A 144179-nucleotide genomic window follows, 5' to 3' on the forward strand; every position below is an offset into this window, starting at 1 on the left:
GCAAACGATCATTTATGTCATCATACAGGATTGGCTGAAAGTCCTCGGAAGGCATCAAGGGGTCAGCAGGACCTTGCCCCCATTGTCTCTCCTTTTCAGCAGTTTTCTGCAAATTCTTCTTGTCGTCTGCTCAAGCCTGGCGGAAAAACAAACAAGGGTCTCATTAGCATGTGTGATCCGCTGGCGACCCGCAAGTCCCCTTTCGCTCTAGTGCCATGGGAGAATGAAGCCAGTGAGAAGCGGTCGAGGTAGGTGGCCCCGTCTGTGCCCCGCATGGGAAACTGTTAGCGGGGACTTCACAGACCGGAGGGGAGAGCCGTTGCTGTTCGACGGGGTGAAGCAGGCCGGGGGAGGGTTAAGGTCACGTTACGGTCTGTACTTGTCGGATCGTGACTCGCCGTGTTTGCGGGCCTTAGGTGGCTGCAGAGCTTTTGTTCACGTTTCGGTGCTTTCCGTTTCTTTTTTATAACGGGAAGAAAGTTACAGAAGCTTAACACCGTTTCCAGAGCTGAAGTAATTAATGGCATTTCTTAATACTTCTTCTGTGCAGTTCCTTTCTTCGAGTGGATAATGAAATGGGATAATAATGAGGTATGAGCAAAATTCTCTGGAATTTTTTTCCAGTTATACTGAATTTTTTGGGCCTCCTCTTTTCTGCGCCTTACATTAGACCACCGGCTTTTTTTTCTTCTCAATAACCTTTCGAATACACGCATATATGTTTTTTCTCGGTTTTGAGCTACCGCAGTTAATAAAAATTATCTTATTTTCTAATACTTTGGCTTCAAGTCCGATGGATAATATTTCAATCCCGGAACATTCCTTCGTGCAGCATTTGGGTCAAAAGTGAAGACGTATCTGGGTGTAATTACAGAGAGTCCCTTTTGATACTGCGAAGTGTTTTTTCTAGCATTCGTCACAACCAAAACCAGCTCCGTGTCCCGTTTCGGTGAACTGGATTAGATTTCCGTGCGTATTTGGAGCTGCTCCCCACGCAAAGCATTCTGTCCCCTCTGGGTTAAAAAGGGGAATTCTCTCCTCCGGCTTGTGAAATGGAAGGCCTGGCTGCTGCCAGAGGCACTGGGGAAATCCATTGGAAATGTAGTTTATTGCATAAGTGCTGTATTTTTTCGTATTATTCCCAGACGTAGCACTGCCCCCTCAAAGCACCTGAGCTATTCAGGCATGTTCTGTTCCAGTCAAGCTCGGTCTACGTGCAGTTTGCCTGCTCTCCCCGTGTCTTCACGGGTTTCCATGAGTAACATTCTACCGCTTTATCTTTAAATGAATAACGAAGTTCACCCTGAAATTCGTAATATAACCGTTATAAGATATGTACCCTTGAAATCTTCAGCCATTTAATATCCACTTACTAAAAATGTTTGTAACATGATACACATAGTGAAACACGCAGAATACGATACACATATCTAGCTACTCAGCAACATTTATTTCCAAAGATTAATCGGAAAATATTGCGTTTCCTGAACAATACCTGGGGCGCAGCAGGTACTGCAGTGATTAGAGTTGCTGCCTTTTGACCCAAAGGTTGCAGGTTTGAATCCAACCTCCAATCCAAGACCCTTGAGCAAGGTACTTACCCTAAATTGCCTCTGTAAAATTACCCAGCTGCATAAATGGGTAGACAACTGTAAGTAGCTTAACACCGTAAGTCACTTTGGAGAAAAGGATCGGTTAAATGAATAAATGTAAATGAAAACATGAGTAGAGAAAGTGAGTTAGGTTCAGTCACCATGAAACCGTATCATCACAAGGCTGACATAATGGAATAAAAAACACGTGCACTGTGTACCTTATAGCGTAAAATACCATGTTCTCTGATGTAAAAGCTGTCCCACTTCGTTCTCAGCTGCTTCAGGAGGTTCTGTGATTCGAGGTCACTATATAGAGCGCATCTTCAACTTCCTGCTCTAGAAATCGGATTAATGCGGACTCCCCCTTAGGGAGACTTATCAGACATGCAGCCCCCAAGAAAGGATGTCGCACACAGCCAAGAGGCAAAGAAGCAATTTAAAATTCTTCAGTTTTGTTGAAGAACGTCTTCGCAGAAGTCGGTGTTGTGTCAGAAAACCACAAAACTGTTAAGTTTGCTCATGAACGATGAGGGATCTCTTTCAGGAGAGAAAATCGATGATCAATAGCTCACAACCAGCCTCTAAACCAGTGCTGAAACCAGTAGTAGGGTAGAGAGAACAGATTCACAACTTATTGTAGAAACATGTGCTCTGAACACCAGGACTGTCTTTTATGCCTGTACTTGAGCGAATGTTAATGTCTGTCAGACACCGTTCTTCTTCGGTAGGCAGTTATCCTCCCACCCCGTGTTTGAACTCCAAATTACCAACAAACATTTCCAGTAAAACAATGTGGAAAATCTCAGCTGTGAAGTGCAGTGCAACAACAGGTCTTTGATTCTGTTTCTCTAATATGTGGCTTCTCTCTTTGTCAAGGTCGTGGAAGTACCAAAATGTTCAAGTCACCGCCGCTGCACTGCACGCTGAGCATCAGTCCTGGCCGTTCGGAGACGCCACAGACGTCTGTGGTTCTTGTACATTCACTTGTGCTACGACTGCTTCTTTCTTCTTCCTGCCTATGTGACAGTGTAGCTTTTCCCTCCGCGAGATGGCGCAAACGATACCACCACATGTTTGTTTTCTCTAGTAATGTAACGTAAATGTTTCTCAAAGAAAAAAGAAAAAATATTACTAGGAAGGTGATTTGTAATTGCGGATATTCGGATGAAGTTCTAGGCACCTACTTGTGTGATAAACATTGGTTCATATGGTGAAAAGAAACTAACTGTATCATGCATCTAAGTGTCTCTTTCTGCTAAAGTAATGCACAAACTGTATGAATCTTTCTATGAGATGTACGTCACTTTGCAGAAAAACGTCTGCTAAATGAAAAAATGTAAATGTAACGGAACGACCTGCGCTAGCAGGGCTCTCTCCTTGAGTGGGAAAACGGTTTCTTTGTAAAGAGTGGTTGTGAGCAAGGATTTCTGGGATAGGTAAATATGTGTGCAACCGTAGGAGGGTCTGTGGTGTACAAGAAAGGGGTAAGGGCATGCTTACAAGTACAAAAGCTTGGCTTAAGGAGTAAGTCCTTGAGAAGAGGGGGTTCCTCGGACCGAGAGCAATGCTACTTATTGATACTTTTATTGAACACACCAGTGTTCCGATAAAAGTTCATTATGAACGGCTTCTGTACGTTGTTCTTTGCCTCCGGAACCCAAACATATCTCTCTTACAGTAACAATGTTTCTAAAACAGGGTCAGAGAAACAGCATGGTAAATTACCGTATTTATAGAAAAGGCAATATGTGTAATAAGCAAACTGTGAAGGCTACATCAAAAGATCTTTGAAAGAAAATACGATTGAAGAAGAAAGACAGCTGCACGAAAGGACAGTACGGTGGCACAGCGGGTAGCACCGGTTTAGACGTGGCTTCAGTCTCTGTTCGGTTTGCATGGGTGGGTGTTTGTGTCCTGTGGTGGACTGACATATCCCGCCCAGAGTGTACCCTTCCTTGTGCTCTGTGTTTCTGGGATAGGCTCCTGACCACTGCTACCCTGCAAGGGCAAGCAGATGATGACAATGTAAGAAACTGGAAGGCTGGCCAGGAATACCAAAATGACAAATTATCCATAATTGTATTTAAAAGTTTACTGTGTTTTATTATGATGGCACAATGACATAAACTCACGTCTTCAAGGGTTCCTAGACATCATGGTCAAGAAACTTTACTTGCAATCTCTCCTTGGCAAAGCCATGGAGAAGAGACATTTTGCTGTGGAGAAAGATAATAAAAGTAGTGCTTCTTCGGAAAAATTCATCTCTAAATTTATAATAGTACAAATACTAACTGTACATTTCCATTTTTGCCATGGTGCTTTTAAGCAAGTTTGTATAAAATGTAATATATGAAATTAATGTACAATTACCTGTATGTAAGGCAGTTCTGAAACACTTAGGATTTCTAAATTTTATTCTGTCCTTTAAATAACCGTTTTTTCTCAAGTGAAACATGACAGGTTAAGGGGGACGACTAATGACACGGCAGTTACAGCTTCTGCCTTTAGACCTAAAGGTGGCAGGTTCTAATTCTGCCTCAAGTGGTTGTACCCTTGAGAAAGATACTTAACCTAAATTACCTAGCTGTAGAAATGGGTGAATAATTGTAACCTTAAAACTGTAAGTCGCTTTGGAGAAAAGCGTCAGCTAAATTAATACATGTAAATGTATGTAAACAAAAATGTTATGACACTCCATTGTTTGTGGTCAGTAGTCAATAATTATGATTACTATTTTTCCATTTGAAAGCATCTTTGATTATATAAAAATTCAGTTATGAAGAAGTAATGAGAAGTGCTTACTACATAATTAATGCAAAGGTTAATTATATCAAAGACAGACTACAAAGAAATTAATACATGACATGTGTTATCAAATGAGTCATGATATTACCTTTTAAATGCAGTGATTCTTTAAAAAGCACCATCTGTTTCCATGCCAGCCTCAGAATTTTCCAAGAATTAAAATAGCAATAAGTTGACCACTTATACATCTTGATCATGTTTTCTTGTTTTACCGGTTATTTGATACCATAAGGTCTGTCTTTTCTGAGGTTATAAAATCAACTTCAAAAAAAGAGTAAAATTGTATTTTCATGGATTTAACTACTGAAGGCCTCTATCAATAAAAGGGGAAAGCTGAGCTTTACTCTAAGGGCACAGGCAATGTTTTTGCTTGCTTTGGTTATAAAACTATTTTGTTTACTTTCCCAAGGTTTCAGTTCAATTAAATTCTGTCTACTTTATTCTACTTGATTTAAAAAAAAATGTATTTGAGTACAGTATGGTATTATTCTGTGTTTCTTAACGTGTGCTTATAGTCAAATGCACATTTTGTTGAATTACTTTAATCACCTGCCTTTGTGAGCTATTTAATCATTTTTAAATAGTTTTCTTAATTTCTTTATAACAGCTGATTTTAGTCGGTAACGTTCTTTTTTTTATGCATAGCAAATATGAAGATGTTTTCCTCATTAAAAATTTTACTGAAGTTACAGTAAAAGTAACTGAAAATTTTCCAAAGTTTTATTCAACACTGATCTGTTTTTATCTAAGACTTAAATTTGTGCAATTAGTGATTGGTTGAAGAGAACAGTTTAGTTTAGAAATATATTAAAGAGTTTTGGCTGTGTATTTCTAAATATTATGTATGTTCTCTTTATTGTACTAAGTAACAGTCACTCGCTCGAGTTACAGAATTTAACTTTGTTGTCCATTGATCTGCTATTTCTATCCCAAGGGCCTGTTTGTTATAGAAATTCAGAACAATAAAGTGTGGGTGGTAAATTTAATACTAAAAAGCCTTGTGCTCACAATAATGTGTTTCTCAAGTGTTCGGCACCAGCAGATTTCTCCTGGTCAATAAGTCAGTTCCTCTAAAATTTTACTGTAATATAATTTGCATTTATTTTTGCATGAAGATAAAAAGAAGTCTCTTAAAGCCAGACATACTGCTTGGCTGCAGATTCTCTCAAGGTATACAGTCTAATAGAACTGTTTGAAAGGAATGCTCCAGAGAATTTTGTTTCCATGGAAACCTTAACCATTTCATAAATTTGTGTGTCAAATATGAATCCAGAGCTCATCAATTAACTTAGCAAAAAACTGTGTGTTTCTGATGTATGGTCTCCGTTACTTAAAATATGAAACTGCTAATATGTTATTGAAATGAGATGCTCATGTAAGGTAAAATCAGCCTTCCATTTCACGTTTGCTAAATGCTATTCTAAAAACTGCATGTATTTCAGAGGAAATTCTAAGTGTATACATTTAGTTACTCATAGTTTGGAAGATTTTTCAGGGTCCTTAACAACTAAGTTTAAAAAAAATAATATGATATGTCCTACAAATTGTGTCCATGTAATTCAATGTAATAGCTAATTACAAGTGTCCTTTAAGTGAACATTTTTATTTAACATTTCTATAATTGAGCCAAAGGAAAACCAGTGAACAATTTCAAAAACCAGCTGTGAAAGAACAGTAGTTTAAAGTGATTCTTTTTACATTTAGTCTTTCATTTCTATTACAAGTTTTTTGGCACAAAATATATACATTATTCTTATGTTTAAAGGGCATATGATTCATCTGTTTAATTCATGGTACCAAGATTCATTATCAAGGACACTGTTTTAATTTTTATTTTTACTCATTTTACTACGGCTACTGCTGCTGTTTGCTGTGTTCGGCCACCACCTTTTTTAGAAAAAAAAAAGACGTGGGGGGACAACACAAACCTGGGACTGTGGACATCACAAACCTCATGTGTATCTTTCCTTATGCTTATGCTATATTTCCTTATTCTTCTTTCTCCATCCTTGTCACAAAGCTCCTGTATACTTCTGCCTATATTCCTGAATTCAACAGACAGTATCTGTTTCTTCCATCTTTTTTGCTCTGGGTTTCTGTATTTCCCACTATTTCTTTTTATGCATTTTTCTGTAACACACCTGAGTGTGAATGTAAATTGCAGTTATGATTATTTCTTATATTTTCTACACCGTGTAAACATTAGTTAGAGCCACACAATAAAATGAACAATATATAGTTTACTTGGCCTCACAGCTAATTTAACTGTGTTAGAGCTGATTTAACCCCCCTTGACTGACTGCAGTGTCTTCGGCGTGTCTTCTCACCATGGTTTTACTGTGTCTCCCTCTATAGGTTTATCTGTGAAATGTTATACGATAGCACGTGCACATAGCATTTGATCTTTCTTCCATACATACATATACTGTATATATATAGTACGTCATGTAAGTACAATGCAGCAAGTACGGACTTAACAATATGAATCACGTAAGAATACTGTGATAAAAATCTCGTTATTAGCAACTATTGTGACGATACTAATGTAACCGATTTACATCTTAGCACAATTAAAAATTCGGTCTATCTGAATATGATATATGATTACAAGATTGAATGAGTTTTTCTGAATGACAGCGTTACTTTGGAACGTTGGGAAATGTCATGCTTATTAATATTTCTAATGCATAAAGCAATCGAGATACACCATGTGGTCCCCATTTCCCCATGCATTTGGAAAATGATTTTTAAAATTGCAGAGAACATACATACATACCGTGGAAATATGGATCACCAAAATCACGTGTATGCACGATATTATTGCTGAAGTTAAATAAATATACGCTAAAACATTTCCAGACAACGAAAATTTTCAAGAGCCGATTTAAAACTCTGGAATTCATTAAAATCATAATATACTGAAGTTACACTGATGTCAGTCAATCACATTTCCAATAATGGAAATAATGGTAAAGAAAAGAGAAAAGATTATATTTAAATAACAAAATACTATATATATATATATATTTTATAAATCCAACAATGATTGTAACCACTCCTCATCCGATGAAGTAATATATCTAACCAGAAGACAACGGTTGAGCGACAGAGGAAATTTCAGGTGTCAACTGACTCCGTACGAGTGACAGCGGTGGAATTCGGGATATAAACCCATTCGTCTGGTGGCCGTATTGCGAGCGCCCTGGATGAACGGCGATTTAGACTCCAGCCCGTGAATTTGAATGAAAGTCTGTGTCGGGTTTTGCGTTTCGCTCACAGACCGTGTGTCATAGCCAAAATATGTGCACATCGAAAATCTGGAACCGGGTGCCTACAGTAATTATGATCCATACAAGCAAGATTCTCCCCTTATTCTTGTGGTAAAAGATTTTTTTTTTTTTTTAATTTATATGAAGGCTTGAAACTTTTGTTTGTTTTACCCTTCTCAGCGTCATCGGAGGGATGTTGAAGTGACCAGAACGGGATCCGCTTCTTCACTGATCACTCTGTGAAAGAAAACAATATCTCCACAACAAATATTAGTGCACAAAGTTAGGCATATGATCGCATTGTGTCCTGCGAGTGTTTTGTATTTTGTCCCATCCCCTATTTGTACATATCTCCACTAAGAACAGTTGCTAATATCTTTGGTTCCCACAATACCTAAGCGATCACCACACCCCTCTTTATAAAAAACAGGAGTGTTATTTTTGACTCACTGTTTTCAGGTGTTTGCTGGTTCACTGTCGCTCCTTCCTCATGTGTTGGATCAGATGCAATCACATGGCTCACTGTGGGAATTCTAGCATCAGTCAAAACAATCTATAAAATACAAAACGTAACTGATTTTTTGCTATTTCAGAGCAAAATGCATTGAAGAATCCCACGCAAATGTATGCACATAAAATATTTATATATTTTAAAATTACTCTTGCTCCCCATATATTGTACATCTGCCAAGTACTATATATGAATAGTCTGAAGATTGATTGTTACAATGAATACTCCTGCTGTGTACTTATTCCTGAAAAAATCTGCAACGTGTAAGTTTTAAAAGAACATCTGTCATCAAAAAGACTTGAAACTCTTGATTCAATTATTAATAGATGCTCTACCTGTCACATGTGGCGAGTAATGTGCCGTAAGATATTCAGATAAAATGGAATATAATTGTCATGTATGAAACATGAACTGCATGAGAAAGGCTGGCAGTTTGACTGGAAAAGCATATCTTGAAATGCTTTGAAGCTGCCTGATACAGTTTTTTTCTTTGTTTGTACATCATTTTTTTTTGCTGGTAGTGTAGTGGGAACAGCGACTGCTTTTGAACCCCAAGGTCACAGGTTTGAATCCCACCTCCAGCTGTAGTATCCTAGAGTAAGGTACTTGCCCTGAAATTGCTCCAGTGAAATTGTCCAGCTGTACAAATGGGTAAATACACACACACACACACACACATTTTCAGAACCGCTTGTCCCATACGGGGTCACGGGGAACCGGAGCCTATCCGGTAACACAGGGCGTAAGGCCGGAGGAGAAGGGGACACACCCAGGACGGGACGCCACTCTGTCGCAAGGCACCCCAAGCGGGACTCAAACCCCAGATCCACCGGAGAGCAGGACCGTGGTTCAACCCACTGCGCCACTGCACCCCCTGCTTAATGGGTAAATAATTGTAGGTAATTTAACACTGTAAGTTGTTTGGCAGAAGTGTCAGCTATCTAAAATTATAAAATAGAAAATTTGGATGGTACAGTGATTAAGAGCCTGAACAGTGCCAGATCAAGTCCCACGAGTGGCCCTGCTGCAGTATCCATGAGAAACATTCTTAACTTGAAATGCTCCAGCTGTACAAACTGGAATAGTAATAAGTGTAATGCTAGTAAAAACTCTGATAGTAATAAGGTGTATTAATACCTGCTTTTTAGCTAAAAGATCGTACATGAGTACATCTACTCTAATGTGGTAATGTTAGAACCTGATAAGTGTCAGGGCCGTCAGCTCTAGTAACGATATTAAAAGGTTTTGGTGCTACAATCCCAGCTGTCAATCACACACATTGTCTGAACCGCTTGTCCCCGAGGGGGTCGCGGGGGGCCGGAGCCAAGCCCGGCAACACAGGGCGTGAGGCTGGAGGGGGAGGGGACACACCCAGGATGGGACACCAGTCCCTCGCAAGGGACCCCAAGCGGGACTCGAACCCTAGACCCACCGGAGAGCAGGACCCGGTCCAACCCACTGCGCTACTGTATCAATCATTTAAGATAAAAAAGGATTTAATTTAATTGTAATTAATAATTTCATATGAGGCTAAGGGATTATTCTAATTCACTATTTTGCATTTTATGCAAATTGACAAAATAAAAATACCACCATGGATGGGGATCAAACACTGCTGAATTAAGGAAGTATAAAAAGTTTTCGCTGTGCCCTGTGAAGAACCATAACCTGCTATTGGGGAAATAACATACCAGCCCATAAAATACATGCATTAAAAGTGAGTAAATACGTGACTTTATGTTAAGGTCCTCCGCATTTATGGTCTGTATTTGCACATAAAGTCGATGTTTTATGCACGTAAACATGCAATTATCGCGTAGCTGTTGTTAGATAGTCCAGTCCAGTCCAGTCCAGTTTTTCGCTCTCACTTTACGCAGTGTGTGTGCGAGAGAGAGTCTGATAGCGAGAGCGTGTGTGTGTGTCTATGAGAGAAGCACAGTCTTGTTTACGGCTCTGACTCCGCGCTGCAGACACCGACGAGGGGAAAGCTGCTTATTGAGTCGCTTTTGACCGCCGTGGCTGAGTCCGCGAACGGAATATTTCGTTTTCTTAGCACTAACGGTTAACGCGGCGCTCGCTCTGCACGCAGGACCCAGCGCGACCCGCGGAGACGGGTTCGGTGCTGCGGAGACTGAGGCGCCGAAAACGGGGTGCGATCCGTGGAAACATTTGTGTCCTAGCGGAGCTGGGCGGACAGAGCTCGGTATAGAGCCTCCGTGAACAGAGGAGTCACACTTTCATTCATTTATTTATTGAAACCGACCTCGGACGGTCAGGCTCGCCAGTAGGCTCCGTCCGTGCACGTTCAGCGCGGCGTCGCGGACTCGCTAGTCGCTTCTCCCGCATTGTTTTGCTCGGCGGCGGCGGCAGTGGCAGTGCTAACGTGGGCTAGCCGCGCGCGCGCTGCCCCCCCTTTTCAAATTCGCTCGCGAGATGGAGGTTGAGGACGCGGAGCGCCGAAGGCTGAGCGAGACCCTCCGCGTCCCAGCGGCCGCCCCCGCCGCCACGCCGCGCCGCGGCCACAAATAACACTGTTTGCGCATCGAGTTTTACACACACACGCACAAAATTGGAAATTACATTTAGGTACGGACACAGTCGCACCGACGGACTGAGGGCGCCAGAGCTGCGAGCGTTGGCAAGTCAAGTGTGGATTTGCTGGAAGCGCCGGCGATCGATCGATTGATCGATCGATCCCCCCCCAGACGAAGACCGACTGCCCCGGGAGGAGAGTGCGGAGTGTCCGGCCCCGACCGCCGCCAACAGCCCTTTCCTTCCTGCGGGGACGACACGCCACAGCCCAGTGCGGTCATTCTCCGTGATATAGGAATGAGGAGCCGCGTGACCTTGTTTCTGGGTCTGCTGGCCGCGTCCGCGATCCGCCTTCGGCCCGCCTGCGCTGAGAGTAAGTACGCGCAGCGCGCGCTTCGAGGCTCCGGCTCACCAGCTGCACGCATCATGCGCGTGAAACAAACACGTTGAACGATCACGGTGGTCTTCATCATTGATTATATTTCATTCATATACGCAGATCTGCACTGAGGCACGTGGCTGAGTTTCCCAGCCGGTGGTCTTGTACTTAGTGCGTTTGTGCGGCGGGTATAAGCGTTTAATGTTGCGTTTTCAGTCTTTGATGTGAATGAATATGTGGCGCGGGTTTGGTGCACCGTTGGGGTATGGTGGTGTCTTTTTCGGGCAGGTACATGGATAAGGAGCACAAATAATCGTAACTCGAAGGATGGCAAAATAAAGAAACGTGCAGCAAAAAGAAAAAAAAAAAACTGCGATGGAGGAGGTGTTGGTCAGTTTGCCCGCTGTGGTGGTGGTCCACGGCACAGCGCGCGCCATGCCGACATTCTTCAGACACGTGTCCATCCTGCATCTTTCCAGCGTTCAGCCTCGTTTCAAGTCGAAAAATCAAAGCGAACAGTCGCCGAGCGCGTGCGACGTCTCAGCCTCTGCTTTGAAAAGCATTAATTTCTTCACTGTGAATATATTCACAATCTATTTAATATCGGCGTAGAATGTGTGCGGTCCAGAGTACAAAGCATCCTCGGTAGCATTTGCTGAATATGTAGAAGTGAGAAATGAATCATTAATTTATTAATGTTGTTTTTCAAATATTCCAGGTTGCGTGTCATCCCATGCCGTCCAATCGCGTTCCGTTTACCTTTGAGACGGACCCCGATATGCGACGCTCCGCTAAACGTCGATTCACCGTTCGCTCGCGTGCTGTGCCCGCTATACAGTCTTTATTGAAGTGTTGGGGTGTAACATGATGAGTAAGTGGAAAAGTTTTTAATTCATTCAATCCAATCAATAAATTTATTAATCTTTCTGTAGTGGAACATTGAAGCGAAATCCTTAGGAAACTGACTCGGAGCACGCAAGACTCCAAGAGGGCCCGTTTTTTGTCCCAGTGTTACAAGTTGCTGTATGTATAGAGGCAGGCCTTGCTTCCCGGAGACGGACACGCTTTGTGACGTGTCCTCTGAGTGACCACTGTGTGTCTGTTCCCTCTGCGAATTCCCTGCAATACACATAAGTGGCGTAAAGGGCGTGTGAGGGTTAGCTCCTTGTTTGTGTGTTGTCCGTAAGGTTTGATGTCACCTGAAGCTGAAGCTGGCCTCCTTCATTCAATCAATGCGGGTTGGAACGTGCAGGTAATGGAGCCGAAGAGAAAAAAATGTAATAGTTGCTGTGTAACAGAGTCCTCCTTGTGCTTTTTCTTGGGGGCAAGTCTTGTGATGATCGTGCATGTTGGGACTAAGCGGCCCAAATTGGTGGGGGAAGTTGCCCTTTATTTTACGTTAATTAATTTAGCTGTCTCTGTTCTCCCAAGCGAATTAGTTTTCGTGTTTAGCAGGCACTTTTCTCCAAAGTGACTTCCAATGAACTCTATGTAGTGTTGTCAGCCCACACACCTTATTCGCCAAGGTGACTTGCACTGCTAGATACACCACTTACAGGGTCACTCATCCACATGCCAGCGAAACGCACTTTCTGTCTGTCACGCACAACCTATAGGTGTTTAATTTTAGAGTCACCAGTCTACCTGAGCAGCATTTCTTTGAACTGTGGGAGGAAACCAGAGAACCTGGAGGAAACCAATGCAGACATGGGGTGAACATGTCAACTCCACCCACCTCCTCTCACCACCCAGGTCCTGTGAGACAACGCTACTCACTGTGCCACGTTAAGCTGGTTGCAATTTACACATGTATACAGCAGGGTCATTTTTATTGGAACGATTAAGGGCAAGTCCTTGATCAAGGGTGCTACAGCAGTAGGCATGATGTGAGCCTGCAACCTTCAGAACCGATAATAGAAGCTTTATCCACTACGCTGTCAACTGCCCCTACGTCTGAGGCTGTTCGGCAAAGACACTGAAAGGATGGTTAAACAGGCTGGCGGTACAGCGATGTACACCCAGATACCCTGTACCCGCAATTTCCTGGAGCATTTCTGAGAAGGCCCTACCCAAAATGTAGGATAATAGCTGCGCATTTTGTGGGATTATGATGGATTTAAACAAGTTAGTCTTACACGAATTGGCCGTGTTTAAAGAAACACACGCGTCTCCTTCATCGAATGAGAGATGCAGGTTTGCTCCTTGGTACGCTGATCAGGCAGTAAGAAAGGGGTTCCACCCTCTATGTCCGTGTTTGGTTTTTACTGCGCTGCACACAGAGACCACTTGTGGTACGAGCCCCATAATGTCACTGAGGATGTTTTTGTCACCAGGATGTGAAAAGGGGCTTCAGGTTGCTGATATTTATTTCCATTTTCTCCGTGCAGGAAATGCATTTAAGATGACCGAAATGCAAAACCATGTTGGTCTCTGGAAAAATTACAACAAAGAACATTCATGTTCATGTAAAAACTGGCACTGCTAACGCCGAACATCTGCCGCTGCATGAATTAAAAGTGTCGTAGGATGTTCAGACCCTGTATCGCTGAAGAAGTTTAGGAAAATTGATAATACTCAGTGCAGTGGCTGAGAAGCTGGATTTATCAACCAAAGGCTGGGGGTTCAAGCCCCTCTCACCAGTGCTGCTTTTGTACCCTTGAGCATGGTGCAATACCTGAACTGCTCAACAAAATACGCAGTTATTTAATCGGGCCAAATAGTGAAATACTGCAACAAGTGGTTAATGTGATAAGGAGCACAGGCTATGATCAATTATGGTTACTACATTATTTGCAAGTTGAGCAAATATTGATTAGGGATCTTGTCTTGCTGTCTGTAGGGTTTAAATCCCACTTTGCCTTTAGTACCCTTGAACAAGGTTCTTACTGAAGATTGATACAGTAAGAGTATCCAGTAAAGATGAATAAATAATTGTGAAGTTTATCTGACATTGTAAGTCACCTGGGTCAAATATATTTTATTTATTTAAAAGTAAATTAAGTTATATATTTTGTAAGCAAGTACAGGTTACACCTGTTCGGAGTGCTACTGTATTGTATAAACAAAATTGTATTTTGTTTTCAAAGTCAATCAGAAGCCAAAATTTCAGAGTTCACTTACCTAGCAACAAAGCTTTTTTTAAAAAAAAAAAAATTTGAAAAAATATCTAAAATTGTTCATAAATGTTGGCGTAATGGGCTGTCAGGAAACGGGTATTTTCTAAAAACTACAGCCAATATCCCTTCCAATAAATGAAAACTGAATCTGAGATATTTTTGTCGTCGATGGATGAATTTATTACTGACGTGAGCGCTATTTGGAAAGATTTCATTGTAATGATGATTTCTGTGTATCGCAAGGAAAATATTTTTGTTTTGTCACAAATTGACTCACAATTGACTAGTAAAGATTTAGCTAAGCTGAGCCCTTTTCCCCAGAATGTTGGACTTGTGTTCGGGTGCTACTTGTATTGGCGTGTAAGTGCAGTACATGCGCTTTGCGTGCTAATTAATAAGAGGGTTTAGGTGATGAGTATTTGTTGGCAGGACTACTAGTTGCTGCAGTGGTGGTGCCACGAGTGTAAATGCCAGGCACATTCATGGCAGGACGGGTTAAGACTGACTGCGCTTGTTCATTTCCACATGAATGGGAGCTGTGCTGAGGTCATCGAGGACAGTGTCCCCATGTGCGGGTGAGGGGGCGTGTTCGTGCGGGAACGAAGACGATTGTAACGTGAAGCAGGGCTCCGGACTGACTCCCATTAGCATGTGAAAGGCAGAGGGTGCTGGGGTTCACTTCCGTGCCGTCGTTGCCGCACTCTGGGCAGCGCTGCGGGTTTCCCGGCGCCCTGCCATGAAGGACAGCCTCGCCTTTAATGGCTCATCGCTATAAGTTGTCCTCTCTTTTCGTGTCTATTTTATTTTTTCCTTCTTGTTTCTCATCTTTAGAACTTTGAAGATTCAAGTGGCCTTCGTTGCATGAAGGAAAGAAAATGCGCTCTTGCTTTAACTCTGAAGTGACATTGCTGCCCGTTCTGCGCTGTACAGCTCAGTTTGACGCTTTATTCGATTAACCCTTCGGATATACATGTATATATTTTTCATTGTGTTTTGTGCCTTATTGGTACCACAGTGGGGACGCGGTAGCGCAGTGGGTTTGACTGGGTCCTGCTCTTCTGTGGGTCTGGGGTTCGAGTCCCGCTTGGGGTGCCTTGCGACGGACTGGCATCCCGTCCTGAGTGTGTCCCCTCCTCCTCTAGCCTTACGCCCTGTGCTGCCGGGTTAGGCTCTGGCTCCCTGCGACCCCCCGCATTGGACAAGCGGTTTCAGATGGTGTGTGTGTGTGTGTGTGTGTGTGTGTGTGTGGTACCACAGTGGAGGGGGGCTCCGTCATCAACGGATGCCTTCCCGATTTATGGCTTTCAGTCACCATGTGTGAAGGCATCGTGTATGATTCACCTTTGCCACCTTCTCTCCTAAAGGTCTGACATTTGAATTTTCCAGTTGACTGATCTCAAGTGGACTTCGTGTCTAAACCTGCCCACCTTTTTCACATTTTTCAGTTCACTGTGTTTAAAATAACACCACGTCTAACATGGACACACGAGCATGCTTTTCATTACACGCATTAAAGGAGACGCGCGTCCCTCTTTAAGCAACCGCTCCGGACGGCGCTAAAGACGTGACCTCGCTGGAGTACAACCCTATGGGAAGTTATGAATGACTTGGTTCAGCTGTGGAAATGATGTACATTATGATGTAATGGGGCTCCTTTTCCAAGAAAGCCATGTTTTGTACGTTGTTAGTTTTAATATCATGGTCAGGCTTATAAAATGTTATTAACAAACCTTTCAAGTGTCACCACAGTAAAATTTCCATTCCTTTGCTTCCAAGCATATGGGGGGGGGGGGGAAGACTTCCTGATTCATCAGGACAGAAAAAAAGCCAGATTTTCAAAACGGAACATGTAAAAATACATTCAGAAGTGAGACAGACTCGTTTCTGTTGATTGGGAGAGGGGGAACTCTGTGAACCGTGTGTTTTATTTGGGTTTTTCTGTTCAGTCCAGTGGTTTCAGTCCAGACGGGCAGTTGGAAAGATCCTCCTATCTGAGTGTGACCAGCTCCCCCAGACAGGGAGGAGAGGATTCCTGTTCAGGTCAAAGGCAGTCATCTTGTTGCCCTTCTCTGCACGGCACTTGGCCAGATGTGTAATCCTCTTCAGCTGTGGGCCATGATAAGTCAAACAAAATATTACAGCCGTCGCTGTGTCGCCGCTGGTAAATGTGAAAGAGAAAAACACTCCACCCCTCAGTATTTGCAAGTATTTCTGTCGGGGCGAGTGTTTATGGTGAGGCATGCAGACGGTGCTGGTATGCCGCCGCCCGTATTGATTTGGCCGCAGGCAGGGGGGATGGAAGCAGCTGTCGCTGTGGCGACTGCTCTTGCCACGACCAATAACAGGAGGGAGGGTGGCAAGGAGATGGCCTTGGCGCCTCTTCGTGACCTGCGAGGGCTTCCGCCGCCCGCTCCATCTCCGTAGCCTTGACGCGTGTTTTATTACGTCGTCGCATCACCGTGTGTCTGCTTCGGGCTTAGTCGCCTGTGCGACTCCATGCAGGCTTCTGAAACTGTGTCACCATAACCTCTTTTAAGAGAGCCCCGTCCCCTCCTCCCTGACCCTGCGTAATTGGCCGCCAACTTGACGACCGGTGTGGCTCAGCTATTACTCTACACACGGTCGCCGTCTGCTCCCAAGTTATCGGCTGACGTAGGTTTAATAGCGCATGTATGTGGCACCATTTATGAGATGATGGCATCTCATGGTTAATGAATGTGGCCAAAGCCAGATTGTTGATCAAGGGTTTGCTTGTAGGTCTGTAAACTGCGGAGGGCATTTAATCATTTTTATGTTCTCGTCGAAAGTGTCTTAACATTTCCGAGCTGTCGAGCAAAGCACAGTATAATGACAGCTCTGGAGAAGAGTGGCTTTACAGCATTAAAGTGTCAGCAGAGTTTGTTTTGATAACCCACTTGATTTGTATTGAACAAGTCATACATCTTCCCTTTTTTTATTGCCTTTTTTTAATCCCCCGTTTCATATTTGGGAATTTTGTAGCGTTTCCTGTTGTGAGACTTTAAAGTCCTATTTGTGAACGTGAAGTAGTATAGCAGAATAAATGTTAAGTTAGATCTCGACGGTGGTTTAAGTTGAGTTTGAAGTGCTGTTTTTGCTGCATTTAAAAAGAAAGCCCGGCTATATGAGGCACGTGGGCTCCGCGGGTCAGAGAGCGACGCCGAGTTTTGCGTCCTACAGTGATGGCGCGAGTCAGTGCTGTACAGGAATCACTGAACATTACCCTTCTCTTATTTCTAATAGGAAAATAACATAGGAAGACTACTTTCTAATGCTTGTTTGTGCTATTGAAATGGGAACAATAGAATGCCTGTTCTACAGCAATGATCCCATGCTAATGTTGCCATAATGTTTTCAATAAAAAATAATTAGTGGTGATTTCTTTGGCCACATACTAATCTGCATAGAAAGGTCAATGTTCCATAGACTAGTTTTTCCTGGTCTGACTGGTCACATCTTGAAATCCTTAATCAGTGGTTTATGTTTTTTGACCTATAAATACATCAGACATTTTCTCATTCTGTTGCAGCCATAACGTGAAATGGGCGAGAGCGTCAAAATTCAGTATTTCATCAAAAAACAGTATTTCCTAGGGCAACGAAAGTATCCCTGCAAAAAACTGCAGTTTTCTGGAAAGTATTCGTCCAGGTAGGTTAACAGGCGTGGTTACAGCTATTATTTGTCGAGGTGCATTGTCCCGGTACTTTTCCTCACGTTGAGCTCTGGCAGGCAGCAGCATCAGGGAGTCCTGGTCTGCAATTCATCGGTGCGCAATGGGCCAAACTCCCCAGTTGGCTTTGAAGTGCTCGTTTCCGCTGTGGGTGCTTTCTGTGAAAGGGCAAGGCTGGGTTATCAACTGTAAACAGGAGATGCAGCATCTCATTACCCTGCTGGTGATAGTGCTGTTTACTTAGCCGAGCGAATATGCTGAGCAAATGTTCTTGGCGGGCCCGTTTCTGCAGGTGTCCTACCACCGTGTCGTAAACAGCACGCGCAATCTGGAAGGCTTCCCTTCAGTTTGTTAGCTAATCAAATGTAGAGATCGTAACCTCGACATCGTTTTACCCCGTGAAGGTACATACCGTATTTAGTGGGGAATCGTATTGTTTGTTTATTGGGCTACCGGATAGCGTGATGTTAAGCGCTGTTGACTTGGAATAGACCAACCTGGATCAAGTCCCTACTTCTTGATCAAAGTACTTAGCTTGAATTGATGCAGTAAAAGTGACCAGTTGTGCAAACGGCACAATCGTTTTAAGTAGCTTAGTCTAGAAAGCTAACATTGTAAATTGTGTTGCTGAAAGGCATCAAGTGCATGGCCAAACGTAATGCAGTGATGGTTTGCTCTCTTTTTCTTCTTCGAGGTGTGCTTTGCTTTTGGTCTTTTAACGGTGAGCGGATTGGTCAGGTAGGAATGAAATTCCACCGTGGTTTATAGCTTTAAGCACGGTTGTGTTTGATCCCTTTCCAAGAAAATGATAGGAATTCCTCCTATTAAACACTGGTAATGAGAAGAGCAGAATGGGACTCGGTTTGATTAGTCTAAGAACATTAATCTCTCTCTTTCACGAACAGCACCAGCCCACCATGCCAGTATGATCTTGTTTCCAGTCAGATGACCGAGCCCCTTTCTTAATTTGAACAAATTTCCCTAAAACATTTGTCTTTGCTAGATTGTCAGGTTTTGACATTACTGACCTTTTTTAAATGTAATTTTTGTTGTAGGTTGACCCTTTAAGAGTACCGAGTACTGTTTTATTATGGCGTTGTTTTCCCTTACATTAGTTGGCCATTCTTCTTTCGGCAGAGCAGAATATTTCAGCAATACTGGTTTGAGATGACACACGCACATTTTCTGAACCGCTCGTCCCAGACGGGGTCGCGGGGAACCGGAGCCTAACCCGGCAACACAGGGCGTAAGGCCGGAGGGGGAGGGGACGCATCCAGGACGGGACGCCAGTCTGCCGCAAGGCACCCCAAGCGGGACTCGAACCCCAGGCCTACCGGAGAGCAGGACCCGGTCCAACCCACCGCGCCCCCTGCTTTGAGATGACACTTTTTAAGAATAAAGAGTAAATCAGTGGAAATGAAATGGCGGATCAGTGGAAACTGGGCAGCTGGTAATGTTGTTTCTGAGATAAATCATTAAAGAAATGATGTCTTACAGCAATAAAGAAATGCAAAATGGAAATATTTTAACAAATGGTGCCGTGATCCTTTTTTTTTTTTTTTTTTTTTTGTCTCCACGTTCTCATTTAGTTTCTGAAACTTAAGGCAGTATAAGCCCTTTTCTGATTATTTTTTACCCCGTTACATTATTATACATCGTTAATTTACGGCCAATAAGCTTGTTGGTAAAATGAAGAGGTGATCAGAGCCTGAAATCTACACTGAATAATAAATATGTGCTAATATACACAGAGAGAGTAAGCCATATAGATCATTTTAACTTTGAATGTGTGTGAAATGCACATACAGTTCTATAAGTTTCATTTGAAGGTCAGTGGGCAGCCCGTTCTGTTCTTCAGGTGGGGTGTGCGTAGTGTGTGTGGGAGTGTGTGCATGTGCTCATGCATTTGCCTCAACCTGTCATCCAGGCATTTGCCAGTACTTGGCACACAAGTGCCAAACAAAAGCCTTAACCTGAATGTTTCACGGCACAACCACGTGTTTTCGTCTGACTAGGTTTCGACACAAGTAGGGTTGTGTTGTTTTTACGTTGCGCAAATGAAATGCTTGCATATCTTCTTGGAAGACTTCAAACTGCCAGCTTTGTCTTTTTCTGTTAATAAAGATAAATTCCTTTTTTTATTATATACTTTACCCTAAAGGAGAGGATAGGACCTGCCAGGGTGTTGTCCCATCGTTGTCTATTTCCCGTAAATCTCTTTGCCGTCATGGTTTTTCTTCTCCGGTTTGTGCATTTTCACTTTTTTTTTTTTTCTTCAGTCCATGTAACCAAGGGTTGCGTAAAACCGTCAATGGGGAGGAGAAATGGTTGATTTAGAATAAGTGCAAAGTTTATGCTAATTTGTGCACGTTTCACTAATGTCTGAAGAACCCGACCTGCTCGTGCCCTCCTGCGTGCCGGTCTATGCGCATGTGCGAGTGCGAGCGAGTGAGCGAGCTCACGTCCCCCCTGCGGTTGCCTGGCACTCTAAAGCACTCAAAGGAAAACATGTCTGCTGAACCCACTCCAGCGGCGCATTGCGGCCGAGCTCTGGATGCTCCAGACGTTTTGGATGCTTGCGCTTTGTGCTCGCAGGGCATGCCTCCCTCCTAGCCTGGCCCAAAAAGTACTATCGTAGGATAACCTTTGCTGGGTCCAGGATGGCGAAGAATCACTGTCTATGCCGCATGCCTTGCTTGCGATGCAGTGGTTGAGGATGATGCTTAGGACACACTCCTACATGAGCAACGTCGGTATGTTCAGAAACAACACCTTAACCGCAGCGGCTTACTTGAAACTTCCTCGTGCCCGTACTCCGAGTCTTCCACCTTGCCGCTTCGTTCCTTTTCTTTCTCAGCAGTTTTACTGTACGTGCGTGCTCTTTGTGCTCGTCTTTCACCACTGGTGTGCTTGCCGTGCGCTGCTGTAAAACTGGGCAGTTTTCCCCTGCGAGAAATGAGGTATCTGTCAGTGGTTTGCTCCTGTTCTTTCATCCCATGGTCACTTTCAGCTTTCGTCATTGGCAGCTTTTCGCCAACAAGCTTGCAACACTCTTAAGCAGTTTGTTGTGATGTTCTGGCTCAATGACAGGTTTCAGTTTCTTCGAAATGTTAAATATTTTAGTCTTTCCAGCAAAGTACCAGCATGTGCTCCCAAGCGCTACGTCTTAGCAGGACCACAGCTCTGCCCTCTTTTCCTTGATGGGAAAATGAAAAAGAGAGAACTTGGTCATTTATGTGCATTGAATTAATTTTAGTTTCGTCCTTTCTTAAGGGACATTTAGGAGCCTTTTTTTTTTTTTTTTTAAAAAACAATTCCTAACCAGACATGTGCACTTGATTGCTGTTTGGAACGATTCTTATCTGGTGTTACTGGCTGCCTGGTTTTTGCCTTGCAATGCACTGTTTGTATTGGAAACGCTGCTAGCGATTCTAGACCCCCACCCAGAGATCATTTACAAAGCACAGCAGAATGTGGCACAAACAGTTTATCATGCAATAGGTATTTGATGAAATTACTAGTTCTGTTAAACAGACAGAATTTTTATGATGTGGGCAGCAAATCACATGGTTCTGGTTACGGGAAGTGTTGTAACATGTACATGTACAGTTGATTAAAATCTGTTAAACTGAGCCATATCTGGCTACTTGGGGGAAAAATCATAGGCAGTACAGTTAAACAACAAATGTCCATTATATTGGATGTTTTCTTATAAGCAGTAAAATATAAGGAATGATAGAGATGTGATTAGGTTGGTTGAAATGGTTCAGAAAGGAGTACGCACACATCATCTGAACCGCTTGTCCCATACGGGGTCGCGGGGAGCCGGAGCCTAACCCGTAAACACGGGGCGTAAGGCTGGAGGGGGAGGGGACACACCCAGGACGGGACGCCAGTCCATCACAAGGCACCCCCAGCGGGACTTGAACCCCAGACCCACCGGAGAGCAGGACCCAGTCCAATCCACTGCGCCACCACGCCCCCCCGCCAGAATGGAGTAATTTCTGTCGAACATGCTTACTTCCTACCCGGTCAGTTTCCTTTGCTGCTTGAAAGTGGTGCAAGCAGTTTCTCACAACTAGGGTTTGGTATGGCTGTTTTGGCAGGTGGCAGGAGCTAATCGTCAGTTAGAACTTAAAATTTGAGTTTTAGGAAAAGTAGTCAAATGCCAAGAGCTTTCTTCTCTCAAAGGCATTTTACTTTTACATATGTCTTTACTGCACACAGTTTTATTCATCCGTTTCATGTTTTATGTATTGTTTAAACACGGTGATTTAAAACCGTAATTTTTAACCCAGGTATTAGTTCTTGCTTTCAGTGTGAAGACATTTTGGTTGTTATGGCAAAACTGCACGCTTTACTTGTGCAGCATTAGGGAGGCACTTTTCCCTAATGCTGTTACAGTGTCGTCATCGCCCCCCCCTCCCCACAATTTTTGTCCACTGGCCCGTTGCGTTAACAGTGGCCTTTCTAAACGTGAACCTAAGAAATCGCGAGGGAGAATCCTTGAAAGCGGGACCTGACCCTTCGAGGTAACTCAAATGCTGTGTGTTTTCTCAGCTGAAAAATAATCATTACTACTTTCAAAATAAAATGGAGTGTGCTTCCTTTGTTTTGCTTAGAACAAAATATTACCCCAAATGGATAAACTATACATTTTTTTTTAAACGACGAATCACATGTTTTAAGCATTATTGTAAAGCTATAATAAACAACTTTCAAATATACACACACACTTTCATTTTTTTTTTTTTTTTTTTTTTTGATTTCATAGTAATTCCCAGACCTAGTAACTGTACTCTTGTTTTTTCAAGGCTATAATACGTTCTGCTTCTGCTGTTGGGCACAATTAAAAAGATGGATTACATGATTTTACACATAAAATCTGGCCTTTAAGTGAAGATTCAAGCTGAATCCCTCCATTCAGCACTGTCCCTTCTGTCTATGCTTGTTTGTGGTGGATGTTCATGTGAATTTTTTTTTTTTTTTTTTAAATGTATATACATACACACAGTCTCTAGGGTCAGCTTAGGTAAAGGAATGTCACACTTTCAGTTGCACTCACAGCCCAGTTTTCCCTGAAATACACAGGAAATGTGTCAAAATATTTACACTTGTTTGTAAATGGGAATTGACAGTCTGCCGTCGAAAATGAGCTGGGCTGCACTAGCTTTGAGTGACTCCGTAACTATTTGTCTCATGACGAAGCGAGAATGCCTGTCCGCAACGTTTGTTTCAACTCTAAATGTTGCTCTACAAAGTGGGGATAAAAACGGATTTTTTGTAAAAATGAGGAATATAAAAGAAAACATACGAAATGAACCTGAACAAATTACTATCTCGTAGTGTGTTTCACCGATCTCTTGTTGTAAACCAGTTTGATGTTACCATGGTAACACTTTTGACATTGGTGTGACAGCAGTATTCTTCTTGGAGGAAAAAACTAACTTATGTGACATGCTAGTTGGTAGTCTTAGTGGTGGTTGGAATGGTCTACAGAGATTTTCTTGGTAACAGTAGTTATATTCTTCCCTTCTCAAGCTAAAGTCTTATATCTGCATTTTTTTTTTCCCCCCTCCTAGTTTGTGGTCCAAGCATCGACATCAGAAATGACATCAGCGAATTCAAGCGACTGGAAAACTGCACAGTGGTGGAGGGCTACCTGCAGATCTTGCTCATCGGTGACAAGACCAGCAATGTCAGTCAAGAGGTCTTCCGTACTCTCAGCTTCCCCAAGCTGACCATGGTCACCGACTACCTACTTTTGTTCCGCGTATCAGGCCTTGACAGCCTCAGCACGCTCTTCCCCAACCTCACAGTCATCCGTGGCCGCAACCTCTTCTACAACTACGCCCTTGTTATCTTTGAGATGACTAGCTTGAAGGACATCGGCCTGTACAGTCTGCGCAACATTACTCGGGGTGCCATCCGTATTGAGAAGAACCCAGAGATGTGCTACCTGGATTCCATCGACTGGTCACTTATCATGGATGCAGAGTTCAACAACTTCATCGCTGGGAATAAGCAGTCAAAGGAGTGTGGTGATGTCTGCCCTGGTCTCATGGAGGATGACCCTCAGTGCATCAAAACCAATTTCAATGAAAACTACAACCACCGTTGCTGGACCTCCAACCACTGTCAGAAAGGTAGGTCATGGTCATCGGTGACCTCTCTCTATTCTCTACCTTCTTAAGTGGCTCCTAACAGTCCGGCCAATCGGGCTGCGCTAGATGTAGTGCTAAGGCTACAGATGCCTGCAGAGCTATTGGAAGGGCTTCACTGGAGAACTAGAGCTAGGGCTGTGGCTTGAGATGGCGGTACAGCATAACGCTACTGCTGCAGTGAGAGTGAAGACTAGCGCTCTACTGGGATTTATTTCCGAGGATTTATTTCCGTCTACTGGTTCGACATGATGTCTGTTTGTTTGTTTTTCCAGAGCTTGGGCAGATCGCTGCTCCAATAATTTAGGTATTTGGCACTGTTTATCTTTCCCAGTTTTAATGCAGGCCTAGCAGAGGTGACTTTCATCTAGGTAGGTGGGTTTTGGCTCCAGCATTTATTATGAAATTCTGCATTTCTCTTTGGTGAACAAGCACTGTGAATCCATGCTGTGTTTTGGAGTTGGTCCTGTTGAGTCGAAGGATTCTTGGTGTTCCATCTTTCATCCATTAAAACATTTATCCTCTGTTATTATGACTTGTTTCCCAGATTAGATTGTTAGTGAGTTTTGTGTACTTCCTTGATTTAAACTGGTGCTCACCCATTGGGGGTAGAAATAATACAGTTGTCTAATGAGATGTAATACAACAGTAACTGCCAAGAGTGAAATGAGATTAGGTAAATCAAGATACAGCTTGTATTGACCATTTTTAGAGTAAAAAATAAATACTTGTATGTTTGGATATGATATTCTTAAAACGCTTAATTTTGCTCTTCAGGATCTGTGTTTCTGCTGTAGTGGGGAAGGGGAGGCACATCAGTGGGTCTCCTTTGATGTTAAAAAAAAAAAAAAAAAAAAAAAGCATGGTGGATGAGTGTCAAGGGCTGTGGATCTCGGTACAGGGAAGCCATTACTGGATGAATGTCAAGGGGTGTAGTGGTCCTGGTTCATGGAAGTCATTGGTGGTTGACTGTCAAGGAGTGAGTTTATCTTGGTGCTAAGAAGCCATTGGTGGGTGTTTACAAGGTCTTGCTTTGGAATGTACAAGTTGATTTGGGTTCCAGTACTGCTGGGGCCACAGGGAGAGTACTGGGGGAAGACAAAGCCTGAGAGAAGCGGCATGCTTGTAGGCAAGGGCATTGATGCACCCCTCAGCCTTCGGACAGGCAAACGGCCTGAACGCAGCCTGACTCGACATACTAGAGCCTGTCTCTTCCAGACCAGTTCTTTTTTGCTCAAGGATGCTGTAATGGTGGGCAATTATTCTGCGTGGGAACGATGTGCATTTCGAAAGCCTGTTTTCCACATCTTACGGTGAAGTTTTCACCCCAGCGTATAGTCTTTCTAGCAAGTCTTGAAAACAAATAATGGAAAGTTAGTTTCCTTAGTGACCGGTTGTGTTTCTGGAGATGGGAAGCAGTGTTTATAATTTCCTCCCCCCACCTCTTACATCCTCTTCTAATTAACAGAGGATTCAAAGAGGATTGTTTCGGGGTTTTTCGTTTGCTTTTCCCTAATTTATTTCTTTTGGTGAAATCCAGCTGATGGTGGACCACTGTTGTGGTAACCTCAGGACTACGTGCTTTCTTCCCACAAAGTCCCCATCCCATCCTGCCCCGAGCCTCCTGATCAATAGCATTTGCGGCATATCTCTCTTGCCTCTGGAAGGGCCTGTGTTTGGCGCCCGCTGACGTGCGCAACATCTGCTCTCTATGTGTTGTGAGACTTAGGAATCACTCAAAATAAATGGGTGCAGGCAAAACAAATACAAAGCAAACAAGATTTGTGTAGGAGTGTGTTATGCGATGCTTTGTAATGGTATTTTAAGTGAAGTGTGTTACGTTGCTTGAGCACGTTGTCAATTCCTGACTCAGATGAATATAAATTCAGAAAATCTTGTGGCTGTTCCAGGAATGTTTATCTTATGAATTTTCAAAGCTTTCCCCTGATGGTTTGAAATGTTTGCCACAAAAACAGGCCTCCATTTCCCCATTTATCTGCGCAACATTTTTTTTTTTTTTAAAAAAAACATATACAAATGTCTGTGACGTGAAATAAACTATAGCTTTAAAGTTTTCCATTACTTTTGTGTCTAAATGAACAATAACAGATGTCTTGGGGAGGAAGGGTGTTTTTGAACCGTGTCTGCTGCTTGGCTGAGCTCTGCGTCTGCTCCTAAATACTCATTAATGGGAATTCTCTCCTGCGAGCGCGCGTCTCCCCTATTTGCGCACGGTCCCCATAAATCCCGAAACAAAGCCCGAGTCCCAGTAGTGATTGATGCGCGCTGCTTTTGGGAATTTCTGTGTTCCCTGAAACGCAGACGATGCGCAATTCCAGCATGTGCTTTTTAGCGGATAGCTTTTTTTCTATTCCACTTCCAGTCTTCGCAGAAAGTTGAGGGTTAAACACACAGCCCTGTGTTGGAAGTCCTTGTAGGGTTTGTGTCCTTTCAAACAAAGAGATCTCATCTTCAAAAGCCCCAGAAAAACGCGGCAAGGAGGGGAGGCATCTGGGAGCTTTCTTCTGTCCCATTTTGCTTTGCTTCTGGGGCCTTTCAGCTGTTAGTTATAATGGTTTTGTGAGCCTTGTTCTCTGTGGCATTGGTCTGGGGGGGGGGGGAGGGAATCGGAGAGAAGGACGACATGTTAAGGCCTCCTGAAGTCTTTTTGGCTCCTCTAAAGTAAAGTGTTCCGGAGTTCGATTGAAGTTTATGTGCAAGGAGAGCTGAAAGTTCAAAGGCGTAAAGATTTGCGGCTGTGGGGCAGGTAGTCGTGGGCTCCGTTGTCGAGCTGCCGCCGGCAGCGGGCAGAATAACTTGTAAATAAATCGTTATTTTGTCTTTACGGGTGAGGCTGGGCACCGTGATCTGCCGACAGATCGCCGCGCGACGCTGTTTTGGCCTCTACCTCTGCCTGAGTTTAGTCTAAGGGATGTTGCAGCACCAGTCATTTAGTCTCGATGATGGGCAAACACTATACCGCTACCCCCCCCCCCCCCCCCCCCCCCCCCTTAGTAATTGCCTTGTTTTTCATGAACCCAGATGTTTCTTCAAGGGCTTGCTGTGGTTTCCAGTGAGCCCAGTCCAGTGTGTTCCCTTTTCCTCTCTCTAATTACTTAGCCAGGGGCTGCTCATCCGCTGGAGCCTGGCTTTGTGGTGCCCGGCGCGGCTCCGTTGTTTTCTAAGGTAGCTGCCACATTCCTCTGCTTGTCCTCTAATGCTCACTCCCGATTGGTCGTGCAACGTTCCGGAATGCACCACCTCTCCGCAATTGGACTTTTTAGATGTGGAGGCAGGTCTCTGCAGAGATGGCTTTGTAAATCTTTCGAGTAGCTCAGCTGCCTTGCCGCATTGCCGATTATGCTGGAAATCACCGTTTCCGCGTTTAGTTCGTAACGTGTAACTCGTTTACCCAGTATCTTTAAAAAAGAGGCACTGGATACTTTTGCATAGAATTAATCAAGGTTTTGTTTTAATTGTTAAGATAAGGCAGCAAGGGCTTCTGGGCCTGCCTGTACCATGCCAGACAAGGGACTGCTTGTTGTGCCAGCAGTTATAACTCTCTGTTGTGTACTTCTGTGGCTGCATTCGGTGCGTTTCGTTTTGGGGAGGGAGAAGTTGGCCTCTGGGCCTCTCTGCTTTCTGAATGGGCTCAGTTTACCTCCTTCAGTGTAAACGCTTAATTATATTCTGGACAGGAGAGGTACAGGAATCGGGAACTGGTCTTTACTCTGTAATCTGATGTTCGTAGGAAGACATGAAATATGATTTCTGGAAATATTTCATTGGTGCCTGCTTCGGCTTTTACACAAGAGGTGGGAGCTTTGAAGCGTTTTGCATTTAACCTTCTGATAGCACACCAGCTATTAATTTTTAAGCTATACTCGCAATTATAAAAATACATTTTGGAAATTTGAAGGCGTGAAGTTTGGGTTTGTCTCCCAAATGCTTTGTTTCAGTATTTCAAAGGGTTTGCGCTTTGCTGTTTTTGTGGCCATCTTCTCAGGAGTTCCCTGGAAAAGAAAGCACTCCTTATTAATGTACATTTGGGTCATATTTGGGTCATATTTGGGTCCCCCTTGTAGCGCACCAATAGAGCTTACCAGCCCTCTGGCTCCAGTGAATCTCGTTGGAGTCCAAAGAAAGTAATGCACTTCTGATTAAACGTTTTGTGAACTTTCGATTTGCTTCACAAAAATGAGCTTGGCTAAGCGTGGAAAAACTGTTTAAGTGCCTGCCTTTAAGGGTGGCATGACCCGACTGGAGTAATTGGCTGCCCACTATTGTAGTAGGTAGGCTTCTGTGGTTAATGCCGCCTTTGTCTTCGTTGCTGGGTCCGTGGGTGACGCTCAACACCGCTACCAGTGAGAGCAGCAGTGAATTAAGGAAGCACAATGTTTAAGTGACCGAGTGCGATACCCGTAGAGGGTGCTGGGAACGTAGATGGGGGCTGCTGACTGAAGAGTTTGGGAGTCTGAAGGAAAATGTCACAGAAATGCCAAGCGTTTCCCTGGGGCGGTGTGTGCTTACAGCACTGAGGTGGAACGTAGACCTGGGCTTAACACCTTCTCTCTTCCAATTTAGAGTTTACTTTTCTCTGTACGGACAGACAGATGCAGGAGATCATGTGTGTGTTGTGGATCAGTGACTGCTCTTTGTGCTCTGTCCTGCTGCGAATGGCTGATTGTCCTTCAACTCAGTGTTTCAGGTTATGGCCCATCACTTGAGTTCATGCAGTCAAGGTTCCAATGCATGTACCCCAACATTCATAGGATGAGTAACAGGAATGTGTGCTTCGTTTTTGCCCTACGAGTGCAAAGTGTACAGTGCCTTGCAAAACCATTGAGACTCTGAACCTGTATTCTTATTTTTCTGAATCACGAATGGTACACGGCACACTTCCTTTTCTGTCATATTTTATTACAAAACACTGCCACTACCCTTAAACTGAAGGATTGTGGTGGCAGCATCATGTTGTGGAGCTGCATTTCATGAGCAAAGACTGGGAATCCTTGCTAATCTGAATGAGAAAAATTCAAGGAAGTACTGCAAGAGGACCTGCTTCAGTTTGATTTTGGAAAAGGAACTCCTTGAACACGACAGTGATTCTAAGCACAAAACCAAACCAAAACAAAACTGGAATTGCTTAGGAGCACAAAGGTGAATGTCCTACAGTGGCCCATTGAAAGTCTTTATTTCATCCCTAGTGTTCTTTAAAAATTGTGGTCCACAAGAATCATCCAACCAATCTGTCTAGAATTATGGGCAGAAATCACCCCTGAACAGTGTGAATAACTGGTACGTATACTGTATACTCTAAAATATTTAAATGTTTTATTGCAGAAAACAATGGCTTCAGTACTGCAGATTTCAATGTATAGTTTGTGGGTGAGTCAAATGCAAGAATTGATCAAGGGACTGAATACTTTTGCAAGGAACTGATAGTGCTCAGCTTCTGTATGAGTAGCATCTCTACATTGTCAGCATTTCTGAATGCTGCTATTCAGTGAGACTCAAGGTCATGCCTAAACATTTTTGTGTTTGCCTTTCTATTTAAACATTTAAACATAAACATTTATTCATTTAGCTGATGCTTTTCTCCAAAGCGACTTACAATGTTAGTCTACCTAAAATTATTTACCCATTTGTAGCACTGGGTTATTTTACTGGGGAAATTTTTAGGGTAAGTACCTTGCTCAAGGGTACTACAGATAGAGGTGGGAATCAAACCTGCAACCTTTGGGTCTAAAGGCAGTAGCTCTGACCGCTACGCTACCGGCTGTCCCATATTTATCTCCAGACGTGTAGAAATGTTTTAGTTTTACGCATTTTCACAGCGAGACTATTTAATCTACCAGTTTGGGAAATTTCCTCAAAGAAGTACCTCTCATTGTGTTTGAGCACATAACCTTTTCAGTGTCTAGTGCTTGTAGCACCCACGCAACCTGCCGTGCCCTGGACTTGAGGGATATGACATCAGTATGGACCAGGGTCTACATACTTTCTGTCCTGCCTGACCTCCCTCTAGTCAGATTTACTTGACCTGACACATTCATTCTGCTTTCGTATGTTTTCAGCACATCCTGTTTAAATATGGTTTCAGGAAGGGGGTTTTTTTTTTTTTTTTTTTTTTTTTTAATGCCGTCAGAAGGGCCCCTCAGTGTTGCTGTCTTTCTCTGTTTATTAACACAGTGGTATGATCTACTTTGTGTGTGTGTGTGTGTGTGTGTGTGTGTGTGTGTGTGTGTGTGTGTGTGTGTGAGAGAGAGAGAGAGAACACGAGAACATGTTGTTTCCAGCAGATGTGTATATGTGCTTCAGAACAGTTTGGCCAAGGGCTGCCGGTGAAAGGTTCTCGGTAGTTTGGTCGGGGGACGTGGGTTTGTCCCTTTAAGTGACATATAATTAGGTAGAAATTCTTGCTGGCTTAGTCACAGCTGTAGGAAAGGATGGTTGGGGTTGAGCCATAGGAGTCTGAGGGGTGAGAGGCTTGCTGAACTATTCCCTAAGAATGTGCAAAAGAGTAATTGAGGGACATGGGGTGAAAGTTGGTGGTGTTTAGAGCCACCACCTTGCACTCAAAACTTAGATCAAGGTTCAAATCCATGTCAAACAGTACCCTTGATTAAGGTACATGCCCTGAACTGCTCCAGTGAAATTTACCGAAGTGTATAAATGGGTAAAGTACCGTAAGTAGATTAACATTTTACGTCACTTTGGAGAAAAGCATCAGGTAAGTAACTAAAGGCTGGTAGAGTTGCGGGCAGACAGAACTGCTAGGACTGTGATTAGGCATGCTGAGTTGAAGTCATGAACTGAAATTGTGCTGGTCCTCACCAGTTTATATGGGGGGAGGAAACATTCAAGGGTTGTACTGTAGGTCAGCGCTGTGCCCTTTTGGAGTAAGTGATTGGGAGGGCTCTAGGATTTGTAGTTCTGTAATGTATAGCTTGGGGGGTGTGGTGGCGTAGTGGGTTGGACCAGGTCCTGCTTTCCGGTAGGTCTGGGGTTCGAGTCCCGTGTGCCTTGCGATGGACTGGTGTCTCGTCCTGGGTGTGTCCCTTCCCCCTCCGGCCTTACGCCCTGTGTTGCCGGGTTAGGCTCCGGCTCCCCGCGACCCCGTATGGGACGAGCAGTTCCGGCAATGTATAGCTTTGTCCCATTGAATGCTTTGAGGTTCTCACCCTGGCCCCCTCCAGTTTGTGGATGCTCCTGCGTTTGGCTGTAGAACCTTTGTATTGTTGCCCTCCGTACCCTCAGTTAACCCCACTGGTTGGTTGTTTCCTGCTCGATTCGTGTAGAGAGCCTCTTGAAACTGGGAAGTCTCTCGCTGCAATCACTGGGAATCCCTACTTTCTTGCAGTTTTGTATTTCTTGAGTGTAATTTTGGTTTTACGGCCTGACGGAGTGCAAAGCGTTGCCTGAAGGGACTTTTAAGCAAGCCTTTAAGTCAGCAGGGCCTGCAGACAATGGAGCCACAACCTGTGGGTTGTGTTTGTGTCCTGTAGTGCTGATGTGCACCTCGCCAAGTCAAGGTATTTTAATGACCAACTGTTGGCAAATCATGCATTATGCCCAGTTGTGCTGCTTTGAACATTTTTTTTGTTTAAATTAGCCAGACAGCCAATTAGCCACGACATCCTGTTCTCCCAAGGTCCGTCATGTTTAGGGATACGGCACAGCACCACTGTTCCATCTTGTATGTACGTTTGTATTTTTTTATATTAGTCTCTACATAAACAGTGTACACCTACCACTTCCAGCGTTTCTGGGAAACTGTCTCTCTCTGTTGTATGTTGGTCTTTTTTTTTTTTTTTTTTTTTTTGTATTGTTCTGCTTCAGTTTAAAAACTTTAAAATAATTGTACAAATATGTCAAGCCTGTCATTGTGAATTACAAATTTAAGACTGTGCAAGAGCAGAGGTGAATCTGGAGCGAGTCTCTTTGTTCATTGATGGCAAGTCATTATTTGGGTATACCTTGTCTATTTGTCTGGTTTTCCTTCATGGGAAATAGATGCAAGGTGTGTGTGTGTGTGTGTGTGAGAGACAGGAATCAATCCAACGGAATGTACACACTCGCATGCTTTCTAAGGGATCAAGGTTGGGATTTGTATGGATATCAACCATAAAGGAGACAAACAACATTCCTCTCCGCACACACTGTACACACACACACACACACACACACACACACAGCCTGACACACTGAATGAAATTTTTACCTATAGGATGTGGTACTCCCTTATTATGCTGCTTCTCCTGTACCCAGGCCTACAGCCTGCGTGGTGTCGGCCTCTGGCTGGCACTGCAGCGGGCGCTGATTCATACAGGCCTCGCTCTCCCAGCGCTCATTCATAAAACGCATGGTGCGGCGCGCTTCAGCCGGCCTGTTTGGCCCCGCCCCGCCCCCGCAGCTCCAGCCCTTTTGAAGGCAGCGCCAGGAAGATAATGTGCCGTGGCCCTGAGTAAGCTGGCGGAGAGCAGGGTAATGCCGCGGGGCCCACCGTGTCGGTTAGAGAGTGTGTGTGTGTGTGTGTGTGTGTGTGTGTGTGTGTGTGTCTGATGTCCTCAAACTAAGTACTGCATGTCTTCATGCTGTGCCTTAACCAGCCCCCAGTTCTCTGATGCTTTTACCTCCCTTTACTTTTTCTTTCCCTTTCCTTCTCATTCACTTCATCTCTGGCATCTATGAATTCTGTGAGGATTTCAGAATTTCTTGTATGCAGTAAATATGCCATTATTGTCGCTGCAGTGGACATTGTGCATAGATTTAGGGCTTTTCAAGGTAATAAAAGAAAAAAAAAAAAAAAAAACACACCACACCTTTTTGGAGCAACTTGGTTTTGGCATGATGCTCGGAAAACAGGACCAGTCTTCACCCAGAATGGCTTGATGTAATGAGATGGCTAAGGAGTTGCAGTAATCATTCAGTTTACTGGTTATAATAACACAGACCTGTGGTGTTTGGGAACGGAGGAGAGTGAATGTCGGTGCTTATTTACACAGGCATGGAGAGTTAACTTTTTATGGACCTGACCATGCCGGACAGATGAAAGGACATAATAAAATTACAAAGGAAATTGTGGGCCTAATTGAAAGAACTCGAAAGAACACACAACCCACTTGAACCCTTTTGCTAGCGAAACAACACGCGCTGCTTTATTCGATCGTCGGCGCGCTGCGGGTCACCGTTGCTCGTTCATCTGAAGAGCGTCACGCATTTTAGACGTGGCAGCTGACTTGTACAGTGGGAATTGGAGAGAGGGGCTTGATTTAGCCCTCTGACGCTGCGCCTGTCATACGCACCCGGCTCCACGATTAGGCCTACGAGTGTCATTTAGGGTCGCTTGCGGTGGAGTCACCTGATCTTGCTGTCCTCTGAAGCTCGCTTGAACTGTGGAGTGTCAGCATGCACGGGACTGACGGGTCAAAATGAATTTAAAAACGTTCCCCGTTTTTCTGCCTGGATGACCTGCATTGAGATGAGAAGAGTGATGACAAAGTACAGCATCACTGTAGCAGGTGGCTTAATTAATCGTCTTTACATACTGGAGGGCAGTAGGTGCAACAGTAGTCAACGCTGTTGACTTCCTGTCAAAGTACTAGGGTTCAAATCCTGCTTGCTGTTGTGGGGTTCTTGAGAGAGGTGCTTACCCTGAATTGGTTTAGTAAAAGTTTTCTCAGCTGTATAAATGAGTAAATAATAAGTAGCTTGACATTGTAATTCACTCTGGAGAAAAGTATCAGCTCAATGGATAAATCGTACTTCTCCTATTATGGAACTTAATGAAAGAGTATACTGGAAAGAATTTTTTTATTTTTTTCCCCTTCAACCATGACTTGAATATGAATTGATTAAACTGAAAAATTAACAAAGTTAACAAAACCACATTTAAATAGGGGAAAAAAGAGAGAAATTAACTCTTGATCCTTCAGGCACATATTTCTAATATCCATGAAAATATTTCCAAAAGATCAACGCGATACAACAAAGAATTTGAATGCAGTGATTGTATCCTGGAGATAGTTGAAATGCTTTGTTAAGTAGTAACTTCCTGATGCGCTGGCTGCGTAAATTGATTAAAGAAAATGTAACTCAATAGTTTTCATTAAGTTCATTGGAAGGGTCGCTTGCTACTATATGTTTGGGATGAGACCTACACTTTCAGCCTCCATTGTCAGATATCACGAAAATCCTTATTTGCAACAACATGAAAACATCAGATTCAGCCCAGCAGAGTTTACAATACATTTTGATCATTATTGATTCCGTTACATTGCTCAGACTTTCCCGTGAGCCGTGTTGAGCGTGAGAGGGGAGCAGATGCTGCCGATAAGCTCTGGTCTCCAAAGCGAAGAGCTCTCTACTCTTGCGGATCCAGGTAGAGCTGTGATCACACTGGGGAACTGGCGCAAAACAGCTGGATGTCTGGGCAGCGGTCCTGCTGGCAGGGGGGTTTTGCAAGGGGTGGCACGCCCACCTGGGCTGTTGGGAGGGGGGTGGCGTTTCCTTTACTCTCCAGAGTGTGCCCGTCTGATTTAATTGCCAACTGAGTCATGGCTGTCAGCATTCTCTATAATGGACGCGGGGACCTTGGCTGTGGGGGGCCCCTCTCTCTCCTTCTCTCTGTCCCAAATCTTGCTGGGCAGTTTGGACTAGGACCACAATTTTGTTCAAGGTTGCACGCATTTTAGCAAAGCTTGGGGTCTGTACTTGAGGGTAAGAGTCTGCGAAGTCAGTTTTCCCCTTGCTTCATGACACTACAAAGATGTCGCAACCAGCACGCATTTGTTTTTCTGGAACCTCCCAAAGCTCTTTGGGAAATCTGCAAGCAAGCAAGCAAGCAAGCAAGCAAGCAGTTATAATTCAGGTGAAAACAACATGCCGTTTATTCGTGAATCACATCCGGCATCAGTCCGTCTCAAGCTGGGACACTGAAAGACATGAAGATATGCAAACTCAATTAGCGGTTCTTGATTTACAGTCATGCTCAGGAAAAATGAGGGTTGATGCTGAAAGTGGCTGTTGCAGGAAGCGCTGTGGCAGCAGCACCATCTAACTCATGCAAAAACTGCTCACACAATACAAATGCCAGAGTGTTCAGCGAGAGCATGTCCCTAGGACAGGTGGGCAGTCACCTGGCCTTGGACCTTCATGAAACTGTCTTGGAAGGTGTGCTTCCTCTGTTGCCTTCAGGCTTTTTTCCTCCGTGCTTATTAAAGATGTATCATTATTATTTCTAATGCTACTTGGAATGTATTTTTCCCCAGTACTTTATATTGAACACTCTGAGGCAGTATGGAGCACCCTAAAAGTGGTTTTAGTTAAATGGTGAGGAATATGGTGCTTTACCCCGGCAGGTGTAGACAAGGGATGGCTCGACGGTACAATGGGTAGCGCTTGTCCCTTGCAGCACTTGGCTTGGGACTGTGTGGAGTTGACATGTTCTTCCCATGTTCATGTGGGTTTCCTCCAGATTCTCCGAATTCCTCCCTTAGTCTAAAGACATATTTCAGGCAGGCTGGTCACTCTCAATTGCTCGAGGCTCTACTTCACTCCATCTTCTGTGGGCTACTGGCACTGTGCGCTGGACAAGTGGTTGCAGATAAGGATTAGTAGATGTTTGTATTCCTATGTGTGTGTAATTCAGTTTAATATCATCATTAAATGTCAGTACAGTATACTGGATATACAGTATATTGGTAATGATTATTATGCCGGTTTAATAGATCTGCTGTGGAAACAAGGCAATATCTTTATCTGAGTGCTCTTTTGGGTGCCTTAAGGTTCCCTTTTCTTGCTGACCATCTATGGTGGAATGCCCTATTGCTTTTTTTTTTATTATTATTTATTTATTTTTTTCCCCCCCTCAAACTCTAACATTGTATGATTGAGCAAAGCCCCCTTTACAGCCTACTTTCTGCATGGCCTTGCTGGGCTTAAGCATCAACAGCACACTCTGCTTAGCACCCTGAATTAACCCTTCACACTTTAGGATGCACAAACCTTGTGTGAGAAGTTTATAAAGGAAGCTGTGGAAATGTTACAATCCTGAGCCTACACAAGCTATGTAGAGGAAGCGGGTAAGGGTGCTCTCCCCCCCTTAGGTAATTAAAGGCCTTACAGCTCAACCTGGAAGTGGAAGGTAAGCCAGGTAAGTTCTACTGGCCATGAGGAGGATCTGTGCAGAGCTAGGACATTGGCAGCCAGTAATAAGGTCAGAGATTAATTGAGGATCAGCATTGAGAGGATGGACACCTGCTATTTCATCATCAAACATGGGTGGAAGGGCTTAGAGTGGCAGATAAATATAGTGTGGTGGAGTACACGGTGTTCTCTAAATCTTCTTAAAGCCTGTTCCTTCTCAGGTTTGTAGAGGAAGGGCAGATGTCCCATGAGGTCTTAATGGTGCTCTAGTTCATGCTGCTGGGCTGCTCAATTAGCCTTATCCTGAAAGACTGGGTTATTTTCAGGTCCCACGATGATAATCTGACTTGTAATATTAAGATGGTGCATGTTAGATATTTGTGTCAATTGAGCTGCATATGTGCACTTTACAGGCCCTGCTTTGGCACTACATGTGAAAATGAACGTTTAGTCGAGTCCCTCCATTTCCCATGTAGGTGAGCCATAGGAAGATATGGGTGGCAACACTGGGCACAACAGGGTGGGTTTCCCAGGAACTCCGCTAAACCGAAAAACTTCCTTTCCCCGATCCACACGCCCCCGCCACCGCCCCCACACACTACCTCCTCAACTGCATCTCCCGTGCAAGGTGCTCAGCCCCGCCGTGAACTCGATAATGGAAGAGAGGAGATGCATTAGTGGGCCTTTCATCTGGGGGCAGCTCACTGTTGTGGGGCGGAGGGGTTGGGGGCTGGACAACATCCATTTAGAGACCTAGTGAGAGCCTTTGAAACCTCAGCCTGGGTGCCTCTTGTCCACATTGGTGCATCGGTTACAGCGGCGCAGCGAGCCGGACCGCATCCCTCGCAAGCTATCTCTGGCAAATAAGACAGATGGCCCACAGGGTTCATGTAAACACTCAGAGTTCTCCTTCACACAGCATTGTCATGCGCTATTACACTCATTAAGTCGGTAGTGCATTGGCTCGGGTCCACGCTTGTTTTTCCGTTAGGAAATTGCCCAGAATGCTTTCTGCACTTTACTTGTTCTGCAGCAGTACTGAGTGCTTCATTGCGTATGCACGCATGCGCGTGCGTGTACACACACACAGACAGATGCTCTTACTGCACTCTGTACCCAGTCTTCCAGGTAAATCCACTCTATCCCCCTATTTGTCTCTTCTCCGTTGGCTTCCTGTTGCTGCCCACATCAATTTCACCTGCTCTCCAATACCTACAAGACGTGATTGCTCACCATACTCCAGCCAGACTGCTACGCTCCTCCACCTCCGGCGTCTCTGTAGTCCCACACACACGAAGTTCAAAATGAAAAAGGTTTTTCGGTTCTGACGCCAAAGTGGTGAAGTGAGTTGCTTTTCTCAGGACTCATGAATCGAAGAATTCCTCAGTCCCTGTTAATGTTCAGGAACGGTCTCAAAACACATTGATTTTGGTCTCACTTTTTCCCTGACCTCCGGTGTGCATGATAGAACACGGTGCTGTGAAAAAGTATTTCCCCCCTCCCTGATTTTTATTTTTTTTATTTTATTTTTGCATATTTGTCACAGTTAAATGATTGATATCATCAAACAACCTGGCCCTGTGTGGAAAAAGTAATTCCCCCCCCCTTGTTAAATCATGAATGAACTGTGATTAACCAAATTTTTGGGAAAGCTGAGTTAAATTTCACTTGCCACACCCAGGCCTGATTACTGCCAGACCTGTTGAATCAAGAAATCACTTAAACAGAACCTGTCTGACAAAGTGAAGCACACTAAAAGATCTCAAAAAGCAACACATCATGCCACTATCTAAAGAAATTCAAGAACAGATGAGAAACAAAGTAATTGACATGCATCAGTCTGGAAAGGGTTACAAAGGCATTTCTAAGGCTTTGGGATTCCAGTGAACCACGGTGAGAGCCATTATCCACAAATGGAGAAAACTTGGAACAGTGGTGAACCTTCCCAGGAGTGGTCGGCCTTCCAAAATTACTCCAAGAACGCAACGACGACTCATCCAGGAGCTCATAAAAGAACCCAGAACAACATCTAAAGAACTGCAGGCCTCACTTGCCTCAGTTAAGGTCAGCGTTCATGATTCAACAATAAGAAAGAGACTGGGCAAAAATGGCATCCATGGGAGAGTTCCAAGGCGAAAGCCACTGCTGACCAAAAAGAACACTCGTCTCACATTTGCCAAAAAACACCTTGAGTGTATCCCCAAGGCTTTTGGGCAAATTTTCTGTGGACTGATGAGACAAAAGTTGAACTTTTTGGAAGGTGTGCGTCCCGTTACATCTGGCGTAAAACGAACACAGCATTTCATAAAAAGAACATTATACCAACAGTCAAACGTGGTGGTGGTAGTGTGATGGTCTGGGGCTGCTTTGCAGCTTCAGGACCTGGACGACTTGCCATAATTGATGGAACCATGAATTCTGCGCTGTTTCAGAAAATCCTGAAGGAGAATGTCCGGCCATCAGTTCGTCACCTCAAGCTCAAGCGCACTTGGGTTATGCAGCAGGACAATGATCCGAAACACACCAGCAAGTCCACCTCTGAGTGGCTCAAAAAAAACAAAATTAAGGTTTTGGAGTCAAAGTCCAGACTTAAATCCGATTGAGATGCTGTGGCATGACCTTAAACAGGCCCTTCATGCTCGAAAACCCTCCAATGTGGCTGAATTAAAACAATTCTGCAAAGAAGAGTGGGCCAAAATTCCTCCCCAACGATGTGAAAGACTCATTGCCAGTTATTGCAAATGCTTGATTGCAGTTGTTGCCACCAAGGGTGGCACAACCAGTTATTAGGGTTAGGGGGAATTACTTTTTCACATAGGGCCAGGTAGGTTTGGACAGCATTTTCCCTTAATAAACGAAATCATCATGTAAAAACTGCATTTTGTGTTTACTCAGGATATCTTTGTGTAATATTAAAATTTGTTTGATGATCTTAGTCATTTAACTGTGACAAATATGCAAAAAAATAAAAAATCAAGAAGGAGGCAAATACTTTTTCACAGCACTGTGCCTGTACTCTATTATCAGTTGCGAAAACTTGTGTAAAGTGCACTGGTTTATGTGGTGGTTTAAGACAAACTGACTGCACTCAAGCGTCACGTGTCTGTATGAAGACCTCTCTGTTGCTATCACGTGCTTTTGTGCTGTTTGGCAGAATGTAAAGAAGGAATGTAACACAAATGCGGCACACGCTGTGGCAGAGGACAGAGAACATGGTAAGGCACTGCTGCTTAAAGGCAGATTGCGTTTGTTCGGAATGGCTGACCGGTATGAAGGCGGGTTGCGTCTCGAGGGCAGACCCGCGTGGCGAGGTTCTGCCGTTCGGCCGTATTGCGTTTGTACGTGAGGTTCGTCAGCGGTACCTTCTGCGTGCTCCCTCGTCAGTAAGGTTTACTTTAGGGGCCTTGCTCTCTTTCGGGTTGTCCTTTGAGTAATGACATGCGTTGAAGCATGGACAAATCCAATGTGTCCCTCTTATTATTTTCCTCCTGCTGTTGACCCCCCCTCCCCCTGTCAGATGGCTTCATTAAGGAGAAGCCTCCCGCTAATCTGCTGAAGCTGGCCACCCAAGCAGAAGAATGGGGGCGAACGCTGGCTCCGCTGCCTCCGGGGGTGGGATGGGCTGAAGTGGTGGCACGCTCCATCCGCTGTGAGGCTTGCGAATCGTACGTGGCCTGCGTGTCATCGCAAGGTCGAGGGCAGGGTCGACGAGGGGTGAGAAAACCGACCAGGGACCCGAGGCTCGCCTTCTCCAGCCTCAGGAGGCCTGTGCCCGAATCCGTTCTTGTACATTTTACAAAATGTGCCAGTTCGTTTTTCTAATTGTGCTTGTCAGGGGTGGGGCTTTCTTCAGGGAGGGGATTCCGCAGCCTGATGCAACCGAACTCACCTTCACTCGCCGCGTATAACGGCAGAATACAAAGTGCGCTCTTCAGAGGCTGTTGGATCCACACCTTACACAGCCTTTGCGCACTCAACGCCCCCTGCTGCATCGCATTTCCTTTCTTCTTAACTGGAGGAAATTGAACGTATGGGGAGAGGTTCCCCTCGTTGTTTTTCAAGAACCCGGCTGGATGTGTTTACCACAGTCCTGCGGTGAATGTGATTGGTCGCCTTGCAGGCACATTGTACTACACCAGCAGAGGATTGCGGCACATGTTGACTATTAGATTAAGCTCTTATCTTGCCTCAACTAACGTGCTGCCGGAGCCAGGGAGCGTGACTAAGCTGTGGAGCATGCTGCGAAGGTCGTCCAGGACACTTGGTGAATGTATTCCTTCCACGGGAGCTGCGGAATAATCCCTAATTTGGCCCTTTTGTAGTTGAGTGCACGGTGGGATTCTGTAAGACGACATCGGCCGTTTGTCCCTTACCAACATTCTGTTACAGGTGAAGGGTCTGTGATGAGAACGTTGTTCGGCATGGCGACGTGCGTGACCACATTGCGTGATAATGCCGGTATCGGGATGCCCTCCCTGAAGTTCGTCCTCAAGTCTGTTGGCCGAGCAGCTATGGCCAGTAGCGGGGCTCGTGAGAAGCCCGGACGAAAGCACTTCAGCAACGTACAAAGTGACATTATCCATTTCAAGCCTGGGACATATTTACTTTTTTTGGGGGGGGGGAATAAACCTTACTTGTAACTGCTCTGAGAGAGATTTGGCATGATTGACAGTTTCCTAATTGAAATCATAATCTGTTTACAAATTAAATTACACCTCTATTTGCTTGCTTATTGTGAACTGATTTATGTTGCGAGGGCATGTGTGGAATTCGCAGCAGGTCATATTCCAGCTTCGAGGCGCTAATGTGACCTCGCTTGGAAAACTGTGCCAACAGGTGGCTGTTTACCGGAACGTTTTTTTTTTTTTTTTTTTTTTTTTAATGCCAGCTTGATTTGTGACGGTTAGAAAGGTCCATGCTGAAATTGTTATAATTATCGGCATTTGTTTGAAAGTACACCCCCACCTGGGTCTGGTGTTAGATTGTCAACAATACTATGTCTAGCAAAAGGTGTTTTGCTAATTAATGAAGTTAATGAGTTCCATTATAGATAAAATCCAAATGTAACTCAGAAAAAGTGGTTTTAGCCTAAAAGCCTGCTTATACACACACACTGCTGGGGTGATGTGGACAGGGCAGCGAAACGACTCTTGGGCTTGCTGCGTGACAGCTCTGTAGATTCTCTTCTGTTGAAAAGTGCACATCAGAAAGACCGTGTATGTGTTTTTAGAGCTGTTCTCATAAACGAATAAAACCCGAAGGGTAACTCTGTAAAGATGGCCCTTCGCAGCCACTCTGCCAGGGTGGGGGTTGGAGCAAGTGCGTCGCTCTCGGCGTACCCCAGCCTTGAGAGAAACCTTTTCGTTTTTGTTTGTTTTCACGTATTCGTTCACTTCTGCGGCTGTGTCCGACCCAAGAGTATTTTGTTCTCTTTGGATCCCAGGAGGACCGGGGATTAATTTCCCAGTAAATCCCAGTGTTTTCTGGGCCAAACCAGGTTCGTTGAGGCCTGGATTATGCAACATTTGAAGTGTTGTCCTAGTGGAAAATTGCCTCTGCAAAAAACAAATATTACCCAACGTCTTCATTGAAAGTTAATTGATTTTTATGCTTTTAAAACGACCTTTCCGGAAAGCTTTTCCGTGTTCTTGACCCATTTCTGTTGTGTTCTGTAAGGATTGTTTACAGGTGTGGGGAAACCTTTCTTTTTTTCCCCTTCTTGGGACTCATTCATAGAGCAGGAGTAAGTGGAGTACGGTGCTGACGGTGCTGAGCGGGAACAGCTCATTCCATGATGTCCATGTTCACCTCCATCGCGGCGACCACGTTATGAGGGGTCTACGGGACTCCCTTATTCCTTATTCAGTCAGTAGTACTGCCGTGTAATTGCGTGCCTTTTTGGCCATGGGGACAAGGGTTATCATATGTCCGGTGTGTCAGCCTGTGCATTTGTGGGGACTTTGATGTCAACAGACCAGGCCTTTGCCCTGCTAGCTTTTTTTTTTTGGCTACTCATTTCGGAGGTAGCAAATTCGATTTATTCACAGCCGCGGAGCAACTGCCCGCCCTCACAATGGAATCCTTTGTTCCCGGCGGCCTCCCTGCTCACACTAGTGTCGACCATTTCCCAAATAGTTTCCAGCCTATTAAAGCAGTTCCAGACCACGGCCGGGAAACCAGTAAGTTCCATTTCATTGCCCAGCTTGAGTCCCCTTTGGGGCCTCCATGTCCTCCTGGGAGTCAGGGAGCTTCTGGGGTCACATCTACGTGGTCCCTTACATCATCTTGTAATGGCAGGGTTAGAAATCTCCCAGAGGTGTTATACAAGGTAGAAGGGGACATGGTGTTGGGTTTGTACTTCAGCAGTTCAGCTGTTCTAGTACGTGGAGCATTCATCACATCGGGAGGCAGGCAGATCACTTTGCTTGTTGCGATTGAGTTTTTCCCCAACTGGCCCCTCCATCAGGTGGAACCGACCCGTCCCCATGTTAGTGCTGACGTATCTTGGAGACCGCGTGACAAGGATGTTTCTGTGGTGGTGGGTCGGGGTAAGCACCGGGCGATGCGCACGCGTTGTCAGTGTGTCGAGGCTTCCCTGCGTTAACTTTGGGTTATTTTCCTCAACTGATGAGTAGTAGAGTAGTGTTTCATGCTTGTACAAATGTAAGACCTGCATGGAATTCATAGTTTACCTTTTTGCTGCCCTATTTATAGGGACACCCAGTAGCCTCGTGGTTATGGAGATGGTCGCCTATGGAGATTCCCAGTTTTTGGCGTATATCGCGTCTCTAATAGCCTTTACTCGGCAACAAGCAACGTAATATGAGTTTTGTTATGATTTAAATCCACACATGGCCCTGTAATATGTGATTTTAGGACTGGTAAGAAGGTGGGACACTTGCAGTGGGGTCTGACTAGGTCTGTAGTGTCTCAGATTTTGGCTCATGTTGACACACTGGTGCTTGTGTGTCCAGCCAGTGTTTGTTGGTAACAGCAGGCAGTATCTGGCTGTCGGAGGAGGGATCTGAGGAGGGGAGGTTCGAGTCCAAAAGTGGCAGCTCTAAGGTCTGTACTACCTGCTGCCACCCAGGAAAACAGTATAAAATATGGGAAGCCCAAAAGGTACCCTGGTACTTGTCCTGAATTGATACGGTAAAAATTGTCCTACTCTTTAAATGCGTAAATCGTTGTCAGTTGTTTTAGAGAAAAGCATCGGCAAAGTAAATGTCAAAGCCTTATGTGACCTGTAGTTGTTAAGCTTTTGAATTGCTGAATATTAATAAATACACTTGTCACAGACAGTGTCTGTGTGTTAGTGTAAATGTGTGGTATGGTACAGAATATATTGGAGCGATTAGTTGTTATTGATTTTGACTGTGAATTAAAGTGAAATGGATCCTACGAATGAAGAGCTGCTGTGTGTGGGGAACTTTGGGCGATATTATAATGAAGAAAGCAGAGGAATCTCTGTCACACTGCACCTCTTTCCTCCTCAACTGTAAAAGATATATTTTCTGAACACTGGTGCTTCCACGGGTAAAGATGAGCAGGCTATTTAATTTAGATGCTAAATCAGTGCAGCAAACTCAAAGGTGCGCAACAGCGCGGTGCCGGAGTCTGAGGCACGTCTCGGCGTTTGGCTCAATGCGTATCTGTCTTATTTCTTTCTTGTTGTGTTGTCCAAAGTTATCTGTTGGTTTTTACGTTTATTAATTTGGCAGACACTTTTCTGCAAAGCGACATACATCTCGTGGAGGGGGGGGGGGGGAACCCAATGAGTGCATTACATCAACAGAAGGAGGGACTTCGGATACTTTTATCTGTCGCTTTTCTCCACATCGGGCAATTTTACCGGACCACGTTAGGGTAAGTACCTTACTCAAGGGTACCACGGCTCGAGGTGCAATTCGGACCTCTACCCTTGGATTCAAAGGCAATAGGTGTAACCGCTACGCCACCAGCTGCCCCTGTACACTTGCTGTGGTGGTACTTGCCGCAGCTCCTAGGTGGGGGAGTGTATACGGTACGGGTTTGTGTGTGGTGCTTCTTGGATCTCCATGGCTTCTGTCTGTGTGTGGCCCCAACACTGTCCAAGAAGAGGCAGTGGTTGGCTCTAACCTCAGCAGGCTGGTGCGTGTGTGTGCGCGCGCTCTGGATTCGTTGGGAAAATGGCTGACCCAGTCAGCACCTTAACTACTGAAGCAGAGCAAAGACTTTTCTCAGGGGATGTAGCACTGGGTCAAGGGCATGGACTCAGAACTCTAAGGCTTCTGGTTCCAGTCTCGGGAGGGACCTTGATGACCATGGTTACCGAACACGGTATGTGTTCTCAGCTGCACCAGTAAAATATTTGCTTGTATAAATGGCAAAAGTTTGTTTGGATAAAGGTCTGCAAAGCATAAATCAGATAATCACTAGTTAGCCCCAATTACCTGATGAATCCCATCTTCCCGCACGTGCGCGTCTGTCTGTGCATGCATGTGCGTCTGTAAATGGGAAGTCAGGATTGTTTGCTGTTACCTCATTCATTTTGATTGTCTTTATGGCTAAATTTTATGGGTGTTAGTTTTTTAAAAAGCAATCACAGGTTATGTATTGCCAATGTAAATTGCACCTCTTAACTGTATGGTGCAAACGCTCTATTTTCTTATGCTTTATTTTTATGGCTGGTTTTAGTAATTTTACCATCTTCCTGAAAGTGCAGTTAAGCATGAGAAGTCCACTAATGTTTTAATGTACTTTGCAGTACTTCTGAATTCCAGCTGGAGTGAAGTTGTCCTTTCGGGCCATTTCCACTCGCTCTGCTAATCCCAGTCTGAAAGCGGTTCAGGGTCACGCAGTTGAGATTATGAGGTGATGTGCAGGTTTCCTTAATGCAGGTGGGAAACGGGTGGCGGGAAGGGCTCGCCGTAGTGTTCGCTCTGCAAGCGGGAGGGGTGTCGTACTGCAGCTGAACGGTTTGATTTTTAAAACAAAATGGCCCTGCCGCTGAGCTATGCTAAACCATACCTGGTGCTGCCCCTATGCTCAGTAGGTGAGACCACCAAAAGAGAAAGGGTGGCGAACCCTGCCCCACAACCAGAACACACTCTCCGCTGTCCCGTTATGCTCCCTCTGTAACTTACATCATGTATTTTACTCTGTTAATTTGGAAGTCACTACTTTTCTGGCAGTTAGTCTTACCTGAAGGTTTCGGGTTCAAATCCCACTACTTCTCTAGTGCCCGTCTTCAAGGTACTTGCTCCTCCGACAAAACCCTGCTGTACGTATGTGTAAATCCCTGTGAATTTGATTACCTGACGCCGTAAGTCAAGCTGGGGAACAAAGTGTCTTCTAAGTAGTAACGGGTTTCATATACAGAATTTTCGTTAAAATTTGTGGGTAAGGCACTACTCGTTTTACATTCTTTTGTCTGATAGCTCCTGTTCTGCGTCAGGGTGGGGAGATGCGATATCTGAAGCTGCGTCTCACTGTCGGGGAGTTCATCAGGAGGTTACGCTGTGACCTTCTTCCCAAGAAGCCATCACTGGTTCCTCCCCACACATTCCCGAAATTCTGACTTCTGTCTAAGAGATAAGAGAAGGCGGCGGACAATGGCTTTGGATTGTTTGGAGGTGGGCACTAATTTGAGGGTGAAGGCCAGGAAGGGACTGGTGGTTGTGGGGAGCGGAGTGTCGGCGGCACGCTTTATGGCAGGACTGCTCGCTCCGTGTCTAACAAGCTTTGGCTGCCACTCTTGCTGATAGCCCTCAGAATGTGGGCCTAAGGCCCTGGAGATGCCCGTGGGCTCTAATGTGACCTCACAGCTGTGCCAAGTGAGACCACACACACACACACACACACACACACACACACACACACACACACACACACACACACACACAAAGTTCCTTCTAGCAACTCTCAAATTCAGGTTGTGGACTGCAGTGTGGGGGAACATTACATTACATTACATGCATTTATTTAGCAAACACTTTTCTCCAAAGCGACTTCCAATGAACTCTATGTAGTGTTATCAGCCCACACACCTTATTCACCATGGTGACTTACACTACTTACACTGGGTCACTCATCCATACATCAGTGGAACACACACTCTCTGTCACTCACATACTATGGGGGAACCTGAACAGCATGTGTTTGCACTGTGGGAGGAAACCAGAGCACCCAGAGGAAACCCATAGAGACATGGGGAGAACATGCAAACTCCACACAGGCTGAGTGGGGATTGAACCCACGTCCTCTCGCACCACCCAGGCGCTGTGAGACAGCAGCGTTACTCACTGTGCCACCCTGCCGCAGGCTGGTCAGCAGGTGGCATAGTAGTTAAAGCTTTAAGGACCCAGCTTTGAATCTCTCCTCCTGCAGCAATGTCCTTGAGCAAAGTACTTACCCCAAATTGCTCTGTTAAAAACTACCCTGCTGTATCGATGGGTAAATCATTGTAAGTGTCTTAATGCTGGAAGTCACATCGGAGAAAGGAATCAAATACCTGAGTAAATGTAATGCACGTTTTCAGCCTCCTGTTCATATTGACAGTAGACAGAGCATCACTTAGCAGGTCAGCTGTATAAAGAACTGTCACCACAGCTTTTTCAGGACCACCTCCATCCTGTGTGTGACCTGTCTGTCTACTGCCAGTGTTGTCATTAATTGCTATGAAATGTATAATTTAAAGCAGTTGTGCTCTCCAGATCAGGTACAGCCACTGCTTTTGGTCTCATTCAGGCGTCACATTGAATCCTGTGTTTTGTACTCAGGGGAAAATTAAAAGCAGTCGCGCTTCTCTGTAGAATTCATCCATAGGTTCAATCTAGATCGTATGCACCTTTGGCTGCCAAAAGGCAAAGACGCCTTGGACAGCTTTGGTGTAACGCAGGATGGAGCGCCGCGTGGTCTGAATTGCTTGAGTCAGTTCGTCCTGCACGTGTTGGAAAGACGGGGAGGATGCAGTCATGTCTGAATTGGCCCAGGCACTGACCCGAAGGGACTCTTACGGTAATTCAGTCTCAAACTGCACTATATTAGATGATGGTGTGATTTGCATGATGAGGTGAGGAATGACTTTTTCACCCGTGTGCTGGATAACCTGAGCCGAGCAGCATCTGGGGTTGGACGCTGACAGCGTGCAGGAAAAGGCTTTTCCCCATGCTCTCCAGGGTTGGACCTTGAGGGTCACTGTTGCCCTCTTTCTGGGACCACGCGGGCGTGAGGGCAATAGCGAGGCCGTGGTTCCGTTTTCCAGCCCCCCTGCTGGTTCTGCCCTCTTCGGGCCTGGTCGGGCATTCCCGTGGGAAGGGCAGCGGTCGCAGCGTGTGGCCTTTCGCCTGAGCCAGGCCTCGTGCACCTTCAGAGGGATCCGCTGTGGAGATGAGCTCAAAGCTGCGGTTCGAGGTCACTCCTCTGGTCTGTTCCTGCAGCGTGTGAGTTGGAGCCAGCTGCGTGGCACTGTTGCGGTCTGGTTGATGGGGCATTGTTGCTCTGGCTGTTGGGTCCATAGCGGCGCAGGGTGGGTGAATTAGAAGGGGTCTTCTCGGAAGGGGGGGTGGGTCTGCGCTCCGGGGCTGTAACTGAAGAGCTTGCTGAAGCGTGAAGATGCCACGCCTTCCCCGAGGCCCCAAACTGCTTAATGCTGACAGTTCTGCTTGGAACCGGCGTGGGGGTTGGCTGTTGTAGTGGTTCCGTTAGCTGCTGTAAGGTGTGGTGACAAAAACGCCATCCGTCGAAAATGGGACGTGGTCGGTTGCACCGTTGTTCTAGTATTTTTGGTTACTAAGTCGCAACGGAGTAAGGTGGTCAGTTAGGTAAACAGCCTGTCGACGGGGCGGCATAGTGTCGCCTGGAGGACCAGGCTTAGAGCGCAGCCGCTCCAACTCTGCTTTTGCGTTTCGTTTATTGTGTGTTTAGCTGACGCTTTTCTCGAAAGCGGCTTACAACGTTAAGCTCTTTACAATGATTTACCCATTTTTACACTGGCTCCTTTGAGTGCAGGGGGGCAGATCTAACCACTACACCACCTGCCGCCGCTGTCCCGACTGCGCACGTAGTCCGGTTGGCCTGCAGGGACTAGTCCGCAGATGAACTCGTTGTGATCGCTGATGGGCAGTGGTCCTAGCTGTCCTTGGTGCGGACCGCGCGTGCGTCTATTCGGTGCGCTGCTGTGTAGAGCGTGGTTCGGGCACTGCTCTGTTTTTTTTTTCCCATTTTCAGGGCTGGCCAGGCTGGGAACCCGAGAAGGTCCATAAACATTTTTGAAAAAATTTTCCCGTAATATGCTACCGTGATGATCGCTGAAGCCATTTGGATGCAGAGGGAAAGAACAGGAAGCCCGATTTTACCACCAGCGTGTCATCCTGGTTGCCGGCCCATGCTCTCCTGTTCATATCAGCCTGACCCAAGTGTGGTGGATGAGAACAAAATTTCAGCCACGAGGTCCCCCTGCGCTCGGGTCGGGTGTCCAGCGTGCGTGGTTTCGAGAAGCGATCGCGCGGACGCATGGGGACGGCATGTAGCCCTACTGGCCCGAGACGAGATTCCAGCTGTCTTACGAGAGGCAGACGAGCTTTAGAGAGCACGGGGCGGTGTGGATGCACGCTAAGCCCATAATCGCTCCTCCGTGCCCGCCCTTCGCTGGAGACCTGTTGATTGTGCAATGCGTTTTGTGGACATCGTGGACGTGCGGCTGGCAAAAAGCCCTTGATCACATCTGGCCCTCTTGAGAACTCGCATGTTTGTGCAAACAGGTCATGGCTTCAGCAGAGGTCACAGGTCGAGGTCTTCCCTTTGCCAACAGCTGCTCCCCTGTTGCAGTTTATGTGCAGTTCTTTAGGATTGCCTGGGAAAACCTGCTTGGAATCAGTGGCAAATTTTGAGCGCGTTTGTCCGCTGGCTCTTTGTTCTGCTGTTCGTGGTCTGTGGACGTGGTGGTGACGGCTACGCGGGACAGCGGGGAGGGAAGAAGCTTCTTACCTGCCAAATAATGAATGTTTCTCTTTAAAGGGCTTCTTTCATTAGTAGAAGCACTAGAAGTAGTCCGCTGCTGTTGCTATCATATGACCTTCTGGAAATGATTACTTTTAGACACTTCGTTTTTCTAGATACATTTATGAATTTAGCTGACACCTTTCTCCAAAGCGACTTACATTAACGTACTTAGTTATGTGCCCATTTATACAGCTGGGAAATTCTCAATGGCACAATTTACGGTAAGCACCTTGCTCAAGGGTTCCGACGACCCGAGGTGAGATTCAAACCTGCGACCTTCTGTCCAAAGGAGCAGCTCTGACCGGTACGCTACCAGCTGTCCCCTGGTAGGTAGGAAGGTTGCTAGGTAGTTATACTATAGATTACATGGTTTACATAAATATAGTTTTAGATCTTGTTAGGCAATTAGATATGGGAATAAATCCTAAAGTATTATGAATTATATCCTTAAAGTAAATAGTTTGATTTAAAAACCCCATTGATCCCAAAGGAAACTGCATGAGGCTACAGCAGCACACACACAGTAACATAATGACAGAAAGTCAGCGTTTTAAGTCTGTTGTTAAGTTTACCCTCAGATGCGGCTTTTTTAATGCAATGCAGCAACGCGGGCACTTTTCACAGCGCATCCCATTAACGTTGTACGTGCAGAACTTGCCACGCTTTTTCCGTTCAGCTTGGAGATAACGGAGCGTTTTACCTCGCAGCAGCGGGGATCACGGGATCACCACACCGGCTTTGTTTTCCGTGAAAGATGGCGATGGTCTCGGCACACGCAGATGGCCAAGCGCAATAATTTGGTAGTCGCTCTGGCGAAAACGGGCCTTGCTTGCATGCACGGAAGAGGTTACGCTGTTTGTGAATGGATTAATTATAGCCATTTAGATTTATTAAAATGATGCTCAAAATATAATTACTGTGGCATTTGCTGTTTTATGTAACCAAGCAATAGGTTGTTGTTGTTATAATAGGAGGAGATGATGATGATGATGATGATGTATAGGTTTTATTAGAAGTGCGGAAAGAAGGAAGGAACTGAGATGGCTCTTACTTGAGGCCGGTATTATGGTTATAGTAGTCAGCTCACTGCCTGCTTGAACCTGCTCTTACTTGTACTCTGTATCATGACACTGTTCTTCCACAATTTTTCACTTGCTGGCCCAGAAATGTTTTTTGAAACCAGTAGTAGCGAGTATGCCATTTGCAGGAACGGTCTCAAACCAACCACTGACATGGCTGAGTTATTCTGACCTTCATTTTAGTCACCTTTTTTTTTATAGCTCCTGTATGCTATTATGTTTATATTACTTTATTTAGCAGGCGCTTTTCTCCACAGCGACTTCCAGTGAACTCTATTTAGTGTTACCAGCCCACACACCCTACTCACCAAGGTAACTTACACTGCTAGATACACTACTTACAAGGTGTTACTCATCCATACATCAGTGGAACACACTCTCCCTGTGTCACTCACACACTATGGGGGAACCTGAACAGCATGTCTTCGGAGTGTGGGAGGAAACCCACACAGACACAGGAGAGAACATGCGAACTCCACGCAGACTGAGCGGGGATCAAACCCACGTCCTTTTGCACCATCCAGGTGCTCTGAGACAGCAGCGCTACTCGCTGCGCCACCGCCCCGCCCCTTTTGATTGTCAAGTGTGACGACCGCTGGAATGGAGTAAAATGCGTGCTGGACGGTAATCCTGAAGGGGAGTGAGTGCTATTTGAAATTGGTTTTTCAAGCAAAAGAGATGCTCTGGAAACGAGTGAATCGCATCCAATGAAGCCAGTCTGCGAAAATGCAGATTCAAGCTGAAGCGGGGAATGGCTTAGAATTATGCTAAACGTCTGGCAGATCAGATCCTTGATCGGTCGGAGAATTCCTAGATTGCCTTATATGTGCGAGGAGAAAGAAACAAAGTGTTTACCTTTGGATCCCTTTTATTGTAATGTACAACACTGAATGAAAGCTCAGTGACTGACCTGGAGGAACTGAGTGACAGGTTGCACTGTGGATGGTCTTCCTTAGCTGCTCTTGGTCCTTAACCTTCTCGCATGCTGTTTGACCCCCTCACACGCTTTGTCCAGCGCCAGCTGCACAGCGATTCGAAGTTGTGATGGCTGGCTTCTCGTGGGTTTGCCACTTGCGTGTCCTCCTTCGGTCCTCGCGCGTAGAGACGCGGCGAGTGAGCGGGGAACGCAGGGTGGCTCCGGAGCCCCACGCTTCTCAGCTGACCTCACCCTGCAGACGGTCCCGTCCCACTCGGGCAGCCATGTGTGGCCTTTTTACTGTCAACTCGCGAGGCCTGACCGGTGGTCGGTGCTGTTGAGCTCACCATATACCTGCGTGGCTCAGTTCCAACCTGCGGGGACTCAAAGCAGATTTTCATCTGTTATTTTTACAGGGGGAAGTAAGCGTGTTCTCCGTGGCTCTCCACTTCCTTTCGTGTGCGTGTGTGTGTGTGTATGGATTGCGAGCTCGAGATTAATGCACGCGCATACGTGTGCGCTAACAGCCATGACGGAAACTATTTGAGGTGGGCGGCCAGCTACCTTAGGTCAAATCCGGTCTATGTGCCCTTTTTTTCTCCACCCCACACTTTGATCTCAGTATGGAATCCCCCCCCCCCATCCTTGTCACCATAATTTATACAGTTGATGTTTATCCTTGTGAACGTGCTCTGACTATGCTGTATAAGAATGAATTGCATTATATAGTGTGTGTGCGTGATGGCACCCACGCAGACGAGCCCAGGGGGGTACCTGTGCACAGGTGAGCTTGGACCGCCGAGCCCGACTCTGCTGCGTCCTCAGCGGATGGCTGTCTCCCCAGATGCTGGCCTCCCAGATGCTGTCCCAGCACATCTGGATCCAATACATTGCGCTTCCTCCTCCGAAGGAAGAACAAATATAAATAGCAAACTGGCGCAACCGCAGCAGGCTGCAGGGTGTTCTTAAAGGGCCAGCACCCTGCTGTGCGGAGGCTCCCCACTAGGGTGTCCAGTGCCTCGCCAGCGTGGTCCGCCTCCCTCGGGACTTTGGCCGGGGGTGATGGCCGGCGAGGCGATGGCGATCTGCGGAAAGTAACGGGCCCGGTCATGGAAACCAGTCAAAGGGTTCCGGCGTGGGGGTGTGTCACGCACTGCGGAAACTCGCTATCGCAGCTGGACGACGACGACAACAACAACAACAACTGCAGTAATTAGTATTCAGGGACACGCAGAGCCTACAGACCTATGTGCGTGTTCACTGATGTGTTGCTGCCAGAGCTGGAACACCGTAGTCCTTGAAGAGAACTGGTCACAACTGCACAGATTCATTAGATACGCTCGCTGCATACTGCATGTTCTGGTAAACAAGGTGAAATTTTTTTTTTTTTTTTTTTTTTTTTTTTTTTTTGAAACAGATGAGTGTCTCTCAAGTGATGCCATTTAGTGTTTGCGTTTCATTGAACTTTTTGCCCTTGCTGGGAGGTGGGGTGGCATCTGAGAATCGGCCCCTCTCTTCCCTTTCCCGCTGGTCCGGCTCTTAACTTGTTTGCTAATGGCGAGCCGTCGCGTCAAAGCATCATTGACAGAAGGACACGCGGATGCCTTCTCGCACACATTCCCACTAAAACGTCACCTTTCAGATGTTTCTTAGCTTTGCTTGTGAGCACTCGCGTTTGTTTTTCACATGAACGTTTCCTTCCTTTAACTGCAGCTTCACATAAGCTCAAGCTCATGTAAGGTGTTCATGCACCGTAACTTTATGATCGTACCCGGAAAAGCCTTTACACAACCATTACTCTTGTATTGAAAATAAATGTTTGTGTATCTCTAAAAAAAAAAAAGAAAATTGTCAGAAGGTGATCAGGAAACGTTTGAGTTTTATGCAGCTACTCATGTGAAGAACATCGGTGCATAAAGTGGAAAGAACAAACTTAAGAATCACATGTCTGCAACTATATGTCTCTTTCTCCTAATGTAATGCACACGTTGTATTCTCTGAAATGGACTTCGCTTTGGAGAAAAGCGTCTGCTGAATGAATAAATGTAACTGTAATTTAGAAGTAAATTTCTGCTTATGTACAATGTTACATTCTGTACGTTTCCGTTTCAAGGACACGCGGACCATGTAGGCCACACTCTTATGTGTGTTTATGAGGAGGTTCAGATAAAGAACCTGTACATTGGGCTTCTGTTGTACCCCCCACCCCCCTCCCCACGAGGCCTCCTGCTGGGACTCAGCACCAGCGCGAGGTTGTTTTTTACGGGCTGTGAGAATATCGGGTTCTGGGAGGGAAGGGGCCAGGCTGGGGCTTCGCTGGGAGGGCAGGCTGTGGATGTCACCGAGGGGCGGGGGGGAGCACATACATACGGTATAGCTTCAGCAAATGGGAAGCAACGGAAAACGAAAAGGAAACAACCTCTCGCACCCACACTGACGCCCATGACTCCTCTTCTATAAATTCTACGTGAGCAGCCGGAGCAGCCGTGTTATGAGGGAGGGGGTGAGGAAGGGGGGTAAGGGGTCGAGCGGTGCCGATTGACAGCGCAAAAGGATGCTGGGAGCCTCCGTCCCTCGAGCGTGTTCTGCAACACGAGTCCCCACGCAGCTGTGGAATTGCTGCCGGCTTCACGCGGGTCGCAGTTCCCGTTAACGTCACGCACGGAACGGGGCGCGGGACGGGGCGATCCACGTTCGTTTGCGCTCGGAGCCTCGCTCGAGAAGCCGAGATGGCGGCCGGCCGCGTTTTTCTGCGCGTCGGTATGTTTGTCGCGGTCGGGCCGCTCTTCTGGTTTCTGTAGAGCTACCCAGGAAAACGCGTGTAGAAATGCCATTGTCACCGTGACCTTTGTTTTCAAGCGGCGCAGAATATTTGGAGACGTTTGAAACAGAGATGTGATTGTTGCGTCTTAGTTCAAAGCAAAAATGAGAGAGCACGGCCACGCTTCCCGAAATAGTTTTGTTTTTTTTTTCTTAACGGGACAGATGCGCTTCAGCTTGGGTACCTTCGCCAGCGCTTGTATTGTTATTACAACTTGGGCACCTTTTCTTTAGTTACATTTCTTAATTTTACATTTACATTTGGTTTCACATGGGGGGGGAGCAAATGGCTGTGTTTCCTGGTTGGGGGGGTCACATCCTCAATCTACATAATTCTACAGAAACAAAGCTGAATTGAGTGAAAGCCTTTGTTTAAATAGAACAAAAGAGGAATGGATGCTTTGCTGTTTGTTTACTAGCGCAGCACGACAGACTGCGAGGCGACGTCCTGCATTTTCGTCAGGAGGTCACGGGCGGTTATGACTCTGCGGCCTTCCGTGGAGAATTACATCACGCAGATGCAGATGACGTGCAGTCAGATATCGGTGAATTCGTGACCTGTGCGGCCATCGCTGGAACAAGAACATGAGAAACACTGGTAAGGGGAAGGAAAACCAGGGGTTTCTTGAGCCCGTGTGGGTTGAGAAAGCCCCATTAGGTTGAATCAGATTTACGGCAAACGCTTGCGTTGTTTCCATGGTAAAGGAGGGTACAGATATGGTTTTCCCTTGCCGTTCAATCTTCACGTACCTTGAGCCCGGTTCGAACCTATGCCCGAAAGCACAGCTTGGGCCCTTTTGAGTTATAGCAGATAATATTGGAACCAGGTTTTGGGGCAGGTTTAGGAACAGTGATTTGTGTTTCCTTCTTTCTGGTTTTAATTTCTTCAGATTTCTGTTAAAATGAGGCATTTTAATAATGGTTTTAGAATTATTTTATTAAAATTGCCACAGTGGGTTTGAATCGCCTTGAGGGGGGTTAGGTGGAGTTGGCGTGTTCTCACTGTTTGCGCCACTCAGAGACATGCATAGAAGGCGGCAACGGTAATACCACTGCTGTACCCCCTTACCATGGAAACCACAAGTCAATGTCGTCTCAACAGCAGCACCACCACTTACCCTTTGCTGTTTCTTTATCACCATGCTGAGCTGGGCTCTTCTTCTTACATTTATTTATTTAGCAGATGCTTTTCTCCAAAGCGACTTACAATGGATACTATGTAGTGTTATCAGCCCACACACTTTATTCACCAAGGTGACTTACACTGCTAGATACACTACTTACAATGGGTCATTCATCCATACATCAGTGGAACACACTCTCTCTGTCACTCAGACACTATGGGGGAACCTGAACAGCATGTCTTTGGACTGTGGGAGGAAATCCATACAGACATGTCGAGAAGATGCAGACTCCACGCAGACTCGAGTAGGGATCGAACCCACGTCCTCTCGCACCAGCCAGGCGCTGTGAGACAACAGCGCTACTTGCTGTGCCACCGTGCCACCCGATTCACATGTCTAGCAGAACACATTCTTTAAGTCACTTGGTGCTGCACAGAGCTGGAGGAGCAGCACAAGCGCTCATCTCAAGTTACCAGGGGCCCACATGTGAGCTGCAGTCAGCTAACATGCCCTGTCCAACCAAAACCCTCCTCCGTCTCTATGTGCCCGTTCGTTCCGCTGTTGTACTTACAATCACTGATTTGAACTGAGATCTAAGATGTTGAAACCACCAAGTCAGCGGAGCCGGCCCGGGTGCATTACTCTTTACCAGATATACACGTGGGCGGGTTCCCGATGGACAACCGAATGTGACCTGTCGTTGACACATAGCACTGTGTACGCGGACAGCTTTTCCCGACGGCGTGCCATGCATTTATTCAAGGTTCTTCCAGCCTCCAGATGTGCTTTTTTCCACGCCTGACCTTTTGCATGGTCTCGTAAACCGGTGAGATGTCAGAGAAGACGCGGCGTACCGCGGTCGCTTTCTACATATTTTTTAACGAGCGCCCGAGATCTGCACCTTCCGAATCAAGGGTGATTCCATTAACGAAGGGCTGTCCGGTGAGAGAGAAAATAAATACGAAAATATGCACATGAATACAGGTCAATGTCCAGATGATTTGCCTTTTATTAATAAAAAAACTACAAATATTTCCTGGTTGGAAGTGGACAAGAGTTGGTGATAAGAATGCGTTAGTAGCATCCCACGGTCTCAGCTCTTGATTTTATTGCTAAGTGTCATCGAGTCGAGGTCAACTCTTGGCAGCTACAGGAACACTCTCTCTCCAGAAATCTGTCCTCCTCTTTCGTTTTTACTCTTGAGTTGGGTGTGTTCAACCATCTGGTTGCTCATCATCATCTTTCTTTCAGCTTTGCCAATTATTTTACAGTCCTGTTGAGCGAATCTGATCTTCCCATGATGTGCTCACAGTACAATCACCACAGACCCACCTTAGAATCCCATACCACCCTTTGTCTGAGGAGCACGAGGAAAATGGCAGTCTACTGTGGGGATGCACTTACCATTTGCTTGGCCAGCAGCCCATCATAGCTCTGCACGACCCAGGCTGGAGCATTATGGGCTTGCGGTATGAGCAGAGGTGGCCAGCGTGCATGGGAAAAGGATCACTTGTAAGCCTTACCACTTCATACATGCACAGATGTCTGATGGATCCTGGAGGAAGGCTTATCTAGTTTCCAGCTTTTTCTCTTGCATCTGCTCTGCGTTCCAGAGTTGTTCAGAAACTGAGATGGTGGAGGTCCAACCCTGTGTCTATGTGGGCTGCCTGGGGCCGAGAGCTTCCGCAGCATGGGGATCAAGTGGAGGGATGGTGGGGAACGCAGAGGGCAGACAGGAGCGCCCAGAAACACTGGACATTCAGACCGGAGGTCAGGCTAAGGACGAATGTGTGGATGGACTTCTTTCCAGCATCTGCTACCTGCATAGAGCTACGTTGGCGGGGACATTCCATCACCAGCAAACACACATTAACACAGACAAGCAAAATACCCCCTGCCGCAAGCTGCTGGAGTCGCTCTGTGACCAGTTTTTTCCTTCACAAATTCCCAGTTTATGCTTCTGTTCCTGCTTTGTTTAATAAATATCATCAACAGCAAGAGGGACTTTGTGCTGCTCTTCCTGGAGGTCAGGTTGTTAGGAACTTTCCCTGCACATGTATGATGCATGAACCATGGGGCCAGAAATACTGCAGGGTGCTGTGGACACGCCCCTCAACCATGGGATTGGGTGCCTACGGCCCCGCCCCCTTGCTTTGTGTGCGATAATGAGTTCGAAGGGGCAACGGCAGCTCAAGTTGAGTTGTGATCGCGTGTGTGGTGTCCTGCAGTTTGGGTACAAAGGCCCTCATCATGAATGTTTTTGTACCTCGAATAGTACAGAATGCTTCTGTTTTAGATACAGTAGCTTTCAGTTTCTTAAAACCTTGCATATGCCTGGTGTGTTGCATATTTTCTTAAATTTCTGTTTTTAGGCTTCACAGCATTACAGGTGCGTAAAAGTCACAGTTTAACAGAGTAACGGCTTTTGGGCGCTATCGTCTTTGCACTTCTCCGTATATTGTTTCTGTTAGCGTAGCCTTGAATCCGTTTCAGGCCCCATGCTGTGGGCTTGCTGTACAAGGCCTTTCCATGTCAGTGCCTGCCGTCGTGTCCCCATGACAGAGTCAGGAGCAGCGCTGTGCACAATGGGACTATTGTGTGTGTGGGAGCGGGTGTTTGATGCGGGGGGCCCGTTTGCTTCCTGGGGCCATTCCTTCCCCCACTTCCATGTCTCCTCATCCAGGCCTTTTACTTCCCAGGCTGTGTGCTGCGGTGCGCGCTCAAGCTCAGCGCACGTGATGCCGCTGACAGCATGAGAGTTTTCCTTTGCGTTCTTCTTCATCCTTGTGTCTCTCAACTACTTGAGGCATGATGACTTACAATGTTAAGCTACTTACAGTGATTTACCCATTTCTACAATGATCAAGGATGCTACTGCAGCAGGTGGGATTCGAACCCGGGTCCTTGAACTGTCAGCGCGAATCACTACACCACATGTTGCCATTATATGTGTATTTTATTGTTTTTTTCCCCGCATCACCCCGACCCTACGTGTCATACAGCGTGTGTGCTTGCGTGCGCGCGCCCTGGTCACGCCGCTCTCCTGTCGGCCTGCGACTCCTCCGGTGGCGCTCTGACGACATTTCACTTCTCCCTGTGCACAGCGCTGACTCTGCCCTAATCCAGCCCGGCTAATCTGGCCACCCAGGCAGCAGACGGTCTGACTCACGTGGGCTCCAGCCAGCCTAGGGACACCTGTCTGGTACAGGGATCAGACTCCTAGGAGGCAGAGCTGTCTGAGCCTGCTCCTGTTTACACAGAGCCTCCCCATCCCCTCCCCAAAGTACCTCTGTCTAATCTAGACCAACCCCCAAATCCTCTCGTGGACCTTGGGGGTCTGATAGTTTCTGGGAACAGAACGGCAGATGAGAGGGGAAGGTTTTGGCAAAAAAGCCTGAAGCACCCCTTATGGAGTTAAATTGGCTGCGGAGTAGACATGGGAGGTCATGGGTTTGTGTCCCTGTGGTGCTGTTTTCCAGTGTATTTTGTGCAGTTTCAGCCCACCCAGATGAAAGCATCTGCCGAATGACAGACAAATAAAATTAAACACGCTAGGCAGGCATTTTAAAAATATGGATGTCTGCTGTCACACACTGTCACATGAGTGCACAGTAGAGATCGTTCCGGCTGCTCGGTTGCGAAAGACGTGTGGACGGGGCGAGTCTTCGGGGACACCATGTCCGCATGGGTCAGATGCAGCTTTGCTTCTTCTGAGGGCTATCGGTGGCACGTTGACTTCCTTCATCATGCTTCAGAAGCTGTTGGAAATGCATTGCCTTTCGAGCATCATCTTCATCAAATGGGTTAACTTTGAGAGGAAGGAAAGCATGGTATTTCAGATTCTCCGCTGTTCCATTTTTCTGAGGAACGCTTATTTTTAGCACCAAAGAGAGCTCTCCTTTGAGGAGCAGCCCAAGCCCGCTGTCGACGCACTTCCAGCAGACGGCACGCTTGACCATCCGTCTGGGAGGAAACTGCAACGGGCTGCGAGGGTCAGTAGGAGCCACAGGGTTGCTTTGCATTCCCCTTGTCTCCGGCTGTGAACGCTGCTCACGGTCGAAGTCCCTTGTAGACTCGGGTCCGCGACCAAGAATCTTCCATCTGACGCTTGGATCTCTGTACAGCACTGCACTAATGGTATAGCCCACACACACGTGCTTCTGACATAGGGAGACATGGGAAGGGGTGATATAAAAATTCTTCTGCATTCCCATTACATGTGACCTACAACTGCTTTCAGAGTTGAGCACTTGATTCGTTTGAGCCTTATGGGATACTAATGCTCATTTTTCATGGAAATAGTCTGAAGGTATTTATTTTGTAGTTTGCAGTGTTTCTGAGGGATGAATTGGCTTCTGTGAGCGTAGACCTTGTTGGCTGTTGAATTGGGAATTGTGGAGCACGCTTGTTTGCAGACTGCTCAGCATCATCTCCCAAATGCATGGCAACTTCTCTACTCTGTTTTTACCCCATACTTGTTTGGCAAAGGCTCCTCTGAGTTTGTTTACAACTCTGTAATAGTTGCTTAGTGAAACCAAACCAATTTAATTATACACATAGCATGTGCTTTTTGTAAATGTCCCTGCAAACAATAGCAGAGAAGTGTGTGTGTTTATTAAACTTGCAGTATACTGTGTGTCTCTTAAAAGCCATTTACTGTAGGTCTGGCTTACTGGGAGAACACAATTACATGCAACCTGAGGACCCACTGTTCTCATACACATATTCAGTCTTGGTCATGTGAGCAGTGAATCACACCTCTTCTTATGGAATGCATCAAATGGGGCATTGTATTGTGAATTCTATCAGGTGGTAATATCTTTTTTCTTAATGCGTTTGAATGTTTTTTTGAAAAACTCCAGTGCTCTGGAAGATAATGGGTATATAGACTGTAAATCAGTAGAATCCGTGAAACAAGCAGGTGGCCCCTAGGACACACGTGTGAAGGTTGCCTCTTTTCAGGTGAAGCAGAGCACATAGCGGCCACAGCGAGAACAGCAGCAGTAGTCTAATCGTGACGGTAGATAGTCAGACGATGGGCATTAGCCCTGCACCGTTGAACATAAAAAAAAAAAACTGATTTTTAAAAATGGGTGCAAACATCATGTGAAGCCAGAACCTTCGGGTCACCTGGTGCCTTGGCCGAGGACATGAATGAGAGGCATAGATCAGGGTTCAGTCAGATGTCCTGGTGAGTGGGCAATGGTGTGGTGACACAGTACAGAACATAGACTTGTAACCAGAGGGTTGCTGGTTCCAGAGCCACGTTGGAGCCTTCCGTTGAGCAAGGAGAGAACTTATCTCCAGCTTTATGAATGTGTGAAAAATGGTGTCTGACAGTGGCGTGAGCAGGAGGAGTCTGGCCCCTGCAGCTAGGGTCTGAGAAGGTGCGCAGGGGGCTCTGTCTGGGTGTATGAGGCGATGGCAAGGGCACGCTTGGGGGTCGGGAAGAAGCCAAGGCTTGGAACAAAGGTTCCCTGCGGTTGTCTGGGGCAACACAGAGCAAGGCGGGGCTGCTGTCTGTTGTAAGCACACAGCCTGTGCAGCTAGACACATCGCCCTTGGCAACCGCTAGCAAAAGGACCGCCCGAGATAACGGCGTCATCTGGGCTGGGGCATGGGGAGCAAGTCTGGCAACCTACACAGACCCATAAACTTATGGCTGCCCGAGTGTGTTCCTGTTCATTAAACTTGCGTTGCTGCAATGGTTGATCTTTGCACTTGACTTCTAAAGTGTCGTCGTTTTAAATTTTCCTTAACCACTGGTGCTTGCGCAAGAGCTAGAGTAGATGCTGGCTGCATATTTCACTTGGAGTGAATTTATCCAAAGATGCAGAAATGGCAGGTAAAAATGGAAATAATGTGGTGAGGAAGACTAGGTGAGAATTCGATGAGGTTCGCCCTGTGAAGTGCAGAGGTGTTGGGATGGTGACGGGTTTGTGTATCTCACTTGGTGAGCAGGTGCAGGGATGGGAAGATACAGGGATTTGACTATGGGGGGGAAGGAGACAGGATGTGAAATCGGTACTGATGGTTTACCTGTGCGGAGTGGGCCGTGTTGGGGTGCGATAGAATAATCAGTGCTAGATTACCTGTGAAGAATGAGGCGTCTATGAAACCAACAGGGCAACATGTTGGGGTGGTAATGCAGCTGCCCCGTGTGCAGAAACGTCTACTGCTGCCCAACTGGTGCTTGAGCTGCCAGGAAACACGCTGAATTTAATGAAGTGGACCCACGAAGCGTTGGTATTTTTAGAAGCCACTCGAAGAGAGAGGGAACTCCGCTGCTGCCGCAGCAAGCTGGTGCCCTTATTTTCCAGGGTTCGTGATTCCGCTGCAGTGTGAGACAGACGGAGCCAAGGTAGCCGTGACCCTTCTGGCTAGAAGCGCCACGGACTTTTGTCGCACTCTCCATGTGTATTGATGTTGTTTGTTACTAGATGTGACCATATTGTGGCCCAGAACTTTAAAAATGTAGGAGGTGAGAATCATCTGCTTCCTTTTGGAGCCCCTGCCAAGACAGTCAATGAGAACATGTCACCAGCTCCTGAGCTCATATAATCTTTTTTGAAATTGGCCATAAGAAGCAGTTGTGTTTTCTCGTGTGGGGCTTTCATTCCCAAACTGAGCACTGTGTGGACCACGTCACTCAGTCTGGATCTAGTGGAGAACCAGAACTGACTAATAAAAGGAAATCATTGACATACATACTATACTTGGGGGATTCGTCCTTGAAGGATGCCTCTTGACAGCTGTCACTTCCTAAAATATAAGAATGACTACACTTGCAAGGGGGGTGGGTGCGCAGCGGGTTTGGCCAGGGCCTGCTCTCTGGTGGGTCTGGGGTTCAAATCCCGCATGGGTGCCTTGTGACGGACTGACGTCCCGTCCTGGGTGTGTCTCGTCCCCTTCCAGCCTTACGCCTTGTGTTGCCGGGTTAGGCTCCGGTTCGCCGCGACCCTGCTCGGGACAAGCGGTTTCAGACTGTGTGTGTACATTTGCAAGACATTTTTAAAGAAGTGTTGCTGTATGACTGGTTAGTAATAGATGACCTGGGAGGAATGACTGATTTTTGTCAGCTCCCTCTATAAGCACAGCAAAATTGGAACGTTTTCAGAGTTAATTATTTAGTGAGAAACATGCAGTTGTGCAGAACAGTTGTTCCCGTTTGGCTGCTGCTTCCTGCTGTATTAGGACTGAAGAGAGTGAAAACTGCTTGGTTTAACCCAGGTGGGTCCAGATTCAGCTTGGATCTCCTAAACAGCTGCTGGAAGGCGGTGTTACCAGAGGTAGGGTGAACTGTGTAATGTAAACCAAGTGTAAGTACAGCTGATCCATGCATGACCAGACCTCTTGTGACCAGATACTGGAATGACAGGACATCTGATGTATCACAGTGTTATTAAAGAATTTTCAACAAAGAAACAAATATTTGTTGCCTTTAGGTACTGGGGGCCTTAAACATGCGCATGGCATTATAAAATCTAAGGATTATTGAGGTATTTTGGAGTGCAGTGTGTAAGTGTTTTGAAATTAGCATCTTTCTATTTTAACACTGAAGAATCAGAAAGATGTGCAGCTGAAAAGTGGGAGAACATTTCAGTGGGAAGACGCAGGAAGTTAATTGATACTTACAAGAAGAGTTTTGGGGCAGTTATCTCTAAAGGCTGTACGACTAAGTACTGATTCTTGGGCGCCATTAACTTTGTTCAAGCCTTTTTTTTTTTTTTTTTTTTAAAAAGAAATCTGTTGGAACTTTTAACTAGTTAGTTGAAACTAATGAGTTATGTTCTCTTTTTTTTTCCCCTCCATTTTCTTTAAGATATGTGTTAGAATCGCTTAGGCGACAAATTACGTTTGCATTTCAATTAGTAAATGTTTTTCTCCAAACCGACTTTCTGTCAAAACTACGTAGTGTTATTAGCCCACACCTTATTTACCCAAGATGACTTACGCTGATAAATTTGACCACAGCTGTAAAACGTTTTACCTATGACCAGATTACTATAACATCAAAATGATTTCTCAAAAATTACATATGTAATACATTGGAACCACATGACTGGACTGATAGGAGTGAACTGTAGTAGACCTTTTATTTTTCCTGGTTTATATGACTATTAAGTGACTTTAAAAATAGAATAAGACTTATTTATTAGCTTGAGAGATCCTTTGGTTTGTATGGGTTTAACAGTGCTTCAGTCTAGCTTTTACTGCATTGGCTCAACAGCCCAAGCTTACAAGGACCCCTTTCTGGCACTCGAACAAATATACCTTTTGCTGTAAAGTATCAAGTAAAAAAAAATAAATAAATAAAATAATCCATCGGCTACAAGTTTTTAAATATATTTTCTTTCAAAAGATTCACAGGTCCATCCTGTCATCTTTGAAGAGAAAAACATCTTTACTTTCAAATCTTATAAGGAGTCACTGAATTAGTTCCAGTCTAGATCACAGTAACTGTGGCACACGTTAGATGAACTCATCCAAGGTGTTAAACCTCGTGTTGTTTTCACTGAGCACTGCCAGTGTTGGGGAATGCTACATACACATAAACAACAAAACCTGCTGAACTTCAACTGGGAGGCCATTTTGTTTCAGATCCAGCCAAGTAGCTGCTTCTCGGTGTGGTTTGAATGTAAAAAGCAAAAAGTATTGTTTTTCTTCTGTGCTGTTTTATGCTGCGAGTAGTTTTGAACTTCTCTGCTTTTCTGTGCCTTAGCAAGGCAGCAGGCAATCACTTGGCAATGTCATGCTTTTTCTAGGCCATCACTCACTAGTAGAGTGGAAATAGTCTGAAAAAGCCCCTATGTCATCGTTGTGGTCCCGCAAAGAGGCCAGGTATTTTACCATTCATATTGCAGAAACAGAATAGAGTGGGGAGAGAGGGGTGAAACTGCTCTCATTTTTCTGCACCAACTGACACTTCCTTATGTACTCTGGAGTTCTCTGGCAAGGATCTATAGGTTTAATGTGTATTGGTGCCTCTAGAACTCCACGTCTCCTGGTCAGCAAGTCAGAGTACAAATTGCACTCTGATTGCTTTGCGTAACATGTGAATCCTCCACCTGCCCTCCGATCCAAATGACTGATTTCTCCTACTATTTCCTCATGGCTCAATGCCATATCCGCAGTCAAACAAGAAATAAAATATATTCACTTATCTGCCCACCTTATACCCACAGAATATATACACAGTTGGCATCTGTTTCAGCTGCTGGTTTGTAATCCCAGAGACTGGTGGAGACAGGCAGCCTGGGAATTTGTTTGAGTGGTTTTGTTTCTTCTTTCTTGCTCTTGCTTTTTTGTGCTATTTTTAATTATTTTTATTCTTACAGAAGTTAGCATCAGTTACCATAGTGGTTTCAAACTTGTAACCAGATGACTGCCAGTTCAAGTCCCATGAGAGGCCCTGTAGATAAGGAAGAAAAAAGCCACTGATGAATCCTGACATGATTGTTGTGTTCAGGTCAGCAGATCCCACTTTTCTAGGTGAATAGGTTTCACACAGACACTGTAAGCAAGTATAACCAGAACCAAGAAATGGAACTTCATCTCAATGGTGTAAACACATACCAGCATGCCCCACCACCAAGAAAGTGGAATCGTTTGAGTTCCTTTATGCCTTTGCTTGTTTGTCTTTTCTTTATTTTGGATTTCCAGGCAACCAGGGGAGAGGGGTAATGATGTCATACATTACTTATTGAAGGCCAGTTTTCTTCCCAGATTGTTGGATCTAAGCTTTACTTAAGTACCACAGGTACATCATTACTTCATGCTTTTCTTTTATTATCTTAATTCATTTTAAAAATATTAACACACTCCATGTAATGAAATAATTACATTGGAAAATTGAATTAAAAAGCTGCATAAACACACCTTGTGAGGAACTTAGTTTCAGAGAGGAATGTAATGCTTCTTACTCCTTTTTCTTGGCCATGGACTCTTTCAAGAATCTGATGAATGAAGAGGACCCCTCCTGGGGGGTAAAAACAAAAAATAATTTGTGGAAAATATTGCACCTAGTTTATTTGATTTTTCTGTGGGGCTCTAAGTGTTTATGGGGGGGTGTCATTTACGGGTGTTTCAATGCAAATGAAGATGGTGTCACCAGCTTATCGAACCTCCTCCGGATCTACCAGTCATCTCCTTTCTCGAGCACTGAGTTTATTGCTGAATTCACTAAAAATTGATCACCTTAACACAGAACTATCATTGTAGTTGCATAGCCATGCTCTCTCTTGTTTTGACTTTTAGAGCGCGTTATTTTCAAACCAAACCTACGCTTCACATGCCTCTGAAGGCCATCCGCTCACCACCAGCCGGCACCGTGGACCACAAGGTTAAAAAACTGTCTTGGAAAAGGGCTTGGTTGGGGGGGGGGGGGAGTCAGTAATACTTGTACATGGCTTTGGAGGAAAACATCTGGATAAATGTAAATATAAATGAACCTTCCCCAGGTTTTCCATTGGTTTTATTGTAGGGCACCATTTTGGGCCTGTTGGAAATCTGTTTTATTAAAAACTAAGCTTTTTATGAATACGCTACAATCTTAAGGTTTGTTGTTTACTATTTAGCAGTAAATAATTGGCACACTAAATAATGCGTTATTGGGGTGAGGGCGAGCTGCAAATGGAAAAATCTTTTTTTTTTTTTTTTTTTAACATGCAGTTCTGTGCCTTGCGGTTAAAAGAACACCATTTCGAAATATAGAAACGTGAAAGTCTAATACTAGATTAAGATTTTCGAATGGTTAAACTTTTGATAAAATTCACGCAGGTATTAAAAATAGAATCGCAGATATGCGAGAAGAAATACTGAAATGACATTTAAGGGACGATAAAACTCTCGAACGATTTCTGACGTGAATTACAATGGCTAGATGAAACTAATTTCATCCAGCAGTAACTTGGTATTTTAGCAGGTGTAGATTCCCATTAGCATTTACATTAAATTTTAGAGATACTTATGAAATATAAAGTTGGGGTATTGTGGAAGGTGTCACTGCTGGTTGGTGGTGTTTGAAAAGGAAAGGCGACGAATCCGCCGGGAGCCTCTAGCACCTGGTCACCTGGTGGCGAAATGTGCTCAGCCGAAGCACATCCTCAGCCCTGCCCGATTAGCACTGCTCACCACCTGCTCTGTACTCATTCCTTACAATAAGGCACGCTTAACTACGCATTAATGCCGCATTGATTGCATTCATTTGTTTCTGACATATCTGAAGCTGTGTTTTTCCCTGAAAACTGCAGTGTCGGCTGCGGCTCTCTGTAGCTGCAGTCGCCGCGCAGCACACACCGAAACGTTTGCGTGTTTTAGGGTGGAATCGCCGTGGTTACGGCTCGCCCGCCTGCCTTGCCCACTCCACACCGGGGAAGGCGGCTTGTTTACCACGTTTCTACTCCACACTTCGTAGTACGTCAATCACGACGTCCCGCCCCTCCTCGCCCGTCATTGGTTCGTAGAAGATTCCACCCACTTTACTACTCTTCATATATGTGAGTGGACGGTCCGCTCCTTCGGCGCGCACTGCTCAGTAGGCTTATGGTTTAATACGAAATTATGGTTTAGCATATGTCTCGGTTAAAGGCTGATGATTTAAAGGTACTTGGTATACAACCTTCACCTAAACCCTTTCGGGGCGAATGCGAGAAATATCTGCGTTAGGTGGATCTATTAAAACGGTGTATTTCAGTCCAGCATCCACTGTGCGCATGGCAGTGCTGCGCTCACACACTAGTCCCAGATCTGCCATTTTGTGTTCATAGGCGCTTTTGACGGACGGTTGGGTAACGCACGTCGCGGTAACGCGAACTGGCACGAGCCGCCTGTGGGAACGCTGGAGGAGACGGGCGACTGCGGTAAACACGCCGCAGAAGGGCGGGAGAGTGGCGTTTAAAGGGGCCAGACAGGCTCCTGCGGGGCTCGGTGCGTGCGTGCGTGCAGGGGTGTTCCTGGCTGGTGCTGCCCCACCTGGTGTTTTGACCCGAATGCCCCCCACCTCTCTCTCTCTCTCTCTCACACACACAAACACACACCCCACAAAGCGCTCTTATTCCGACTGACTGCAGAGCCACCCTCTCCACACACACATACACGTTAGGCGGCGGTGTGGAAGGTGTGGAGAGGATTGTCGTTGTGTTGGAAGGGAGTTCCATTGCAGGGTTCTGCTTATTCTGTTTGTGCGTGTGCGCCGTCTCCAAAAATCAAAACGGAAGAGCAGACTGTCATCCAGCGATCACGTTATAACGGTTTTTGCGGATGTCTGAACGAAACGAATCATCATTCCTGCAGTGCCTCTTTTGCAATAATATGTAAAAACTGAAATATCCATTGTCGTCTGGGAGATTCACCGCGTTTTCTGCAAACGAACACGTTTTGAACTCTGTTAACCTGAAAATGTGCCTGAAATTGTGTATGATGTCCAGTGCTGAAAACTGTCCAAATGAAGTTGAGCAATGTGCGGGCAGGTAAAATTGTTGGAGCTGAATAAATCTGAAAGGAATCTATACCTAAAATAAATGCGATCTAATTGAAATAAGGAAGGTGGAAGAGAATTCATTGCTCCAGAAACAAGAGAGGTTTCAGGGAAAACACTAAAAGAGAGGCTGCAAAGCAAGATGGCTGCTGCTCACTGGTCCTCTTCAATGCTCTTTAGGGTGTTGCCTGTCAACACTGCGAAAGGAAAAACTCTTAACTTCCGATTCTTCCGTTTTGCTCTTAAATCTTTTTCGAAGGTGATTTAAATCTCATCTCGTTAGAGAAGACAGCGGTGACGTCGTGTTGGGTTTGCATCGCCCTTTGGGCCACGTTAAAGTGGGGGAGGCCGGGTACATGTGACTGTTAATTGCCCTTGTGCTGCAGAGCCCTTCTCCCCATGTTCTCAGGGCTGCGATGGCTGCGCGTGCACCGACGCCGTTCCCTCGCCGTAAACACGCGAGCGCGCATGCACCTCAGTGACCACATTGCACACTGGCACGAATTCTGAAAGAACATAATAATCTCAGAATGCCCTGTCTTACTGTTGTTTTGGGAAACTGCGCTGCGGGGCGGGGGCTTTCGCACGAGTCCGGCTCAACATCACACACACAGCTTGAGGTGGCGTGGTGTGCGGAGGCCGAGTCCTGCGCGTCGGCCCCCCGTTTGGCCGTGCCCCGCCGCGAGTCTGGGCAGCGAGCTCTTGGGACCGTGTGAGGGATGTCATTGCTGCTTGACCAGTGTCTTGAGCACTTGTTTACCTGTTTTTTGCCAGCATGACCTGAAATAACCTAGAGGTTGAAAATATTTTCTTTCCCCGCATCCTGTTTGGTGTATATTTCAGCATCCTGAATTGCAGCTGCCTTTGCAGCTCAGCTTTTGCTCTGAGAAAGATACCCTAAAAGCAAAGCTCCAGGGAGCTGGAACTCCACACGTAGACTGAAAGGATGAGAATGCATGACATCGGTGCATTTGACTGCTTTGATTAAATTGTTAAATTCAGAGATTTCATGAGCTACAAATGGTAGGGGGCTAAAGAACGGGGTCAGTTGTGTGTCCCTCTTACTTTTCGTTGCTCTGGCTGTGTGTACTGCCAGGACTTTTAGTAAGACTCTTAAAGTGTGTGATTGTTATTGGTGCAGAGAACAAAGAGGATTAACATTCTGCTCTCTGATTATACAAGAACATTCTAGGGATTTTTCACATAGTATACCGGCTGAGAGCGCACACAGTCAAATCAAAAAAAAAAAAAAACCGTCCGTGCCAAAAATCTCTACACAGGTCTGACATTTTAATTATGTTGTGAGAAGGGGTGCCAGGCAGTGAAAAACTGCAATATCACTGCAGATAAGAACTCGTGAAGGCTTGATGGACGCAGGCAACGTTGTGTTGTGTTTTCACTTATTTATTTTGCTACGCAGAAAAGTCTCTTCTGTTCTGGGACAACATGATCTGGCCCGAATGAAAAGTGTAAATTTAGCCTTTCTGCTTCCCAGTTTGCTGTACCGTTTTGAGGAAGCTGTTGTCGTCATATTTTACGCCACAGCGACTCGCACGCTACAGGAGCGGTATATACGCAGCCAAGCCCGTGTCCCCACTGACCTGCATGTTTTTGCTCTGGGAGGAGAGCGCTCCTACCCTGGAGCGAAGCAGTGCATCGTCAGTCAGTCGAGCTGCAGAACCAGCTGGTCGAATCAGGTTTTAACCATTTTCCATAAGGTTGCGTAACTGTGTAAATGTGGCTCAATAATAATTCTGGCCGATGGAGAGTGCTCTGGCCTTTCTTCTTTCTGGTAAAGAGAAGGAGTACAGAAGTCGAGCAGAAATGCTCGCCCACATCAACACTGTTAGGGTCAGACGAGTGCGTTAGCCATCATTGGTACAGGTTTAAAAAGACTGTGTCTGTGTAGTGAAGGTTTCATAAAAGGAAGGTTTCATATCTCCAAGTTTGACTGCTGGCTGAATACTCTATTTCAGACTGCTCTGCTAGAGCTTTTTTTGATGATGTGCAAAAACGTTGATGCAGCTTCTAAAGTGGAACCCAAAGTGTGCAATTCTTTAGTTAATTATTTCTGAACAGCTTCGTTTTGCTGTTTTACATTTTCTCCTCGCATGACTTTGCCCAGTCAATTCGTGGCTGTGAAAAGGAGATCCGATTTAAAGAAAATGGGTCTGTGCTTAATTACAGAACCATGTGTCTAGTAAAACCGACTTAGAGATGGTTTCCTAAAAGTAGCCTCTTTGCTCACAGGTTTTCCCCCCAGTGCCCACCGTGACTGCAAACACATGCCGACATTTGGAAACAGGGTTGCTCTTGCAGCAGCTATTAATAAAAATCGTGTCCCCATCACCATGCTTGTTTGGATAGGGGGCCAACAGGGATGCAGGTTGGGGTGGGGGGATGTTTGTGGGCAGGGCTTTTATACTGATCCACCAGGCCAGCGTTATGTTGGCGGATGCAGGGATGGACATGTTTAGTTTCTCACCGTTGAGGAATTTGTGCCGACACTGAGCAGCTACGAGAAGTGTGGTCATGCCTGGAGTGCCCTCTTTCGGTGATAGTCCAGGAGTACAAATGGTTTCCTGCTTCACACTCCTGGCATGTCACCGTTGCCGTGTTGATGACTCTCACTACCCGTTTGTTCTGCTGCACCAGCATTTGTGGCTGTTTTAGATATTGAGGTCAGTAGTGTGGGCTGCAGAGGTCTGGGCTGCATGTGGCCTTAAGGAGATGCGTACTCATTCATCCTTCCAAGAAGCTCTGTTCTTTCTCTTTATATTCAAAGAAGTGATGGTTAATATGTTTCCCAGTCAGACATTCGTTAACTTATTAGTACCTGGCAGCGATGTTGTTTTGCTTTTTTCAAATCTGTAATTTGAAGTAGCCTCCTTGGTTTAGGACTTGTGCTCCTGGTCAGGGTAATTTCTGGTGTTATGGGTGATACTTTGAGCAGCGGTTGGTAAGGCATCATTAAGTATTCATTCCCGGAGTGGTTTAGTCCCTCCTTCATACCCCATATCTGCCAATCACAAGGCCATGCTCTGTGGAAAAGGCCTTTTGGACATCATACTCACTCAGGCATTTTTCATGCAAAGGTGTATGTAGTGACCTGCTCCACCATAAATTGTGGTTAGTGCGTTTGAGCAGTCCTACAGCTTTATGTAGTAAGTGATGGGTGAAACTGGGAGGCGTTGTTCAGACAGGACTTTGACCTGCCTGCATGGTGCCTGGGATATGAAATCCTGAGCAAAATGCTGGTGCTCTAAAGATGGAAGACACAGAGAGGAAATGTAAGTAATGAGAGGCCCAGATTTATGAAAGCATATATGCTGGTTTATGCAAGTCCTCCAGTTCACTTATGAAGATGGATAAAGATGCCCTATACCCCTCTTACCTGCCTTATGTTTGGAGCTGGCAGATCGTTGTCTTGTGGAAGTCCTTCTCTCTCAGTAAGCGGTCAGAATTCAGTTTTTATTGATACCAGGTGTTTCACGGCGTAGGCTCAGCTGCCTGATAAGTGTTGTGTATTACTGTTGCGTATGTGATCAACACCAAAAGCCTTGTTCTTAGACCTATTAGTCTTCCCTTTGGCGGTCACTTTCCTGCTTCTTCCCCTCTGACTTCAACCGATGGTGGGCTTGACGTGTGGGAGCTGGCTAGATCCACTCCCAGCTCCGCATGACTTGAACAGAGCTGAGAAATGTCATTGCCAACTTTGGCATTCCTGCTGGCGGTCTCCCCTCCCTTTCTCTACATTTACTGGTCGGATGCTTGACTTGTTTCTTTTCCCCCACGTTTGCTCCGTGTGGGGCCCCTGGCTCAGCGATGGCCGCTGTGTTTGCATCCCTGACCACTGGTAACCGAGAGCTGCCAGATATTTCAAATATAGGAGCTTAATCACAAGTGGGATCTGGATCATTGTTCAGTCATGCTGAGAAACTGGTAGCCACCAGGCTTGCAACACAAAATACAATAATAAAAAAAAAAAAAAAAAAAAGCTTTTTTCTTTCTTAACTTAAAAAAAAAAAAAAAAAATCTTAAATTAGTGATTTTAACATAAGTGAACTGCACAGTTTCACATTTACCTTTGTATTCATTAGATATTCTTACCCAAAGTGTTGTGGTTCAGCCCTTTGCTCAGATTAGGCTGCTGTCACTGACAATTAATTATTTTACTTACTGCCGCAGACAAAACCAAATATCCTCCAGTACAACCTTTGTTGTTTATGCTGTTTGAATTGATGAAATAATGGCTTACGTTACTAAATATTTCGAAATCTATTGAAACAGCAGAACAGTTTTAATTTACGTATTTAGCTGATGCTTTTCTCGAAAGCCACTTACAGTGTTTAGCTATCTACAATATTTACCGATTTACACAGCTGTGTAGTTTTTTACTAGAGCAATTCAGAGTAAATGCCTTGCTCAAGTTTACTACAGCTTGAGGTAGGATTCGAACCTGTGACCTTTGGGTCTAAAGGCAGACGCTCTAATGATTACGCTACTTGCTGCCCAGGGGTAATATTGTAGCCACCCCTGCTGGAAAAATTAGTGCTGCTTCTTGCAAATGTAATTATTACTGTTTGTGGACTGTGCATGCATTTGTGTGGCCCTGTGATTTAGTTCACCAATAGAAGGCACCATTCTGTTTAAACCCACCACCTCATGGCTTTTTCCTGTTCCGTCTTGTCCTCTTACAGTGTGCCCGGAGAAGTGCGAGCGGCGGGCGTGCACAGACGCAGGCGAATGCTGCCACCCTGAGTGCCTGGGCAGCTGCACGGCACCTGACAGTGACACGACCTGCGCGGCCTGCCTGCGCTACCACCACGAAGGCCGCTGTGTGCCCGACTGCCCCCCGGGCACCTACAAGTTCGAAGGCTGGCGCTGCATCACCATGGACCTGTGTGCCCGTGTGCACCTTCCCAATGACTTTGATGCCTTCGTCATCCATGATGGAGAATGTGTGCCTGAGTGCCCTACGGGCTTCACTCGCAATGAGAGCCAGAGGTCAGCAGAGCCCCCCTCCCACACACTTCCACTATCTGCAGCATCTTCATGAAAGGAAGACCTTTTTTGTCACAATAACTTTTTCACATTTTCTACTCAAAGTAAATGATTTCTTAATTAAAACCTTTGCATAAGGATCTCAATACTTTAAGGGTCGCGTTTTTCAAGAGTCCGTACGCAGGCCAAAAGAACACAAGCTTTTTAATGAATAAATGCCTCCTTTTTATTGCAGGCAACAAATCTGTAGATGCTCTGGGCTGACCTAGAGTTCTCACAGAGATGATTTTGCTTTTAGCAAACTGTGAATTTACGTTCCTCTACAGAGATGGGAATAAAGTCCAAAAGCCTTGTGCAAACAATGCTGTGTGCTCAAGTGCCTCATGTAGTTATTTATAATTTATAAGGTTTTCACTGTAATGTTGCCTTGACTAGGATGTGATAGATACATTTAACAATTATATAATAGCTGCACATGATGACCAAGGAAATTTATCATCCTGTTTTTTTAAAAAGTTTTTGTAATACTAAAATAACCTTTTAAAAATCTTTTTACTGCTCAGGAGTATATTAGTGCTGTCCACCTGTGCTTTAGGTCAGTGTAATTTTATTTTGTTTCTCTAGTAGTTTTTATTATGAAACCAACCACAACACAGACATTTTCTGAGGAAAGCAATGATCTTGATGAGCTCTCAAAGGATGTAAGGAAAGTTGGTCTTGCTGGTGCAAGAGGCTTTGGGTAGAGCCTGTTCTGCATTTGACTGTTTTTTGCTATCTGCATCTACTGCAGCATGTTCTGCAGTGCCTGCCATGGACCCTGTGACAAGATTTGCGAGGAGAAAGTGATCGACTCTGTGGACGCTGCGCAGTCGCTCAAGGGCTGCACAGTCATCAAGGGCAACCTGCACATAAACATTCGCAGAGGCAGTGAGTGTTGGCGTATCACATATACACACACACAGACGTGCACAATATATGCCCAAGCATTTGTCTAGAACACGTGGAATATGTGAGATCATGTTGTAGTACGCTGTTCGATCATGTAGTTCGCTGAGATGTATGTCGCTTTGGAGAAAAGCATCTGCTAAATGAATAAATGTAAATGTAGTATTACCGTGGCCTGTATGTAGTTTATACTGGCTTGTGCTTCTTTTTATTCAGTCAATCAGTACAGCTAGCTGCTTAGAAGACTGTTTTATCTAATGCATACATTATTATTATTGCTCAACTGATTGAAGCACTCATTTTCCAAACAGCTTAAAATGTCATCTATTCACAAGTGTAAATTTCATAAATACTGTACATACCTTTCTAATGGGTACTGCTGCAGGGCTGACTCTGGGACATGAAAGTGCAACCTTTAGGTCACGTGTCAAGTTTAACTTTTTGATTTAAATGCCTTACTGCTGTCAGATAACATAGCATCAGAGCTGGAGAGCTTCATGGGACTGATCCAGATGGTGACGGGGTACGTGCGGATCCGGCATTCACATACACTTGGCTCGCTGTCCTTCCTGAAGAGCCTGCGCTACATCAACGGGGAGGAGCTCAGTGAAGGGTAGGGTCCAAGTTCCACTTTCAGTGCCTTTCTGTGGTTCCGTTCCCACTGAACAGGGTAGTGCCTGTATAGCTGCCTTCTTTCCAGACTTGCGACATGGCATGCTACCTGCCCCCCCCCTCCACTTGATGGTTTGGAGCACTGTGCTGCATGAATTTGTAGTGTGTCCATTGTGGTGATTTTCTGTATCACTCTTCACTTAACATTTAAAGAACTCAAAAGTGGTTGACTGGTATTACTAATGAGATTCCTTCTTTCAATAAATCCGTTGTATTGGTCATGTACTCTCTGTCCAGTGATCTGACACAGCACTCTTCCGGCTGTGTATTCATGGTGTTGTCCACTGCATTCCCTGCTCTTTCATTAACACTGTTGTTTTTGTGACAGTGACATAATTGGCAGTATGTGAATTCTCTGGCTGCAGGACATGGTTTAGTTGGTAAAGAGCGATGAATAGATGTCATGGCGACAGTACATCGGTTAGCTCCTGTTCCTGCTGTCACTGGTTGCTGACCCCTCCCCAGTGCCCCATCTCCCACTTTGCTAGGCATGGGAATAGATTATAGAGGATGGTGGGAAATCCTGTTTTTTTTTTTTTTTTTTTTGCTTTTGGGTGTTTTTCTCAAGCAACAGTTCCAAGTGGGAAAGGGTGGATGTGAATCTTCAATGTGGAGGCATTTGAATTTGTCAGTGTTTTTATTTCTGGCCCTTCCAGAATGTACTCCTTTTCTGCACTGGATAATCAGAACCTTCAGTACTTATGGGATTGGAGCCAGCACAATCTGACTATCAAGGCAGGAAAACTCTTCTTCCGCTTCAACCCAAAGTTGTGCATGTCGGAAATCCGCAAGATGTGGGAGAAGACTGGAATCCAGGAGAAGTTTGAAGAGGGTGACTTCCGCAACAATGGTGACAGAGCCAGCTGTAAGTGGAGACTACATGTGCGCTCACACTACTGAACCTCTGCTTGTTCTTGTCAGTTCCTTTTTTAGCTTTGACATGGCTTCAGTGTATTTTTGTGTAGATGAATCTCACTACTACAACTAAATGAGGTTAAAATGTGGGGGACAGTCACTTCTTCTGTGTATTTGTCTTGTCTTGGAGAACAATTACCAAGGATCCTTGTGTCTGGACATTAGCAAAGCTGCAGGATTTATTCCATCAGGGCATTAACCAATGAAATATATAGGAATTCAGAACCCCTGATTCCCCAAAGATGTGCAAATGATTCAAGAAGTTGAGAAGATATGTGAGTTGGTCGGTAATATGAACACACTTCATTTCATATTGCAGTGCAGTCAGAACTTCTGAAAATATAAAAGAAAATGACCCTTTCTTGTTATGTAAAGCCTTTAGTTCTGCCTTTTAGGCATAAACTGAGCTTTACAGCAGAGACGGATGGTAGATGGTTGAGGAGTGGAATTCATAAAGTGATAAATGCACTGGTTTATTTGACATTCTTCTGAGTTATTGGATGTTGGTTTGGCTTTGTTCACAAACACTGCCTCAGGTCACTGGCAAGGGAATTGTAAAATGATTATGAGGATGAGGTCATTTTTTCAGGAATAAGACACTACCTGCAAAGTGCTGTAAGTCTCTTTCATAAAGTCTTTAGTTTTCTTTCTTTTTCTATCTGAAATGTCACCAAAACTACTTGGGCCGCATGTAAAACACCAAATGCCCACTTGAATCTGTCAGTCATTATCATAGTATATTGAAATGATAGAAATCATTAAGTGCTGCCTCACCTGTCTGTTGTGTGCAGGTGAGAGTCACATCCTGAAGTTCATGTCCAACAGCACCACAAGCACCCGCATCAAGCTGACTTGGGAGCGCTACCGACCTCCAGACTATCGCGACCTTATAAGCTTTATCTTGTACTACAAGGAAGCGTGAGTGCCCTTTGTCCATCGTTTAATAAACACAGGACCTAAAAGGATGGTCATAAGTGAAGTGGTCATAATTAAAGTACACATTATTAAATAATCAAGAAAATACAGTGGCAGTATGTATATCTTAATGAGGACACTTGGAGACTCTCAGATTAAGGTATCCACGGGTGAGTTGTGGTTCTCCTGTTTAGTTTAATGGGATAAAAAAAAAAGTCATATTTCCATTGAGTTTATTATATTGTTCATTTAGCAGATGTTCTCAGAGAGACACACAGTGACAGTAATTTTTTAAATGCATCTGAGTGCCATTGCACATCTTCTTATCCACTTCATGTTATTAAACAAAAGCTGAATAATGTTTAAACCACAAAATACAGTTCTGCTATGAGCTGGAAACTAACTTAGGTCAGCTGGTTCTATAGCATGGGTAGCACATCTGCTTTGTTAGGTGTGCAGGTAAACTGTAATGTGCTGCTCCATTGTGAGACACCCTAGATGTAAACCTTGTCATGTCAGAAATATCAATACATTGGTGGACATCTCAATCACCATGTGTTCTAGTAGCTCCTCAGTTCCCCCCAGTACAACCTTTGAGAGGGCTCTAGACTTCTTTTGACCTGCTGTTGGTGTGGATTTGCAGTCCTTTTCAGAACATCACAGAGTTTGACGGACAGGATGGCTGCGGGTCCAACAGCTGGAACATGGTTGATGTCGAGCTGCCAGCTAACAAGGACTCTAATCCGGGTGCCATGCTTTCATCGCTAAAACCATGGACTCAGTATGCCATCTTTGTGAAGGCTGTCACATTGGTTGTTGATGACAGGCACATCTTGGGAGCCAAGAGCAAAGTGGTCTATATTCGTACCAGCCCCTCAGGTAGGTCAGATTCATTGCAGCTTCCAGTTAACATCCAACTCATTGACAATAAATGTTATCTCAGAACAGTTTCTTCTACACAAACGCCCACTAAAGTCAGTTCAAGCAGCACACCTTCTGACCGTTAATCGCCACTCTTTGTTTATGCTCACTTAAGACCTCTCCTGACTTTACCCATGCTTACAGATGCAAATTTGGTTTCAGACCAAAAGTTTGTGGCCTTTTTAACTGTATATTTATACTTTATATTTACACTAATCTAATTGATTAGTGTATTCATTATAATATGCAGTCAAAGTTCTAAGTTTATATTCTGAAAAGCAGAGGTTATTAAAGAAGTTCAGAATATGCTAGTCTGGTGAAACCGTTCTTGGACTTGTTATGACTTAAATTACTGTAAAGAGTACAGTAATCCATTACATACAGTACATACAGAGCTTGTATACCAGGCTGGACGCCTTTTGTTTTAGGCTGAGTTGCAGCTTCAGGAGGTGACGGTAGACTCTTAGAAATTAAACTGTGATAGAGAAGCACAGTTTCTGTGCTATTCTTCTTGCAGAGCCATCAATGCCCCTGGACATGCGTTCCTACTCCAACTCTTCTTCAAAGCTGCTGGTGAAGTGGTCACCTCCCAACTCTCCTAACGGGAACATGACGTACTACTTGCTTCGATGGCAGCGACAGCCAGAGGACAAGGAGCTCTACATGCACAACTACTGCTCCAATGGTGAGCCCCCCATGGCCTCCTGAGCTGTGCAAGAAAATGATGAATTGGAAAATAAGCAAAGATAGAGCAGTCAGACTCCATGAAGAGGCTGTGTGAATGGAGGCTTGTGCTTAAAGTGGTCAGCTGGTAGCATAGTGGTTAGAGTTGCTGCTTTTGGACCCAAAGGTCGCAGGTTCAATTCCCACCTCCAGCTGTAGTACCCTTAAGCAAGGTACTTACCCTGAATTGCTCCAGTAGAATTACCCTGCTGTGTAAATGTAAATAATTTGTAAGTAACTTAACATTTTGAGTTGCTTTTGAGAAAAGTGTCAGCTAAATGAATAAATGTAGATGTAAGTGCTGTCATTATAGTGTTAGTGCAGCAACACCCACAATATGTCAGTTGTTTTCAGAAATTAGAAGGTAAATAAAAACTTCCAGTACTACACAGGGAATTTTTTTTAAATGTAGAGAGGTGGTTGTGAAAGAATGTGTAGGTAGAAAGATAATGGACTTATTGGACTAATTAAGGCAGCTAAATTAACTGGAACAAAAACCAGCAAACTGACCAACTTTCCACAGTCCTTTGAGCTTGGGAGAAAGTGAAGGAGTGCAAAGGAAGATGGACTCTGCCAAAGGGGAGCTTTTTGTTTCATCCCATGTGATTTTTAGAGCTGAAGATGCCCATCAGGATATCGGCTACAGGCGTGGTTGATATGGAGAACGACACGAAGGCCACCAAATCTGATGCAAGGGGTGGGGACAAGGGCCCCTGCTGCTCGTGCCCCAAGACAGTGGATGATCTGAAGGCTGAGGCAGAGGATGCCTCGTACCGCAAGGTCTTTGAGAACTTCCTGCACAACTCCATCTTCACCCCCAGGTAGGTTTGTGACACACCTGAGTGTGGCCAAATGCCAAAACCAGAAAGGAAAATACATGGTGATATGACATCAGCAACAACATCAAAGTGGAGGTGCACATACTTTATGGACATCTACATTTGCTGTGGTCAAGAACTTCTGGTATTTGAATGTGGACAGCCAGGCCTTTTGAGCTTCCACTACCTGTAGACTTCCTTTCTGTGGTTACATTCACATGTGTTTATTTAGCAGCTGTTGTTGGCCAAAGGGACTTGAGTGAATAGAACACAGGTACAGTAAGTACATACAAATATGTGACAATACAAACTACAGCAGCCAGGCCTTGGAGGGCTGAAGGTAGAGGAGTACAAGTGGCCTTTGGGGTGCCGTTCCTCAGAGTGCAGCACTTCCAAACCTGAGGGAGTCATGCAGACTCCAGTTGCCTTGTTACAGAACAGTCATGGATAGCCTGTTTTTTCTTAAATTGCTAACTGCTGTCAAGACTTCCTGCTTCTGAGAGCTCTTCTACACATAGACATGTAGGCACTGTTGAACAAATTTGTTTACCTGTCTTTGTGGGGATTTCACATTGATTCTTACATTAATGAAAGAAATCATTAGTACTCCCTCCGCTCCAGAAAAATTTGAAACTGGTTAAAAGCAAAAAGTTTTGGTACTTTTCCTGAACTTTTAAAAAAAAAAAAGTACATTTAACTTCATGGATAAGTTTTCAGGGGCCAGTATCCTTAGGAAAAAAACACATACACACACACACAGACATCTAACAGGGTGAAGCAAGGTCACAGGTCCTGGAGCAGACTGCAGACCGTGGTCAAGGCAATGTGGTTTGGAGCCTGGATGTGGTCCAAGCTGACCTGGGAGGACTCTGCCTCCTTCTGAGACTGTCATTTTACACTGTTCTTGATGTGATGAACTCTTTGTGGGTCAGTCTTTTTACAGCATTTTCCCCAGAGTTCTCAGCTCTGTGTTTCCACTGTGTTGCTTTCAGTAACATGCCTATGAAGTGAGGGTTTTTTTTTTTTTTTTGCCTTTCCCGCTAAAAATGCTCTTGCCTTTTTCTTCTTGTGGCTTGTGTCTGATGATTGGGTCTGTCAACTGTCCTGCAACTTGACCCATTTCAAAGTACAGTGTGAATAGTAACTAATTAGGTGTGCATTTATTCAGTTTTATGGTGTGAAAAGTTGTTTTTACTCTGTGGCACTGGGCCAAAGTATTAAATGGCTTTTTTAAATGAAAACATCATTAAACACCTCATAATTTTCTGAGCGATTTTGACATCTTTATTTCTTTGTGGTTTGGCATTGCCTAGTTGTTTAGAGCATCACTCACAGCAAGCAAAAATGCATTTAACAATGGGCAATGAGCTTTAGATATAGACACATGATTGTGGAAGCACAGTCAGTTTGTCAATACATATGGAGTCAAACACAACTTCATGCCACGGCATTCTGATTCAGCTGGAGAGACTTGTTGGTAGTTATAGGCTGGAAGACTAGACGGGAGGAAGTTGCAGTAGCTCATGTGAGATGATATGATGGCCTGGACCAGAATTTGCCTTGAATGTGTTGCGATATCAGTGTTGATACTGCACATCTCATGCAGGAAATATCTGCAGGGTCAGGTTATAACTTGAGTTCATTACTCCCAGACTCTTCCTGTACCCAAAGAATCAGATGAAGTGAGCAAATTGTCCAGTTTGATTAAAAAGTCTTACAGCAGGTGGCTGGCCCTACTAGAAGGTGGAGGATCTTGGGCTTGGAAAGATAGCTTTAGATGGTGCTCAGTCATCCAAACAAACATTTTCGACATGCAGGCTGCAGTGCAAAAGGATGTGTTTGTAGTGGTTGGGGCAAAAAACTGGATGAACTGAGTATCATTGGTGTAGCACTGATGGGAGTATCTGTGAGAGATTATGACAGATCCAAGAGGAGCAAACACTGAGCCCTATGCACCACCAGTTAAAAGAGACCGAGAGGCAGACTGGGAGCCATGCCAAGCAAACCTGGTAATGATCTAACTGATAGGTAAGGCTCAAAACATTTAACTGCTGTTCCTTTGCTTCCAAGCTGTGCTACTGGGTTCTGGTAGTATCGAACTGTGTTGAGAAATTAAGGAGAACAAGGAACGAGAAGCAGCTGTAACTATCATGAAGGCTTCTGATACTACAAAGAGGAGAGTGGCTCATCTTGAATCCAGAGTTGTCCATCAGGGAGATCATTCAGAGCAAGGAGTACATGTAAATGGCTACAAGTTGCATGTTTAAGAGTTTGGAAAGAAAATGGAAACAAGAGACTGACTTATAATTCTGGAAAGAGTGTGGGTTTATGAAAGTGAGAGGTTGCTGGGTTTAAAGGCAGATGGGAAATAACTAGGCCAAGGCAGATGATTAGATTGAAGGTGGAAGTAATAAAATGAATGTGCTGTATGGAAATGGCCTGCAAGAGAGGAGACTGGTTGGAATCGACAGAGCAGGTGGTGACTCGGTGTGTGAGCAGGACGTCAGAGAACTCACATTCTGAAAGGGGTTGAAATGCAGGGAATGAGGCTTTGGTGCGAGTCCTGCCATGGATGGGGAAGTTGGACTTCATAGGAAATGGGCCCTATGAGTTCCTGAAAAGCAATTCACGATTTTAAGGAGGGGAGAGAAGGTAGGATAAACTAGATAAAAAGGAAATGCTTTCCATTTCCCTCCCCCGACAGTGTTTTTATGGTACTGTTGTTTGGAACAGCTGGCTGCCAGGAAACATACAGCGGAGGTAGATGGAATACTAATGGAATGAAAAGGAAGATTCCTTGAGGCCTACAAGCCCCCATTCTTACCCAGTGAGTCAGCCTTGATGCACTCCACTGATACACACGTTTAAACCCTGGAATCCACCAGGTGTCCCCTTTGCGTTCAGCATCCCTGGCACAGGCATGCTGGTCTCCTCATCCTTGCATGCTGTCCCACCCTTTTCTGCAGTTTGGCTCTCTCCTAGAAAACAGCAGGCAGCTGTGTCCATGTGGCAATGCATGTCTGAGCGGAAGGTGATCCTGAGCAAGGGTTAGTGAAGGGTGAATAGGGAGGACCCTTGCTGAGCAAGAGGGAGGGGTTAGGGACAGGCGGGGGACTCCAGGCCTGTCTGGGTCATCTGAGGACATGTTTGGCTTAGAGAGGCCCTGTCTGGTGGACTCAGGCGCCTACAGCGCTCTCTTGCTGTGGAGCAATGAAACCTCCCATGCTACCCTGAAAAATGCATTTAGGCTGTGGCTGCACTGTCACATTTCTGACTGGACTTGTGCCTTCACTGCTGGAACTGTTAGAATCCAGTTTTTAAACATGCCATTTTTCACTGCCTAAATTGATTCAGTGAGAGCGCAAGAGTCCAGCTCTGATCATAACCAAGCAGGCAATGTTGATGTTCATATTTGTACCAGATACCTGCTAGGGTCTGAAGAGTGATTTTGTTCTGCTTCACAAGTCTCTTCTTTTTTTTCCCCAGCCCCTGGGGGGGGGGTCCCATGCTCTCTTCTTAATAACTCCTACCAGCAACAGTTACCGTCTACCTGGTGTCAGTGTTTGATTTGATTTTGATGAGGTGAAGAGCCATAGAACATCTGTACAATATGTTTGATGTGACCAATATTTTTGCTAAAGGAGACCCAGTCAACAAATTACTGCATTTTCAGTTTCACTGGAATCCATGGCTTATCAGTTTATGTTCAGCAATTGCGTTGCTGTGAGAGGTGTTCTTGCTGTCGTATTGTGCTGTGAACGTGCTGGGTCCCGTATAAGGAGTGTTGCTCTTCGCTGTTATTTCTTAACACACACCTTCTTCCTTACTCAGTCCTCATTTACTCTGCTCTTTCATGAAATCCAAGCCCTATGTGAAGTGGGCTCATTGTTGGGTTTTTCAAAGATGCAGAGTGGACGTGTTATTACACATCTCTTAAAGGTGACTTTAGGTAAGGCCCCACCTGGGTGGGTGCTCGTTGTGTTGTGGAATCATCCGATTCTGTTTGGTGAGCTGGCATTGTTGTTTCTCTGTGTTTTGTGTCTGTTGGCAGCCTTCTCTTCCCAAGCCGTCTACTTTGAGTGCTGGAGCTTCTATGTCTCATGCATTTTCATTTGCACCCAGGGCAAAGAAGACCAAAACTTACCATCTTTGCTGTTCCCTCTGTTCAGTATTTGCTGTGCAGTGAACAGAACAGCTTTGAGATTTGTCTTCCTTTATCTCATTTCCCATTGCCATATGCTTATGTGTTCACTCTTTCCTTTTGGTTGAAGACACATTCTTATCAGTTGTTGTTTTGTGTGGAAAATCCTGTTGTGACCACAGCCTATTCGTTTACCACCCTACATTGTCTGGCATTTGACAGTAAATCAATACTGCTCACCACACTCACATTACAGGCATTGAAACCTGAGCTGGTTGTGTGCAGTGGACTGGTTTCTGGTTTTCTGCAGTGGAAGCTGGTGTGGTAAATGGAGAAGCTGGTACTTTTGGAGGAGTCATAGTTGTCTACCCATTCCAGCCCCTGTCTTTGCTACTGACAAATACAACTCCTGATGTGACTGTGCTGGTGATAAAAAGCTAGAGGCCCAGCAAAACAAAGTTGACTGTATCTCTGTTTGATGAACTCGATATATTTTTCCTTCTGAGGTCAGGCTTCCAGGAAAACACTGTTCAAGATTTGTCTGTTTGGGGAAGGAGTCCTAACATGGATCAGTGAGCCTGAGCTGCGTGCTTTTGCTCTGGGAAGCTCCTATAGAGTGTCTTAAGCCCTGCATTGTTCTGTAGTGTGGTGTGAGGAGAAGAGCATGATGAAGGAAGGTCATATGCTGGTCTCTGTGTGTCTCTAATGTCCGTCGTGTGCGTCTTACTTTTTAGGGGCTCTCTTGCGTGTCTGTTTTGTCCTTTTAATTATTTGATCTAGAGTGTAGTATGTCACCAGGCTGAAACTTTGTACCCCTCTTTTACTGTGGTCACTGATGTGGATACACACACAGCTTAGAAAAGACATCGCACAACCTTTGAGTCCCCAGATAGAAAAGATGTGGTAGGAAACAAAACAGAATAGAGCAAAGGTTTCTGTCATCATGCAGTCGTGTCCTGATCCTACTTTTCACCTCCTGCTGTAAGTCTACCCACCTGCCTCTCACTCCAAGGCCACCGGACCGACGACGCAGGGACGTTTTCGGCATAGCAAACTCTACGACACCACGGAGTCTGGGTGGCAATGGTACCATACCCATGGGGAATGGCACAGACACAGAGCCAGTGGAGCACGAGTATCCATTCCATGAAGCCATTGTGAGTGGCAAGGAGTGGGCTGAGATATCCGGCCTGCGGTCCTTCACCGTCTACCGCATTGATGTTCATGCCTGTAACCACGAGGTCAAGCATTGTAGCGCTGCTGCTTTTGTCTTTTCAAGAACCAAGCCAGCAGGTGAGTAGGCACCCACAACAGGGCATGGGGTTAAGGGTCAGGGATGGCTATCCTGCCCTAAAAAGATGATATAAGGACATACAGGATGTACTCTAAATGTTGCTTTTCTTACTGGGCTTGATGGAATTTATTTTGAATTTGTTGCCATTTTAAGTAAATGTAAGCAACGCTTCTATTCATATGGCTATAGCACTGAGTTGGAGTCCAGTGCATCGAGATCTGACTTTTTTTTTTTCTTTTTTTTTTTAATTAGACAAAGCGGATGACATCTCTGGCCCCGTAACATGGGAAGTTGGTGATAGCAGGGGGGACAGCGTCTTCCTGAAGTGGCCAGAGCCAGCTACCCCCAATGGCCTAATCCTAGTGTATGAGATTAAGTTCCGCATGGGGGTGGAGGTGAGTGGTTGGGGCCGCTTTTGTAAGAACCATGGGGTGGCCCGTAATCACTGAGGTTTGACATGTACGTGGACCCTTGTGCTCTTGACTTACAGTTGGAGAAGCACGAGTGCGTCTCGCGCCAACACTATAGGGACCACCGGGGGGCGTGGCTCAACAACCTAGGGCCAGGAAACTACTCCGCCCGGGTGCGCGCAACATCACTGGCCGGGAACGGCTCCTGGACAGAACCAGTCTTCTTTTACGTGTCACAGCCAAAACGTAAGGGCTGCACACCATCACTGTCATCTTACTTTTGATCCATATAAACAATTGAAGTAGTAGTATAAGTTGAATCTGTAGCTTACAGGTACAGTACAAAGGTCCTTCCACAGCCTACATCGTAATTATAGGTCACCTTACCATTAGTTTAACTGTGATCTCTGTGCTGGTAGGGATTCATCTGTTAAAATGCTTCAGAATCAGCTTATAAAAAGAGTACTTCTACTCTTAAAAAGAGTACTGTGTCACTGCGTGAGAAGAGCGCTCTATAAAAAATAATAATAAAAATAAGAATACTTCCTTCTGAAGCTCTCTCTCAGCTTCGGGTAGGGTTTGATGTGGTGCTTTGTTCACCTGTGTGTGTGTGTGTGTGTGTGTGTGTGTGTGTGTGTGTGTGTGTGTGTTGCTTTTTTCCCCATCACAGAGTATGAGAACATCTTGTATCTAATGATAGTCATTCCCATCATCGTGCTGCTTATCATCGCCAGTTTGGTGACTGCACTTGTAGTCGTGAACAAGAAGAGGTGAGCCTCACTGGTCTGCTTCCATCATCCCCAGTGACTTTCTAAAACCAGAAGTCGTGTAATGAGGGAGTTGTGATTATGTTATGGCACAATATAATTCCCACAGACACTTCTGCAGTAATTGTTTGCATAAGAATTTCTGGTAATGTCACGTATTCTTTATATAAATGAGTATAAAATACTGTATATCTGGGCGATATGGTTTTACATGTACTTCACAATTCCTGGAATGTCAGTTCAAATCCTTTTCAGTCTTAGTGAAGTTTGCATGTTGTTCCCATGTGTTTCTTTTGACTGCTCTGGTTTCCTCAGACCAACCATCTGTTTCAGGTGAATTGATGACTCTAAACTGCACATAGTGTTTGTTTGTGAGTGAAGGACACTGTGTAATTGCCCTGCGATGGATGGGTGCCTGATCTGGAGCATAAACAGAATAGGCTCCAGACAACCATGACCCAGAACTGCGCGCATAGTTTCTGAAAATGTGTAGATGTATAGATGGATGGAATACAAATATCAGAAATGTATCATTTGAAATGTTTTTCTTTTGGTTTTATGCTGGTTATGGTTCATTTTGTCTGTTCAACCAAGAGATCAATGCAGTAGTTCTGTGATCTTGATCCTTGTGCAGTTAAAACACAGTTCTGCGTTTGTGTCCATAGAAACAGTGACCGTCTTGGGAACGGTGTTCTGTATGCTTCTGTCAACCCAGAATATTTCAGCGCCGCTGAGAGTAAGTGCCAGATGCACTCCACACCAACTGTTCATGACTGGCTGTTCATGTTCTGTGTGAGTTTGAGTAGCTTTGAGGCACCAAAATTTAAGTGAAAAAGTGTAGAGTGTTGTCCACTGTCAGAAGAAGTATGTGTCAATTCTGTATGCTTTGGCATTTATGTAATGTGATGGGTTTGTTAAATAGATTATTGCACACAGAGAAAAAGTTAGGCAGTGTGTAGGTTTGAGTGTGTGTGGGAAGGGCTATGCCATGTGTGGATGTGTGTGTGCACAGAAGTGCAAACCTGATGCAATCCAAATCCCCTCCCACACCATCCCACAGTGTATGTGCCGGACGAGTGGGAGGTACCTCGGGAGAAGATCTCCATGTGTCGGGAGCTGGGCCAGGGCTCCTTCGGCATGGTGTATGAGGGTATCGCTAAGGGCGTGATCAAGGATGAACCTGAAACCCGCGTGGCCATCAAGACTGTCAATGAGTCAGCCAGCATGCGTGAACGCATAGAGTTCCTCAATGAGGCTTCGGTCATGAAGGAGTTCAACTGCCATCATGTGGTAAGAGAGTCTACTAGGAGAGCCCTGGATTCATATACACCTTGCAAAACCAACAATCTAGTGTGTCATTGTGATCACTTAGGATAACAAATTTTTCCAGATAGTCTTTCATACATGCATTTTAATCCTATGACAATAGCAAATTAGGCATTCATCTGGCAGAAAGTATGATAGGTCTTTGTTTGACCTTCTTTTGACCTTTATGATCTCATGTGCTCATGTTTGCTCTAGGTGCGTCTACTGGGCGTGGTTTCACAGGGACAACCTACTTTGGTGATAATGGAGTTGATGACCCGTGGGGACCTGAAGAGTTATCTGCGGTCTCTCCGGTCCAAAGAGGTGATCACCTTTACCTGCTCCCTCATGTTCTCTTCTGTATACTAGTGCAGTAGTTCCAGCATCCCACTCTTTCAAATTATTTATTCTGTTAATAATTTTATTTATATTGTTTTCTACCACAAGTACATGTAATTCAAACAGTAGAGTGGTTGTTATTTAGGAAAATGGTGAAAACAAGGGAGAAAATAGGATGTCTAGCTCATTCCTGAAGTTTTTGCCCCCCCCCAATGCCTGATGTACCACAGAACTCTTCTGGCCACTCGCTGCCTCCACTGAAGAAAATGATCCAGATGGCAGGAGAGATTGCTGATGGCATGGCCTACCTCAATGCCAACAAGTTTGTCCACAGAGATCTGGCAGCTCGCAACTGCATGGTTGCAGAAGACTTCACTGTTAAGATTGGAGGTGTTTATTAAGATGCAGTTCTTCCAAGTCAGGTTGTGCAAAACACACCTGCTGTGATGAAGAAACAGTAGTATGACCTTAGATAAAGTGACCCTTCTATCCCTGAAGTTGTAACACACAAAGGTGTGACTAGGAAATGTGTGCTTTTTGCTTTTTGCTTAAATTCAGTGAGCAAACTTTATTCAGTAGGTTCCAGGGTTGTTATGACATTGCACTGTCTTTTTTTTCAGTTTTAGGGGGATTTTCAACAGACCGGGCAGAATGGAATGCATATGTTGTATTCCTAGAAAATGCAGATTTTGTACCAGGCCTAGTTCTTTTCATAAGTTCTAGCCATATGAAAGTAATTAATATTAAAAAGGGACAAACTGCATGAAGTGAGTTGAAATTTTTCACTGATCATCCCCCTCACCTAGACTTCGGCATGACCCGAGACATCTATGAGACAGACTACTACCGAAAGGGGGGTAAAGGCCTGCTTCCTGTGCGCTGGATGTCCCCTGAGTCACTCAAGGATGGCGTTTTCACCACCAATTCAGATGTCTGGTATGACTGCTCTCTCCGAAGACATATATGTCAGAAGATCAGTGCTGAGGTCCAACAGAAAAGTCTATGCTCAGCCTTGGATGATTGTTTGTATTTTGTGGTTGTTAGTGATAAATTCCTGCACCGTTCCTTGTGGGTTTTAATTAGTGCTTGTGAACAAAGCTCATTAGGGTTTATTTGAGGTAGGAAGTTATATGTTGTCCTGATAACACTCATGTTGTGAGGGGGAGTTGGACTACTTGCCAGAGAACTGTGGCATCCCCTAGTTAGAGCACTTTACAGCACTATTTACTCCTTCATGCTGTATGCAGCCATGATAACTAACAAGGGTTGCAGTGTCTTCACTGCTAAAGTAAAGCTAACTAACTTAGTTCATGTTTCTCTTCTGGAGCCCTGCAGGGATCTCTTTGTTTGTAAAAGTCTTCCAGATGTTTTCAAATTGCATGCCAGTCTTTGCCAGCAGAACCTCACCCTTCCCTACAGCCTATATCTCTGTCAGTAAAGTTTACAGTGAACCATTTCAGAAACCATTTCATTTTCATTAAAACCTCAACCACTAGGTGACCCTTCCTTCATCCTCTGATTCTACGTAATCCAATCTTGCCTTTCAGAACACCCATTCAGCCAGCTAGACACAAGTCACCAATGTTATGGTCTTTTTGCAAAGTGCTAAATATTGCATGAAAATTGGCACAAACATGCAATTTTTTCTTTACTTTTGAATTTTACGAGTTCTTAGGAGGTACTAGAAATAAATCAGTATTGAATGCTTATGATTTAGAGATTGGAAACTGCAAAGTGTTAACAACACATGGTTTCCTTTGCTAATGTGATTTCTGTGTCTCTCACACACACACACACACACACACACACACACACACTCACTCACTCACTCACTCATATACTTTTCTTTGTCCTCCTCCATTCTCCTTGATGGCCAGGTCGTTTGGGGTTGTGCTGTGGGAGATCGCAACCTTGGCAGAGCAGCCGTACCAGGGCATGTCCAATGAGCAGGTGCTGCGCTTTGTCATGGATGGGGGGCTGCTGGAGAAGCCGGACAACTGCCCTGATATGCTGTGAGTTTCCCCTTGTTGTCCCCCAGCACCTCCTGGGTTTTGAATTGGAGACCTTCTGGATACCAGTCCAAATTGAATGCTGCAGTTCTGCTTTTTGCAGTTTAAGTGACCCCTTGATATGCTGTCTTTTGACCGCTGACACTTGTGCTGTTCCTTCTCACGTGCGAGTTGACCTCTTACTGATCGCCCCCTTCGCTACTCGTTATAATTACAACAGCATGGAGGGAGACTGCTATTTCATACCAGGTCATAAGATGTGCCAAAATGTCAAGACCTGGTCATCTATTTGCGTCACATTTTAAATAAAGACGACTGATGCCATAAGTGGAGTAGGGGGCAATGCAGTGGAGTTTGCATATGGGGTCTCTGTCAGGGGTGGTTCGTCATTCCTGTCATTCCTGTGGATGGAGACGCTGGGATGATGAGACAGCCTGTCTCTCACAAAAGCCTCTGTGCTTGCCCCTTTCACTTTGTGCTTTTACAGCAGTCTGTGTTCATGCAGGAATCATATGAACAGTTTACATGTTAAAACATACAGTAGGATATTAACAAATAAAGCAGTTAAATCATTCCGTCATCTGTTAGCACTAGAAATGACATTACATGTGTGTTTTGGCTGGGTGATCTCAGTAAGAAGTATTTTTCTCTGCAACCCCTTTCCCTCAGTGGCTGACCTCTCACCTTAAAGAGAAAGAGTATTATCGAGGTACATGGTAGTTTCCATGGCAGCCCCTAAGAGGAGACAGGCTGCTGGAGTAGACTGTGTTTCTTAGAGTTCTTGAGCACTACATGGTTAGAAAAGCTATGCAGGACAGCCTTAGTGAAGTTGGATCCTATAGGATTATGGGAACACCCTATCTGACTACTTTTGGAGTATGTGGGGAATGCTTTGATATATTTATTTTTAAAGGAAATTGCTTTGAGACAGCATAATTGTGTAAATTTTGTCTGTTTGTGAGGCATGATAAAGGGAACCATTAATTTTTGTTAAGGTTCAGTTATTTGGAGGATAGCAGAGTTGTGACAAATGTGCCAAGTAATATTAGTTTGTACTGAAGTGGAAAGTAGAACTTCTGTATAGCACAGCGGCAAACAAATTATTAAATATGAGGTAAACACTATAAAACAGTCCCTATACAAAGCATTCATTCTAGTTCCTAGGCTTTTTGACTTTTTTAATTAACATAACATTTTATTAATGTTTAATCACAATTAGGCTTTTTCTGACACAGATCAACATAAAAATATCCTTTAATGTCAAAGTGAAAACACATTTCTACAAATTTGTTCGTAGAACCAAAGATTGCCACCTTTGGCAGCAATCATAGCTGTGATACCATTTGGATAAGTTTGTCTGCTTTTGATACCTTAACACTGAAATTTTTACCCATTACACTTTGCAAAACTGTTCAAATTCTGTCAAGTTGGATGGGGACCATAAGTGCATTTTTCAAGTCTTGCCAGAAATTCTGAATTGTATTGAGCTCGTTTCACTTGTCCACTTTTGGACATTGACATTTTTGTTTTTAAGCCGTATCTATGTAGCTCTGGCGTTATTTGTGTCGTCGTCCTGCTGAAAGGTAAATCTTTTAAGTAGCTTGAACACTGAAGCAGGTTTTCCATCTATCTACAGAGGAGCAACCCCATAACATGATTCTGCCTCCACCATGCTTCACAGTAGGCATGGTGTGTTTGTGGTGGTGTACAGTGTACAAAGAATCCCATTTTAGCCTCATCTGACAATACCTACTTTGTTTGAGTCTCCTCCATGCCTTATAATAAACACTACTCAAAGTATAAAATGTCAACAGTGGCTGTTTTTTTGCCATTCTTCCATAAACCCGACAGAGGTGAAGCAACTGGGTCAATGTTTTATTATATAAAGTCTCTCCTCTCTCAACCACTGGACACTATAACTCCTTCAGAGCTGATACAAGCCTCTTGATGTCCTCCGTGACTCCTCATGCTTGGAAACATAGTTTTTGAGGATCTCCTGCTCTCGGCAAATTAACAGTTCCATTTTCCTATAATGTTTTGTAACAGTTTAACTGTTCTCTTAGGGATATTCCATGCCTTGGAAATTCTTACTATTCTTCCCCGATGTTACTTTTCAAAAAACCCATTATGGATTTGCAAAGAATGTTCCTTTATTTTTAAGTAGTTTTAATTAGGGAACTGATTAACGACCTGTGAGACCTTCTAGATACAGCTGTATTTTTACTTAAAGGACATGAAACACCTTCATTCCACAAAGGTGATCTCAATTCAACTTAAGTGACTTCTAAAAACTCTTCTAGTAAAGGGGTGAATATTTGCATACTAAGCTATTTTCTGATAGAAATGTTTTTTTGGTTTTCTATTATTGTTCTGTTGACCAAAAATCCTAATTAAATCCAGTGTTGAAATATAAAAAGTCCAATACATTTTATAGCTTTAATTTTTATTTACACACACACAGTAGATATAAATACTTAAATAAATACAAAAATAAGCATACAAATAAATGAAGAAATATATTCACAGGATTTCAGGGGAGTGTTAAAAAAAAAAAAAGACCTGAGTAACAGCTTGACAGTGGTGAGCACAGCTAAAAATGTGAAATTAAAGAATGAAAAAGAAGGGAGTGGGACCTGAAAAAAAACCAGTCAACTTGTATAGAGCAAACTGTTTTCAACCTATAGGGAGTTTTAGTTTCGACACCTAGTTAGATTTGCATTTATTCATTTAGCTTGGAGATACATTTTTCCAAATCGGCATACAATTACTATTAAATATTATTTAGCTGACACCTTTTGTCAAAGGTGACTTAAAATGATTGTACAGTGGGTATAAATGTAAAACATTTGCTCACACACCTCAAGCTAGTTAATCACAAGTCTACATGAAATACAGTATGACTTTTTGACTGTGGACAGAAACCAGAGTATTCAGAAGAAACCAACACAAACACAGGGAGCACATGCAAACTCCATAGGGAAGACATTCAGACTCCACACGGAGTGCATGGGGTTTGAACCTGCTTCCAACTGTAAATCCCAGGTGGTGTGAGATATCCTTTAGCTCCTTTTAAATTTACATCAAATAATATTGACAAGTATTATAAGGATGATTATTTTTTTCTATTTGCGTTCAATGGAATGTTTTTTTCCCCACGCATAAATATTGTTGTGTGATTATATATTGTATCTTGGTCTCCATGAAGCATGAGTTCTGTATGTGATTACAATGCTTATGTAAACTTTCGTATCTTTGTGAAATGTATATAGGTTATGAAGTACTGTATGTATATAGGTTGTGCCTAAGAATACTAAGCTAAGTGCTGGATGAAATTACACAAGTTTTATAAATGGTAAATTTTTAAGTGCTTCTGTCCCGAGAGTGATTTTTGCTCTCCTGCCATCATTAATAGTACATAGGGGTTACACAAGGATTCTGTGGTGAGAGCTTTTCCTTTGTAATACCTGTGATGCTGTGTCTGAAATCTAATAGCCTTATTATGAAACCATCCAGAATGCAAGTCAGGTCTACAAGGTTTGGTGGGGGTGATCCTATGTGCTACTTATATAGCATGTTTTCTGACTTTGCTTTAGCAAGCAGGCCTGGCGATAGCCTCAGTTAGGATATGTGTTTTTGTGCTACTGAACTTCAACCAGACAGGTTACTTGAATGCTGGGACCTGGTTCAAGTATTAGTCATTTCCACATGGAGGTCTTGGAACCTCTGTTGTACTGTAAGAAAATCAACTTACTACTCTCCCTGGAGTTAGAAGCTTTTTCCAGTCACACGAGCCATGCCGCAGGTTCCCTACTTGTTGTCCTTTTGGGGTAAACATTGCAAGAGGTGTTGAGACATAGGGATGTCTTTGGCTTGGTTGAGCTGAAATGCACTGAGATGTTTTCACAACATGTCATTTGTATTGCTAGGGTGGAGGGTGAAGTCTCAGATGGGTAGCTATGGGGAACGGCTTTGCATGCCAGGTGTCTGATACACTTCACTGGTGCCTCACATCTCCCAGAATTCCACTAGGCTTCCAAGATAGGGTGGGACTCAAACACTACGCCATAGTGATGAGGCAAATTATTCCAGATCTGGATACATATCCTGTGATTAATATGTCCTTTTTCAATTTAATGTGAATGATGGGCAACGCCTGCAGCTGGGTATGTAATTTTTCTTGGGTGTCAAGATTCTGCACCATAAAAGGTTCTCTCTTCTCTGACTTTGTTGTTTAGATGTTTTTCTGAAATTTAATCTGATGACTTGTGTGGAGGGCTAGGAGATTCATTGCAGTGGTCTTCAGTGACACCTATAGGTGAGGGGGTGTAGTGGAAGCAGGAGCAGCAACACAGGCTTATTTCAAGCAACCTCAACACATAGTTTTTGCACGTTACTTGTAATTAGACAGCAGTGTACTGGAATAGACTGGGACAGAAGTGTTGTAGGCCTATTATTTTAAAGAACAGTCACATAAAAGTAAAGCTGAAGGCAAGAAAAGCCTGCCATGTTATTTCGCATGGTGCTGTCTTGAAGACCTCTTGCCTGTTTTGTGTTACAGGTTTGAGCTGATGCGCATGTGCTGGCAGTACAACCCCAAGATGAGGCCCTCCTTCCTGGAGATCATTAACAGCATCAAGGATGAGCTGGAGCCCTCTTTCTGCGAGACAAGCTTTTTCTACAGTGAGGAGAACAAACCCCCTGACATAGAGGGCCTGGACTTGGAAGTGGAGAACATGGAAAGTGTACCATTGGACCCTTCCTCCAGCCGCCCCACTGCAGCAGTCCAGACCCCACCATCTCAACCAGTGCAATCAAGCCCTGCACCCACCTCTGCTTCTCCCCCAGGCCCATCCCCTGTGCCCTCTCCTGGCTTGGGCCCAGACAAGCCTTCAGGACACATGGCTGCCAATGGGCCAGCAGTGGTGTTGCGACCGGCGTTTGAAGAGACGCAGCCGTATGCTCACATGAACGGGGGCCGCAAGAACGAGCGGACACTGCCGCTGCCTCAGTCCTCGGCCTGCTGATTCACTTGCCTCCTCTGAAAGGACAGGAGACCTCCCCGCCACTCCTCACACTTGGCATGACAGAAAAAGATGATAAAGTCAATGCTGTACTTGTACCTCAGAGGATTGTTTTTCACCTTTTTTACTCTTACGACCGATGACATTTCATGAGAAAACTTGGGAAAGCCTGCCTGCTGTTGCTTGACAGGCACAGAATCAAGTCTACCAGTTTAAACTGCAGGGAGGACTCCATCATCCTCCTTTTTGCTATATCAGTTTTCTTCAGTTTTTTCACCTGGGGGAACATCAGTCTGAAAGGAAGTGCTGCTTATCAGAACTATTACAGAGATGAGGTAAATTAAAAAGAAACTTAGCATAAGCATTTTTTTGGAGGGTTTTCAAGTGAAGGTGTGCTTATCTTTGTTTTTCTGATGGCACGGAGAACACTTCTCTGCAGAATAAATCTGTGCTTCTGCCTATGGGGATTGAAAGATGTGTGGAGGCAGAGGGGCATCGTAATTTCAGAGTCTCCAACTTCTTACTGTGACTTTGAGTCTCTTCAGAGCAGGTCGCCTGGCCCAGGGCGTGTACAACAGCAGAGGCCAGCGTCTTTCATATCTGCCAAATTTTTGCCAAAATTGAACTTTATTTCTTAAGCATTTATTATTTGTTACTCCCTTTTTTGTCACCTTGTTTGAGCGAGGAAACGGCGGAGTTCAACGTTTCAGCACTCTACAGAAATACACTGGTGTATATTTTTATATCACAATGACAATCAGCACACTGAAGAATTGGCCTTTTTCCCAGCAAACCATTTTGGTGCGAACAAGAGGGCAGCCCGGGGCTTTGGCTGTCATTCTTTTGGGCCTTCTGTCTGTTGGGCTAAGCAGAGGAAAGAAGGTAAAGATGGGCTGTCTGAAGAAGCAAAAAGAACTTGGCACCAAAAAGCAAATAATGGATTGCAAAGTCGAAACGGACAAATAAATGACAAGGGATTGGCGTAGACTAGCAAACTGACTTTATTTCAACTGATCGAACCTCCTAAGCAAAGTTTGCAACTAGCAACTGAGGCATTGTATCCAGCAGGTATTTTTTTAGTCTTTAGTCTCTACAATTGAAACATTTCTATAAGGGTCTTACAGTTGTATGTTAGACCATGGATCATTTACATACATCATTTATTTGTGTCACTTTTATAACTTTTTTATGATTCAGATGTTCATCTATATGTCTGTACAGAAAGAAGCTGCTATTTTCCTTTTCTTTTGTGGATGTAAACACACACATATGTATATGGAGTCCTTCAGGTTTAATCTTTTATAATTTTCAGTACAGTCAGTTTCCTTATGCTTTATATTCTAGCAAGAAAGCATAGTTTTCATTGAATTTGCATTTTTTTCTTTTATGTTATTCTGTTTTGCCACATATTGTCAATGCCTTCTATTTTTTTAAAAGAATACATTTTCTTTTGTTTTAGATACTATTATTATTATAATAATTATTATTATTGTTATTGCTGTTGTTTCTAGCTCCATGTGTGAGCGTGTACTCTGGCATCCTTATACTAGTAGTTTAGCACTGCGCCTGGGCCCAGCCACCTTGGCGTGACTCAATCTCAGGTCACAGTAAACTCTTGACTTTTCCTATACATTCTCGCTAGCTCAACTTTTATTTCTCTGTTTTTAAAGATGAAATGTGCTGCCGGACTTGCTGTGGCACAGTAAGGTCTACAAAATACCCACTTCCCCTACTACTATCTATTTTCACTGGTTCAATCTCTCCCTGCGCTGGTGTTTTAACCCCTTCTTCATGTTCATTAGGGCTACTGTGAACATTAGTAAATGTGGCGTTTTACCAACTGTCTGTAAAATTCACTTGCAGCACGTACTGCCGCAGAAGGAAACATTGATGATGGGGCTTTGGAGCTCTTGGACTCCAAACACATTAGCTTGCTACTTATTGTCAAAACAAGTTTCCACAGCATCTCATTCAGTAGTAACGGTGATGATATTTAGCATGTCACACCTCTTGAAGATCTTTGAATGGACTGAATAAGAGGGTTAAATTCCAGGAAAACAATTCCATTTCAGTGGAATATTTAAAAGTGTGTGATACATTTCTGAAGGATTTTTTCTTCATTGTTCAAAAATGTATATTATCCCTGCTCAGATGGATGTTGCAGGATTATTTATTTTGTGTTTTCTTTTTTGTGATATCAGTTTAAATCACTGTATAGATGCCCTATGATTAAGTAAAGTTGAAATATTTTTTATATATTTTTTCTTTTGTTTATTGACTTGGGGGACTTCTTCTTTTTTTTCCTTTTAACATTTATCTACCTCACTTTTTAAATACGTGTATCAACAGAAATGACATCTCAATTTCTAAGTCTTTAAAGATGGTGTTACCGTTCTCTGCATCAGGTAAATTTCACGAACACTACAAACCACAAACTCAGTAGACTGATCACGCAAAGAGGGGGTATCGCTGAGGCTTCAAGGATTCAGTTTGTGAACATATTCATGATCATTTAGTTGCAGTCTGAAATAAAGACAGGTTGATACTAAGACTGAGTTGGATCTTCGTTCTGAATACATATAGGACTCTCCTTAACGTGCCGCTGTCCTGTTTGCCCAGAGGCAAGATACAAATTACATCCGAGGTGATACGAGTGCACACCGGACACACCGTAGCATGTCCATCTAAGACCTCGCTGCACTGCACTGCACTGCACAGCCAAGAATTCTCACATCACCCAGCCAGCAGTGAGGTCTTTGCTAAAATTACCTTTTTTCCTACTTTGCTATTTTACTGGTTTTAGGACAAAAAAATCAACAGAAAAGTGAGAGGCTGGGGATGCCATACAGAAGTATGAGTTATAAAGCTGCACTGTTGTGACGTTCACTAGATTAGAAAGTAGGTACACTTTTTGTGTAACTAGCTTTGGTAATGCTAAAGAACAGCTAGCCTCAACTATTTACAGTTCAAATGATTCCTACTTTATAGAGTGAGAATGCTGGAACCATAAAAATGATGTTTGAAGTATGACAGAATGGAAAGATTTGGTTGGAAACTGTTTTCTCCAAAGTGGTTCTCATGTGCCTGCCTGTAATGCTGTTTGTGGAACTAATAATTCAAACTTTATGAACATGGCAGTCGACTAGACTGGTAGCGGAGCAGATTCTCGTGGATGCTGGGTGGAAAAGTGGAAAAGGAGTTTCGTTAAGCCTTGGTATAAACGGAGCAAGCTGAGCTGCAGCGAGGTGTAAGGTGTGAGCCCACTGGAGATGAGATTCCATGGATCCTACTACTAACAGCAGCATCTTCCCACAGGTGGACTGGAGAAGCTGTCATGCTTCATTTCCCACCAGAAAAACTAACATCTAGCCACAACCACTGGACCCCTATGGTATAAAATCTTGTATTTATCAGAATCGGAATGAGTTTTATTGGCCAAGTGTGTTGACGCACACAAAGGGATTTGCTGTGGTTCTAGATGCTTCCAGTATTTACAGACAACAAACGGCTGACACGGAATTACAGAATAAATGATATATTTACAGAGTAAATACAAACACGAGAGTATAAAGTGAGTGTTATCCCGATAAAAGTGACAGATTCGCCAAAAGAGTTGGGTTGAATTTATCCATTTGGTCACTTGTTGTTCTTTGTACTCTCTGCGCCATTCTAGTTGGTGATAAATTTTGTCATTAGGTTGGGTATAGCCTTCCCCAAAGGTCAAGAAATCAAAACAACATCACAATTTTCGTCAAGGGAGGAGGGCAAGGGATGGATGGCCATAGCCTCTCACCAGTTACACTCTGCTGCTAATGCTACTGCTTGATTCATCTAATGTGGTCGTTGATTAGGTCGAGCACTCAACAGTTTGCTGATGGTCTGCCACGCAAAAAGGATCTTGTCTTTCATTCTGTTTTTTGACTCTCTCTTACAGTTCAAGTACCAATTCGTGAAAGGTTGTGTAAGGAATTTAAGCAGTTTCGTATGAAAAATAGAAAGGAACATCAATCTCTTAACCAGAGATCTTGGATGGAGATTTTTTTTTTTTATTTTTTTTAAATGAAGTCTGAGAAAACCAGTGGTTCTGAATTAAAATACTTAAATGTTAACTATTTAGTTTCAAGAACCAGCTCCAGGGATTAAAATGGACAAAAATTAGTTTAGTGAACTGATACATTTTTGGTATTATACTATGAAAAATGAAAAAAATGGCAGTGGGGCTCACAAAGGCTGGGTCCTGTGTTTTGTATATTCTAGATACGGGTTAAAGTCTGTCGCCTTTTACGTGCAGTGTGGCCTGTTTTATTGTCTCATAAAATTATTGGTATTGTTTTCTTTTTTGTTCACAGACACAACAGTCAGTCAGCTTGAAAAAAATTTTACTTCTAATTTTGCAAACATCCACATGTATACAATGTGTATTCTGGGCAGTTTTTTGTAGAACATGGGCAGTCATGACAGAATTACTATATATTTTTTTTTCATTTTAGCATTTGAAATAGTGCTTTGCGATTGAATTTTGAAACCTAAAATTAGACTGACTCCAATTATTAGTATTTTACTTTTGAAATGTTACAATGTTGTATGCAAGCTTGGGGTTTAGTGAAGTTGATAAATTATATAAAATGCCATTTAATAACTTATGTAAAGATTTAATTTTCCTGCACTTTGATTTTGATTGGCTTTCCTTAATTTTTTATTTTTTTTTTCCCCCTCCTCCGTCTTTTGGTTTGACTGTAGACTTTCTGTAAGTTCTGAGTCCTATTCTGAGTTCTGTATCTGAAAGCTTCTGGTTTGCTCCTTGAAGTAAGAGCAAAATGTCATCATTGCGCTGCATATTTCAGTGTGTATTGGATTTTTCCCCTCTATAAATAAAAAGAAATAATGTTTCTGTTTTATGTTTCATGCCACCTCTTTCCCGTCCATTAATCCAAGACCAGAATATCGAACTGCCTTGGTGACCTAATGTTATTAAGGTAAGGCCAGATGACCACGGGATAAGGTTGTCTGTGAACATCATGACATGATTTTATCTGTAATTGGCTCTAAATGGTTAAACCAAGAAGGAAGTGAGAAGTGAGGATGAAGGCAGAAAAGGTCTATCAACTTCTGATGTTTGGATTTTGTAAAGGCTGACTTTTGTCACTGCACACCCTGGCTGGCCTGTCAACATGCCAATTACGCTGTTTTAGCACACACATCTCTCTACTGTTTCCATTGAAACTAATAACATAACCATTGCTTAACAGTCTTCAAAGTTTTTTTTTTTTTTTTTTTTTCTCCAGTAACATTTTGTACACAATTTCGAAATGGAAGAACAATTTCAGATTCCATAGCTAAAGGAGTTTGACAGGTGGCCTTGAACTCACATTATGATAATGCCTCAAATATGTGCAAGATGTAAATACATTCCCCAAGGAACTATGGTTTTATGACCAGACATGTTGGTAGCCCTGGTTTCTGGTTTTGTGACAGTTCTTACCAGCAGACTGATGGCCGGGTGAGGATTTGCGTGGTATTTCGTAGTGACAATAATCCTTCACCTCATTTTAACCACTGGAAAGAATATCTGATGTGACAATTTTTTTATTTGTTTCTCCATTCAAAGGTGCTTAAAAGAGCTGTATAATCCCTTATCAAGAATTTTCTCTGTAAATTATTAATCCGATTCATGTGTTTAAATTATTTGGGAGAGGAGGGTTTTTATTTTTTTTTTACTGTGTTTGTAAAAATGTATTACTGTACTGATATCAGCATTATATGAATTCTTTACATTATGCTAAGCATAAATATTGTTTGAATGGATGAAAAGTCCATTTTAGTTTCATTTGATATTGCATTGTTTAGTACCTAAAGTACTTCAAAACCTAAACAGAAATGAAATTATCTGTAATTTTGTCCGGGGTTGGTTCTCAGGGACACGTGAAGCATCAGTCTAATTCTGTGTGGATTTTGGTTCCCTTGTTGACGGTGTGATTACAGACTGTGTGGGGACAGACCAGCTCTAACATTCTAGCATGGTTTAGGTGTTCTGTGTGGGTTAGGGTTAGTGCGCAGCCTGCCCATGGTGCTGCGGTACCGCATGTGGACCCTCCAGCTGGCACAGCACGGCCTGGATGATGGCCTGCAGCACGGGGACCAGCCTGCCCATGTCTGCCAGGACGCCGCAGGTGGGCAGGTGCAAGAAGACTGCCTTGCCTTTACTGATGTACAGTGAGTAGTAATATGCAAATTCACAGAGGTACCTAAAGAAAGAAAACAAAAACATCCAACAGGCATAAAAGGTCACTAGGAATTAGCCGTCTCAAAGCGTGGAATTTTAGCATGAGTTTATCTCACCTCCCAGCATCTCTTGAGTAAATGATATCCAGCCCCATGCTCTTAAAGCGCTTTACAAGAGGTTTCATGTCTATGATGGAGAACAGAGTGTCTGGACCTTCCTCCACACAGCAGTGACCAGGTGGGCAGGCGCCACACACATCCCTCTGTTTATATCCCTGGTTCTTTCCACACTGCTCCAAGGTCACTGCTTTAGAGCCTGGGGCGATTCCCATGTGGACTGCCATCTGAGCAGTGAACACAGGTAGAGCTTCTTTCAAAATGCTGTTTCTTTTCTTTGTGGGTAACATGTACTGTTCATTACAGTCAGAACAAAATGTCTTGAGCAGAAGTGATGCAATATCAAAGATGAAGAACATTATAACTAAAGGTTTATATGGTGTAGCCCACATTCAGTCTTGCGTTTATTCTCAGGAGGTTTTAATAAAAAGCAGTACATAATAGTGCATCCTTTGATCTCTCTGACTGATTTTATTTGAGTTTACAGCTGGTTTCACTTCAATAGTAAGAAAGTCAGAACTGAATTGTAAATAAAATTGTTAAATCAATGAGTTATCTTTTTTAAATCTGTTTTGTGACAATCCAGCTCTGTTTTACCTTAGGCTTCATGGTGTCCCATATGTCAGCTATGATTTGCTGGATTGCTGTGTAACTCACAGGCAGTTCCTTAGCATAAATGACCACATCTTGTCCCAAACCCAACCTCTTCAGACCCTGTAAGATATTCAGAGCACAGCTTGGTTTGAGCTCTCTGTCTATCTCACAATGTGTCCTCTTCCTTAATGTACAGTAATGCAAAACATTACAGAAAGATACTTATTAGCAGTGACATGTGATGGGATTGTACTGCTTTTACAAGGAACAGAAGAATGCTGTAATATACTTACTAGCTAACACACAATTAAAGGAGAAAACAGTTGCGAACCAGTTTTCTTTTTCGCATTTTTGAATGTCTACGGGCCTTAAATATTTCTCATCCATCAAAAGCAGTGCTTCTAACATTTCTGGAGTTAAACTTCAGAAATACACAAACAGAATCTGATATGCAATTATTTTTTTTTTGAACGCTGATTACCTTTACATAGTCACAAATGCAATTTAAAAAGAAACTAGAAAGTGTCTTTCATGGAAAAAAAAAAAATCAGTGTAAATGTCATTGTTTGCCTCGAACAGCTAGAGGGAACTGTGAGGTTTCATAAATGATGAAAACACCGAGTCAGCACGGTATATAACACTGAACAGTCGGACTGCGCTAGATGACGTATGCCTTCATTGAGGAGCACCCACGTCTGTATCGTTTCTTTTCTCCTCAGGTCAATGAGGTCATCGTAGATAAAGTCTGTATCAGTCATACGGTTTATGTGATAAATAAAAGGACCACAAATGGACAATTCACAATTAAAACAGTTTTGGTATTATGAGGTAGCATGGTGCTACAGCACGGGGTGCAGGTACCTCACATCTGCACAACCGGACAAAGGTTTGATCTCGTCCAGTCTGTGTAAAGTTTACACGAATTTCCTCTCGCAGACCAAAAATACGTTTCAGGTGACTCTCTACCGCCCCTGGTTTGTGGATGTGTGGGTAACTATATGTAAAGTAATTTATTGTTGCGTATCTATCACTATAGGTTGTTTTGTCAGCTGAATACGAATAATAATGATGAGGAGGACAAATTTGAAAGAGCTCTGCGTTCTTTCCAGGTGTCTGCAGATTTCTACCTGATGAGAAACAGACAGGGCTTTTCTGCCCTTCACTTTCCAGCAGAAGCATTTCCTACAACATCTGAAACTTTGTGTAGCTTTCTGTCTTGTCTCCTCTTTCTCTCCCACAGCAGTTTGGCCAAAAGAGCTTGTAAAATTTCAGCAGCTTCTACAACGGTGACTGCACTGGCCTGAAAGGCTTGCCTTATTCCTGCGACCAGAAATGTCTGAAAGGTAAGCCAAGCCATGAATGGAATCATCCCTGTCAAGTTGTTCCAAGAGTTCTCTCAAAAAAAAAAATAAAAAAATAAAACTTCCAACAGAATTTATGTAAAGGGCTTCAGGGTTTGACCTTTTGAAGGCCAGCAGTTTTCAGCGCATAACTTAATATGCCATTCCCAACTTTTGGGAACTTCAATATACTGCCTATAATATCTACATTATATAGTAAACACAATGTCATTCTAGCATGCACAAGTGTTATACAAAGAGTTTAAACAGATATTAGTTTCTTTTCTATTGTATTTGTTGCATCAAATTTAATTCACACATTGTACTGTATGTAGTGTCTGTACTCCAATATACCAGGTAGGACCATCATAAAACCACACACACACACACACACTTTCAGAACCGCTTGTCCCATACGGGGTCACGGGGAACCGGAGCCTACCCGGTAACACAGGGCGTAAGGCCGGAGGGGACACACCCAGGATGGGACACCACTCCGTCGCAAGGCACCCCAAGCGGGACTCGAACCCCAGACCCACCGAAGAGCAGGACTGTGGTCCAACCCGCTGCGCCACCGTGCCCCCCTAATCATAAAACCAAATCTAATAAAATCAAAATCAACCAGGCACACTAAGGGAAAGGCAATTCCACACACATATCTGGGTACTATTTATTACACATACACAGAGGAAACAAAGAACGTGTTAATCATTTCTACAGACAAATTCCCTTTACTGTAAAGTTTACATTTTTTACGCGTTGCCGTGGACAGTCGAGTCCGGCTTTACCTGAGCTGCCCGCCAGCTGGGATTGACCAGGTACTGTCGGAAAGGACCGAACCCTGGAAATAAAAGTGACAGTTTCTCATAATGTATACGTTTAATAACGCTTTTTTTTTTTTTCCAAAAACACAGAAAGAGATTCAAGTATTTACACTAGTAAAACACATTAAACTGCGTTTATTTATTTATTTATTTATTTTAAATTTGGGACTATCGACCAGCCATTGTTTTGCACCACGACCATTATCTCATATAGGACGCGGATTTACAGACCGGTCACAACAACCGCGATCTGCTCCTGGGAGACCATCGCAATCCGGCCCGGGCCGTCAGTTCGGCTCCCGTTCGTTCGCTGTTCCCCTGCCTGCGAGCCTCCGGTCCACAGTCACAGTGACAGTGCGTCTCCCGACTCAGATTCGACAAAAATTATAAATGGCAGTATTCGTTACTACTTGTATTTTGACGGCCTACCATTTCAGCGCAGCCTCCAGGTCTCAAGACATATTTATCTGGCGTTAAGAATAAGGCCGGTGCCCCGCATATTTTCTCCGAATTTATTTCGGGAACCGGGTACGTAAATATATTCCCCCGTCGTCGAGGTCGTAGATGTTCGTTGCAGTGGCACATCGGGCTCCACCAGAGGGCACTGTTTCATAAGAAAACAGCTCAGCGCTGGCGCTCGACTCGCGCTCGACTCGCTAATTGACACGCGTACTGTATTAGAACAGGCTGCTGGCAGCGATCGCGGTAATCGCCCAAGGGGAGTCCCGCCCTCCTCCTCCTCCTCCTCCTCACTCATCTCCCTGCCGGGGAAGTGACAGTCAGCCTCGGCTAGACCTATACTTTCGTGCGCTTGTCTTTTGGGCCACAGCTCGTCCCGCATTTCCTGGGACGGTCACTGTCTGTCCGCAGTCCAGTTTCGAGTTCGCATTCCGTTCGAATTTCAACGGAAGGAAGATGTTACAGTTCAGGGGAACCTTTGAGAAGGAAAAAAATGCCTTACATGAGCTAAACCAGAGGTTAAGAGAGTATTTGTCCAGGGTGAAGCAGCTGGAGGAGGAAAACAGCTTCCTTATGACGGAGATCAAGTCGGTGAGGCAGGAGAGAACGTACGAATGGGAAAGTGAATACAAGGCTGAGCTGAGGGAGCTCAGGAGGATGGTGAATCAGCTCTCCTTTGAGAAGTCCGAGGCTGAGATGGAGAGACGGGAGCTCTGGCGAGAGCTGAAGATGGTCCAGGCTCTGTGCTGCGAGGAGTCGGCGCTGTGTCGAGACGTCGACGCGGAGCTCAGGGCTTGTGAGAAGCAGCTAAAGCAAGCCCACAAAACAAAGCTGGACCTCGAGGATCGCCTGCTCCTCCTTGAGAACGAGTGCAAGTGCGTTGAAGACGCCCACAGCCGCCAAGCGGCCGAGCTTCGGAGCCAAGCGCGTTCGCGAGCGCGGCCCGTTTTCCACCACGAGAGTCAACCGGCGTCTCCAGCGATCAGGGCGGACGAGGTGGAGAAATGGGCGCTTTCCTTGTCCGACACCTGGAGAGAAACTGTAGATGCGTACCGGCTCAAGATAGAAGATGTGGAGAAATGTTTGCGGTCGGACGAGGCCAAGCTGGAAGAGCTCAGAAAGGAGAAGCTGCTGTGTGCCTCAGAGTCTCGACAACTTTGCTCGGAAGTGGAAAAACAAAAGCAGCGGCAGGTGCACCTGGAGGAGCAGCTCATGAGCCTGCGGGAGAGCTGCCGAGCGGAGCTCGACCGCTACGAGGCGAGTGCGCTTGCTTTCTTTTTCCTCACCGTTATTTCACCTCGCGTTGTGTTAGTGCTTCGTGAGCGTGCTGTGACACCGCGCGGAAGCGGCCGCTCGACGTCGCACGGCCTTCACCACGTGCGCGAGCAGCTCTCCGGAGCGGCTCTCTTACAGGCCAGGCGCCGCGCCCTCATCTGTGGCTCCGTAGAGCCGTAGCGCCGTGCGGTGTCGTGCGGTGTCGTGCAGCCGTGCGGTGTCGTGCACCTTTCTGTCACTGCGAACCTCTTCGTCACAAATGCCTTCTCACGTTCTGTATGAATTCTCTCGTTGCTCTTGATGACACGTTTTTTTTTTTTTGCGGGCACAATCGGGAGTGTGTTGAGCAGCAACATCTCTAACTTTGATGAATTTTCCTCTTGGGAAAATCATGTTATGATGTCTGTTGACAGTGGTTACCCAACACGTTTCTTTCTTTATTTATTTATTTATTGTTAAACTAGCTAGTTAGAGAAATCCAGATTTGCTAATTACCCCCACGGATGCAAATAAATTAATGTGACGCCGGTGCTCGTTATCCATGCGTAAGCATCTCCCTGGTCTGTTTTGTGACGAAGCTATAGTCTGTTTTATGAAAATATTAATTTCATCACACAGATTACTTTAAAGGACACTGAAGTCCCCGTGGTCTGAATGAGAGTTGACATTTGTGGGAAGCGCTATACATGCGATGCTGTTCTGGAAGACGCCCCCCAGCAGTCACCAAAACGTTGCATGTTTACGAGCGGAACGTGTGTCCGTCAAAACGGAAGAGCAAAGAATGAAACGTAGCTGTCCTTCAGTATTGTATTTTCTCAACCACAAGAAGGGTAGAATTATGAACTGTAGCTAAACTGCTTGCCATATAACATATGTAGACGGTGTTTCAGGTGTCAAGTCAGCCACATGCATATACACTCATTGCCAGTTCATTACCGTTGAAATAGTGGCCACTATGTTTGCAACGCCGGTGGCAGGACTCCTCTCTTGAAATGCAGGAGGCAAGTAGTCCTTTAAGCACTTTATTAACATGGTCAGACGAACGTGGGTGCTTTTGAGTCCAAGGGGTAGCTAGCTGTGTGACCTGACCATCTGTTTGTTATATTATCGTCATATAACGTTTCTGCGACATCTCTGATTGCTGTTTTTCTCCCTCTTGCGTGTCTAACGTGACCCATTTCGTTTACGTTACAAATAATTTCTTTTGCGGTTTGGATTGCGGTGAGACTTTGTGCCTAATGTGGTATTCCATGTTTCAGAGCATTAGGTTGGTGCCAGGAGGATGCTGTTGTGAAGCTCTTGCTTTAATGCCTAGTTTCTGCTTTTTGTGATTTTAATCCAAATGAATGCCTTCCAATCATTTTTTTTTTTTTGGGCCAATTTCTTTAGTAATGCCATTCGTCATTTTAGTTGTCCCAGATATACATATTCATCCATATTCAACAGTGTTATTGTCTGGGTTTTAGTGTAGTCCTCACAACATGTTTCAGTTCTCATTCATTTGGTTTTTAGGGCATGGTTTTATTCCAGTCTTCTCTGAACTTTGGCTAATTTTATTTAAATGCACCTAGTTACAGAAAGAAAACATTTAGTTGTCATGGATCCTAGTTTTCCTGTTTAAACCCACACTTCACAGCAAGAAGGTGCTGACTAACATGGATAGAGAAAGACAGCACCCGGAGACGACAGTTATGAACTTCAAGTCTCTATTGCATGGCTGCCATTTATTTAGCCTTTTCCCCTGACAGCGTTCCAGTTTTGTGTGCTTGCAAATAAAGTCTGCTGTTGAGTTCACCAAACCTGAGTCCAAGCGTCATCCTGCGAAAAGAATTGAGGACCTGTCACACAGTGGTCTTGAGAAATTTATTTCTTTATATAAATGTCCATGACTGAAGTTATAAAAATGTCTCTGACCAAGGTATACCCTGCATTTGGCCATGTGTTTGCGACACAGGTTTTGGACCCCCACAACCCTGCAAAATATAAAAAATAAGATAGGAATAAAAATTTTTATCGCAAATATTATAAAATACGTTGTTGTTGTCATTAATATTTTTTTCTGGTATTTAAATGACTGTTCAATTTTCGTAGTGGAACAGACTTTTTCCATAAGAAACGATGGTAATTTGATTCCCCTCACAATGGGAATTCACCTATCGGGATGACTTCATATAATGAGTTAACCCCAAAGTGACAGGTGTTTGTAGTAAATGTTAAATGCTAAATATGATTATACATAATTACATTATACACATAGGAAAAAGTGGCCTCTGTCAATTTAAAATGTATTTTGGAAAAGCTCCTCCACTGAAGGGTTTGGATGATTTATTCCTAGCTAAAAGTAGTCATGCTGCACAAAGTTTGCATTAAAACTGGATCGCTCTTGTGAACGTTGCCAGTTTAAACATGTTATTCCAGTTAGCTGAATCAATTTGCCAGCTAGTACACAAATCCTTACTATGTACAGAACAGAAACATAAACTGAACACGCCAGTCAAAGCAATCTACTTCCACCTAAGAGGTTTTGATTTAAAGCAATCCATCCATCAGTCAAATTATGTAGTTTATGGCATTCTCAGAATCCTCTCTCCCAAAAAAAAAAAAAAAAAAAAATGCTGATTCATAGCAGGTAATGCAAGGAAAAATAAAAAAAAAAATATTTCCTTTATGTTTAAAATTAATTATTAAAATATTATGTAATATAATATTTATTTACATTTATTGATTTGGCTGATGCTTTTCACCTAAGTAAATTAAAATGTTAAGGTATTTATCATTATACATTTAAATACCTGAAAATTAAAAAATATTACATTATATATTGTAATATACTACAATATGGCATAAAAATATTAATACAACTGGAGCAGTACCCTTGATTATGTATATTTTTTTCCAGTGAAAATGCCCAGCTATATAAATTGGTCCAAGTTTTTAAAGTCATTTTGAATAAAAGTCAGTAATGATAGTTGTGATCATTGTCATGTCCATAATTTGCAGTGTTTGGGTTTCTGGAGATCATGCTGGGTTTTTCTTGTTCAGGAAACAGGAAATATTGCATGTTAACAGTGATTCTCTGATGAATGTATGTATGGCAAGCATAGTGACACTATAAAAATTATGTCATGTCTTCAAGAGTTTGTAATTTATCCTGGTACTGTTCTGGTCTGAATATATTGGTGTTTTGTGAATCTGCAGTGTGTGGGAGTGCTCACGTAGGAGTTATGAAAGAAAAGGAACCGTGTGAAAAAGTAGTTGTCTGTTGCACCTAGTTTATTTTTGACTAAGCTGAGATGTTGGAGGGATCACCCAATGTGTTCTGAGCCAGTGACCCATCCACCTTTTGAGAAAGATTACACAACAGCGGGGAAGGAGTGTCCAAGAATTTACGGACAGCTGCTCACCACACACTGCAGTTCCAGGAACACTCTTACCAGTGTCAGCACTACACTCGTTTCCTGGCAAGAGGGAGGAAGTGAACAGAATTCCATTGTAAGTGCACTGTCAGAAAAGCTTGGCCCAGGCAGGTTTTTGATAAACTGTCCTTGGCTGTCCTTCATATAATCCTTCGGACAACTTTATTATGCCATAGGTCATCATTATAAATAAAGTCTTACTGTCTGTCACAGCAAAAGGTAATGTGCGCTATCAGAATCTTTTCTTCAAAAACCCAAGAACTGCACATCTTAACTGTGTAATAGTATTTAGTATGTTTAGTATGAATAAGGTTTACAGTAGTTTATTTAACAGGAACCTTTGAGTGACAGACCAACCAAAACTAACCTAAATTGGCAAAGTCAGCACTTAATACAGAACCCCTTCCAAAGGCCTGAGATTCCCAATGTGATAAACAAGTGCTACCTGAGTGAATGTTAAAGTGTATAAGGTGGGGTGTGCTGTGAAATGAGGTTTGAGTACTTGCATCATTGTCTTGTGATTCCAGAGAAAAGGATCACCAACTAAGTTGTCCTTCCACTAAAGATGACCTATATAATCCAGTAGGCCATTATGGGAGGATGGCCTACCACTCAGCGAGCCTCCCACTAAGACTGACCTGTGTATTCCTTTAGGTCATTATGGATGATCTAGAACAGGAGCGGAGTTTTCTGTCCAACACCATCGCTGAAAAGCTGAAGGATCACCAAGAGCTCATGCAGGTCAAGATGGGCCTGAGCCTGGAGGTGGCTGCGTACAGGTAGGATGGCCGCGCAATCCTCCAGAGACACATTTTTGCAGGCCTGTTCCCGCTTTTTCATCTATTATCCACCAACACAGGCATTATGGAAAATCCTTTTGCAGCATTTTCAGCTTTTTCTGGAAGTGCTATGGTCTCAGACCTGTAGTGTTTGAACTATCTTGTGGGCAGGTGGATAAAATGCTAATCAGTTTCAGCACATTATTATGTAAATAAGATAATCTGTTATCATGTAACAAATGTGTAATTTCAGATGTTGTTCTGTGAATGAATGCTCAGCTATTGCCAATGCATTGAAAGGCTCATCAGGTCGTGATTCATGAGGGCTCATCAGAAAAAAAAAAAAACACTCGCTGCTTCTACTTATGAAATTGTCAGTTGTGTAAAAATAGGTACTACTTACGGGACAAGCATGTTAATGAAATGGAGTAACTCAGATGATTCCACATATGCATTTTTAAACTTCTGTTTTAAAAAGTCTAAAATCACAATCAGCTCTGTTCATAAACCTTGGAATCATATATTCAGTCACTAAGTGCTTGTCCCGGTATGAAGGACTTGGGTGAAGAACATATGTTCAGTTTCTCAAGCATGTACAGTTGCAAGAAAACGTTTGCGAACCGTTTGAAATTACTTGGATTTCTGCATGAATTACTCATAAAACGTGGTCTGATCTTCAGCTTCCGGTCTTGAAAACGTACGTTAACATTTAGGCTAATGGCTAAGGGTAATTGGAGTCAGGCGATCCAATCAATCAGATGATATCGAAGGTGTGTGCTGGAGGTGCCCTGTCCTGTAAAAAGGCACACAAAGGTTGGTTACTGACAGTCTGCTCTTCACAGGAATGATCTGTTCATGTGAATGATGCTGCTGTAACCCCAAAGGTTGTCTAAGGGTATAATAAAGTTTTTCTACCAAGTTATGGGTCATTCATTGACGAGACAACAAATAGTGTGCACAAATAGGAGTGTGTGTTTGTAATGTTCTTGTGAAAAGCAAATAATAAAAGTGTACAGAATATTCAACAAGCAAACCTTACAAAACTGAACAGAATGCAGAGTATTTAAAAAAAAAAAAAAAAAAACTGACCCTTGTAAACAAGCCATTTCTAACTCAAACCCAGAAACAAAAAGAGGTCAAAACCCAAGGCGAAGTTTTCCTGCACCTTTCTAACTACACTACTTTCATACTATCTAAAGAAAGGACCCAAACAAACAGGTGTACAGACAGTGTAGAAGTGATACAAAGAAAGAAAGAAGCAAAAATATCAACATAACAATAAAAAGGTAAACAGGAAGCACTATCAAAGTCACACTTTGTCTGTTTTGTTAATCCACGAGAAAGTTCTCCAATGGCCTCCAGGAAGCTGCTTTTCAGCCTGTTTCTCCGAATTTCTTATACAATTGTACAATAAATGACAAAGAACTAATAACTAATGCTGATTTTTCTGATTGACTCGTGTTTTTTTCTAGAGCACTTCTTGAAGGAGAGAAAAAAGATCGACTTTTGTTGTCAGACCTGAACACAAGGGAAACCTCAAGAATAATAGGTGAAGTCTGCTACTTTAAAATAAAAACTAATATTAAAAAAGCCCTTTCTGTACTTAATCTGTTCTGATTCTGCTGTTCTGTCACAGACATTAGGTTGTCTCCGCATCCCTACACTTTGAAAGGGACGTTCAAGCCCAGAAAACATGAAGGAAAAGCATTCCCAGTAAATAGAAGTTTTGACGGCAGATACATGGCGCCAACCTCAAGAACGACAGCATACTCTGGATCAATTCAGAACAGATCTTCAGGTGTGACAAGGATAGTTCCCATTACTTTTTGTGGCTCAGATCAGCAAAGTTCATCAAGGAGAATGGACCTGCCCTTATTCACCAGCTCAACCCAGGCTGTCAATAACATGCCTTCTCACAATGAGCAAAATACAGATGTACATAATAATGTAACTGAAAGCACAATTCCTGACAGGTCCCAATGTTCAGCTGAAGATTTCGCCAACCCTGACGATTCAGGCCTCATGGTCAGTTCCCTCCACGGTCCTCCAACCACAGCAGACAACAAATCTGTGACAGTGATGTCACCTCTAGCTGTGAACGAGGTTGTAAATGCACAGGATGGCAAAGAGAGAACTATTCACATCAAGGTTGAAAAAGAGAAAAATGACACAAGCACACTTGGTGCGGAGATCAAGGAAAACATGCAAGACTTCCAGAATGTCACAGTGGTAACACAAGACTGCATTGCTGGGAATCACTTTGATGGTCAAGTTTCAAGTCAGTCGCAGATCCAAGACAAAGATTATATTAAAGAGCCATGTACTGTGGCTCAGGAATTTCCAGGTGAAGGGATGGTGTTGGAATCAGTTTCTATGGAAGAAATCATTGAGAAGGTTATGAAACCTGCTGGACTGGATACAAAGGTAAATTCACCTTCAGACTCAAAGTTCACCTACCGTGTGGAGAAGTCAGCAGAGGAAAATGGAACAGCTAAGACTCAGATCATCTTGCAGGCTACGATGCAGGAAGATGTAGACATCGCAGATGAATCCATTCTGGAACAGCTCCTCAGTAAGGATGTGAAGAAAGTTGCTTTGGAAGATATCAAGGGAACCCCGACAGGGAGTATGATTGAAAATCTTCTCAGCCTTGGACTGCAGGGAGATGAAAACATTGAAAATAAGTCAATTAACGTGGAAATTATTGAAGAACCACTGGAACAAAAGAGTTATGAAGAAAATAAAGTAAAGACAAGTCCAACTTTCATCCAGCCATCTTCAGTGTTTTTCCAAATTGAGGAAGTTGAGAATGAGGATGACGGCACCAAATGCCATGATGATCAGTCTGAAACAAGCAGCACTCCTTTGATAGTCAAAGGAGATGACGGAAAGAAAGATTCCATCCAAAATCAGGGAAGTTCTAGAGACTTGGATTCTCTAGTCTTTGACCAGGACCATGAAACTGAATATTTTGTATCCACACCAGATGACGATATTTCAGAGCCTGATGAAGGTATTTTTTCATCTATCGGACATTACGGTGTGGTGGATGATTTATCAGATGAACGGTATTATCAGGAAGAGTCCCCAATCAACCTAAGGTTTGAAGAAGCTGAGCGCTATAGAGCTATACCCAAAATGACTTATGTAAAGAGTGAGCACACATTTAACAAAGAGCGTTTCCCAGAGTGCATTATTGAAGAGGAGGTTCAGGTGTCTCCCACAGTACAGGAATCCATGCCTGAGTTCCTACAAGAGGACTCAATTGACTTGAAAGGGCACGTAGAGGGTGCTTTGGGGAAGCTACAGGAAACAGTATCAGGCTCGCTGAAGGAGGAGTTGATTCTTTTGACAAAAAATGATCAAGAACCTTTGAACAGTATAGCTGTCAAGAGTATGGAGCAGGCAGCAGACAATGGCACAGTGACCATTGTAGCAGAGCTCAGTGCCTCTCAGACTCTGGAAGAATCTGGAATGCTGGAAGGGCAGAGTGAATATGACAGACTTGAGGACAGGCTAATGGATGGGTCACAGACATCCAGTGTAGAACTCCAACAAGTTATCAGTAGTGGAGTTACAGTCAGTGGAACAGACAGGGAGTATTTGACTTCCAGAGACCATGATGGCAAAGTTGAGGAACACAGTGAACAGGAAGGTTTCCTGACACAAGAGTCAATCACAAAAGTCAACAAGACAGAGAAACATATTAAGCTAGGACCTTCTGAGAAGTCATTTACTTTCCAGATGGACATCAGCAGTCTCACTCCTGCATCCTCCAGCAGTGATCCCTTGGAGTCTCAAGGTTTGCACTCATTGGCTGAGTCAAGCCAAGAGGACAGCATTAAGGAAATGACAGAAAATGGGTGTGGACTTGTGGAGATGAAAACCTCAAACGAGAAACAGGATAACGCTTTCAACCTAGATGAAGCCCAGGAAGGCATGGCAAGAAACCACGATGGCTGCTCTACAGAGCATGTGGGTTTCAGCCATTTTGTTCAACCTTATCTGGCAGAACCACAGCTGCAAGTACACCAGGAAAAAAGAATTGCCACGGTCTACCTGGAGAATCAAAAGGATAATTGATTATAATATTATGATTATAATGAGTATAGTATTACCAAACAAAGAAAAATTGTAAGCTCTGTCAAGATTTGCATTTCTCTTATCAAAATTGATCATAAATACTGCATGACACCTTACAGGGTTATTATTAGTGGTACACAACATGAACAGCTAGAATTTGATTGTTGGCTTTATATTAGCATAATTTTTTTCTTTTTTAAATAGGGAGCTTATGTATCCGAACAATTGGAGAGAGAGCATCATAACATTGAATGTTTCAGACATATAAGATTTCATACAAAAATCTTTCCCAATGTTACAAGATGCATTTTGTTTCTTTTAGCACAGTGTCTCTGAATCTGCTGGAAATACTTCAGCAAAATTAAGAATTGCTGATTTTATCTAATTTGTGCTGTAGTCTTCAAGAAGTTTAGTGCCGTTATATTGTGACATTTCTTGAAAATCTCAGTTATATACAGATATGTATAACTAGAATATATATATATAGTATACATAATATATATTCTTGTATTAAAACAATTTTGAAAGGATAAGGAATTTAGTCTTTTAAAGGGAATTGACAATTTACACTATTAAGTTTGAAGTTTAAGAAACAGTTATTCTTTACAGAACAGGTATCATTATCCAGTTGTACTGTCTGATTCCTGAAAACAGAAAAATTGTTCAGAATAGAAACACTGACATGTGCCCTGTTTACTTTCCATGATCTTTTAATCCGTAAATATCATTAGAGGGAGGAGTGCTAATCCAGTCAGCCTGTGCTTTAAAATAAAGACAGAGAGGATAGTTACCTTTGTGTCCACAGTAAAGATACAAAGAACCTAAGGAGAGTGTTCACACACTTCATTTCTAGCCAAAGATCTTAGTTTAGTACTACTAAACATGGGATGTCTCTGAACAGGAAATGTTATTGATAAGGAGAGCAGACTTTCTGACTTTAATGAGCATACATATCATTGCAAGTCATACAACATGTTCAACTAAACTCTGAGCAGATCATTTAGTCTTAACAAGATGATGGGTAAATAAGGTTTTCCCTCCTGAAAATGGCCAGTTGAAATTGTTCTGACGTAAAATTGCTTTGACAAAAAAAAGGCAGCTTTGCTTATCAGTTACTGTTTTGCAATGAGTACTGCAGAAAAAATAAAATGTTGATGTGTTTCATTTGTAAAATGTGAACATATATTTTTTTAAGATTTAAAAAAAAAAAAAACACTTTATTGCGGGTAAGAAAGCATTCTGCAAAACGTCAGTTTTTCAGCAGGATACCATGCAAAGGAAAGCAGTGCACGCAGTTGAGATCAGTTTCTGTTCGTCTTGCTGTCTTGGCATAAATAATCTTTTGGCTTTTTAACCTGAAAATTCAAGTGTATTAAGATTTGCTCCACCTGGAACAGGGTGAGAAGGTATGACAGCACACGCCTGACTTCTGCTGTCTCCCAGCATCACCTGATACAAAATACAGGAGAAACTTAATTTGGTATGTTATCATTTGTGTCCCCTTGGAATTGTTTACATGAATGCTGGGTTGAAGATTATCTGGAGATTAAATTTCAATGGTTAAAGGGAAAAACGGACAATAGCTGCTGCAAAAGTAAATGCAGATTACTGTCATAGCTGCTGCTGGATTACTTGGATATCATACACATGGTTTGTGACAGGACCTTAGTCGTCCTGTGGTGAAGCTCATACAGCAGATTCTCAGTGTCCAGACACTGCGGGCTGGAGGTCTGGAGTTGGCAAGCGGAACAGAGAAGCAACACAAGGTCAAGGCAGCTGTTGAACCCCTCACCATTCCTGCCTGGTAAGATCACAGAAGAAATGTGGTGACTATGCCGTATCTTCACTTTTATCCTGTGGCAGAAATGTTTGCTCTTTTGCAGCTTTATACTTTGCTTTGTACTTTGTTAGAGAGAATGACTTATGATATAATTCTCTAGAAGCACTTGAAATTTATTTTCAGTGCCTACTTCTTGTAGAAGTAGGCAAATTTCAAATGACACATGTAATACTCTTAGTTTTCAAACAAATTCAAGGTAAATATTTGATCTTGATGAAAACAAGCTGCAGCATACACCAGTAGCAGGTGAACCATGAGCATGTGACCTCGCAGCAGCATGTGTTGAGGCTCATCCCAGCTTAAGAAGCATGATGAACCTGGATCTCACAGAGGATCAGCACAAATGGGCACCTCTCCTCTAATTGGCTGAAAGAGTAGGACAGTTTGGAAGGAGTCCAGCTGTATTGCAGAAGACCTACTTAAATATAAATTCACACAATGTTTCTTCTTCCCAGACACAGTCTCAGCTTCTGGCCACAGATGTGATCAGATTTAGTCAAAGCGAAGTCCTGTATGGTCTCTTATAATTTGAAACATCCAGTAAAAGCACTGATGACCATGCAAAAAGCTTCTTAGGTTCATTTGCTTGCATAAAACCTTTAGGCATAAAGCTAACTGCAGAAGTTGTAAAATTTAAGAATAAATCAAATAAAATGAAGTTCGTTATATTGTCACTGCTACTGATGAAGTGAAAGATCGCGTAGCTATGACAGCATTATCATAAACAATATTAGGACGACTCCTAATACTATTCGGTAGCTCTCCCTGTGTCACTTATAAGTAGGTACATAATTGTTAGTTAAGTACATAATTAGTATGTCACATAGCAGTAACAAACTCATTACTTACAAGTTCCTCATGTGATGTAGGGCAAATTGCAGCACTGGAGAGAAACCATTGTGTGAATTGATTTAGCCTCCACTGTCCAACCACTTGACAAATGGTCTGCAAGCTGTAGAGGGTTCCTCCCCAGACTTTGTCCCACCTCAACAATTATCAGCTTGATTACATCTACAGGTTGTCAGATTGGTCTGATTTAGACTTTTTAACCACTAAATTGCAGAACAGCTGGAAACCTTGAAACGCATACACTATCTTCTTAGGGTAAAATCTGAGGAACCCTGCTCTAGAGGCAACAGATACATAGCCTTTAGAATAAAGTTCAGTTCAGTGTATGCCAGAGCAGTAGAGGGTTGTCCCCACCCCCCACTTGTGAGCAACAAACAATATATAAACTCATCAGTAGATGGAACATGTTAGCAGACCTTTCCTGAACTGGAAGAAAAAAAAAAAATTCACTGGAAAATGGTCCGTTAATGCGAAAGGAGTTCAAAAAGTAAGGGTTTAAGTTTTGGCGGCAGATGTTTTTGTCAGTTCGAGAGCTATTTTCTTTTTCTATCATCCTGTTACAGACCATTACAAAAACAACGACAGCCGAAAGCACGTGTGCACGTTTTCATTGGTACTATTTTAAGTCAGATTTTCTGAAGTGACTTTAGGCTTAGAGTGCACCCCTTAAATACCACAGTAAAAACATCTCCTCCATAATTAACGGCCTTGCCCTTTCAACCGCTTGCTGAAATGTCTGTATTTCATCCACACTTCTAATTTTGCAAATGCCTGGTGGGGCAGCTGTTTCCACGATTGCATGTGATGGAACACGGTATCACTCTCTGATTACCGTTAGAGGTAATCTGGAAAGGTTACTGGCCTGGAGCTAAACCAAGTACAGGAGCTCTGATTCATAGAGGGGTACATGGAGACCTTGCTCTTAGATATAACTAAACAGCGCAGCAACATAGCAACAGACCTTCTTAACTGACAAGCAAGTTATTCAAAGTATTTATGACGGTGCTGCAATGAATATAAAACAAAATAAGATACCCTACAATAGTGTTTTGTGCCAAGTGATAATGCGTGTCTTGAAAAATACATCAAACTGAACTGCAAATGAATTAAAAGTAGTCATTATGTACGAGAAAAATAGGATAGTTTTTGCCAACTAGCGATTAAATAATTAAGGTACCGAGACGAAAAGCAGCTACTTAAGATTTTTACTTCTTCGAGTCTCTTGGTGCTCAGACTGAAGTTCCCTAGTCATACAGCACATGACTAGCTTCCCTCAGTATAATTGGGGTCAATGTTCTTAAAACTGACAGCGCTCAGCAAGTGCTCCTTTCCAGCTAAAGATACAGGGCTCTGTCTGAACATGTCCCTAAAAAAGAACAATGTCACTGTGACATTTTACACTAGGGGCTCAGACTGGCCCACAGTGAAGCTCCTGCCAGGATTAGCACAAAGCTCTGCAGTTGTTCAGCCCTGGAGACACGGTTAATATAGCATCTTTCTCAGTGAGCCATTTGCTATACTCCAGATCTCTTCTTTGCACCTCCTGAAGATCCTCCTGTAGCTGGAAATGTTATGAGGTTGCCCCACAGTGTCTGGCCACCTACACACACATGGAAATAACTACAGTACAAGGAATATATATATATATATATACATACAGTATTTATTATGCAACTGTCTGCATTGCAATTGTTGTCCTTCGCTTTGTACGCTATCTTGGAGTTAGAGATGCAGGTGCTTGTGGTACCAGTTTTAAAACGGTCAATGCTGTTATCATCTATCATGGTGGATCTCTGCTACTTCTCAACTCCAGACCGCCACAAGGAATCAGAAGAGGAAATCCCGAGTTTATCCTTGTGATGACAGCAAGTGTGCACGCCGTGGTGGGGTTCGCCCTTGAAGTGTACCGAGAACGTACTCTGTGTGACACAGGCCTCCTCCAGCTCTCCTCAGACTCACTCTTGACCCACGGAGTGAGTGTCTGAGGGATTTGCATTAAAGAGCTGATGAGACACTTATCAGCCCCATCAGGAGTCTGCATCCTAGGAACACACCCTCTTTGCACTTATGAAAACAATATTGGTTTTCATCATTCCTTTGAAAGGGTGATCATCCATCAAGCTGACATACTAATGTCACATTTCCAGATGCAAGGGAGCCTTGCTTCTAGTAGGCCCTGTGCAGTCTCAGCAAGCCGGCTGCCCCATGCCTTCTTGATGGCTATGTCCTTGTAGATGTCACATGCTGTTGTAGTTCTTTGAGCCACTGCAGGCCCTTCTTACCCTGGAACAACACCTCCCCTGGGAGATGCTGCCATTGGTAATGCCTGCAACAGGGAGATGGGCCAGAAGTCCAGAAAGGCAGTAATCAGATTCAGCAGACAATGGCTTCTAATTGCTTCATTAGTGAGAAGCTTCTACTGAACAAGACTTCAGAACTTCCAAAAGCACACATAAAGTGAGCAAAATTTAGCTTGACAAAAATGCTGCGAAAGATTTGTTTTGTCATTTTATTTCTCTACCTGACAAATTACTTTCATCTTCATTTGTCAAAATGATTTTTTCATTTGCTCATAAGACACATTTATCTGCTGTGAAATATAAGTCTCATAACATGAGATCATGTTAAATACCTGGTACAAGAGCACATTAGGGTATGATCCTGTAACATCTGGTCAAGTTCATTAACTGCTAGACCACCTATGACCTCCCAGAAGGGGTTGAACACCACTGATTTCTGTTACGTTTCCTGACAGCTGGGAAACTGATTTGGTGCCACCCAAGAGCCCTTCCAACAGTACAGTACTTAACCTTGTCCCATCACATCTTCTCGAGTACGACATAATAGCAAACAGTGTTTAGATGCAGCCCAGTTTCCTCCTTGCCGGTAACACCAGCTCATCGATCCACTGAGTGGGAAGCTTTTTGCCCTGCAGGATTCATGCTGCGTAATGGGTTCCAAATTCAATAACGGCACTGAAGCCACACAACAGCTCAGCCTAGAATATGGCCAGTGTCTGAAAGGTAGTCATGGGAGGAGACCTTTGCCTGTCACTTGTTACATGATCATTGGGGGTGGGGGGTGTCCTAGTACTAATGAGTACAGTTAAACAAGCTCTTGTTTCATGCATATTGATGTGTTTGCAATTCCTGTGTGTACTTTATCTCTCTTTATGTTACTGTGATGCAGTGCGATACTGTACTGTTCATCAAAAAATTTAATTATACATAATGGAGACTAACAGCCTAAGCTGTCCTTGCCAATATATTTCTAAGGATAATAACAGAAAATTTGCATTTCAGTCCCACAAAGACATGTTTTGGGGCTGCTGATAGTGTAGTGGTTAGCGCTTCCACCTTCAGATGCAAAAGTTGCTGGTCTCAATCTCACCTGTTGCTGTAGTATCCTTGAGCAAGTTACTTACCCTAAATTGCTCCAGTAGAATTACCCAGCTCTATAAATGAACTGTTGTGAGTAGCTTAACATTGTATGCAGCTTTGGAGAAAAGTGTCTGCTAAATGAATAAATGTGTTTGTAAATGTTTAAACATATCACAGGTAATAATAATAGTAAATATACAGTATATCAACATACAGGACATTATATTTTGGAACATTAAAAGTATTCAATAGGTCAAACTGAAATACACACATACATTTTATTTAAAAAGTCAGTGTCCAACCTGCCAAGCAATTACTATATGAACATTATCAAAACTGCAGGAATGTACCATAAATTGCTTCATTATGTGTATAAAACAAATATTTTATTTACTTTTCATGGAATCCATAATAAGGGTACTCCTAACATTTCTGTGGCTACTGTAATATTGAATTTTAAAATTAAATGTTTCATTCTCTGAACTTCAAGCATTTTTCATTACATATTACACTGTGAGACAAACTGGGTAAAGTGGAAATGTGTCTATAAATTGTCCTCCTCTCATCTGGCAGGTCACAATAACACAAACTCTTCCCACAACAGGAAAATTGGACAGGTCACCTCAGGTGTTGGGTATTTAGTCTTGTCCCCTGATGTGGATGAAATGTACAGAAATAGCTGCTGATTTGCTTGTGGACATTCGGGCAAAAAAAAAATCCATATAGATTTCATCTGCTTTTTGAAATTCTTACACAGGGTGGTGTGTTGATGCATATTTTCAGTCTATGACTCAGGGGGCACTTGGACTGTGGATCTTGCACAGCACGATGTCTCGCTGTTGGTGCTGACCAGTGACGAGCAGGAGACCGCTGTGAAAATCACCAGCTCCACTGGACTTCTCAGCCAAGGTGTGTCTGTCATGGGGTTCTACACGCAAAGGGGAAACAGGATGTCTCCATATTGATGGACCTCAGACAGTGAACAATCCACTGGCCTCCTGCACAGGAGAGTTACAGAATTAAAAAATCTTAATATTGCTGCTAGGGGTCATATCATTCTTTCCCCATTGTTGTGTTTGATTGTTTTTTGCTCAATTCTTCAATAGTTTGTGTCCAGCACAGTTTTGAGCGTAGGAATAGGGAGATAAAGCCTTTTTTTATGTGTGATCTTTGAAACTTTGATATAAAAAAGATAGTGACACCAGAAAAAAAAATCTTCTCAAAGCTTTAGGCCTGATCATTTTTTAAATCCAGCATAGTGATACATTACAAGTTCAGAACTGCTTGTTGAAACTGCCCAGTTGTGTTGGCTTAATCTAGAAACTTTATTATGGCATATTTGTTATGTTTTACTGCCATCTGGTGGTTCACTTACGTTCCAGCAGCTCCCTTCATCAGTTACTGCATCACACTACACCTGCACACCTGTCTGAGCAAACATACAGTTGCAGTCCTCCTTGTGACGCTTAGCAAATTTTTACTTTATGAACACCTGGGACACTGAAAAGATTTCAAGAAATGTCAAATGTGCGTCTTCACTATGTATTTATAAGCAGAAATGCATGTTATCCTGAAGTTTACCGAAACCCATATCTTATAAAATATCTGCAGTGTCTTTCATTTAGTTTCCTTCATGCTAAAAGAAAAAAATGAAAATTCTTTAAGAATTCACAAATTTCAAAATAGGTCTGTTTGGGATTGAACTGACCGCTCAACAGTTAAGTTTAGCGTCGAAGAAACAGCTCAAGCAGACGGACAGAGGAGTTAAGATGACCAGGAAGGGTGATGGGGCAGCGTCATGAATGACATCCGTCATGATATCACTTAATAAAATAAGCTGCCAGTCTTCACCATCTTTTTACAAGTATTTATGCTATCTCCCTTTGTATTTTTAGAGATAAAAATTAATTTTGTAATAGTCAAATGATTTACAAAAATCCCATTGCAGTAATGCATCTTGATTTAAAATACTGTACATTAAAGGGCCTAAGAGGATAACCAGCATTTTTTTTTCTCATGTGGTTTGGTTTAAAGTTCACAACACTAACACAACTGTGTATCTGGACTGTAGACACATTGTATACTGAAGTCTCTTTGGATCAGTACTGAGTAAAGTTTTCATTTAAAGAAAGTGGGTCCTGAAAGCAATTTCCGCTTAAGTTAAGGTGAAGCCAAGATGTGCCCGGGTACGTTTTAGGAATATGCGGCATTTTCTCGGAAGCAGGATATAGTAACGAGACCCCCGAGGACATGCGTTGGCTCCTCTAGGCACGTGAGCCTCCTCTGTGCGACTGGCCAAACTGCACGAAGTTACAAAATGGCATAGCAGTTAGAGCTGCTGCCTTGCGCTTGAAGGATTCAGGCTTGAATCCTATCTCCTGTATTAGTCTTAAGCAAGGTACACTTAAAAAATGCCCAGCTGTATAAATGACTAAATAACTTTAAGCAGCTTAACATTGCAAGGTGCTCTGGATATAAAAGTCTGCCCAGTGAATATAAATTTGTATGTAACGTGAAGTTCTGAAGTAGCACCGAAAGTGCAAGTTCTGCCCCTCTCCGCCCTCTATCCCACATTAGATGTTTTCGAATGAGCCTGTTGCAGACATCTGTGACACTGTACTCCTCTATGCAGTGCTATAAACTGAACGCACCTGCCAAACATTTAACCTGTGTACAAAGTCAGGTATTTGTGCAAGATGTGTTTAGTGTAAGTCCCCCCTCACTGCTAGTTTAGAAGTGGTGGGAGTCGGATTCAGCTTCCATGTCTCAGATTAAAGTCCTTAACCACCTCTAATAAACGAGAGCAGTGCTCTGGTGGGTTATAAGAACAGCCCTTGCACACCTCCTTGCACACACACAGGGTGTGATTAACAATCTAAGAGAGAACGGAACAAAAATCTCTAGCACTGAGCCAACCTGGTGCCCATGTGCTTGCGCTGACCTCAGGTGCTCTTGGCCAAAAGCACCCTTGTGTGGACACATGTGTAAAACGCCAGATAACATATGGCAGGTGATCTCTACCTTGCCGGTTGTGTGCAAAGGCTTGTTCTCCATCCTCCCAGCGCTCCATCTCCTCCGTGGGAAACACCCCGATAACAGTCACTCTGGAGGACGGCGCCCCGGGTCTCTCTGATGAGGACCATTCAGACCTACAGCTGTTGCTCCTACTGACAGAAACAATTAACTTCATCATGTTTTTCATCACCATCGTGTTCAAGCGGTGTCTTTCATTTTCAAGCTTTATCATCTGACGGAAGTCATTAAAACATGACTCCCGCAGGCTACAGATAAAACTAATGAGCGCAGTGCCTCAACGTCTCCAACAATACTGTAACACAACCAGTACAATCTTTGTGTGCTATTTCGGAAGGATTGCAACATCAATCCAACAAATGTAGCCAATATTCATTTGGTATTTCCAACATCATGAGTACACTATAAACCTGTGGTGAACTGGTGAAAATTCCCTCACATTACAACTACTGGAGCTATAAATTAAAAGTGAAAATAAATTTTCACTACGCAACCCTAATCAGGACAAGTGGTTCATGAAAATGGATGGAAGGATGGATGGATGGATGGATGGACGGACGGATGGATGGACGGATTTATATTTTCAATAAGGTCTAATGGCTGAAAGATTAATAGCTCCATTTTCTATTGTCTGATATGAATAAACAGGACCAGATTTGCAGTAATCAAGTCACACATCCAAGTGACACTTCAGTCTCTCACTTGAGAAACGTTGTAGTTCAGATTATGTCATCCCTACTGTGCTGCTTGTCACAGAGAATATTTAAGAAAACCTGCCAAATGTCAGTCAGATGAGTGGAAATGCTACATTTGCAACCTGTATTCATTCTCATGTAGTTTGCATTTTTGTTTTCTTTTTAAAGACACGTTGAAGAACTACACTGTCAACAAAGGTAACGTTCTAAAGGTATTCAGGCAGAGGTAGTATATCTGAAGTATCATGTTTTGTCATGCGGAGGCCTTTTGACGTGCGGGCGCTTACAGCAAACCCCTGCTGAGATTTCAGTGTGGCGAACAGAGGCTCAGGACACTGTGTACTGACATGATTTATAACATAAAGAGGGAATAAAAGCAGTTTGTCCTGGCAACTTGGTTCAATAACTTACAAAAAATCCCCCCATATTGCAAAGTGACAGTTAGAGCAATGGTGAGCAAGAGATACATGATAGTTTACATCGCTGGCTGGATTAGATGTTACAGTGCACCATCTCTCATGGAAGAATTAATGCAAAAACACAAACGCTATGGGGTTGGGTGTCACTTGATTCAATCATTATAATGGCTTCATAATGATGCAGTGACCATGTTATAATCCATGTCGTAACTGGTCGCAGAAATTGTTATAACCCCTATGACAGCTCTCATAATTTAGTACAGCCATAACCCTAGATATTATACTATACTAGGCTTTTCTTCTCATTTGCACGGACAAATTTGCATTTTGCACAGCTTCTGATAGCTGGAGAGTATGAGCTATGTACAATTATTAATTTAACAGATCTTTTTCTTCAAAGTGACTTACACTGATTTATATTTAGTAACTAGCTGACATCTTATCTACTGACTAGCATATCTTTGTATATATTTTGTGAGCATTTAAGTGCAGACAACCGTGCAGAGTAATTAATTAAATGGAACCGTCTTGTTATGCAAGGGGGGCATGGTGGCGCGGTGGGAGGTGGCAGGTTTATCTGGTACCTGCTGCGTGGCGGATCTGAGGTTTGTGCCCTGGGTGGGGTGTCCTGTGATGCACTGATATCCCATCCTGGGTGTGTCCCCTCCCCCTTTGGCCTTGCACCCTGTGTTTCTGGGTGAGGCTCTGGCTCACCACGACCCCACTTGGCACAAGCGGTTGTTTACAATGAGTGGGGCTGGTGTCTTGTTCTCCTGTATTATGATAATTAATATTAATTACTGAATTGTACATATTTTAAACAGGATTCGGTGACATTGTAGAATAAATTGGTGTCCGTTTGGGAGCTCAGGAATGTTGAAAAAATTTTCACCAGTGAAACTATCCCTAATTATGTCTTCAAGTTACAAGAACTTACCTTTCAAATGTTTTTTTTAGGAAAGAATTACCTTTGTACGGTGGGTGAAGACTGCATTAAGCATGACATAAGGCACTTGACACATGTGTTATATGTCTGTGCCTTTTGTCAGCTGAACTATCACATCATATCATATGTCATAGATCCATGTCATAAAAGAGCACGTATGACATTCCTTCTGTATACTTTTAAATTGAAATTGTACATGCAACTTCATAATGTTATCTGAGTCTGAATTAAACTTTTTTGGCTGAAACTCCAAGAAATGGTCCTTTGATCATTATTGTAGAAACTGTCATGAGGTATAGCATCATAACTTTGTCTTTTTCAGTCCTTCAGTGCAATGGTTTTGTCTCTCACGTGCTCACACAATAAATATGCAGTACACATTCAGGATTATTACGTTATTACATACATTCCTTATTTTAAATAACATGTCACAATTGACATGCCGACGAAAAGCAGGTACTGTATTAGATCCAAAGGTTTCATTATGTTGTTTTTCATCAGTTGTGAACGTGGTATGTAGCGGTTCTGGAAATGAGCGCTATGTCACATGTTGGCCAGCAGGTGTCGCTAAAGAATTAAAAAGAACGTTTCCTGGGGGCGACACAACCTCCTGGAGACAAGTCTTGACTTTGGCGTCTTCAGAGTCAAAATTCTTTGTAAAGGCAGTGAAAGTAGTCCTGCTTGAAAAATCTATGTCTTTTCTATATAAGAACATGAAAGATATAAAAAGAAGAAATTCAATGCTATGCATGCTGCCATAATCTTAGCACTCTCTCTTGTGTGGCCTTCCTGCTACTGCCATCAACCCTCTGCAGTTGATACAGAATGCTGCTGCACGAGTTGTGTTTGACTTGCCAAAGCGTTCACATGTATCTCTCCTACTTATTTCTCTGCACCGGCTTCCTATAGCTGCCCGGATGAAATTCAAGACCCTGGTTATTGTCTACAAATGCATCAAGAACTGCTCCTAGCTATGTGAAAGACTTGATCAACCGCTACACCCTAACCAGACTCCTTCGCTCATCTACTTCTGCTCGCTTGGTGGTCCCGCGCATGAAAGGTAAAGCTCGGAGGTTTTCAGTCCTGGCTCCGTTGTGGTGGAATGACCTCCCCCTCTCACTCAGAACTGCTGAAACTCCATCCACGTTTGAGAAGGATCTGAAAACTCACCTCTTCCAGACTCACTTTTCCCACGATCTCTTAAGTTCATGTGATGTGGAAATGTTCACACACACATTTTCAGAACCGCTTGTCCCATACGGGGTCAATGTTCATGCACCATAATTTTCTAATACCCAGATAAGCCTTTACACAGCCGCTACTCTTGTATTGTACGTAAATGTTCGTGTATCTTTCAAAAAAAAAAAAAATCTCAGAAGGTGATCAGGAATCATCTATTGAGTTTTATGCAGCTACCTGTGTGAAGAACATTGATGCATATAGTGGAAAAAAACAAAATAACTTTTCTTAAAAATCAGATGTCTGCAACTATGTCTCTTTCTCCTAATGTAATGCACAAATTGTATTTTCTCTGACATGGATGTCGCTTTGGAGAACACACACACACACACACACTGACTGAAACCACTTGTCCCTAGTGGAGTCGCAGCGAACCGGATCCCAATCCAGCAGCACAGGGTGCAGGGCCGGAGAGGGAGGGGACACACCCAGGATGGGACGCCAGTCCGTCACAAGACACCCCAAGCGGGACTCGAGCCCCAGACCCACCGGAGAGCAGGCACAGGCCAAACCCGTTGCTCCACCGCGTCCCCCCTGCTTTGGAGAAAAGTGTCTGCTAAATGAATAAATGTAAATGTATGTGTTGTACGCATTTGTGTTAGTACCAACATTTTCTTAAGGTGGTGCACTTTCAGCTTAAGCTGCTGTCACAACTAAGGGCAAAAGGCATCGTTTTTAATGAATTTTGTGTGCGTTTGTACGCATTGCGTGCATTATATGACTATCGCCAAGATAAGTGTATTAGGAAACAGAGCTGGTGCTCCTAACTGAGCAGCTCTGTAACACATTCCTTTGTCGATAAGCTGAAGAAGATTAAATTTATTACTGTCCTTGACTGATATGGGGTTTAAAGGACCTACATATTCTGGAGGCAAAAGCAGGAGAGCACTGATGTCTCATACATCCATTAAATGGTTAGCAAGAATTAGGCTCAAGTACTTGGATAATGCAAACGTATTGTTTCTTTTAGTTGGATTTTGAACCATTTGCTTGAAAACAGCATCTTTTAAGGAAAACCTGCTTTCTCTTCCTCTACTTCCGTAGTAGCCTTGAGACCACTTGTCAAAAAGGGAAGGGAATCTTAGGATGCCACACCCTAAAATGATTTTGGAAAATTAATTGATTTTTGACGCAATTGCAGCGAAGACCATGACCGAAGTGATCAAGGCATGTATACTGTACTGATAATGTTTTTCGATGTCAAGCACATTGCGTATTTCATTGTACTTTTTTCTGGGTTTTATGTTTTATTTTTAAGTTCAACTTTCTTACTACTTTATATTCAGTGAAACTTACAGAGCTAACAGTTCTACACTTCAATAATTTGTCCAGCAGGTGGACAAATAGCCGTTGTGACACAACCTTCCCCAAGACTCCAATAGCGGGGTTCTTCCTGAAAATGGCTTTATTGCACATCCACCTGCTTAGCCACTACACTCTCTAGGACATTTCCAGATCTGATTTTTGGCTACATACATGCGTAAGCATCCTGTAATTGTATCTTAAGCCTCCACTCAATACAACAGCCAACTTGTGGTCTATCTCAAGAAGTTTGTGACAATACCTGTGAAATATGTGGCAGTTCTGAACTGTTATTTAGCATGTATCAGTGCGAGGGTCTTCTGGGATTCTGCCTCCCAGACACCTCTGTGCTGTAGGAGGTACCTGACAAAGCCCACCTGAGACAGCAGAGAGTTGTGCTGCTCACAGCTCACATCTCAGGCTCATCTCACACTTCTTAAGTCATTTGCACCTTCAGACAAAAGGAATGAGAAAGTGAACAAGGATGAAAGCTTCTGCTGATAATGTTAGTGATGATGTGTGCGCTGTCTTCCTTTTAGTCCTTCTCTGTCTGGCAGAGAGGGATGGTGACGGTAATGAGAGATGGACTACATTTCCCAGATGTCAGCAAGTTCTGCCCTTGTCGACATGTCGGCTGTGGACTCGTATCCACGAAGGAACAGCCAGCACCTTTCTGGGCCTTGGCAGCTGCCCAGGGGGCTTACTCAATGGGGAGGCCATGCAGGGCTATTTAAAGCAGCCAGACAGGGCCAGGTCTTAAATCTGTGCAGCACACACCTTGTTTGCGAACACAGTCTAAGGTAGCTTATTAGAGCTATCGAGGGTAGTTGCTTCCTATTGACTCTGGCGGCGCTTTAGAAAAAGGTGTTTGTTTGCTTGCATGTCCCTCGGGCTTTTGGCTCGGCGTCCAGGGCCCACTTTGGCCCAGTCTGTCCAGGTCTGGCCCTAGTCCCTGTCTTGCTTCTATTTTTGAGCCAGAGTGGCTCTTAATGGTCCTGGGGTGGGCTGGCACAGGTCCTCTGCAAACGAATCCCGAGCAGGCCTCTCTCTCTTTGGCAGCCGCCCGCCTTTGCCTTCTGGTTTCCTAATTTAGTAACGGCTAGCGAAAATATGCGCTAATGAACGGGCTCTGGTATGCCGGGCAGGCGTCCAGGGAGGGCTTGGCTGTTTTTGTAGCCAGAGCCCTGGGGGGCGGGGGGGCGGCAGAGCGGCAGAGCCTGGCCATTTACATCTGCATCGAGCAGCATCATGTGTAGCGACCACAGTTTTCTGCAGGGCCACCTCTGTACGTCCATCCCGAGGCCTGTCCCTAGTTCGTAGACACTGACTAACACCCTACCGGTTGGTGAGTGAAACAACTTCAATGAGCTGCTTTTAGTTCAAAGTGAAAGTGCTTCTTCATTGCGGGGGGGGGGGGCCGAACCAGGCAGGTGACCCTGACATCTAGTTTTGGTCCATTGCGAAGGCAAGGGTTCTTTGTGAAGGCTGTTTGCGTAGAGAGAAGGCAAGCTGCACATGTAAGCGACACCCAAACTAGCTTCCACTGCCGCTGCAGAAAAACAGGTCAATAACTCTATTGCGTTAGCATTAACATTTATTCATTTAGCAGACACATGAGTTTGTGTTCCAACCATTTCAGACTTTGCCCATTGAAGAGCTTATCCACCACATTTGCAAAGGCATTTTCAGACAGTAACACCACCTCCTCCACATACTGCAGCTTCTAGGCTTGGAATCTGGGCTCAGGATGCTTATACTTACCGAGAAACAGATTTAATCTCTAATAGTGATTGACCTTTGAGATTAAACTATATCCAAAACACCCTAGAATCAAATCTTACAACATCTAACTCCCACTCTGCTTATTTTGCATCTTCTTGCACAGGTGGTACATACCAATTTGGCTAAATGATGAAAGAGATGACACATTTTGACACACATGCATATATACACATTTCTGACATTACTTTGAAGTGAAATATTTAGAGACTCCAGGTTATAATATGCATTTAGACAGAAGCAGTCAGCTCAGATGAGGAACCACGAAAATGTCTTTTTTGCCCATATGTACTCGTCCTCATTGAGTGTGAACATCCATGTACTGTTATATACTCTTGGCTGCTTCAACGTCACCTCATCATCACTTTGTCATCATAAAGTACATTGGTGATGGCTGTATTCTTTACATTTATCAAAGTGTTTGTGTTTATTAATTTAACTTTTTTGCTTTTGTCCTCTTTATCTTGTTGCTGTCCTTTCTTTCTTTCCTATATAATGTCCTTTGCAAATATGTTATGTGTGATGTTCTGTCATTTGTTTTATATGTAGCCTTGTGGATATGCTCTGAGTGTGTCTTCAGGATAGAATGCTATAAAACACACACACACTAGCTAAAGCCCCTTGTCCCAAATGGGGTCACGGTGAACCAGAGCCTAACCCGGCAACACAGGGCACAAGGCTGGAGGGAGAGGGGACACACCCAGTGCAGGATGACAGTCTGGACTCGAACGCTAGACCCACCAGAGAGCAGGACCCAGCCAAGCCCGCTGCACCACCACGCCCCCCTGCTATAAAACAGCTTCGTCATCATCTTTAAATTTTTTTTTACTGTTTTCATTAAAAATTGCTCATGAAGCTAATTAAAAAGAGCACATTGTATTGCGTTTTATTGCATACCACACGTATGTACAGTATACGTCCTCTGTCTATTCCAGTTGCAGTTCTGCACACACAATGTCTGTTACACACATGAGGTCGCAGCAAAGTAGTCCCTGACCCTCTCTGTGCCACCTGTTAACAAAAGGGTAGCATTTCCACTTAGCTCACTGCTATGGACCATGGAGTCAAATGTAGTCCATTTTCTGTTGCTTAAAAAGAGCCAGCAGTTTGGACCCAAGACTCGCATTTTTGAACAGGTGGAAGGCATCTTATCCTTGTAGGTGACAATTTAGAAAATATAGGTTAATTGATGTTTTGTGTATCTAACCAGTCATGGATACTGAAAGACATGATCCCAAATCGTTCTCATTCCATTTTATTCTTTAAACGTTTTTTTTTTTTTTTTTTTGGATTCTAACAACATGGAAAATACATACATTTCGTGTAAAGCTTAAAATGGCCACCAACGTGTACAAGGGCCTTCTGGTGGCGTGGCCTGACTTCTCAGTGTTTTTCCTGTGGTCTGTTTACTGACGCATATAACACAGGATGGGCTGAAAATGTGTTCACGTTTAAAATGCGCACACACTGAGTTTGGCATCTCACACAGACGCCTTTCCTTTAAGAGAACATATATGATATTGCATAGCCTCCCCAGGATGCCTGAGAGCCACAAGGCAGATGATTCACTTAAACTTGCAGGACACTCTGTGCGGTTTTGGCGCTGTAGTGTAGAACTGTAGCTCCATTGTTGTTGCACATGTACATGCTTCCTCTATGACTTTGTCCGCAAATATTCCACCCCTCCTCTTTCTCTCATGCTACAGGCGTTTTTGTGTTGACTAGCTAAGACACTTTTCCCAGTACAAGAAGCATTACCTGAAAATCTGTTGCTCTGAAGTCACACTGATAGAAGGCGCAAGGAAGGAAAAGGAAGCGCTGAATCTTTGCCTTGCATGAACCTTTGAATCTTATTAGCTAAATGTTGAACACGTGAGAATATCGACACATCTGTTTGCACGAAACCTTGATTTCGCTTGGGCTTTACCACTCTTTTTCCTTGTGAAGAATTTAGAGAAGTTCAAAACCAAGTTTTAATGCCATAGTTGAGTTGAACCTTGTTTTTCCCTGAAGGCAAAAGAACGGATTAAGCATGAAAAAAGCAATGCAGATTGCTGGCTGTAAGGAGAGTCATTTCCACATCTGTAAGATATGGCAAGCCGTTTTATCTCCTCTGCAATTCTCTGTTCCACATTTATCTTCTTATGATTATTCATAATGAGCTGAAACTAAATTTGAGGGAACTGGGGAAGATTCTTGGTTGTAGGATTGCATAAATGGGACAGTGAGGCAATAAATGTATTCTTCGCCAAGACGTAACGCGTACGCTAACGTCTTCTCCGCCACTGCACTTGGGGTGGATACCACTGTTCTCTCGCTGTGTCTAACACTTTCCAGTATTTTAATTAAACTATTTTTGCAAGTGATAGCATACTTGTCAGAAAAAAGGAGAAACAATACTTTAGCCATAGGCTCTTACCTCAAAACAGACAGGGCCGTCCAATGCTGTAATGTTGACGATAAGATAAACTTGTTGTTTCTTTAGCGTAACATCGTTGCTTTTCACCGTCTTAGTTTTGCATTTGTTTTTAAATTCAAATTCTGATTGTTCTCTACTTTAGCAAAGCTGCATTCTGAAAGCAAGGCCCAAATGCGAAGGGTAAGCAGAAGGCAAAATATCCCGTTTATTCAAAGCTAAAGCCCATGGCAGTGTTCCACTTGCTGTATTTCATGCTCTGAAATCCAAGCTTAGTGAACGCTTTCAGGCCTATATTGTTTGCAATTGTGCAGACAATGGCGCAATAAAGCGATGACTGTATTTCCTTTGCTCATGAAATGTAAATTCTTGTAATAACCATTTTAACATTGTCGTGGCAGAGCTGACACGTTGGAAAGTTTGTTTGCATGTTGCTTAAGTTGGGCTTTGTTGTGATGCCACGTATCGGAGCGTTTGCAGGGAAAGCTGCCAGTGGTTTGAGGCGCTCTGCTGATGTTGTAGGGGTTGCCAGGGAGACTGGGGAAGGGCCTGAACTCCGCAAGAGGTCTTGCAAGTACAGGCGTTGCACCATGCAAGACATGACACCCCCGCAAACAGAGGCTGTGTCTTGCAGTCTAAGCAAGAAGTGGGGGGGGGGCAGTCATACAGAAGGTCTGAGTAGAAGGGCCTATAAGCAACTTAATCCACTACTGTCTCGCTGGTGTGGGGAAGGGGTTAGTTATGTGTTGTCTGAGACCTCACAGCTCTTTGTTGCTCGTTGGAGGGACGAGAGAGTCAGGGTGCGGGTAGCTCAGGGAAAGGTAGCACAGGAGCACTGTGAAGTCCCTCACATGCCAATAAGGACACAGCAGGCCCTGCTGCCTTTGAGCAGAATTGGCTCTTTAAATGCCCTTCAAATTACTATTCTCCTGCATTTGAAACTGTGTGGTACTTCCCCAAAAGATAGGTCTGGCTATCCTTTTAACTCCTTTGTGAGTTTATGGTGGCCATGGTGACCTGCGTCCAAGTAGCAGGGACAGGCCTCAAGCTGCCTGACCACCAATCATGGCGACAAGCATGACATCTCTCAGCTGTGTCTGGCCTTAATGTACACGACCATTCACTCAAATTCTTATTTTCTTGAAAACCCTTCAAGTCAAATAGGTACCCTATTGCCCTTATTTAATGACATGATCAATTATGTCAGGGTGTCTGTAAGGTAGTGGTTCATGCCATCAAGTTTGGACCCAAATAACCCAGATTTAAATCCCACCTCCTGCTGTCCTTGGACAAAGTACTTACCCTAAATTTCTCCAGTAAAAATAGCCCAGCTCTATAAATAGGTAAATAATTGTCAGTTTAGAGAAAATTTTCACTTAAATATGAACGTTTGTCAGTACTTCGATAGCTGTGCTACATCATTTTAAAAATTACAGTCAGGGTCCCTTACTTGGAGATTTATTTGGTGGTGAGAAGTTGTCACTCAGTGCAATCCTCATAAGATGGTAAAATCTAAGTGCAAAATTGGGAAGAACTGAATGGATCAGTTACATTGTTTCTTTCAAGAGCCATACATCATGTATAATGAATAATGAATAATGACTTGCATAAATGACATGAAAAGTATGCTTCAGGGTGTTTCTAAGGTCCTTTTCATGGCCTTACATTGTGTGGTATTGATGCTCTGTACTGTTTTTCAGAGAAGCAGTGTTGGAGAGTTTCTGATCTCAACTACAGAGGGCGACAGAAGTCATTCCCTTGGACAAAAGAATGGGCCAGAAGGCATCTGGCTGAAGGGAGCTTTTGCTATCTCAGATCAGAGATCTGTCCTTGCAATGCTTCTGGAACCATGAGCTTTGTTCTTACCCTGCCCTGTTCATTTCACCCTCTCTCTCTCTCTCCCTCTCTCTCTATTTGTCTCTCCACCTACTTCCAGGGAACCATGGGCTGTTAGAGAATTTAAGTTGTGCTTTTCTACCTGTGACACCAAGCCCTACACCAAAGTGCCAAAAACAGAATTGCCTACATATGTGTGTGTAGGGTTTGCAATGATCTTGGACTCAAATGGCTATATGGTATGAATGAGAAGTGGGTTTGGGTGGAATATGCGGAGTATGTTTGCCTTGTATATAGTATGTTGGGTAGGTGATGACTATGTGATTGTTCTAGCTGTCTGCAGTTTCTCCACACCTTGTACCTTTACATCTTGTGCACAGATTTTTTGTCTTACTCATGGACAAGCTCATCAGAGCCAAATAATGGGCAGTCAATGGATCAGTGGCTCAGAGGTGAGTGGACAGCGAGTGGACACACCAGTGAATGCCCCCCAGCGTGCTTCACTGATCTTTACATCAAGAGCTGTGAGTTGCTTTCATCTGCAAACACATGACAGATAAACCTCCTTCATAGTAAAAGAACCTTGACAGAATGTGTTGGCCCCTGTCCATTTTTATTTGGTGATTTTTCTTTAACTGTTTTCTGTACTAGTGGCTTGGGAGTCTTCTGTTTTCAGGAAAATTCTTTTTACGTTTGAAACAGAGAACATGTAGAGCACAAGTAGAGTACATATAGGCTTTGCCATTTCAAATAATTGTTTTTATCAATAGAATCTCACTAAATATAAACATGTGCTTTCCTTCCTGTTTGTGTTTTCCAGATTAACCAGACAATGTTTCACTCATCCATTATTTAAGAGAAGTGCTTTGTTGCTTTATCATCTTCCATGTTTTTCCTGAGATAGTTGCGATTTTGTCTAAATTAACATTATTGGTGAAATCAAAGCATCCAAAGTGGTTTGTGCTCCAAATATGTTATCTGATGAAAGTCTACCAGCAACTTGGAGATGATTCTTCGACTACATAGATGAGATTATTTCCAGAATCCAGAGATCGGGAGAAGGAGTTGGAGTTTTTATGAAAGAACTATGAAAGAATCATCAAACTCCCTCTCCAGCTCTGAAATGATAGAACTGAGAAATGAATTGAAAACACAAGAACATTGGAATTATCCAATAACAAATAACTGGACAAGAGCATATTTCCTTTAAGGTGCTGTGTTGTTTGTAAGATTGGTTGCATAACGTTTTTGGAAGCTTTACTCCCACCTTTCCACTCAAATCATTTCTGGAACAGTTTTACAGAAAAACACTCATTTTACAGAGGCAAATGACCCCCAGTCATGAATTTAGCAACAATCTGGTAGGGATCAGAATAATCCTATAATGTTGCCATTTGTAGGATTTATCTGGGGGCTGCTCCTTTTAGAAGTCTGATTTTCCTTTAAAGGTGTAAAGGTTGACTGTATTATTTTCTTCTATTTTACAAGGACAGACACCATTAGATGCCTAGTTAATGTGATCCAATAAGTAGCACTTGAGCTGATTTAGACCTACTGACTTAGCAGGTTATTGGCCTATATTTTACCAGATTTAGGACCTTAAACCACTCAAAAATTTAAGTATGTTTTACAGAGCCTAACTGGATGAACCTTGCAGTGGTCAAGATGAGACAGATAGCATAACATATAAGATGTAAAAACAGTTAATTTCCTGTAACTTGTTTTTAACATTTTTGAAGAATGCATGCTATGCATATTTTATTGTATATACTTATTGTATGATGTCCCATCAATCTGGAATGCCTGTGTTCTTTAAGTATGTTCGCCATGGAAAGCATTCACATGAACATTGTTATTGCTGACAGAAGAAGCTGTTGTCAGCATCTCAGTTTGTGTTGGACTTAAGCTGCCATACATACTGTCCTATCACAGAAGAGCATCACTAGAAAAGAGAACTTTTGTGTATCCAGTGCCCCAGTGGCAGCACTCCATGAAGCAAGATGCTTGGGTTCAAAGGTTGCCATCTGCAAAATGTGAATTTGAACACGCAGTTCTTGGGTTGTACAGTCGGCCAGCCTCACGGTAGCATTTTTTTCTTTTTTAAATTTTTTCATTACTTTCTGAGGAAAGCTGACGTTAATGGGTTGCTTCCACAATGTGTGGTGAACTGATCAGGACTTCCTTTGAACCCTCTTCAAGTGCTTTGTCCTGTGCCAGCCATGTGGATGGCATATGCTCGTGCACCGGGGGGTGGGGGGGGATGGCGAGCTGGCGTTGGCCTGGGAAGCTGGCCTGCTCCTGGTCATCTCCCAGAGCTGGGCTTTGATCCGGTGAAAGGCGAATGGAAATGGTTCAGACGTGGCCGTGCTGTTTAAAAGGAGCCACATGAAAAGGGGTCTTTGTGGCCTAGTGGTACTGGTTCACAGATGGACAGCTTCCCCCAGCTGGGGGAATCAACCCCTCCAGATGTGATGCGCCTTGTCTGGAGGACTGAGGAATACCCCGTGTTTTTGCTTCATGCTCTATGGGGCAGTCCTTCAATCTCCTGGCAGCACTGTGAATCACAAGGACACCTGCAGGCTGGCTCATCATCAGAATGGTTCTTGGCGTCTGAAAGACCATTCAGAAGTCTGTTATGGGGCAGCACAGCGGCACAGCGAGCAATGCTGCCCACTCTCACAGCGGCTGTGTGGGGCGAGAGGGCATGGGTTCGATCCCTCCTCAGTCTGTGTGGATTTTGCATGTTCTCCCCATGTTTGCCTTGGTTTCTTCTGGGTTCTCCTGTTTCCTCCCTGGTCTATCTAGCGCTGTAAATAATCTTGAGTGAAGAAGGTGTGGGCTGATATTGCACAGTGTTCATTGGAAGTTGTTTTGGAGAAAAGTATCTGTTAAATGAATAAATGTAATGTAATGTAATGTTCCATAAACTGATAAACCAATGATTTTAATTGGGTGAAAAATACAATAGAAGGGATACTTAAAGAGGTTGAACCAACAGCCTTCAGGTTGCATGAATACTTTGCAGAGTGCAGCAGTGTACCTCAGATAGGTCAGATACAACTGGGCCTGACCTGCTCACAGCAATAGGTCGCTAGCCATGATTTTTGATTTAATAGCCTCCCATTTAGATGGCTTCTTCCTCTTCATCCTTGGGTGTAAACTCTTTCCTGTCATTTCTGTCAGTGGCTCAGGACTTTGCTTTTTTGCCAATGGAGAGATTGGCTGGGTTTCACACCCCTCCTTCTTCCTTCCCCGAAGTGTATAGCTATTAGACCCCAAGACTATCCTGTGCCTCATTCCAGATCGGGGTAATTGACTGTGATGCAGAGTAGCTACATGGACAGAGTAGCTACGTGCGCTATTGGAATGGGAAGGAAGGAGGACCATGGTAGACCAACATCCTACTGCACTAACACCCCCAATACTCCACAGACCTGCTGGAAACCTGTGTGACAGATATGTGAGAGAGTGGTTGCATGCTCAAGCCAGAACTGAGTTGCAGTGGAAGGCAGATTGGTAGGAACAGGGAGGACTATGTGCTACAATGAGCCCAAAATGCTAATGAACTCTGTTTCTGCACTGCATGTAACAAAATCTGTCTGCCCATTTTTGGAGTCTCACTTTTACATTTTCTCCCACTTGAACATGTCAAAATACCACTTGCTCAAGCTTGTTCAAAGGCAAAGAGGGCGGCATCATAGAGAATGCATTCACACCTTGCCCAGATGGCCTGCTTTCATTGTCCTTTGCCCTGTGCCACTTAGTGACTCCTGCAGCGATGAGACTTCCATATAAAAACCAAACATGATTTGGAGATAGTTGGAACCAAAGTAATAAGTTGCACTAGGTTCCTGTTCCTATTATTATGAAAATGTTAAGGCATATGAACCACTCTTTGGAGTTACCAAAATTCTCGTTTTTTTTTTTTAATAATTTCATCCTTCAGTTGCCATTTTTAGCTGAAGGAATTTACAATGTTACAGTCATAACAATTTTCAAAAACAAAGCCACTAGGGCTTAATTTTAAAGCAATCCCCACTTCAGGACAGAGCCTTTGTTGCAAAACTTATTGTCAACTTCAGAACAAAGTTTTGGAGTATCGCTTTAACTTGAGAGCACGGTTTCAGTTTTGGACTAAGCTTCCATTTTGGAAAACAAACACAATTTAAAGGTTGGTTTTGAATGGGCGAGGCAATGCAGACAAAAAAAAAATCTTGCAGCTGTATCAGTCTGAGTGCTGTATTAATACAGGTGTACTGGTCCATATTGAGAAAGATGTGTTGTATTCCACTTTTGGGAGAAGTTCCTTGTCTTTACTGACGATATTTCTCTGACTTCATCTATTTTGTCTGCCAGCTTATGGGGTGAGGTGCTGAAACTGAGCTGTGCCCCTGTAGGTATATCCCCTGCCCTCCGTCAACCAGTCAGAAAATTTTGTCCCAAACGCTTTTGAGCCAATCACAAGCTCTTTTCTCTGAGCTCTCTGTAAGCCAGTCAAATGTTCTTGGCTTTGTCATTTCGTCTCACAGTGCACACCACTTAATCCTCAACACAATGGAAAAAGAGGCATTCAAAAATCATTTACAAAATTCTTTTCAAAGCAATTTTATTAAAATATGTGTCAAGCTGAACCAAGACCGTCTGGTCAGCCGCTGCAGCTCAAAAGTCTTTGTGAAGGTCATGATTTTTTATCATTTTGTGGATTTTTGGTGCCCTTTATTACAAGATTAAACACTTTGAATATTTTCCCCTTGAATTGCTGTGGTAGCATTTTTATTTGAATGGATTATTTAACAAAACTTAGGTGCTTCTATAAAGGTGAGGTTCTTGTGGCACCACCCTTCTCCCTTCACCCTCCTCCTCAGGAACCAAATGGTTCCATGGAAACCAGTGTCAGTTGTGAAGCATAGTCTGAACACTGAAAAATCACACAAAGGCTGTGTGCAAAGCTCTAAATAACCCACTTTTATTCTTCCTCTTTAGCTCTGTGCAGGAATCTGTTCCATGAGTCATGATTCACAGCTTCAGCCCCGGACAGAAATGTGGGAGTGTTTATTTTGCTGTTACATATTATGTCTTAATTGCCAGCTTTATCAGAAGATTATTGAATCGCGTGCAATGTCCAATTTCTGTCCGTCCCATGAACAGTCAAATAAAACTGAAGGTAACACACTGCAAACCCCAAACAAATCATGTGTTCATCATTGAGAAGGTGGCTAGATGCAATTTACAGTTTTTGGCAAGCAGACCCTTAACATCTCCAACACCAGGGAACACCGAGCTTTATCACTTAACACATAACAACAAACTGCCTGGTCAGGAGATGCAAAGAAACATAATACACTTCCTTAATGGAGCGTTACTTTTTCATTGAACAATCGGGTGAGTTACGTATTGAAGACCTGTACATAAGGTAACTTGATAAGAAGACGATACCATTGAACAGATGTGTGATTGACAAAAATGCAAAAGCTACATGCTGAGCTACTTTGCTGAAAGTTACCATCAGCCTCCTTTCCAGTTTTGGCCAAAATTAAGAGTAAAAACGTGCGGTAAAGATGAGTTCTTTAGGATAATGCCAAAAGAACAGAGAGGGGAGGGCTGTCTGCCGTGCAAAATCTGACTGGGGGATGATTTTACACGATACATATGGTGCAGATGAGGAGAATAGATGGTTCTGTCAGAGCCAGTTATCTTTTGGAAGCCAAAATGTGAAACTATCTTTCCATGGATGTATCTTGCCGCAGCAGTGAAATGAGGCAATGTAAGGGCCACAGTTTGGTCTTTTCTGGTGTTTACCTAGCTGGAGGTTTGGTGACTGACTTTAAAATGTCATCATTTTTAGTGTCCCCTGTGGCTGTGGTGTCCATACAAAATCAAAATGAAACCAGCTCGAAATTAACTCAGCTTCATTTAACCATAAGCAGTTTCACAGCAGATTTTCTACTTCATAGAATTTAGAACTTACGGCCCAGGTTGTGAAGACTAGGCGGGTGACTGACAGATTTATGAGGAGCCAGTCTTTACTGTTAGGATGTAAATCCATTATATTCTTCACCGTTAATGTTACATTCTGTCCAGGAGAGCTAAGATTTCGTAGTTTATGGGAAGAAAACCAGTGGTTGTTTTTCTTCTTTTCTCTCTCTTTAAGTTTGCCTTTGAGATGTTTAAAACTTAGACTAAACCTCCTTCAAGGTGGGTGTTGAAAACTTTTGGAGGTCTAGGTGCCTAGAATAAGGCATGTTAAATAAAGGCATAAAGGTTAAAGTGACATGAGTCCATTACAGTTATAATCACATTAGCTGCAGTGCTAAAGCAAGGTGACACATCTCTGTTCCTCCCAATGAAGCACCTTAGGCATTAAATAAGTGGGTGTGGGTGCATGTCAGCCAGGGTGTGAGCTTTTTCTCTGGCTGTTGTTTTCTAATTTGGACTGAGACTTTGCCTTTAGTTCCCGACAGACCCCTGCAGTGCCTGCTGGGATACTGTCACTGATGCCTCGTCCTGTGTTTACAGTCTATTGCCCCTAGGCTCCAACCCTTAGAGCCATGATGGTGGGGGGTGTAGAGGGTATTGGCAGGAGGCAATTCCACCTCGATTCTTAGGAGAGCTCGGTGTAAACAACCCCCATACCTCCCACCCCCATCAGCCCTCAGGCCTTGTCGCTCTCTCCCTGCTCCGCCTGCAAAGCCTGCCATGAAAAAGCGTTACCCCTCCAGCCCCCCTTTCACACTACGCTCATTTATATCACTTTTTTCATGAGCTCAGTGGCAGTGACTCACTTGTCTCCTGGTTAGTGCTTTTCTTCATGTAAATTCTGCCACAAGCCATTGCTAACAAGCGAGACGTGTATTTTCACGTTGCCAGAGTCATCCGCTGCCTCCATTTCCTTTGGATGAACAGAGAGGGAATCATTCGGGAAATGACACCTCATTCACAGCCTGTTTCACTGCAGTGAGGGAAGAAATGGCAAATTGCAGCACACATCCTTTGGCTGTGCTCTGTTTGTTATGACATACTGTGGCTAGGTCCCGAGGGTCTGACATCTTGCAAAACCGTGGTAGACACTACAGTCGTGCGTTAGCTTGTGGGGCTGATCCACACCAAATACCCCCATCGCCCCTAGCCTCGTGCTCCTGCTGTCACTATGCCTGAGTGACAGCATTCATGGAGAGGGATGTTAATTGAAAGGGACAGCACTACTCGGCCGAAGGTAGGTGTGCCAGCTCCTGCTGCGGACTTGGAGCTGTCTCTGGTGGAGAGCGGTACTTGGCAAAGCAGTACATAGCAGAGCGGTGCCGGAGTCAGTGAACCGCATCTTGGTGGAGGGGGACTTTGCACAGCAGGACATGTGGAGTGAGACTCATAGAGTGGGGCTCAAGGAATGGGTTCTCAGTGGACTGAGACTTGATGTAGTGGCAGCTCAAGCCTCAGTTCTGATGAAGCCAACCAGAAGTGCTTAGCAAAAGAATGGGAGGAACTCCCCCCCACCACCACCACCATGTTGGTGATCTGGCTCACTTTTTTAGAGGCTGGAGGGTTATGAAATACCTACCTCCTTGTAATCCCCTAGTCCCCCGTGCTCCCCACACACACATTGGCTGAAGCCACTCGTCCCAAGCGGGGTCACGGCAAACAGGAGCCTAACCTGCCAACACAGGGATCAAGGCTGGAGGGGGAGGGGACACACCCAGGACGGGATGCCAGTCCGTCACAAGGCACCCCAAGCAGGACTCGAAACCAGGACCCATCAGAGAGCAGGACCTGGCCAAACCCGCTGCACCACCACACCTCCCCCATCCCCATGCCCCACTTTCAGGCCAATTCACAGTTGAGCCCTTGTCACCCCACATAATCAATCCAGAATATTAAAAAAGCCTTCTCTTCACCAACGTTGGCATTATGGCCTTGGGTTAATGGCTTTATCATAAGCTCTCTAGCCAGTTATGACACAAAGCTTAGTTCTGGAGAAGGCCCCAGTCCCTGGAAAATACAGTCTTTAAAGCAGTGAGCCTATTTTTATTGTCCATGCTTTGGCTCAGTTGTTGCTGGCAGCTTGACTCCACAGCACTGTTCTTCTTTCACAATGAATGCATGAAAACTTCTAATAGTACCCTTTCAACTGGTCAATGTTGGGAATCAGAGCAAAATTTATTCTGTCATTCTCATCCATTTACAGCTGACACTTCCTTGCCTACCCCCTGCATATGCAATATCTAGTTCTTCAGTGATTCTTATTATAATTTTTTAACCAGCTTCTTTATCCTGATGTTCCCTCACCACCGTCCTCTACATCTGTCCTCTGGCTGTTCAAGGTCCCTCATTCTCCAACTCAGCGACAGTCACAGTGTATGGACCATCATCTGGCAGAGTTGGTTCATGGTCCTGTGCATTCCTTTGTATTCCTGTATTCATCCAGAGAGGGATCTCAAGAATCCCACTAAGCTCAACCCAGATTCTTGCTCGCTACCATTGAGCCATAACACTGGCAAGAATAAATGGAAGGTAAGAACGAAAGAAAAAGAGTGATTTTCTACATTATTGGCTCACTTACAGTGTTTTTCAGTTGTGAATTCCTCATCCTAATCTTTATCCATGAATCAAGCTGGTTTGGTTTATACAAGCGAGATCCCCTTAAATTCTGGGATTTTTGTTTCTTGTATATTGTCAGAAGATTTTTATATACTGGTTGACACAGAATTGCCATAGAAATGTCTAATAAATCCTTCCCATTTGAAATGCACTGCAAAACTTTACCTTGCTGGTTTCATAAGACAATATGTCTTCCAAAACTTTGCACGGTTCTGCTTTGTATCCCATAGATTACATTTTCAAAGACAATTAAGAAGATCCTTTGACAATGCAGAGGGAATGTCTGCCTAGAAGGGCTGTACTCAAATCTGGGAGTAAAACTCAATGATGATGTGTATTATAGTATGTGACAGTGGACTGGATTTTGAAGGTGCAAGAAATGGAGTTTCATCATCTTCTGAATGTGATTATTCTTTACAAATGCTAACTTTTCAAAGTAAATGCTTAGAGTCTGATTAATGTTTTTCTAAATCTGATTTTCAATGTTTTTCAGTTTTCTTTGTTGTTGATGACAGTTGAGCACAATACAGTATCATTCAGTAGTCCAAATGTTATTTTTGACACATTTAAGAATCCTACATAGCAAAAATTTTATACTTTTTTGATTATTTATTTGTTTTTAAGATAGTAATGTGAGACAGGTGCCTTGCTGAACACAGGTTTCTGATATTTATATAAGGCAGTGCACCAAAGTTACTCTCTTCTATTGTATTATAATTCAAAGTTACTCATTCGTATTGTATTGTAATTTTAGGAATATGATCCAATGACAAATGTAGGAGTGTACTAACTTTTTACACACAATCAAATTGCATTTCTGTTGAATAGTACAAAAATGATTTTCCAATGTAATTTTTTTTAGAAATTTTTAGTCACCTTTATGGATCTTTATTGCTGAAATGGACAAAAATATTGCTTTGTTGAAAATTACAGATTTTTTGATAGAGTTCACTTACTTTTTCATACCACTGTACCTACTGTGGTGCTGAAGCCCAACTTCTCTGTGCAGACACCGAGATTCAGGTGTTTTATTCCAGTGCCACTTTGGTCCACAATTAGTACCATAAGGTACATGTAAAGACTGAAACACCAGGACTGAAATGCCGAAACTGTGCCTGGGATCAGAATGAAGGACAAGGTTGCATGTGAGTTCATGGTTCAAGTCATTGGGATTCGGGGGGCACCGTGGTGCAGTGGGTTGGACCGGGTCCTGCTCTCTGGTGGGTCTGGGATTTGAGTCCCACTTGCGGCGCCCTGCGATGGACTGGCATCCCGTCCTGGGTGTGTCCCCTCCCCCTCCAGCCTTACGCCCTGTGTTGCTGGGTTAGGCTCCGGCTCCCCGCGACCCCACATGGGATAAGAGGTTTCAGATGATATGTGTATGTGATGTGTGTGTCATTAGGATTCAGTAAAACAGATTTTGTTAACCTGGTCCCTGGAGTTTGCTTGAAAACATGGTGTAAATTCCAGTTCTTTATGCTTTTGGAGTAGGTCTGTTCCCCACACTTTTGGGATAAGTTTTGGGACAGCACTTTTAAATGTGTAAACCTTGTGTTTCATGTTATCTGACTCATATATAGTCACTTTGTTAGGTTTGGTATGTTTAGCAGTTATCTTTTAGCATCTGGACTCTGCTTTGGGGACCCTCAAATCTAAATAATCAAATTGTAAGATTTAAGTTTTGGTTAAGCTGGTAATGAACTAAAACATCTCTGTTTCCCAAGGGTGGTTTGTAGCAACTGGAGAAGCTGAATCTCTGCTCAGACCTCTGTTTGCCCTGTCTCATTTTTGCATTGAGCTGAAGTATTGCACTAAAGATTTCTTTCAGAAACATCAGATCATGAAGGAAGGCAATTTAGCTCCCCCTTGGCTCTCCAAGATGCATTACTGCATTTCAATGGGTATTCTTAGATCGTAGAATATCCTCTTGTGTTTCTAGATACTATATTCAGAGGTTCCTTATGTTGGCTGAGTACTAGATTTCTTTCAGTTCAGTTGTTGAGGTCATCTGAAAATTCGTGCTATCAATCTTTCTTCAGAAGCAACATGAGTTCCACTTAAAAGCTTACTTAATGGTCAGTAGCAGGGCCTGAAATCAGGTGACAGTGATGTTTTGGGATTCCAAACCCAGAGCTGCCACTTATGATACTCTCTTTGTGCTGCACCATTATTGCATTGTGAATTAGTAAAATGGGAGGAGATGTTCCACCTCTACCAGATTCCTTATCGTTATCAATGACTAATATTAGAATGGCCAAGAGGACATATACACCTATGTCACCAGCAGGGTAGACACACTAAGGAAAATTATTGCTGTGAATCTGGAGCTCCTGAAATTGACCAAAAGAAGATCAAATATCTCATTCCTGATATTAAAATTTCTTTGTCTGCCAGGATGTTCTTAATGATAGCATTGTAGCATCACAGTTTAAATTGTTGTCTTCAGTAATAATTGCAAGGTTTACTGAGATCCAAAGGTCGTGGGTTGTATTTTTGTTGGTTGTATCCCAGAGTTTCCTTATTATTTCTTCATATATTCCAAAGCCATATTGGTCAGGTAAGTTGAATATGGTATTTAGCTGACACCTTTGCCTGAGGCCACATATAATTTTAGGTTTGCAGGCTTATTTATTTTCCATTTTATACACATCATACAAATCATTACACACATTTCATATATAGCATGTAAATGTATACCACATATATTCAGTATAAATACATACACTACATATAGTACATATAGTATAAGTACATATGCTACATTTTTTAAATTTGAGTAATTTATGGTAAGTACCTTGCCCAAGGGTTCTAGTGCAGGCATGGGGAATCACACTCAAGATCTTCAGAATTAAATGTGGCAGTTCTACTCATTACAGTAACTTGCTTCCCCGAGTGCCCTGATGAATACAATTGCCCTTGATATGAAACTAAAGTTATG

General features: G+C 43.7%; 3 protein-coding genes across 5 annotated transcripts; 2 read left to right on the forward strand and 1 right to left on the reverse strand.

The window, feature by feature from the left end:
- The first annotated feature begins 10076 nt into the window (after positions 1-10076).
- On the forward strand, positions 10077-97248 carry igf1ra (insulin-like growth factor 1a receptor). 2 transcript variants are annotated; one of them, XM_018739380.2, is made up of 21 exons: positions 10077-11085; positions 23478-24041; positions 72308-72614; positions 73402-73538; positions 74025-74169; positions 74885-75093; positions 75935-76061; positions 76702-76937; positions 77497-77664; positions 78316-78523; positions 83674-83954; positions 84208-84350; positions 84446-84611; positions 85036-85135; positions 85798-85868; positions 86193-86422; positions 86654-86761; positions 87007-87166; positions 87583-87712; positions 88654-88788; positions 93344-97248. In XM_018739380.2, the coding sequence occupies exons 1-21, from the start codon at positions 11010-11012 to the stop codon at positions 93807-93809; spliced, it is 4167 nt and encodes a 1388-aa protein (XP_018594896.2). In that variant the 5' UTR covers positions 10077-11009; the 3' UTR covers positions 93810-97248. The 2 variants fall into 2 exon arrangements, with proteins under 2 accessions (XP_018594896.2, XP_018594897.2); XM_018739381.2 differs by lacking the exons at positions 10077-11085; positions 23478-24041 and adding an exon at positions 54505-54603.
- A 1840-nt stretch (positions 97249-99088) lies between these two features.
- Positions 99089-103417, reverse strand: pgpep1l (pyroglutamyl-peptidase I like). 2 transcript variants are annotated; one of them, XM_018739482.1, is made up of 5 exons: positions 103135-103417; positions 102868-102920; positions 100743-100859; positions 100146-100372; positions 99089-100051 (listed from the first exon to the last, which is right to left on the reverse strand). In XM_018739482.1, the coding sequence occupies exons 1-5, from the start codon at positions 103169-103171 to the stop codon at positions 99853-99855; spliced, it is 633 nt and encodes a 210-aa protein (XP_018594998.1). In that variant the 5' UTR covers positions 103172-103417; the 3' UTR covers positions 99089-99852. The 2 variants fall into 2 exon arrangements, with proteins under 2 accessions (XP_018594998.1, XP_018594999.1); XM_018739483.1 differs by lacking the exon at positions 100743-100859.
- A 251-nt stretch (positions 103418-103668) lies between these two features.
- On the forward strand, positions 103669-113353 carry synm (synemin, intermediate filament protein). The gene is made up of 4 exons (XM_018739484.2): positions 103669-104619; positions 108708-108832; positions 110305-110381; positions 110469-113353. The coding sequence occupies exons 1-4, from the start codon at positions 103819-103821 to the stop codon at positions 112913-112915; spliced, it is 3450 nt and encodes a 1149-aa protein (XP_018595000.1). The 5' UTR covers positions 103669-103818; the 3' UTR covers positions 112916-113353.
- Positions 113354-144179: the final 30826 nt, after the last annotated feature.

The sequence above is a fragment of the Scleropages formosus genome, chromosome 7 (assembly GCF_900964775.1).
Source record: "Scleropages formosus chromosome 7, fSclFor1.1, whole genome shotgun sequence".
NCBI classification, from domain to species: domain Eukaryota; kingdom Metazoa; phylum Chordata; class Actinopteri; order Osteoglossiformes; family Osteoglossidae; genus Scleropages; species Scleropages formosus.

Bases quoted from the DNA above. Each gene is read 5' to 3' on its own strand.
- pgpep1l (XM_018739482.1), bottom strand. From the start codon at position 103,171: ATGGTCTCCCAGGAGCAGATCGCGGTTGTTGTGACCG. The intron at 102,921-103,134 runs GTCTGTAAATCC...TTTTATTTCCAG, and splicing joins GATCGCGGTTGTTGTGACCG to GGTTCGGTCCTTTCCGACAG. The intron at 100,860-102,867 runs GTAAAGCCGGAC...AATATCTTACAG, and splicing joins CCAGCTGGCGGGCAGCTCAG to GGTCTGAAGAGGTTGGGTTT.
- synm (XM_018739484.2), top strand. From the start codon at position 103,819: ATGTTACAGTTCAGGGGAACCTTTGAGAAGGAAAAAAATGCCTTACAT. The intron at 104,620-108,707 runs GCGAGTGCGCTT...GTATTCCTTTAG, and splicing joins CGGAGCTCGACCGCTACGAG to GTCATTATGGATGATCTAGA. The intron at 110,382-110,468 runs GTGAAGTCTGCT...GTTCTGTCACAG, and splicing joins GGAAACCTCAAGAATAATAG to ACATTAGGTTGTCTCCGCAT.
- igf1ra (XM_018739380.2), top strand. From the start codon at position 11,010: ATGAGGAGCCGCGTGACCTTGTTTCTGGGTCTGCTGGCCGCGTCCGCG. The intron at 83,955-84,207 runs GTGAGTAGGCAC...TTTTTTAATTAG, and splicing joins TTCAAGAACCAAGCCAGCAG to ACAAAGCGGATGACATCTCT. The intron at 85,869-86,192 runs GTAAGTGCCAGA...ACCATCCCACAG, and splicing joins ATATTTCAGCGCCGCTGAGA to TGTATGTGCCGGACGAGTGG.